The sequence below is a fragment of the Abramis brama genome (genome assembly GCF_963993115.1).
Source record: "Abramis brama genome assembly, chromosome: 25".
In the NCBI taxonomy this organism is placed as follows: Eukaryota; Metazoa; Chordata; class Actinopteri; order Cypriniformes; family Leuciscidae; genus Abramis; species Abramis brama.
The window spans coordinates 1,155,939-1,277,834 of record NC_139987.1 but is presented as its reverse complement, the minus strand read 5'-3'; the positions used below and the strand labels follow the sequence as shown (position 1 = coordinate 1,277,834).

General features: G+C 39.0%; 2 protein-coding genes and 1 long non-coding RNA gene across 3 annotated transcripts in view; all 3 read right to left on the bottom strand.

The window, feature by feature from the left end:
- Positions 1–394: 394 nt before the first annotated feature.
- On the bottom strand, positions 395–2,806 carry LOC311076963. Its single transcript, XR_014604720.1, has 3 exons — positions 2,661–2,806; positions 741–810; positions 395–602 (listed from the first exon to the last, which is right to left on the bottom strand). It is a non-coding gene; the product is annotated as an uncharacterized lncRNA (long non-coding RNA).
- A 448-nt stretch (positions 2,807–3,254) lies between these two features.
- Positions 3,255–80,971, bottom strand: chsy3 (chondroitin sulfate synthase 3). The gene is made up of 3 exons (XM_084105475.1): positions 79,824–80,971; positions 78,062–78,345; positions 3,255–5,491 (listed from the first exon to the last, which is right to left on the bottom strand). The coding sequence occupies exons 1-3, from the start codon at positions 80,422–80,424 to the stop codon at positions 3,929–3,931; spliced, it is 2,448 nt and encodes an 815-aa protein (XP_083961601.1). The 5' UTR covers positions 80,425–80,971; the 3' UTR covers positions 3,255–3,928.
- Positions 80,972–110,634: 29,663 nt separating this feature from the next.
- Positions 110,635–121,896, bottom strand: part of minar2 (membrane integral NOTCH2 associated receptor 2) — a gene marked incomplete at both ends in the record, with an annotated part of 12,305 nt that continues 1,043 nt past the window's right edge. The window contains 2 exons of the mRNA XM_084104938.1: positions 110,635–110,826; positions 114,675–114,905. Of these exons, the coding sequence (XP_083961064.1) occupies positions 110,635–110,826; positions 114,675–114,905 (423 nt within the window). The remainder of the gene's footprint in view (positions 110,827–114,674; positions 114,906–121,896) is intronic.

The following is a 121,896-nucleotide window of genomic DNA, read 5'->3' as shown; positions in this document are numbered from 1 at the left end:
AAAGTTTTCCCTTCACACTCACTCTGTCTCTCTCTCTCTCACACACACACTCTCTCACATAAACTTGTTTATTCTGTGCGAGAACCAGAAAACACTGGTTTAGATAGTACAAGGAAGCTAGTCCTCCCTCACACACAACAGTCTCAGACTGCATGCCTTGAAGTGTACTTTAAATATGTTATTTCCACAGGCTGACAACTGCATGACCGATAGTAATGAACAAAGAGTTTAAAACTAATATTATGATTAAAAAAGCTAGTCATATTGACTGTGTCACAGGAAAAGTCACTAACAGCATGAATTACTTCGATTAGTAAGTAACTGTAAATCCCAGTTACTACAGTTACCCATTCATTATTATGGGAATAATGAAGAGAAACTACAACAGATGTGATCTATTATATTGATATATTGATTTATTAATTATTTAGGAGACACCTCATCATTGCACTGATGGCCACAGTAACAATTATACCGTTTCTAGTGTGATCTGATGGCTTTACATGTCCAGCAGTGAAGATGTGGAGGTGTGTGTGATATTCCCCTTCAGGATCTCGCTGATCCTGGCCCATCGCAGGAAACATGAACACACAGCAGACAGCCTGTTGAAGCCACACACACACACACACACACACACACACACACACACACACACACACACACACACACACACACACACAGCTGTTAAACCAGCAGATAAACAGTGCTGGCCACAGACTCACAGGCTCACAGGGACTTACTGTAATGAACACACACTCTGTGCGGTGACATCTCAGTTCTGGGGCCGGACGCTTCAGACACAGACGCTTCCTGTAAAACACACACTCAGGGCTTTGATAGGGTCAGTCTTAATGTTGAAATATTATGTGTACTAGTGTGCTGTTATGTAGTGAAGGCAGTACTTCTGAATGTTGGTTACTCTTCACCTTATTATGGCCAGTTCTGTGGATGTGATGTGTGTGTGGACTGGGAAGGGAAGGACTTTAAGACAGGGGTTTCCAAAGTCTATATAGTTTATCTGTATTTAAATATATCTGTGCAGCGCTGCTTAAACACGAGAGCAGCAAAGAAACATGGATGAGTGAGAAGAAAGAACTGAATTCATTAGTAACAGACGGCTTTGTGGCGCACATTGCGCTTGATGGTCAAATAAACACATTTATGTGTCAAAATGCCCGTGTTGGTGAGTATTCATGTAAACACAGTCAGTTATGTCTAAAGTGAAAGCAAACAGTTGGGCGAAATTATCATTATATTGGATCCATGCATAAGGTCTTAAAGTGACAGCAGCCTCATATAGGCCTGCCGTTAATGTTAATCATTCACTGCCCATGAATATCTTTCATAGCTTTAAGTATATGTGTATATGTTATTCATAGAGTTCAGTTCATACTATTCAGTTTAGGGGTGGATCATGTATGCTGTGTTAGAAGGAAGGCCCACTGTCTTTGACTGTGAAAACCCCTACTTTAAGAGAACATTAGATTATAAATATGAAAATATACACTTACAGATCCAGTGTGAAAACTTGTGAAGTAAAAATCTGAAGTTGAATTTTAAGATTTGCACCGTGTCCTGAATTTGAAGCTCCAGACAAAGTTAGAAATGAAAAATTGCACTTATACATAAATACTACAAAAGCTACAAAACTAATACACAGTCAGTCAAAACCTCTCAGATTTGCAATTTGAAATCTGTTGCCAAACTTAAGCCAGTTCTCACCGCAAGCTTCTCACACGAGCAACTGCTTGCGACACAATGTGGGTTTGTTCAACTGTACAACAAAGCTGAGAAAAGTTAACAATTTTGCAAATGAACATTTAATTTTTAGATTGTAATGACCAAGTCACGTCCTGTCAGATACTGTAGTGGAGTGACGAGAGAGAGAAGTTAATCCAACGGCAGGTCGAATGGGAATTTTCAGTGAGGCACGGCACGAGTGACAATGTTTGGGCGTTCTGGCGCAATATGGCTGCCGTCGCATCATCCAGGTGGAGTACCCAGAAAAGCGCTATATAAATGTAACGAATTATTATTATTATATAAATAAAGGTGACTTGACTTGACTATTGATGCCTACTAGCAACTTCACTGTATACTAACAAAACAAGTCAACTTGAGAGTTGGGTTGATATATAATACTATAAAAGTCACTACTACTGCACTGAAAAGCACTTCTATTCAGCGTAAGGCCGCAGAACACTGGAGTGTTTACCAGCTAGCTCTTGTGTTTCATTAAGTATTCATGCCTCATGAATCCAGACATTAACCTTTAAAGCAGGATGGCCAGGACGATCCTTCACGCCTGTCAGGGTGATAAGTGCTTTCGTCCACTACTCGCATGCTCACTACAAAGGTCAAGAGGCTCATTAACTTTTCTTTTTTTTCTGACAACACCTGCAACAAAATAACCTTCAAGATTATATGTCTATGTTTAAAGCTACTAACCATAAATTACCCGAGTGTACAAACTTCTGTATGAGAAACAAAACAATAAGCCTGTGAAAACCCTTTAGGAGCAGTACTTTTCATATCACAAAATCATCATTAATCCTACTTTTAGTCCAGACTCTAATTAAATCATCCAGATTTCATGTAAACAGAACACACACAAACTCTTGATTCCACTTAAATAAGAAAAATGTTCATTATTTACTCACCTGTGTCTCTCTGGGATGATCGAGTAAATGAGTCAAGTAAATGAGGGGTGAAAAAGTTCCCAATCCTTCGGTCCCAGACAAATGATTGATTTACAATATTACAGTAATGCTAATGTAACGTATATATTTAAGGCGCTCATGTTCAGTCCCTCTTCTCCTTCTGCATGATGAGCTTATAATGTGGACGGTAATGTGAAGAAGCAGCACAGGGGAACCATGGGAGATCAGCTGGCTGAGAGACATCAACACGATGTACGATCTGGGTTTTAGACGGACGGTACAGACTGACCTCCTAGCCACAGAATTAGCTCAGTTGTAACAGTCTGACACACATACAATATCTGAAAAGTTCTGACAGCAAATATGCTAATATGTTTTTGCTGCTATTTTATGTCCATCCATAATCTTTGATGATAGAAACTTACACTTGAATTCATTTCAGATTGTTGGTTTTCACAAAAAGGATTTTCTGAAAATTGCATCATTCCTTGTAAAAGATGGATGTCTAAAACCTACACACAACATCCGACTTAAAAGCAAGAGTAATGATGGTTTTTTGAACAATTTAAGCCATAGACAGATACACTTCAAATATGCATGTCAATGTTTTTATTATAAATAATTTCAATGCCACTGAATTTTTCCTGCCAGCAAATGGAAAAATCATAAAAGCCACAAAGCAAAAACACAATGTAAGTTGTTCATTGCAGCACTCAAGAAAAAATAACAAAGACATAGATGTCACATGGTAACCAGTACCGTAATATCACAGAGCAGAATCATCAAACAGTTCACATCCATTAAAAAATACTGAAATAAGGTATAGTATTTCTCCTTGTATAAATCAGAGAACTCTTTCCCCCAGCAAGGAAATTTAAAGCACATTTGTGGCACTTTCTGTACATTACTATTATTGTTTTGTTTACTATTATTGTAACCACTGCAATGGGAACTAGCTTGTTTCTATTTGATTACAAACAGAAAACACCTTTTCCTTGGTCCTCAAGACCTCAGTAAAGACCTCATGCTCCTCAAGATATGAACGCAAGATGGAAAACAAATGACTTTCTTTTCAGACTTATGCAATAAATATCCCTTGGAAGATGCTGCAATGTATTAGATGGCGAGGACAAACATTTGGAAAGTTGTATTGGACATACATTCACCCAGAACCACTAAAAATATTCACACATACAGTGAATGCACTGCCGTTTGCACATTTGCAGATCTGAGGTAACTCCAGTGATTGCTGGGGCCTGGTTGGGACATCAGGAGGAAGTCCTGTTATAACCGACGCCTAAATGTTTGGACAACCACAGTTGTGCCAACTGCATTGTGGATGCGTAAGTGCTTGCTTTGGACCCGACGCACATTTTGTATTGCTTGGGCTCTAAACGCGTGTCACAGAAGACAGAGTGAAATATATGCACAATACCTGCTTCTTGAGAGCGAAACACTTTCAAGCCAGAATCGATGACTTTAGTGAACAAATCAACATCCTCTAAACCCCAGCCCTGTATTGAGGTGTCAAACCCCCCCGCTCTAAGCAAGTCACTTTTGAATATGCAGGTGATCCCAAATCCATAATCTCGCCAGAATCCACTCTTCTTGGTAAAGACAAAGCTGCTGTCTTCAGGAGGGTCGCCAGCATAGACAATTTTGGGATCATACTGACTGAAGACGACGGGGAAATACACCTGACTTCCCTCAACGGTGTTGTCTCGACATCTCTGGAGGGCGTCGGCGTTGAAGACCAGGTCCACGTCGCAGAAAAACAGCAGCGAGTTGTTCCTCAACTGAGAAGAGCCCATCTCAAGGGCCAGGCCACGAGAGAAGTCTCCCGTCATGGGTATGATAGACAGGTCTGCTTTAGGATATCGGTTGTGATACTCTTTCAGCAGCTCTAGGTGTCTCTCCTTATCCTGGTTTGTATCATTGTCAACCAGGATTATGGTCAGCTTCACGTTCTGGTTGGGGATCAGGCAGATTCTCTCAAAGTTTTCCATATAACGCACAAAGATTTCATAGCGACCGGTGAGCGGGACGAGGAAGTGCACTTTGGTCTGACTCTGGACTTGTGTGGACTCTGAGGTCTGGAAGGAGGAGAAGATCTTGAGCGAGCTGGAGAGGAAAGAGAGCGAGCGAGAGTCACCGTTGATGGTGTCTTCCAGTCGGGACACGTCCAGTTCCTCCGCCTCGCTGAAGAACGGCCGGCTGAAGGACTGCTGGAGGTAAGCGTGTCTCCGCACCGGCACGGTCACCTTCCTACCCTTGTGCTTCTTGTAGAGCAGCAGAAGGTCCAAGATGTACTCAGCACCGTGAAGCGGATCCACGCGTCTGTAGCCGTACTGGATCTCCTTGAAGTCTATGACGCGACCTCGAGTTTTTGAGTTCTCGTTGATCATTTCCATCACTTGAAGCACGGTGTCTTCCAGTGCGGAGCGCACCAGGTTTCCGAGGCCCTGCCGGGGCATCTGCTTCTTACTGGCCGAGTACAGGTGTCTAGCGGTGACGAACTCCCACTCGAGGACGTCCTCTCGCCCCGCGGGCCGGTAGCGTGTGTATGAGGGTGACGCCCCGAGCTGCTGGTCCTCCCGCCGGACCGCGGCGCTGCCGAGCCGGCTCACGGCGAGGGCCTCCCGGTGCAGCTGGACCGTGCGGTGCCGCAGCTGGGAGAGCCGGCGGGTCAGCAGGTACATGTGCAGGCGGTACTGGTACGCTGGACGCTTGTTGGGGTGCAACGTGATGGCGTTGTGGATCTTGCTACTGTGAAGGTCCTGGATGAAACCTTTCTTGTTGTGTTCATAGTTCTCGTAGAACAACTGCTGCATCTGCAGAGAGAAAGAAGAGAACAACTTGAGTACTTTAGTGACTTGTACAGCACTTTGGTCAGGCCTCAGACTGCTTTTAAATGTGCTTTATAAATAAAAGAACTAGAACTTATAGTGACACCCAAACCTTCACCCGTATGCGCTTGTTTATCATGACAAAAAGCATGAATTTCTTTGCAGACCCTTACAAAAAATTAGTATACTTCCAGTTCATTCTATTCAAATAAGTATAGTTCAAATATATAACAGCACTTTATGTAGTAAGTATACTAATGTCAATATACTAGTGGTATACATAAGTGTACTATTTCCATACTACTTGGGACTAAATTGGCCCACTTTTAGTATAGTAAACTGAGTACACAACTAGTTTACAACTAAGTTTTTTGTTTGTACTGCAACTATTACTACAAGTGAACTTATAGGTATTACTGATTATGATAGTCATATACTTGTGATAGCACATTTTTTGGTTTATGAAAGTACACTTTGAATTATAAAACGGATAGTTCCGGTCCTTGATTCTGATTGGTTGAGCCGCGTTCGAAGCTGTTGTAAATTACTCAACAAACACACACCTGTGACCGCGTTACATTAGTGTTACTGCACAACTGCCGTTTGTGACTCTTTGTTGCTGCATGTGTTGCTTGGCAACCTCTTTGGAACTACATTGCTTGGCGGAGGAATAAATGTGTAATAATGTTATATTTTTTTTGTTGCTGGTGTTTATTTTATAAATAAAATAAATATTAAAATGAATATTTTTATGGAGTAACCGTTTTATAAAAGCAATAAGCCCCTTGAAGCCGTGTTTTACAGTGGATTTAGATCAGCCAAGGGGGTTTAACTCCGCTCCGCGTCGAGCCTAACAACGCCCCTCAGCTGTTCTACATCCACTGTAAAACACGGCTTCAAGAGGCTTATTGCTTAAATATACTCTCAGTAAACGACTAGTTTATTAGTTTTATACTACAAGTATATTTTAGGCTAGGGACTGCAAATTAAGGGAACTTAACATCATACTTATACTTTACTGTTTATATATTATTTTTGCATTTTAACTATACTACTATGTTCCTATTTAGGTATTCATTTTTACACTTTAAATATGCCTTTAACTGTACTTTAAGTGGATTTGAAGTAAATTCCTATGTACATAAGAATAAGGAACATATCTGTTTTCTTTATAAATCATTATTTTCAAACAATGTAAGTTTATGAGACAGTATGTAAAACTATGTGAAAAAGTATTTAATAGGCTTTACAATCAAAAGAGTAAACAACAAGCCAAGTATACTTTAAATAATTCAATATACTTTTAAGTATATCTCGATCAAAAGATTGAGTACAAGCCCCTAGTTTGATTTACCGTTTTATGGATGTCTTTACCAGTCAGCTCGACATATCTACATAATATCTAAAAGCTTCCTGGGAAAAAGATTTAGATATTCAGATAACTGACGAGGACTGGACAGAGTCTATCAAGGTCATAAACACATGTTCTAGTAACGTCAGCCACCAACTAATTCAATATAAAGTAGTACCTACTACCTAGGCTTCATTATTCTAGGGCTAAGCTTAACAAATTCTACCTCTCCATGTCCTCTAACTGTAACAAATGTGAATCTACCGAGGGCTCTCTGGGACATCTCTTCTGGTCATGCCCAAAGCTTTACGAGTTTTGGAGCGAAATGTTCAGATTCTACTCTGAGATATTCTTGTGACCTCTCCCCTGACCCAGCCATTGCTATTTTCAGCTGGTCTAGCTCTCTTCATGGCTTCGGTCATCAAAATCAAAAAGCCATACAATATGTAATGGTGGCAGCTAAAAAGTTCATCCTCTGTCTATGGAAAAAGGCATCAAAACCACTTTTTAAATCTTGGCTTTCTGAACTCTCTACCACTTTGCATTTAGAGAGACTTAGACACAACCTCTCTGGTGCCATTGCTGTCTTCGAGGCCACCCGGGAACCCTTCCTTAATCAGCTATAAAAAATGTCAAGGATAACAGTTTAAATGTTTGATCCTTTTATTGTTTGCATGATCACCATACCCGTGCCCACTGGCCTGGAAAAATATGTATAACATTATAAAAAATATGTATAAAACTGGAGGAAACTGATGTAATTCAACGGTTGTAAAATCTCCCCTCTTTTTTTGTCCTTGTCCTTGTTGTCTCTTTGTACTGTTATATGTTGCCTTATATTCAAAATAAAAACATAATATAAAAAAAAGAATAAAAAAAGATTGAGTACAAGTATAGGCCAAATATACTTAGACCTTTCTGTCAGTATTAGTCAAGTAGCCTATACTTAAGTGCAATTTTAAGTATGTTTCTGAGAAGTATATAAAGTATATTTCTGTGAAGTACATAAAAAGTAGACTGAAAGTATACTTGTTTTTATTTCAAATAAGTATATATTTAGTATACTATTAGCACACTTGTATAAATAAACTTCATTTTGTAAGGGAAGAATAGCTGTAAATCTCATCCGAACAAGCCCATCAAGGTCTTCAGAGTCACAGGATTTGAGCTCCTGGCGTTCAGAGACAACAGTACCAGTGAGGTCAGACACTGATGATGGGTAATATGATCTGGCTCGCTTTTTGTATTCTAGCTGATGATGAAGGGGTTTAGTGGGGTTTGCGCAGGTCAGTCAAGTTCTCCCACACCAAAAACTATTTTATATGGACCTCGCTTTGTGTACAGCGTTAGTGTTTCCCAATCTCGTTGTTCTTGTCCTCCCTTATCCGACCCTATTCATTTCAGGTCTTGGAGTTTCTAACAATCTGACAATGAGTTGATGTGTGCTTGATTAGAAAGACTTTAAAACTCTGTACGGTTAGTTTGACTCCAGGAGCAGGGTTGGGAACCACTGATTTAGCAGACACTTTTATTCAAAACATCACATATTACACATTCATAACAAGCAATTCATCACAGAGTCACCAATATTAATAGTATACTGTGCCAGGTTTATTATAAAGCTAGATTAGGAATTGAGCTAGAGCAGATGTGATAGTTTAAAGGTTGTGAAGAAGAGCTGCTTCTTGAATGTTAAGATGGTCCCAGTTCACTCCACCAGAGAGGAGCCGAGACAGCTGGAAAGCACATTTGTTCGTCCCTGTGAAGGAACAACAAGAAACAAGGAACAAGAAGTTGTTCAAGTCACTGGCGGCAGGGAGCATACACTTGTAAGGGTGTATTGAGGTAAGGGATGGCCGTTCCAGTAAATGTGATTGTGGTGGCTGCTGGGATCAGTGGAGTTATCGTCATGCAGGAACAGAAAACTGCAACTAAGTCTAATGGCCATACAGTGTGTCTCACACATAATGCTCACTACGTCAGCTTTGTGTTTCATTGCATTATAAGACAGTGGTAGATCCTGGCATAGGTGATATAGGAGTCAGCTCTCGGACACGGGATTTACTCTGAGAAGTTCCCTGTGTTTCCTCTTCTCTCACATCTGCTGCTCATGTCTGATCTCGCCTACGGCACGACATGAGTCAAACCACCACTGGGATGAGATGCACTGGAAAGCAGGACAGGACTGTGTTCTAGCCAAGCTCAGTCAATGGAAAATGTGACCAACCCTGTTTAGCCTAATGTGAAATATTAGTGGCTAGACAAAGAGACCATGTTAACTCAGGATATTATCTGAGAGAGAGTGGATAGGCCTGAAAGAGAGGACATCAAAGCTTAGTACAGCTGCTGAAATTGAACATCTGTAAGGCATCAGTGCCAGATTCAATTTTTATCCGCTCTCACCATCACATACGCATCCAAGTGTGCCAGATTTTGTCTTTGAGAGATCTGTTAACACGCATATACATGCAGCATGGTCAGTAAGCAGCTTTTTCCACACCTTTCTGTTACTTTAGTTTTCCCACACAGACCCTTAAACACCTGTAAGAATGCCACTAATGTGTTTACACCACCACATAAGAACCACATATTCTCCAGGTGTGTTAAACACTACTAACATCCTTCAAATGGCGTAAGGATGGCATTAGTGTTCAAGTGATGTTTCAGAACGTTGCTTTTTGCAAAAAAAACAGCAATAAATTATTTTCTTAAATGCATGTAAGAAGAATAAACTAAAATAGTCCTACAAGGCGTATTTTTAAAAGCAGCATGCTTGTCGGCACCGTAGATGAACCTCGTTTTATATACAAGATGTAAATCTTTATTGTAAGCTTACCTACAATGCAGATTTAATGGCTCAATTATTTATTTCTAAGAAAATAAGATAATAAATCCTCTATATTGTACTTAACTCAGCTTAAGTGTACTTTTAGTGCCTCTTTAATCACTTTTTATCGCAATATAATCACCAATAGGCTGATCAAGCAGGGCTGACTAAATTTTCCCAGTTAATGCATAGCAACCTGCCAAATAAATAAATACACGGACATGAGTTGACTTGCATTTGTTTCACTGTATTATTATTATTATTATTATTACTTCATCTACAGTATGAAATCACTGACAACAGCCATTTATACAGTTTATTGTCATTATGCACAAATGTACAGAGAAGCCACTACTGACCAATACTATCAAGTGTTGCAGAGAGATTTAATCTGTAAAACAAACTGAACAAAATTGTGTGACGTTGTTTAAGACCTTTTCTATCTCTCATAGTGAACAAACTCCTGATTGCAACAGAACAGTTGAGTCACCCTTACAGCCGATGAAGTCATAACTCCTCAAGACGCCTTTCATTTCGTGCTTACAAGTTATGGAGAAATGATTCTTCCTCCCCCTAGCGTGCATTATCCCATGCGTCGGACTCGATGACTCCCTCGAACAACAGCACTACTGTCTGCAGGTCTAGAGCTCTGATGTGCTTCCTAACGCTCCGGCTCAAATACTAACACCTTTATTCTGACCTGTCCTGTCCAGTGTCCACACACTCATGCATTTCACTCTGAAAGCGGCGTCCAGCACGTCACTGCTGATGCTGTTGCTGTTTGAGAGACTGTGGTGTGTTTTCACACCAGATCTCCAGACCTGAGCGACCACAGTCTTCCTCATTCCTCTAATGAGGTGAAGCACGTTCCCTGCGGTGTTCAGACCGGAGTAAGAGTGGGAGTGGAGCAGCGGGATTTACAATTCATGCCAACGGCCCATACTGCATTTTTAGCAAGAATTCACACGTTAAACACATTTAGCTAGCGTGATACAAAGAATGTGAAGGTTATGATGGTGGTGGTGGACATAATCCATCAGTTTATAGTTCTCAAGGAATTTGTTTATCCCTTCTAGATTTGCTACTGAATATGATCGGGTGAAAGCACATTTTAAACAGGTACTTATTCACACACGCAATCGCTCTCTCACTAATGCATTCAAACAAATGTAATCTTGCAGTGCTGCTTTATCTGTACATGATTGCGAATGAGCAGAAATCTGTAACAAATGTAGCGACTCGTAGATAAACTAAAATTAAGATTTTTTTTTAATGCTGATTACCATGTAATAAGCTTGGCATGTTGTAGGAAAAATGTTTGCAAATCAGTGTTCCACTAAACCACGTTGAAACTATTCTCCTAGTATTGTGTTTTTATTTGATCATTTAATAGGCCTATATATTATGAACAGAACTTTTGCGGAGGGAAATGGCTGCCACTCCACTCCGCTCATACACTCCGGTTCAGACTCTTCTACATCACACACAGATCATCTCCTTAGCTCTCTAACATCCTACGATGTTTGGATTATCAACACTGATTACACTAAACTGCTTGCAACAACGCTCAGAGAGCGATCGTGTGAAAGGAGGAAAGCTGAACATTATCAAGCTAAAGTTCTATGGCTGATTTCTAGCAGTTTCATAGTGTGATAAATGCTGGCGTCTGCAACTTAACCCACGAGCGCTTCTGGTCATTCGTCTGCTGACAGGAGGTAAGAGTAAAGTTGGCTCTGGGCTCTAGTGGCCGGCTTATAAATGCTGCAGTCATGCGGTCGGCCGCTCCGGGATGTTTTGCATCCAGCATAAAGCATCTAGTGTCTCCAGAGCAAAACTCGAACTCAGACTCAGCTCTGAAAAGAGTAACTTTGTATTTGGTGTGTATTTGAATAAGTGTAGGCAAAACAAGCGAAAGTGAGGCTGGATCAGTGATGAGACACAGTAAGCCCTCTCTGCTGCATTAACCCTGCGATGAAACATGCACAGGTCCAGTCATGTGATGCGTCAAGCACAGACAGGAGGAAATGTGAGTAAGAAGAGAAAGTGTCAAGTCAAGTCCAGTCACGTTTATTTATATAGCGATTTCTATAATACAGATTGTTTCAAAGCAGCTTTACAGTGATAAACAGCATCACTATCGCAACATTTTTCAATTTCAGAAACCAATCATTTCAATTATAATTGCTTGCAACTTTAATTTCAAATGTGAAGCAGCTCTAAAACAGATAAGTCGTCAGTAAGTTCAAGAAACTTACTTTAAATAGACTTCACAGGACTATTTTCAATAAGTTTAACTGGTCCCTGTTCATTTTAGAGTTATGCAAATGTATTCAGGCTTTACACCTCGCCTGGTGTCTGTATTAAAGCACGTTAGACCTGCACTGAAGTTCCTGTGTTTCACAGCTCAATCTCAAGCCCATTTCCACTAAAACTCTAGTGTAAATGAGGAAAGTGATTCTGCAACTCTAGAACGAAGCTCTGTTATTAATGTTCTGCTTCAAGCATTGAGACTAACAACGTCTCCAGCAGCGTCTTTACACACACACACACACACACACACACACACACACACACATCAATAATCTACATTCAAGTCCATGATTCGCATGGGTTATCTGCCATTGTGACGTGTTTAAACCCCTGTGCAGCATTACACTTCTGTGCACTGATGTCTTGATGCGACTTCTGTGAAGAGTAAACTGTATATCACAGTTATTGTTTAACAGTGTCATAAGCTTTGGTCTACTTATTTACAACCAAATGTAAGGTTACGCCAGTGCATGTCAGGGTCAGGGGTGAGATTTCAGATTGACCAGTTAATCTGGCACAACTGACACAAAGCAAAACACGAGACGGCTTCAACGGCCAGTGAGGCGATGCTATGTCTTCACAGATATCACATGTGGGAATTCACTGATATGACTTTTACTCAGAATATAAGTCTCTGAACAAAAGTTTGGAATAATTAAGATATTTTAATGTTTTTGAAAGAAGTCTCTTCTGCTCACCGAGGCTGCAATTATTTGATCAAAATATAGTAAAACAGTAATATTGTAAAAAATTACTACAATTTAAAATATCTGTTTCCTATGTGAATAATACAATTTAATTTATTCCTGTGATCAAAGCTGAATTTTCAGCATCATTACTCCAGTCAGAAATCACTCTAATATGATGATTTGCTGCTCTATTATTGATGCACAATTATTAGTAATGGTTCTTATTATTATCAGTTGCTTCTTCATATTTTCAAGATTTTTAGATAAATAGAAAGTTCAAGTACAGCATTTATCTGAAATAGAAATCTTTGTAACATTATAAATGTATTTACTGGCACTTTTGATTTAATGTGTTCTTGATGAATAAAAGTATTCATTTATTTTCTTTAAAAAAAAAAATCTTACTTGCACCAAACTTTTGAATGGTAGTATATCACGGTTTACAATAAAAAAAAAGATTAAGCAGCAAAAGCTTTTTCAATATTAATAATAATAACTATTGTTAATAATTGTGCATTAATAATAATAATAATTGATAATCAAATCAGCATTTTAGAATGATTTTTGAAGGATCATGTGACAGTAATGATGCTGAAAATTCAGCTTTGATCACAGGAATAAATTACATTCACAGTTATTTTAAATTGTAATAATATTTCCACAATATTCAGTTTTAAACAGTATTTTTCATTAAATAAATGCAGTCTTGAAGAGCATAAGAGACTTCTTTCACAATTTAAAAAAAAAAAATCATAATTATTCCAAACTTTTGACCGGTAGTGTGTATAATATACACACACGCGCTCTTCCTCAGGGTTTCCCTCATGCTTCGACTGCAGTGGGAACAGTGCTTTACTGAAGTAATGAGTGAGGGTCCAGTCGTCATTCGTGTCTGTTTCTGAAGTGTTGTGAAGCTGTTGGTGCAACAAAGCACAGGCTCATTTCCAGCACATTAACTCAATCTGAATAATCTCATTCGCTTCTCCCTTGAGCTACGAGGCAATAACACCATTCTGCAATTTCACTCTCAGTCGGGGTGTTCTGTGTGTAGATGCTGTTATTCGTTTGCATGAGGAGATGAGAATGTGAGTGGAGGATGAAGAGTGATTTTAGTATTCAGAGGAACAACTACTCGTTCGGTTTGACAGTGTTGTGTTTCTTGCAGAGCCGGTTCAGAACAAAACAACAAATTAAAATGCCACAAACGGCATGTGTTTCTCTGTGACTGCGTCCTCCATGTGAGATCACATCAGCCTTTAAAGAAAAGTGATGCTGTTTCAAATTCAGAAAGTGAAACGTTTATTAAAATATGAAATGCAGGGGGTTCACATTAATCTAATCCAAATCTGGCTCATTGTCTGGCTCATTGTAGTTTAGGATTGTTGCAGGACGGAGGTAGGCAGCAGTTTATGAGTGATATCTAAAAGGCATTTAGGGACAAAGCAAATGTGACTGCGTCTGAAAGCTCAGGACTGACTTGTTTCCTCGCTGCCCAATCAATGACGTCACAGGCAGTGTCCGTGCATGAGGGTTCATCATAAACCTGCTTTCAGACAGACTTCTGGGGCAGCATAACGGTTTAATGACCTACAGCAAAATAGAGCGAGCTTTGGTGATAACGAAGCGAATATTGAATTGCTACAATAGTAGACATAACATCAAAAGTGGAAAAAGTTGGTTAAAAACGTCAGTTTTAGCTCTGCGCTGTTGTATAAAATCATTAGGCTATCATGTTTACAGTAGCGCTGATATTTGGGAGAACAGCACTCTATATCCTGAGCTATAAACATATAAATATAGGCTATTATAAATGTTAAAAACGAACTCATTCAGGGAGGAGGAGGCCCCTCTTCAGGCATCGAGTGAAATGGTGCAGCAACTGCTCTCAGATCTTTCAGCATATATAAACTTGCCACATCACTATCGATCAGGACATGAGACATGCAAATAATAGATTTGAGAGCTCTAGTGAAGAGAAGCTTCATTAATACTCATCTCTAGTGCTCATTTCACAGACAGTCTCATGCTTCATAAACTGACTCGGACTGGCTTTGATCTGCACATCACTGATGTTCAAATATGCCCAGAGCAAGAATGTGGAATTCAACAGCAAGAAGAAAATCAACTACATAATCAAGGGTAATCAATCAAGGGCTTTGTGAAGATCTTGCCACTACGCAGACACTGATTTGCCTTTGAACTTCAGTGCGAGGATCAGTTGGGAGACTGTAAGCCATGATATTCATCACTCAATACTGGAGAGATGGATGAAGAAGACATCCGCTCCTCAGAGAGCCACTGTTCACAGACATCTCTCTCTCTCTCTCTCTCTCTCTCGTGATGTAGAGAGCTGGCTTCAAGCCCAGAGATTATGAGCCAATGGAACATTTACACACTGTAAAAATGCTGGTTAACTGTGTGAATTCACCATATATGGTAAAAACATATGAAAAACAAAACAAAACATAATTCATCACGTGTGAATCTGTTCACTCTTCTCTGGAGAGAATATTGCTCAACAGATCGCAAGAACCAGTGAGGTTTGTTCTCGCACGTCAAGCATGTGTTTGTGCTTCCATGAAGCGTATTTGATGTGCTCTATGTATGCACGTTTATCAATGTTTATATGTGAATCAAGGACTAATTAACTCTGTATAAAGTGACCTGTCTTTTTAGAAGACTTTGATTAAAGGGGTGGTTGATTATGATTTCACTTTTCTAACTTTAGTTAGTGTGTAATGTTGCTGTTTGAGCATAAACAACATCTGCAAAGTTGCAACGCTCAAAGTTCAAAGCAAAGGGAGATATTTGCTTTTAAAGAAATCGCTTTTTAAGGACTACAACAAACGGCTGGTAGAGACTACACAACATTCCTCCCGGGTTAGTGACATCACCAACCCTAGAATTTACATAAACCCCGCCCCCGGGAACGAGATTTATAGATTAGAATATGCTAATCAATGACTAGAAGATAACTACACATAAGATACATAAATTCATCAACTAACCATTCAGAAATGTTGTCTACATGTTGTCACTTCTTCTTGAGTCCATCTTTTATCTGACTTTTCAGGACACAAGCTCTTGAAGCTCCGCCCCCTGTGCCGGGAGCAGCAGCTCATTTGGATTTAAAGGGACAGACACAAAAACGGTGCGTTTTTGCTCACCCTCAAAAAGTGACAATTTTCCCATGATGTATAAAAATATCTGTGGGGTATTTTGAGCTAAAACTTCACATAGCTAGGGACATCAGAGACTTATTTTACATCTTTACATTATACCACCCCTTAAAGTGCTTGGTTCATGTGGATTAGTTTTGCAATGCCTTTATGAAGTTTTTGAAGCTTGAAAGTTTTGGGTGAACAGACTTTCAATGAAGGGACAGAAATCTCTCAGGTTTAATTAAAATATGGAACAACGTGATGGTGAATAATTGATGACAAAATCTTTATTTTAGGGGGAACTATCCCTGAAAGTTTTCTTCATTTTGGTGGCTCAGCAAATATTGAGAAATGAGCCCAAGTCTGAGCTAATTTTACAGCACATATAAAGCTGGATATCCGTCCAGCCAGCGTGTGTCTATAGAGCGTATGAGTCGCTGAAGCAGAGACTCGATCCGCAAGGGCAGTGGACATGAAAAGAGCAGAAATCATGTTTATTGATTCTGTCCACACAATGAGAGTGACATGTTTACTAGCACAATAGAAATTAGCATGAGTTTGAGGAAAGCATCAACTATCATCAGAGCAAAGACAGCAGGACACATACAACTAGACTGTGGGAATATGAATATTCGGTGTATTCACACTGCGTATTATATGTGTGTTTGTAAAATAACGTGAAATTTGTGTTTCAGGAAAAGCTCCTTTCATCCTGACATTGGTCTTATGCAGTGGTGGAAAGACTAATAAAAATTGTACTCAAGTAAAAGTATTACTACTTCAGAAATAATTTACTTGAGTACAAGTAGAAGTACTGAAAAATAATATGACTCATGTAAGAGTAAATAAGTAGTTTGCTGAAGTTACTATGTTACAAAGTACTTTAGTATTATTTTTCTATTTTTACCCAAAATGAGGCGATGTTAGCAACATGGAGCGCTAAACACTTTCATGTAATTTCTGTTTCATTCATACTGGGAGCCAGAGGGCGCCCTTGCACGCGCGGAAAGTCCACAAGTGAGATTCATAAAAGTATTAAACTTATGACGTTCCAGGAAATGCCTTATATGGACATCAGCTATCACTACAGCTGAATAACATGCAGATAGAGACGTTTTGACTAATGAAACATCAAGACAATTAACACATGGGTTTAAGCCATCACGGGTATTTTCATAGAATGATGCAACGCTAATCGACATAACCTGTATCATAGAATGTTATAAAATAATATATTTTATGTCTCACACAACATGGGAAGTTATTTCAAACACAACTGACATGAAGAAGGGCAAAAGCAAAGAAGGGTTAGCGAGTCTGATCAAAGATATGAGGGATTAAAACAGTATGAATAGAAAAGAGCCAGTAGAAAAATAAAATAAAATAAATAAAATGCTCTTTTTTCGTTCTACCGAAAATGTGCCGGGAGCTCACTGTTGCTATAGTAACAAACTACACTTTTATGTGCATCTGATTGATGGATAAATCATGCAATCTTATTTCACTGTTGTTGCTAATGTTTAGGTTATTTCAGCTTAGTACAAAGACACTAACATTGTTCTTGCTCCGTCCATGCAATAACTGCGTCCTTGTATGAGCCGAGTTTTCTATTTGCTTCAGCTGCTCAGTGCTCTGGTAATATCCGTGGTATGACCCATTTCAGGAGCTACCAAAATTAAAATTTAAAATCAGACTATGAGCATAACTCACTTACATTAAAAATTACTTTCTTAATCAGAATATGAGCATAACTCACTTACATTCACTAAATTATTGAAACGTCAGCGATACTGATTCAAAACACGAGCCCCAGTGATTGAATGTCAAAGCCAGTGTTGCCAGATTGAAAATGTCCAAGTATCATCCCCAGAAGCTCAAAATGATCGTATTCGGAAGAAAATTATTGTACACGAGTCAAACGTACAGAATACAACTATTTATGTAGACCAACAGCTTTTTGACACAACCAGCAAATTACTTTATTGCTAAACCACCGAGCTCAGCTTGTAAACAGCTGACCCAAGCGCCGCGGCAGGAACGCTAACTTGAGCTCGAGAGAGAGAGAGTCATTCTCCACCGTGAAATGCCAAGACGACGTAACATAAGTTGAGATAGAAGACATGCTTAACACCACTATCACGTTCTCCTCACAATCTTGAAAGTAGACGAAGGATCCACAGCTAGATCAATGCGTATAGAAGCCCTATGATTACAACGACCATCATTTGAAGTGTCACACAATTCTGAAATTATTGTACATTATGGGATTTTTTTCATTATTGATTGTACATCGTACAGAGGTCAAAATTATCGTACAAATACGATAATTATCGTACGTCTGGTAACACTGGTCAAAGCGCCGTTTGAACGCCCCGCCCCCCAGCTCAACTGGACGATTTGATTGGTTCATCACCCGAGTCAGACCTGTCAGTTATTGGCTGAAGCGCAGGGCTCCACCGCAGTAAGGAAAGTTGAATAGTTTATTTTTATTCAACTCAAGTAAAAGTACCACAATTTAATTATAATTAAAAATAAAAAAAATACTTAAATACTGTAATGAAAGTATTTGTAATTAGTTACTTTCCACCTCTGGTCTTATGCTAGTTTTACTGAGTGATCATCTTATCTCGCTGCAGCTCACGAATCTCATTCACACTGGCATCACTGCCCATCAAATCGTGCATGCACCATATCTGTGCAAAACTGTGAATGAGCTTTGAAATTTATAGGCAAGGGAAAAACTTCAATTTAGCTCTGTTCATCAGTTTGGACAAAAGTATATTTTTATTTTATGGTTTATTTATATTGGCCAATTTTGAAGCTTTACAGGTTTAGTCATTCCTTGTGTGGAAAAGAGCAGCATGAACATTTTAATAAACTTGTGTTTTAATATATATATAAATAAATAAAAAAAATCAAACCTTTCATTGAAGTAAAAGAATTGAAAGTGGGGAGGAAATCACATTATAAAATAAATGCTTTTCTCCAAAATACGCTGGCCATAATTATTGGCTCCCTGTTATTAAATACTTTTTGCAACCTCCTTTTGCCAAGATAACAGCTCTGAGTCTTCTCCTGTAATGCCTGATGAGTTTGGAGAACACCTGACGAGAGATCAGAGACCATTCCTCCACACAGAATCTCTCCAGATCCAGCAGATTCACAAGTTCATGTTGGTGCTTCTCCTCTTCAGTTCAGCCACTCCTCCTCTATAGGGTTCAGTTTAGGGGACTGGGACGGTCATGGCAGAAGCTTCATTTTGTGCTCAGTGACACATTTTTGTGTTGATTTTGATGTTTGTTTTGGACCGTTGTCCTGATGGAAGATCCAACCACGGCCCATTATAAGATTTCTAGCAGAGGCCGTCAGGTTTTGATTTTTTATCTGTTGGTATTTGCTAGAATCCATAATGCCATGTATCTGAACAAGATGTCCAGGACCTCCAGCAATAAAATAGACCCACAACATATGAGATCCAGCAGTGTATTTAATCGTAGGCATGGGGTGCTTTTATCCCTGTTTGCTCCAAACACATCTGGTGGGTTTGCTGCCAAAAAGCCTTTTTCTGTTTCATCTGACCACAGAATCCGGTCCCTCTTGAAGATCCAGTCGTGTCTGACAACTGAATATGCTGGAGTTTATTTCTGGAGGAGCGAGGAGGATTTTTCTTGAAACCCTCCCAAACAACATGTGGGGATGTAGGGGTTGTTTGATAATTTTGTTTAGGCTTTCTGACCCCCAAGACACAACTAATCTCTGCAATTCTCCATCTGTGATCCTTGAAGAGTCTTTGGCCACTCAAACTCTCATCCTCACCGTGCATTAAGACAATATAGACACACGTCCTCTTCCTGGCAGATTTGTAACATCTTTAGTTGATTATAACTTCTTAATTATTGCCCTGATGGTCAAAATGGGGATTTTCAATTCTTTAGCTATTTTCTTACAGCCACTCTCTATTTTGTGACGCTCAACAATCTTTTGCTGCACATCAGAACTATATTCTTTGGTTTTACTCATTGTGATGATTAAGGGAATTTGGCCTTTGAGTTTCCTCATATTTAAACTCCTGTGAAACAAGAAGTCATAGCTGGACAATTTCATGTTCCTAGTCACCCTGGTGTGCTAAATAAAGGTAAATATTAATGGGAATATACTTCAGAGATATTTTACTCGTAAAAAATTCTAGGGGTGCCAATAATTGTGGCCGATGTGTTTTGGAGAAAAACATTTATTTCATAATGTGATTTCCTCCCCACTTTCAATTCTTTGGCGAAAAACATCTAATTTTCTCCTCCAACTTCAAAATCCGACATTGTTGTTTTACCTTTTATTTTATTTTTTTATTTTTTTAAATGCCATTTGACTTTTTGGTTTTTGCACGTTCGCTTAGTAAACACTTGGTCGGTACTTTCGCCTACATCACGCGTGACCTTTCAATGTGATTACGTAATGTGTGGCCCCATTGAAGTCCACTTCATGGAGAAAAATCCTGGAATGTTTTCCTCAAAAACTTTACATTTATTTTCGACTGAAGAAAGAAAGACATAAACATCTTGGATGACGTGGGGGAGAGTAAATTACCAGGAAATTTAATTCTGAAGTGAACTACTCCTTTAATTAAAGTCAGCCAATCAGCTTTTTTGTTTCCTGAAAGCTCTTAACATTTTGGCAACATGCATCAGACTGTCTGTGAGTCTACTGGTCTTCGGACTGACGCCTGCAGTCTGAGCTCAGGATCAGCAGATCAATCAAGGGATCAGAAGCGAGTTTCATCAGTGTTTCTGCAGTGCATCAGCTCACTTGACTGCACTTAGCTGTTTATTTGAGAGATTATATGAGTGGAATGTGAGCCGTTTAGGTGGGAAAAAAGGATTTTCAGGTTGGTCACAATATAAACTCATCGAGCAGAGGCCTATAGAACCAGATCCAGGGTAAGGCTAAGGAGATGTGCTTCCTCTTTTTAAAATAAAACATTTAAATAGAATGCCATAAAATAGTTTCAAGTTACATGTCACCTAGTAGCAACATATGCATCCTAGCATAAACACTCATGATAAATTATTTGTTATTAAAGCGGCAACATTCACAAACCACTATAATTTTAACAGAAAAGCAAGCATACTTTATGCATGATTTGGCATGTCAGCCAATTAGAATGATAAATAACCATTGCCTTAACTAATGCAGCAAAACAAAAGTTTTATTAAATTCTAAATGGATTATATATCGCCTAGAAAGCTTGAGTCGCTTATTAAGCCTACAGAATGTCTAGACTTTGTTTGTTATAACTCTTATATGTGAGCAGAGTGTGCAGAGTGTGTAGAGTGTGCAGTGTGTGTAGAGTGTGCAGTGTGAGCAGAGTGTGCAGTGTGAGCAGAGTATGCAGTGTGAGCAGTGTGTGCAGAGTGTGCAGTGTGCAGCAGAGTGTGTGTAGAGTATGTAGAGTGTGCAGAGTGTGTAGAGTGTGCAGAGTGTGCAGTGTGAACACTGCTCACACTCTACACACTCTGCTGCACACTGCACACTCTGCACACTCTACACACTCTGCTCACACTGCACACTCTACATACTCTACACACACTCTACACTCTACACACTCTGCACACTCTGCACACTCTGCTCACACTGCACCCTCTGCACACTCTACACACTCTGCACACTCTGCTCACACTGCACCCTCTGCACACTCTGCACACTCTGCTCACACTGCACACTCTGCTCACACTGCACCCTCTGCACACTCTGCACACTCTGCACACTCTACACACTCTACACACTCTGCACACTCTGCACACTCTGCACACTCTGCTCACACTGCACCCTCTGCACCCTCTGCACACTCTGCTAACACTGCACCCTCTGCACACTCTACACACTCTGCACACTCTGCTCACACTGCACCCTCTGCACCCTCTACATACTCTACACACACACTCTGCACACTCTGCACACTCTGCACACTCTACATACTCTACACACACACTCTGCACACTCTGCACACTCTGCACACTCTGCACACTCTGCACACTCTGCACACTCTGCACTCTACACTCTACACACTCTGCACTCTACACACTCTGCACACTCTGCACACTCTGCTCACACTGCACCCTCTGCACACTCTACACACTCTACACACTCTGCACACTCTGCACACTCTGCACACTCTGCTCACTCTGCTCACTCTGCACCCTCTGCACCCTCTGCAAACTCTACACACTCTGCACACTCTGCTCACACTGCACCCTCTGCACCCTCTGCACACTCTGCACACTCTGCACACTCTGCACACTCTACACACTCTGCACACTCTGCACACTCTGCACACTCTGCACACTCTACACACTCTGCTCACACTGCACCCTCTGCACACTCTGCACTCTACACACTCTGCACACTCTGCACACTCTGCTCACACTGCACACTCTACACACTCTACACACTCTGCACACTCTACACACTCTGCACACTCTGCACACTCTGCACACTCTGCTCACTCTGCTCACTCTGCTCACTCTGCTCACTCTGCTCACTCTGCACCCTCTGCACCCTCTGCACACTCTGCAAACTCTACACACTCTGCACACTCTGCTCACACTGCACCCTCTGCACCCTCTGCACACTCTGCACACTCTGCTCACTCTGCTCACTCTGCTCACTCTGCACCCTCTGCGCACACTGCGCACACTGCTCACACTGCACCCTCTGCACCCTCTACACACACTGCACACTCTGCACCCTCTGCACCCTCTGCACACTCTGCACCCTCTGCACACTCTGCACACTCTGCACACTCTGCACACTCTGCACACTCTGCTCACACTGCACACTCTACACACACTGCACACTCTGCACACTCTACACACACACTCTGCACACTCTGCTCACACTGCACACTCTACACACACTGCACACTCTGCACACACTGCACACTCTGCACACTCTGCACACTCTGCACACTCTGCACACTCTGCACACTCTGCTCACACTGCACCCTCTGCACACTCTACACACACACTCTGCACACTCTGCACACTCTGCACACTCTGCACACTCTGCACACTCTGCACACTCTACACACTCTACACACTCTACACACTCTACACACTCTGCACACTCTGCACACTCTGCACACTCTGCACACTCTACACACACACTCTGCTGCACACTGCACACTCTGCTGCACACTGCACACTCTGCTGCACACTGCACACTCTGCTGCACACTGCACACTCTGCACACTCTGCACACACTGTACACTCTGCACACTATGCCATCAAGTCATCCAGTTACGAGCTCAACATCAGCAAACATTAGCTGCAACCCAATTTCATTTACTTTCCTTAATAGTATGTGAGAATTACTGTGCCCCACGCTGTAGCCTACGGTGCTCAGATGATATATGATATATTTTCTGGTGAATTTTTGAAATGTGCATCTTTGCATGCTTTAAGGCTAATTTCACAATATTACTCACAATCAATTACACTATGGAAAAGCAGGAATTTGTGACAGTTGTAGAAAAATAAATGATGAGCAATGTGAGCCTGAAGCTTCCACAACAAGTTAACTTGAATGAATTCATTATATTAAAGGGGTCATGATATATAACATTTTCCTTGATCTTTTGACATATAAGAGGCCTTTGTACCGTTAAAACATCCTGCAAGTTTCATAGCTTAAAAAAAGCATTTATGCAATCAAGCTCATTTTGATATTGTGACGTCACACGAACAAACACATTTGCATATGACTGCCTCTAGAGAAAGGTATCGACGAATGGTTTTACAACATCGCACCATAGGCCCCACCCACTTGCGATCAGCCACTTTACGGCTGATACCTGTCTACACAAGTATACAGCTTGTTCAATTTATGACTGAATCCACACGATTGAGAGACTCCTGACAACAAGACAAATGGAAGAGTGAAAGAACGTGTCCAGTTTAAACAGCTCATATGTACGGACTTCAGAAGAATCCCAGCATCGGTAACAAGTGGAGGGTTTATTTTAATGGCATCAATTAAGTGAAACTACTGAACTTAAATATGCGAGCTTGATAAAAATGATCATTCTAGAATAAAATTTCAGATGGCACTTAGAGGCTTTTGCATCCTAACTCTTCACACACATACACACATATATATATATATACATATATTCATTATTCATTCATATATATATATATATATATATATATATATATATATATATATATATATATGTATATACATTCATTATATATATATATATATATATATATATATATATATATATATGTATATACATTCATTATATATATATATATATATATATATATATATATATATATATATATATATATATATATATATGTATGTATGTATGTATGTATATATATATATATATATATATATATATATATATGTATATATATATATATGTATATATATATATATATATATGTATATATATATATATATATATATATATATATATATATATATATATATATATATATATATATATATGTATGTATGTATGTATGTATGTATGTATGTATGTATGTATGTATGTATGTATGTATGTATGTATGTATGTATGTATATATATATATATATATATATATATATATATATATATATATATATATATATATATATACACACACACACACACATACACTCACCTAAAGGATTATTAGGAACACCATACTAATACTGTGTTTGACTCCCTTTCGCCTTCAGAACTGCCTTAATTCTACGTGGCATTGATTCAACAAGGTGCTGAAAGCATTCTTTAGAAATGTTGGCCCATATTGATAGGATAGCATCTTGCAGTTGATGGAGATTTGTGGGATGCACATCCAGGGCACGAAGCTCCCGTTCCACCACATCCCAAAGATGCTCTATTGGGTTGAGATCTGGGGCCTCATTTATAAACGTTGCGTACGCACAAAAGAAGGCGTACGCCGCTCTCTACGCAATAATTGGTATTTATAAAAAGCAAACTTGACGGGAAAATGTGCGGTCCTTCACGCAAACTCTGACCCAGGCGTACGCACAAAAACGGTTGAAATGAGAAATGGCGACACCGTCGGCAGATGGAAGAAACACGTGAAAGTGTGTGAAACTGTAGACCGTTGTGTAAAAGAAATGGCAATACTGCCTCTCATAAATAACATGAAGACTTCACAAAGCAAGTCTTACAATTAACAGCCTACACGAATACCCGTTTGATCAATCTGCAGTGTAAAACAAACAAAATCAAATGAAGATTACAACAGAAATGCAAATTAACACATATTTGCAAAAAGAAAAGTGAAATATGTTCTGCAATAATATTGGCATGTTATGCAATTCATCCTCATAACACATCTGCAGCTTGTCAGATGCAATCAAATGGATGGTAATAAAATGCCATGATGCCATCACAATGCATAATGACGCACAATGGCTGATCTTGCGCGTGAGTGAAGTTACGTTTCTTGGTTTTCCTCTCTGTGTTTGCCATGATTTCGCAATCGATGAATATTAACTTGTGGGCGTTTCACAGACTATTTATGGGCAACTATGGGCGTGACATGAAGCCGCAAAAGCTGCGCTACATTTAGAATTGATTGTGATTTATTAAGGGAAAACTGCATAGGATGTGCGTGCGCACGGTTTTATAAATCCGAATATTTCTGTGCGTACGCACGTCCTATGTTTCAATCGTACGTCACTTCTGACGCAAATCCTACGCAAAGTTTTATAAATGAGGCCCCTGGTGACTGTGGGGGCCATTTTAGTACAGTGAACTCATTGTCATGTTCAAGAAACCAATTTGAAATGATTCGAGCTTTGTGACATGGTGCATTATCCCCACACCATTACACCACCACCACCAGCCTGCACAGTGGTAACAAGGCATGATGGATCCATGTTCTCATTCTGTTTACGCCAAATTCTGACTCTACCATCTGAATGTCTCAACAGAAATCGAGACTCATCAGACCAGGCAAGATTTTTCCAGTCTTCAACTGTCCAATTTTGGTGAGCTCGTGCAAATTGTAGCCTCTTTTTCCTATTTGTAGTGGAGATGAGTGGTACCCGGTGGGGTCTTCTGCTGTTGTAGCCCATCCGCCTCAAGGTTGTGCGTGTTGTGGCTTCACAAATGCTTTGCTGCATACCTCGGTTGTAACGAGTGGTTATTTCAGTCAAAGTTGCTCTTCTATCAGCTTGAATCAGTCGGCCCATTCTCCTCTGACCTCTAGCATCAACAAGGCATTTTCGGTCACACAGAACTGCCGCATACTGGATGTTTTTCCCTTTTCACTTTTCATTCTTTGTAAACCCTAGAAATGGTTGTGCGTGAAAATCCCAGTAACTGAGCAGATTGTGAAATACTCAGTCCGGCCCGTCTGGCACCAACAACCATGCCACGCTCAAAATTGCTTAAATCACCTTTCTTTCCCATTCTGACATTCAGTTTGGAGTTAAGGAGATTGTCTTGACCAGGACCACACCCCTAAATGCATTGAAGCAACTGCCATGTGATTGGTTGATTAGATAATTGCATTAATGAGAAATTGAACAGGCGCTCCTAATAATCCTTTAGGTGAGTGTATATATATATATATATATATATATATATATATATATATATATATATATATATATATATATATATATATATATATATATATATATATATATACATACATATACATACATATATATATATATACACACATATATATATATATATATATATATATATATATATATATATATATATATATATATATATATATATACACACACATATATATATATATATATATATATATATATATATATATATATATACACATATATATGTGTGTGTGTGTGTTGATAAATGTTTAAATGAGAATAAAAGCCTAAATTAAATGAGCATTCATTTGAGTCTTTATGATAGTCTATTCAGATGAGACATGTCTAGTAATATTGAGTGAATTTATCACTGTTATATGAACATGTATATTAAGAGCATCAAATGTGGTCCATAGGTCCACAATAAACGACAGTGTTTGACAACAGATAATAGCAGAGACAGAAAACATCTCTGCGACTGCGAGATGAAGAGGGTGGCAGTCACCTCTCCATCTGTGAGTGGGTGTCGCTCCGAGGAGAGCTCCAGCAGAGACGCTGCCATGTGTGCTGTCAAATTCATTTATACACTATAACACCATCTCTTCGAGTTACAAAGCTCAGTCTCAAACCCAAAGAGATATTCTTTGTAAAGGTTCAGGCTCAGCCACGCCTTCCTAAAACGCTTCGTTCAAACACACCCCCAAAAATCGACGTCAGTCTGTGGGGGCAGTTTCATAACACCGCCCAAATGTACACGCAAAGAAAGAAGGCGTAACTTTTATTTTCGCTGTGTTATTGTTGCCGCTGGCGTCATGGAGATGCTGTATTTTTCGTTGCTACTTTGTTTGGCCTTCCAAAAGAGGACGCAATTAGAAAACAGTGGTTCATCTTTATTTACAACACTGTTCCAGAACAGTACAACCAAAATATTCGACTGTGTGCTGCGCATTTTTCGGAGGACTGTTTCCAGAACCTGGGAGATTACAAGGCCGGCTGTGGACAAAGCCTGATACTAAAAAGTGGGGCAATTACATGTTTGCAAGTACAGTCTGGCGCTTCTGACACACAGACACTCAAGTATGTTTTCATATTTTAAGAATTTGCTACTGACTATTCAAAAGCGAATTTTGAGCAGTATAGAGTAGCGCATATTTGTCGTTTCTGCGATCACAAATGCAGACATGGTTTTATGTTTACATGGTCATCTGCATCATCCGGATCAGATTCGGGCTCGAATTGATAAGGTAGTACCGACATTATCACCTGTCATTATTGCTTTGGGAGCTGATGTTCCACATATGGTAAGGAGCGTGACATTTCCATCACACGTTCAAGGTATTCAGGCCAATCACAATGCACTGGATCGCTGGCCAATCAGAGCACACCCTGCTTTTCAGATCAGTGAGCTTTGTAAAAAGCAACGCATTTCAAAAAGGCGGGGCCTAGAGGAGCAACAATAATGTACGCTATGTGTAAAATAATGACTTTTTTTTTTTAACCTAAAACCACGTAAACACATTGCATTAAACCAAATACACAAAATATTGTTCTTTTTAGAGCCGTCACATGACCCCTTTAGGGCTGAAGATATGCTGATGCCTTTACGATTCAACCACAAAATCATTCTGTCACTTCATTTGTACCTTCACAAACACAGCCGGCACAGACGGATCTACCTGTCCAAACAACACTGGCCTGAAACGTACAGCTCATTTGTCAAAAGTAGACGGGTTGTACATTTACTTCATCAAAGTGAATCCCCTGAAACTAAAACGCAGTATGCATTTATCAGAAGTTTTTTCATTTCAGATGTGGCACTCTAAACACATTAGCTGACAGAAAATGACTGGTGGAAAGACAAAGATTACAAGATGATAATTCAACACGGCACAGTGGCAGATGGAGGAGTGTTCAGGAAGCTTGTTTGAAAGTCCTTATTTTTGCAGTTTCCTCTGGAGATGCTAGTGGAGCTGCAATGACACACTTCAGCTTCCATGTTTTGATCAACAAACTCTTTTATTTTCATTCTAGTAATGTTCCTCTCTCTTCTAACCTTCATAGAAGCTGCTGTTCATTTCACACCCTCGTCACATATAAAGCTGTCATTCACCAGCCGTCTGTTGGAATATGAGCACGAGGACATGGAGAACAGGGACCTGTACGACATATTTGAACAATATCAAGGATTCTGTAGGTTACGCAATTCTGCAGTTTACATGACTGTGGATCACTGTAGACACAAAGGAACTTCTGAGTAAAGTTCTCGCACCCTGGTAGATTCGCTATTTACATGGCTGAATTTGCAAGCGGAAAAAATGAACTTAAACTGAACTTAAAGTGTAAGCAGACAATCTACGGGACAAAGTGTACGTGCGTTGTGGACCCCGCCTATAGGCGCACATTACTAACCCGCAAACCCCTGCGCCATTGACTTTAGACCAGGTTTCAGGCGGTCAATGTCTCAGTCTATTTCAGTTCCTCAAAATAACAACGCTCCAACAATGCGCCAGAACACACACCGGGTTCGCACATATGGGCGCAAATGCATTTGCTAAATTAAACAACATGGCGCAGGACGTGAAAATGATAACTGCGTCGGGCTGAAACTAGCAAAAAACACTTGCACTGAATTGTGCCGAGTGTAAGATAGGGCCCAATATATCTGAACCAGATGCAATGTGATAAGTTTCCAGCGACAAGCAATCTGTCTGTCTTGTGGTGTAAGTTCAAACCCTGTAGGTTTGTGAATCTTTAGTTCTTCTCAGGACTGTAGGACTCGCTTCACTCAGAACAGCGTTCAGCGGGAATATAAATGAGCACTTCCTCCAGCAGCTCAAGGCGACAGCAATAACATCTGCTGCTGCTCGATATCCAGATTATGATGAAATATTCAGGGTGACGTTTCCTAATGAGGCTAGTGAATTAGTCCTGACACTGACCTTTGACCTTCTGTCCAAAAAGACAGACAGTGTAACATGGTGCAGGTGTGCACACTGCTTTCTGTTGTCTCTGTCCACAGGGAAGTTTTCAGAGAGGCCGAGGCCATGATGCATTTGGGCAGGCTGTTTGTCATGCTGGTGTGGTGGGCAGTGGAAGTGAGTTGCATAACGGTGTTCATAATGTGGTTTGTGACGTGCAGTGTTTGTTGATCTTGATTTCATCATCTAACACTAGTCCTCCATGTGTGGGGTGTCAAATCTCGTTCACTTTACATTCACACTGTGCAGCTTCTTCTTCTCGTCCTGATACATGTATTGGTTAGAATGACATGTAGGTGAATAAATTATGGCAGAATGTTAATTTTTAGATGAACTGTCCTGAAATATCACACTGACATTAGCATTCAGACCCTTTGCTGACACTTGGCTATAGTTTAGCTCAGGTACACCCCATTTCTCTGGATCATCTCACAAATATTTGCAAAGTTTGATTGGAGTCCACCTAAAGCAAATTCAATGGTCCAAAAACAATTTGGAAAGGTGCACACCCAGTGTATTTAATTCAAAAGTCCTAATTTAATTTGCTACTTCCATTTCACCTCCTGTTAAAAGAAGCATTTATTTTGACAAGTGGTGGTGCGGCACATTGTTAATGTATTAACGTTGAATATTAGGATAATATTAACGTTAGTTGCAAAACACAGAGGATTAAGAATAAAGTTGGTCACACAGACGCAGAGCTGTTTAAAATCCTGCCGTGTCACAGAGCGCCACTCACATCGTTTCCCATTACATTACATAATTTGTCTCAAATCATTGTTAATGTATCTACATAATGACTTTACCCCAGGCTAGAAGAGTCTTTCTGTGTATTTAATAAAGTCTGTGCTTATGGAGAGATATAATATAGCAAAACACATCAACAGCACTTTCTTCACTCTTGAAGTGAACTTTTTGACTGTATGCTGATTAGATTCAGTGTTTTGCATTGCCGCCTTGAACTTGAGAACGTATCTGATGTGAGGCATATGGCGCTTCATCCATAGATGATTCATGCACACAGAGAGCGCACAAATCCTCTTCTTGCACTTGAACAGACAAATAAACATAAAAGTATGGCAAAATGTTGTCGAGTATCATAAACACAGTCTTAACCGAATGTAAACACTTCAGAAATAAATCAGATGTGTCTTAAAGTGACAACAGCCTAATATAGTCTACCTGCTACCGACTATGTCATTAAAGTTAATCAAAGAACAAAAGAAAAAAATCCTTGACTGAAAAATTTTAGTAGCTTTAACAAGGATTAATCTATATTAAATTTATACAGTAAAGATTATGCAATGTTATTTTACGTTTAATTTTTCAATTTCTGTACCTGAATGACTGTTAGACATGAAAACTTCAAGCACTTCATTCTTAGCACTGTTCTTGCTTTATTATTGACTGTTCACTTGTCTTCAATAATGTTTTAAATGTACATTAGTTAGGCTTGTAGTTTTTGCTGTGGTATATAAGTTGGAATTGAGAATTGTGAAATTACACTGGTATCTACAATTTTGGTAGCTTATTTATTAGAATACAATGTTACATGGGTCAAAACAATGAAAACAAGTAAGTATTACACATCATATTCCTTCACGCTTTATGGACATCCTAAAGTAGCCTCGGCCAGCCCATAAAAGTCTTGTTCAGCAACTGCACACCCCTTGTCTAGAATCTGAAAATGCATTTCAGAGCAAAAACCATGGCTATCCCAGTTGAAAAATCAATCATCGCTGGTCACCAGCATCAGTTGTGTTTTGTATGCTGGGTCCTGCATGGGATAGTCGCACTCAATTGCCATTCCAGTGTTTGGTCTAAAATGCAATTGCCCATGTTTTGCCACAGGACAGAAATTGTGAGAACATTTTCTTTCATCCTTGCAGTAATGTGATATGATGATTTTACAAAGTAACATTTATCTTCAGCAACACTGTGAAAGTGAATAGCACATGTTCACAGCTCAGCTGGCCTTTATAATTCCTAAATGGGAAAAGTTCAGGACATCCAGACTTAAGACGACTGTCACATCTGTAAAGCTTGTCGCATCATATCCGAAAAGACTTCTGGCTGTAATCACTTATATATATATATAAAAGTGATTACAGCCAGAAGTCTTTTCGGATATGATGCGACAAGCTTTACAGATGTGAATTTGACCATATATATATATATATACAGTGAGGAAAATAAGTATTTGAACACCCTGCTATTTTGCAAGTTCTCCCACTTGGAAATCATGGAGGGGTCTGAAATTGTCATCGTAGGTGCATGTCCACTGTGAGAGACATAATCTAAAAAAAAAAAATCCAGAAATCACATTATATGATTTTTTAACTATTTCTTTGTATGATACAGCTGCAAATAAGTATTTGAACACCTGTCTATCAGGTAGAATTCTGACCCTCAAAGACCTGTTAGTCTGCCTTTAAAATGTCCACCTCCACTCCATTTATTATCCTAAATTAGATGCACCTGTTTGAGGTCGTTAGCTGCATAAAGACACCTGTCCACCCCATACAATCAGTAAGAATCCAACTACTAACATGGCCAAGACCAAAGAGCTGTCCAAAGACACTAGAGACAAAATTGTACACCTCCACAAGGCTGGAAAGGGCTACGGGGAAATTGCCAAGCAGCTTGGTGAAAAAAGGTCCACTGTTGGAGCAATCATTAGAAAATGGAAGAAGCTAAACATGACTGTCAATCTCCCTCGGACTGGGGCTCCATGCAAGATCTCACCTCGTGGGGTCTCAATGATCCTAAGAAAGGTGAGAAATCAGCCCAGAACTACACGGGAGGAGCTGGTCAATGACCTGAAAAGAGCTGGGACCACCGTTTCCAAGGTTACTGTTGGTAATACACTAAGACGTCATGGTTTGAAATCATGCATGGCACGGAAGGTTCCCCTGCTTAAACCAGCACATGTCAAGGCCCGTCTTAAGTTTGCCAATGACCATTTGGATGATCCAGAGGAGTCATGGGAGAAAGTCATGTGGTCAGATGAGACCAAAATAGAACTTTTTGGTCATAATTCCATTAAACGTGTTTGGAGGAAGAAGAATGATGAGTACCATCCCAAGAACACCATCCCTACTGTGAAGCATGGGGGTGGTAGCATCATGCTTTGGGGGTGTTTTTCTGCACATGGGACAGGGCGACTGCACTGTATTAAGGAGAGGATGACCGGGGCCATGTATTGTGAGATTTTGGGGAACAACCTCCTTCCCTCAGTTAGAGCATTGAAGATGGGTCGAGGCTGGGTCTTCCAACATGACAATGACCCGAAGCACACAGCCAGGATAACCAAGGAGTGGCTCTGTAAGAAGCATATCAAGGTTCTGGCGTGGCCTAGCCAGTCTCCAGACCTAAACCCAATAGAGAATATTTGGAGGGAGCTCAAACTCCGTGTTTCTCAGCGACAGCCCAGAAACCTGACTGATCTAGAGAAGATCTGTGTGGAGGAGTGGGCCAAAATCCCTCCTGCAGTGTGTGCAAACCTGGTGAAAAACTACAGGAAACGTTTGACCTCTGTAATTGCAAACAAAGGCTACTGTACCAAATATTAACATTGATTTTCTCAGGTGTTCAAATACTTATTTGCAGCTGTATCATACAAATAAATAGTTTAAAAAAATCATACATTGTGATTTCTGGATTTTTTTTTTTAGATTATGTCTCTCACAGTGGACATGCACCTACGATGAAAATTTCAGACCCCTCCATGATTTCTAAGTGGGAGAACTTGCAAAATAGCAGGGTGTTCAAATACTTATTTTCCTCACTGTATATATATATATATATATATATATATATATATATATTAAAAAAAAAATATATATATAAAAAGAATTGTGGATAAGGATTAATAAAGACTGCTGTTTGCACCTGTCTGTCTATGCATATCACTGCATTACATAGATCAACCCAGAACAAAATGTATGACCAATTCATACATGAATACAGGTAAATCCATATTCATGCAATATTAATATGGTACTCCAAGGTATTACCACAGCACATATCAAAAAGAAACCCTTAGGCAGTTTTGGATAATAAAAGTGTAAAAGGACTGATATTGACTTGCAAAGAACCAGAATTTAGTGCAATAATACTAATGACTGCAGCGCCGCAACATCCATTATTCTGTTTCACAAGCACTAATAATATCTCCCACAGCTCATAATATTAGGCTGTCTATAGAAATAATCACCATATGATTCATAATGTGCTGTTAGGCAATCATTCACATGAGAGGAACGCATTAGTCAAATACAGACGGCATAAGAGTGCTGAATGCTCTCAGTGTTCACAGGGAAAGGCCCTTCACTACGGGACCCAAGGTTACAGCAAACGGTCAAAGTGCGGCTATATTCCCAACTAATGGCAGGTAAGAGCGTGGAAATGTCTCAAGTACAGTGATTGAAATGCTCATATCCTGCTGTAGGGTCTGATGAAATGAAGGAGGAGGAGGATGAAAGACGGATATGAAAGATAAAATAACAATCACACAGGCTTAAACTGAACAGTGCTCAAACACAAACGCAGTCACAGCTTCATCTGGCAGTCCAAAAGGAAAACTCATAATTTAGAATATATGAATAAAATGTATTTATGAGATTTATTTAAGAATATATTGAATAAATCCCAAAGATTCTCATAAAACGCATGTTTGATGATGGCCTGATATATTTTTCTCTCAGTGCTTTCTTGCCTGTAAACCATTTAAAGCCGAATAATTCTTATCTTTTCAGGTTAGAATACTAATTAAAATCATCCCAAAATAATGAGAGCCACTGAATATCTGCACTGACATTAAACGACTAATAACAGCTCAATACATGTCAAAATAAAGTACACATCCTTTACATTGGGGCTGTAAAAAATAAAAGTAATAAGAATAACAGTATAAAAGTAATAAAAATAAGGCTTCATCAGCCTTCATCACAGACAGCATCATGAAAGTGCTTTTCTACAAACATCTTTTTGTTAGTGTTTAGTCAAAGCCTTTGAATTGTGAATGGTGACGCTCATCGTTGATAGTGTACCTTTAGTCTTACTCAGCATTGCTGAGCTAATGCACACACTGAGCATGCTCAGCTTTACTGCTCTGTGATGGTGTTTGGGGTAATGGCTGCATTTTCGAGAGTTATGTGGGAGTTTCGTGCTGAAGTGCTCCAGGAATATCAAATATTACATCTGCATAGCTGACCTGAGCAGTAAACAGCCTGAAGTGGTGACGCATTAATGCTTCACACTGATCCTGCTCTGCGCTTAAAGAGGAACACAAAGCTTTTCTCTGGACTGAGAATAGAGAGCACACTACCACTACTAACACTGCCTCTATTCAGAAAGAGATTGATTATTATGAGCAACTAAAGGGTAAAACAAAGTGTGAAGGAAAGAGAACAAAACAATCAGTTTAAAATCAATATATAATATTGTATAATATATATAATATAATGATTTTAACCTTCCAAAATCAGCCTATCCTCAACCACATTTTCATATGCATGAGGAGAGGTACATCAGTCCAACAAAATATAGCTGTGGGCTCCCTGGAACCAAGCCACTGATATTAAACCAATATGCGATAGACAGTCGCAGTCACGGCTGGTTAGACAAATGCTTCATGTGTCTCATGTCTACAGTGTTGGATGCAGCCCATTAACAGTGCCAGCGTCGCATAACTGAGCTGTCTTCATTTGACAGGAAATGTAATATATAATAGAGTGATGCGGGGATGACATCAGACCCTGAAGACTAATGCGCCACTGCTTTCCTCAAGATTTTCCTATGGGGTTTTTCAATGAATACGAGTAAAATAAGGTCTGTGGGAAACTAGGGGTGTAAAGGTTCAAATTTTAAGTGTTTTAGTATGACCACTAGGAGACCACTGATGTGTAAACTGAATTTGGTGACACTACTACAGTGTGTAACATTGAAGTTAATGACTATTTTTGTAGTAACGCTTTTCGGGTTTTGCACTTTGCAGACGGTCCCTTCAGACTTGTCTCTCAGCCGCTTGCTCACTGAGATCAATTTATATTATAAAGCTCGTTTTGAGGAAAATTGGGTTGTATATTTGAATTTATTGAAAGGATAGTCCCATGAGATGTAACATCTCATTTTCAAGGGGGTCCTAAACATACAAACAGAATAATATAACACAAAACACAACAACCTTACAAAACAAACACACACTACAAATACACAAAAGAAATGCTCAACCTGTCCCCCACACCCACAAACCACAGTTGAAATACAAAAACTCAACATCATACATCAGTAACATCAACATAAATCCTCCAATTCTCAAAAAAAGAAGAAAAAAGAGGAGAAAAGCTCGTTGTCTACATTGTAACATATATTGAATGTGTTTCCATTGACAGAAGCATACATTAGCGGAACTGTCTCTCTGTTTTATGCGTTGTTATTGCAAATAAACCATATTATAGATGCGTCGTCAGATTTAAGATGAACCGTGGTGCGAGTGCGTGCCGAACCGTTACGCCCCTATGGGACACATAACTTGATAATACTTTAACATTTTGTTCTACAGTGTAAACTGCACACACTCACACTCCAAACGCTCTTCTCTAGTTACCTGTTAAAAAATAAACATAACTGCTTCAAAATGCACATTTTCAATATAGGTGTGTGGACAAAACGTCAAAGTATTGTCAACTTTTGTTTTGTTTACTTGTTTATTAAACTCTGGAGGGAACCAGTGGTGAATTAGTCGTCTGGGTTTTGACGTCATCCCTGCACCGCTATAGGACACAACCAGTTCATGTTGCACAACCAATTCAACCAATGCACTTTCACAAACCCACACCTAGATGGGAGGCAAGCTTGCATGAAACAACAAACCTATGACCGTTAGATAAACAGCAGATAAACAGGAGCGATGGCTAAGAGGAATTCATGCTTACCGTGTAAATCGTTTGTATATATTGCTTTTATGATGTTTAGAATTTGCTAGTTTTATTGTATGATACTTTAAATCTTTTATTTTTTAATAAAATGTGACACACCGATGTAATTCTTTCTCTCAAAAATGCAATTTTGACCTGCGTGCGGCTCAAATAAGTGGTGTGGCTAATTCTCCATGAAAATACAATAAGCACTAGATATTCTTTACTCCCCCAAAGCTGCAAAGCTCATTGCGTGTACATTACAGCATTGACAAATCGTTGTAAGGAAATCTCTGTACCCTCACCCTGGCTCTCACAGAGATGGTGAAGAGTGAAGAGATCCATACAACTGAGTTAACTTCATCAACATTATAATTACCACATTCCTGTGAGCCTCGCAATGCTTCTTTTAACCTGTCAAAAGCATTCATTACTGGTTTGGGGATTTAAAGCAAGGTTTTACACCACAGAAAACAACATTTGGCAGCAACTGTACAAAAATGTCCAACAAATAATCAAAATGAATATTTCAGTCCACATTATGCAGTCAGTGCCCTTCCCTGTGGTCGACCATCTGATGTGTCAGCGGGTCCGCTGGGCTCAAACGCTGACAGATGGCATGGGAGTGTGCGCTAAAGAGACGCTAAAGACCGCAGCCTCTAGCATCAGTCGCTAACGTGTCTCTTGAGGACGGGGGGGTGAGGTGTACCCACACAGCTATACATGTCACTCAACTCACTTACTGTCACGACGTGTTTCGCAAAATGGAAGTAGTCAGTTTGCATAGCAGTTATACACAGAGTTTCAAAGCAATTCATTATATTAATGCTTGAGATACCTTAATACCTAATTGTCCACATTGTAGTTGAAATTTGTTATATAGTATATGAGTGTACTATATGTGTGAGGATATATTTTTGGTAGTTGCAAGATGGAGTTATTACACTTCCACCCGTTTCTTTATTGAAATCATCGATTTGTCATTATAGTCCATTATAGATTCAGGTAGAATCTGATAGCAGATATGAGCTCTGAAAACAGATCGCAGCTTGTCACACTTCAGTGTTATTGCTGTAGATATTGTCTATCAAAAGAATTTATCAATTTATGAATTTACTTTGATGAGACTCAGCCAACAGGGGAGAATTTGGTAACGCTTTAGATTACAGTCTGCAAAGTACTGCACAGGTAAAACAAATTTACAGCCTAATTTTAGTGTACCCATCTGTGTGTAGGTAAAAGGGAACAATGTGTAAAGTTTAGGGAATAAAGGGGTATCAAACAGGAAAATTAAACTATTTAGGGCCCTATCTCACACCCGGCGCAATGCAGCGCCAAGCGCGATGCAAGTGTGTTTTGCTAGTTTCAGCCCGACGCAGTTTTCATTTTCATGTCCTGCGCCACTTTGTTTAAATAGCAAATGCATTTGCGCCCATTTGTGTGCATAAAGATATGGTGGAATGAATCCGGCTTGTCCTGTAGATGGTCTGCTTGTGGGCTTTTATCTCGCGCACGAGCAGATCCGTTTGCACTCTGGAGACGCGTTCGCTCTTTACACTATCAAATTCAGTCATGTAAATAGCGAATCCGCCATGGCGCGAGCGCAACTGGGTTTTTAAAGGGAATGGGAGATGAGACTCCTTTTAGACCATGCACCGGGCGCTCTGACCATTTTTCCCGTCGTTAAACTAGCAAAAGTGGATTCGGACCGACCTAAGTGAACTTGCGCCCTGCACTTTAGACCATGCGCTTAGATCGTTAAAATAGGGCCCTTAAACTAAGTGTTTTATAACTAAGGGGTACTTATTCTACTATTATAATAATAGGCAACAATCTTACGTTTGGTAAATTTCAAATAAAGGTTTCAGAGTCAGTGATATCAGATTATTTTACTGTACTTACCCTGTAACATGGAACAAGATATATTTCCCCAGTATTAAAAAACAACAACTTAGTTTTACTTGCCTTGAAACAAAGAAACCCAAACCTAATCAGTGCACTTTTACTATAAAAAAAAAAAATTACTGTATAAATGCACTGATATGTAATCCATAATTTAAAATGTTGGTACACTATTATTACAAAAGTGTATGTTCTCGCTAAATTGCTCCCAAATGTAAAATTATTGCCTTTCATTATAGCAGAACAAGTACTCTTTAGCTCTAAAATACTCACAGTATAAATAATTTGTTAATTTTCCTGGTTGTTACCCCTTTATTCCCCAAACTTTACATATTGTTCCCTTATACCTACATGTATGTACTTTATATGTACGCTATAATTACTGAAAGGCACGCTGTAAATTCGTTTACTTGCGCAGTACTTTGCGCGCTCTAATCTAAAGCGTTAGTGAGAATTCAAATGCTTCTGACTGGATCTCGCTCTATTTAATAGCAGTGTCATGTGATGGAGATCGGTCCGTGAGTTCCCCTGCTCTGAGCTCTTGCCGTGTTCATGGTGGTAGGAAAAAATTGGGATGGGAGAATTTTTTTTTTTCAAATCTTTTGCGTTCTCTCGCAAAACTTGTTGTGAGTTTGGGCAAACACTTCCTGTTAAATGTCCTGCTGGTGGTGTTTCAGAGCTCTGTAACAATGGAGCAGTTCATATATAGAGTTTGAACTTGGACTCAAATATAAAGAAATGCGGTCAGTGCTTAGTTCAAGGAGTTAAGTAAAGTTGGCAATATATTCACAGATTCAAACTTCCCTTATCAATAAATCGTGAACTGAATGTTGTTAAAACACAAATGACACCTATTTACAACCATAGTAATGTAAACAACGAGCTACAACCCAATTTTCCTCAAAATGAGCTTTTCTGAATGAGGGGCTTCAAAGAGACAGGAACTAACAGAGGTGCGTTTCCCATACTACACATAACTCGCTGCTTAACTTCCATAGTACGATGTCATCGTTGAAGAAATTTTCCAAAACCGCAAATTTGTCTTTCAACCACGTTGTTTAATGATGTCACGCAGCTGGTGGAGCAATAACTTAACACGCCTCCAGGTCAGGGGTGGCGAACCTCTTCAGCAACCCCTCATCACTGCAAACAGCCACATAACAGATGTGTCTCACAATAACATTACTTATTACAATTACATAACACACAATAGTTTTCATGGATTTGAATGTTTGTATCAGCCTACCTAAAAGGTTACTTGACTCAGTGAGACACCTGGCACTCTTTGGTTTCCACAATCTTTGTTAAGTCTGGCGTATATTCAGTTGTGGCTACTCGTAGTAACTCTTTCACATGTGTGCCAGTCAGGACAGAGCGATGCTTTGATTTCACTTGTTTCAGTGTTGAAAAAGTGATTCACACATGTAAGTTGAGCCAAACATTGACAGTAGTTTGACTGCAGCCTGATAGACTTTGGGATATCTCTCAATCGGCACAATCTTCCAAAACTCCACGGTTCCTTCACTCAGAACACTTTTAAGTCTGTCATCCTCAGAAAGTTCAACTGTTTCAAGCTGAGATGCTGCTTCATCTTCACTGATTCAGCAGTGAATGGGTTGATGAGAAATGTAATCGGTGGTCTTTTTTGGCGTAGGCTGGAGAATCTGTCCTCAAAACTCTGTTCGAGATTTTCAAGCAGTGTTGCATACCGTGCAGTCCTCCAGTTTACAGCCTCTGCTGCCTGTCCAGTTGCCTTCAACAAGGATGGAAAATGTGTAAACTGTCTCTTTTGTGGATGAGTCTTGAACAGCTTGAGGCACCAGGTCAGACACCATCTTTAACTTCCCTTGCAGATCCACATTGAGGCCATTCAGATAATGCAGGATGTCGACCAAAAAAGCCAAGTCCGAAATCCACTGGGGATCACGTAGCTCAGGATAGTCCTTATGTTTCTCTGAGGAACAGCTTCACTGGATTTAAAAGCTCATTACCTCCTGACAGCCATCTTACAGCGCAGTGAAGAAGCAGATCAGATGGAAGATCTTCATCAAGCTCAGCAATGAGATTTTTGAACTGCCTGTGATTGAGAGCATGTGTGTGTATAAAATTGTCAATTTCCAGCACAGGTTTCATGATGTGATCCAAGTTCAGCTTTTTAGACACCAAGTGCTCTTGGTGGATAATACAGTGAAATGTCCAAAATTCAGGAAAACGGTCATCAGCTTTACACATCCCTACAAGGCCTTTCCCAGATCCCAACATGGCTGGAGCTCCGTCAGTGGCTATTGCCATTAGTTTTGATAACTGCAGATCTGCTTTCTCAACAGCCATCAGTGTCTCTTTCAGGTCGATGCCACGGGTTCTGTCTTCAGTGGCACAATGTCAAGCAGCTCTTCCTTAAATGCGCAGTCTTCTGACACAAATCGTACAAATATTGCCAACTGTGGCTTATCTTGAACATCGCAAGACTCATCCAAAGCAATGCTGAAATACCAGCACTTCTGAAGATCTGAATATAAATGTGTTTCAACTGAGTTGTTAATGTCCGATAGTCTCTCTTCAACGGTGTGCGGTGACAGCTGAAGGTCCTTTACTGAACGCCACCCCTGCTCTAGGTGCTCCGCTCCCAAACATACAAAACAGAGAGTCATCCTCCGTAATATGGGCATCCCACACTCTCTATATCCCGCTTGATCTGTCCAGACATGCGCTCAACAAGCATACAGCCATATGTCCATACCTTCAGCCAACCAGATTGGTACGTTTAGACCAAGCCCTGAAAAGTGAAGCCAAAGCGTCTCGATCGCCCCCCGGTGGCTGGTCCCAGTAAAGGTCATAAACCCCGCCTCCCCATGAAGTCTAATGGGACACGATGGAAACTAAATCAAATTACACTTCAAATAATTTTTTTCCAAAGATGTTTTCTGTTATTTTAGGTCGTTTTTAATCACGCTTATTTAAGTTTAAGTGTTCGTTTTTTTAAATAAGTTTGGTCTTAGTTAATTATTTGATGCTATAAAAACGGGAATGTGACGACATGATTGACAGCTTCTCTAAACGAAGTAGTCACTGAGGCACTTAGTGACTTTTTTGGGATTTTCGCGTTCACTACTGCGCAGACTCGGGCCCCTCGTTCACTACTGCGCAGACTCGGGCCCCTCGTTCACTACTGCGCAGACTCGGGCCCCTCGTTCACTACTGCGCAGACTCGGGCCCCTCGTTCACTACTGCGCAGACTCGGGCCCCTGTTCACTACTGCGCAGACTCGGGCCCCTCGTTCACTACTGCGCAGACTCTGGCCCCTCGTTCACTACTGCGCAGACTCTGGCCCCTCGTTCACTACTGCGCAGACTCGGGCCCCTCGTTCACTACTGCGCAGACTCTGGCCCCTCGTTCACTACTGCGCAGACTCTGGCCCCTCGTTCACTACTGCGCAGACTAGGGCCCCTCGTTCACTACTGCGCAGACTCTGGCCCCTCGTTCACTACTGCGCAGACTCTGGCCCCTCGTTCACTACTACTTTTTTTACAGTCTATGGTTTAGACATATAAATACAGACACTAGCTCACCCAGAAGCGTTCCCATGGCATCAACGTCATGACCTCTTCTAGTAGAGCCCAAAAACAAAATCAAGACTTTGTTAAAAGGTATAATGTGGCCTCTTTAATGGCTTTGCAATGTATATAACTTTAAAATATGGAGCTTGTTTCCGCCACAGATTAAAAAATAAAAATGGTAATTGCGACCTTTTATCTCACAATTATGACTTTTTATCTCAGAATTGTGTGATATAAAGTCGTAATTTTGTGTTATAATGTCAGAATTGCGAGATGTAAACTCGCAATTGTAAGATAAAAAGTCGTAATTATCAATTAAAATGTTTTATTCTGTGGCGGAAACAAGCTTCCATATTAAACCCTTTATTTGCCAGTCTCAAGATTGGGTTCATGTCCGCAAACAGCCACATCTGCTTCAGGTCAATATAAACTGACACAGACATACACAATATCATGTTTGCACTTAAACTCAGAGCAAACGTTTCAATGAAGAAAGAAATTAAAGCAAAATATTTGTTCATGCTACAAAAGTGTTGTGCTCTAGATATGTCGTGTTATCAGACTAAAGACTGAATTACACTTTGAAGTTTGATTCTTTCAGTGTTGATCCTCCCCGCAGGCATAATATCAAACTTACCGTAAATAATGTGATTATGCTTGACTGACTACAAAACTGTACAACTGAAATACATCATTAATAGCTCGGATTAATTTCATCAAGAGGTCAATCTACTCACTTTCATCAACGGCTTGCTTTCAAACATGTTTCCTTCACACAGCCTTATTAAAATGATGTTCAAATCTCACAGCAATAAACATCAGTGATTGAAGCTAATTAGCATCCAAAAAGCCTTCACATACTTACAATAATAGATTACAAACATTAGACAATATTTTAAACTAATTATGACAGTTACAAAGATTCGACAGTAAATGTGCATGGATGATATTGATAACATGTCTTATGGATAATTTTATTATGCACAATAAAGAGGTAGTTCATGTTCTGTCATCATTTACTCACTATCGTCGTTCCAAAACGGTATGAGTTTAGTCTTTTTGGATGCAAGAATCAAGGATGTAAAGTTGATTTCTCTGGTGCACCTTTATACACTGGAGCTAAAAGCAATATAATAAAAAGACAAACAATTACATCTTCTATGATTAGCCAACTGACATTTTCACAATGACCTTTTGAGTAATATCTGCACACAAAACCAAGCAAAAGAAGTCGACTGTCTAGCGTCCAGACAGCGTTCAAACTATTTGCATGTAGGACTGTTTTTGCAAGTATTTTTAATAAATCACTTGCATTATGCACAAGATTGCTCAAACAAAATGGGAGCTTAGTAGATGTTAGTGTGTGTACAGTATATCACATTAGACAGTATCTGGAGCATCAGCAGCTCTTCCATTAGAAAGAAAGCCCTCCGCCCCCATCCCCATAAAAGGGCCAATTTCATCACTCATTATCTGCACCCAAAAAATTCACAAAGATACCTTTATTTACTGCAAGGCCTTGCTAAAACTTGGTTGATGACAATAACAAACTCCTAGGGCTATAATCTGCTTTTCTGTAGTATGCATGATTAGTATGGTGTTTACTGAGTTTGATAATATCGTTTATTTCTTTTAATATCAGTCTAATGCATTAAGACATGTTAGCGTTTCAGTGCACGCGGGTTTCGTGACATCATCGCGTACAATAGAAGTACCATTTCATTGGCTAGGCGCCAACCAATAAAACGGTTCCTTTGAACACCCCCGCTCCCGCCCCCCTTTCTCTCTCGCCGCCACTGAGTTGCAAGTGCACAAGTTAGTTTGGCACCTGATATATCGCGAAAAGAGTAGCAAAAGTCAAGGCGCGAAATTTGAAATTGCAGTGACAGATTTGAGAGGTTGCAAGTGCCTAATTGAGGTTGTACTGCAAATGTGAATGTAAGATTAAATGCAAAATATATGTTACAAGTTTGTGTCTGTCATTGTATTTCTGTGAATGGCATCTTACACATTTGTGACTACTTGTCGGCAGCTTCAAATTCAGAATACAGGTTTGTGACTATTGTCTGCGAGTGCAAATTTCAACATTCAACTTCAGATTTTTATTTTACAGGTTTTCACATTGGAGCTGTGAGTGTAAATGTTCACGTACAAGTATGAATATTTATTGCACAAGTTCTCAAATTCACATCTACGTGCTCTCGACTTTTGCTACTCTTTTACCTTCATACCACCACATCAAACCGATATCGGATTGTATCGAATCGTGGGTGAAAAATCATGATACGAACCGAATCGTGGGTTTGGTGTATCTTTACAGCCCTACAAACTCCACATATTTATACCTTGAAACTCCTGTTTCCATGGCGATACATCAAGCTTGTCACTTGACACTTCGCTCTGAATGACTTATGTATCATTTTTATTTCTTTGGGGGGTTTCAATTAGATTTTGTGATTCAAATACATTTATAATGACCATTAACAGCGGCCTTTGTGCGCCGACATATTTAAGTAAACGAAACGAGCTTGTTGGATAAATTCGTCCACTTCTCCCTAAAGACATGAACGTGAGTGGAAGAAGAATAGAGTAAACTTATAGTTACTTACACACTGTGTACTGTGGCAGTGTTTTAAATTTGATAAATATTGTTTAAGCCCGAATTACGGTGGCTAAGTAGGTTGTTTTAAGAATATAACATAACACCCGGCGTAGTGTGGTTTTGTCCGACGTACTGTGACTGTTACATTTCTTAACTTTTTTGCGTAGTGAAATTTGTGGCCCGACAGATTGTGGCCGTGGTTAAGTTTAGAAGCCCAAGATAGTGTGCTTGTTTTGTTCATTTGCATCTGAAGTACTGGAGCTGTGAATGATTAGATTAAAGGAAATCTTAACGCAACTAGATAATGTGTAGTCATTTAAATAAGACATTTTGAATAACTATTAAATCATGACATACTCTAAAGTCCAATAAGACTTTGAAAATAGAAGAAATGATTGTTAAATACATAGCTAAACATGGTTATCAGGGAATGTTTAATGGAATAGAGAATATTGTTGATAAACCGTATGAGTGGGCGATCTCGAGGTTAAAAAATGATCCCAAAATGCCTAAGAACAAAAATGGAAAAATTGCTAATGCGCCTCAAGCAGTTTTTGCTTCATACAAAGTAACTAGGAGGAGAATAGATGAGTTAGAGGCTGAAAATGAGCAACTCAGTGTTGGGGTTATTTCTACAAAAAATGACCTGGCTAGTGAAACGATATGGAAAGAAGAAAAGGTCAAGATGCAGAATGAGATCACACTTCTTAGAACTAACAATAGTATGCTTAAATCATCTGTGGAAACATTGACCAACAATTTGAAGGAGGCGAAGGCGGCTTGTCAGTTTATGATAAAGAATGGCACAACTGAGAAAAACCCTGGCAAGACATTGCTAGGTGTCACATTGTGTAACCCAGTTGCAGAAATGACAGATTTGCAGGAAGACAGCACTGAGGGTTGGGAAAAAGATTCTCAGTCATTCAGTAGCCAATACTCTGACTGTAGAGTCAGATTTCCCATGGCACCAGTGAAGGAAGGGAAGAACCAATGAGCTCTACCATAGTCCAAGGATTTAATCCAACTGAACTAGAAGCTGTGATCAAGAATATTGGGAAATTTGATCCTGCCAAACAAGATCCATTATATTTTCTGAAAAACTTGGAGGAATATGCAGAAGTTTACAATTTAACAGATGGTGATGCATACGTTTTGGTAAGAATGTGCTTGCCTGAAACTTTGTCTGGAGCCTTAACTCAGAAAGTAAAGGACAGAAATGCTAATAAGTCAGAGAGGAAAAAAGGCACTGCTTGAAGTCTTAGCTGTGATGTCAGTTAATTGGGATAAAATATCTGAGATGCACATGAGGAAAGGGGAGCATCCAGCAGCGTTTTCAGAACGATTGTTTAAAACTTCCAGTGGCAATCCTGATATTACTAAGAATGATGTCAGTTTCAAGTCTGCCTTGATTAACAAATGTGACCCACTAACCCGGTCAATGCTTGTAACACCTCTCTCTGAATATAAGGACATTATTGGTAAAATGACACAGTTTTACAACAATAATGCTAATGGAAATAGTCAAATGAAAGCTGCCAAATCTAGACATCCAGTTGCTGCCTTTAGTGGGAGAGAATGTTCTACATTATCTAATGGTTTCCATCATAGACCAAGGAGATTTGCAAGAATAATTTCAGAAGGTGTTATTCTTTGCTATGCATGTGGAAAAGCTGGTCACATTGCTAGACATTGTCAAGACAATGAGAGACCTCTTCAAAGCTTTGTCTGTCATGCATGTGGAAAGGATGGAAGATCAGGAAGTTGTTTGTTTTGCTTGTGGAAAGATGGGGCACACAAGCAAGACAGTGCCACTTTTCACACAAAAGAAAGATGGGCTATCGTGGTTTGCTTAAGAAAATAGGCAATTTAGAAATTAGAATTAATTTTATGATAGTAACACATTTTAGAAAAAGGTTTACTATCAAAAGGGGGGTGATTCTTTATGATTTATGAAACATGTTTTATTAGAAGCTCTGGATAAATAAAGAGTTCCGCTTCTTACTGAAGGCATGCAACACTGCCTTTAGATCTGGTGATGCACAGGCCTACAGTATGGGCAGAGCTAATCTGAGACGGGGCATTAAGAAGGCCAAGCACTGCCACAAGCTGAAGATTGAGGAACACTTCAACTCAAACTCCCAACGTATGTGGCAGGGCATTCAGGCCATTAGTGAATAAAAACCTACTTACCCCCACAAGCATCTTTTAACATTCAAACAAAGTCACATAAGTTTAATCTCAAAACATCAAACATCGGTAATGTTTTAAAAAAAAAAATTATTAACATAATGCCATTAAAACATTTATTATAAATTACAACTACATATCAATGCTAATTAGACAGATTAGATGGATTGTCATTGCACATGTTACAGTACAAGGCACAGATATGAATAATGGAGTTACTAGAGGGTAGAGTTCATCATGGAAACAGCTGTGGGGAAAAAGCTGTTCCTAAACCTACTAGTCCTGGTCTGGAGGCTCCTATAGCGCCTCCCTGAAAGTAGGAGATCAAAAAGTCCATGAGCCGGGTGAGAAAATTCTTTTATGATGTTGTGTGCTTTCCTGTGACAACGTGTCCTGTAAATACCTTCCAAGTTTGGGAGTGTAGTTCCTACAATGCACTGGGCAGTTTTCACCACCCTTTGCAGTGCTTTCCGGTCTGACACAGAGCATCTTCCGTACCAAACTGTAACACAGTTGGTCAGGATACTCTCGACGGCATATCGGTAGAAGTTCATCAGGATTTCTAAAGAAAGATGGTTCTTTTTCAGAATCCACAGGAAAAACAGGCGCTGGTGAGCCTTCTTGACCAGTGTGGAGCTGTTGATTGTCCATGTAAGGTCACTGGATATGTGAATCCCTAGGAATTTAAAACTAGTGACACAGTCCACAACCTCTCCATTAATGTGGATGGGTGTGTGTGCTTTTCTCCTTCCTAAAGTCTACTAAGAGTTCTTTGATTTTCTTAGTGTTGAGCAACAAGCTTTTATCAGTGCACCATGCAACAATGCGGTCCACCTCCTCACTGTAGGCTGACTCGTTGTTCTTGATGAGTCTGATCACTGTGGTTTTGTCTGCAAAATTGACGATGTTAGAACCATGTACAGGATCGCAGTCGTAGGTGAAAAGGGAATAGAGGAAATGACTCAGCACACAGCCCTGTGGTACACCAGTGCTAAGAGTGAGGGTAGAAGAGCAGTGATGGTCTAACCGAACATACTGGGGTCTGTTGGTCAGAAAGTACAATAGCCAGTTCCAGAGTAAAGTACTGATACCAAAGTCTCTAAGTTTGGGATGACAGTGTTGAACGCTGAACTAAAATCAAGGAACAGCATTTTAGCGTAAGTGTCTTTATTGTCTAAATGAGAGAGAACTGAGTGCAGCGTTATGGAAATTGCATTGTCCGTCCTCTTATTTTGCAGTAGGTGAATTGATAAGTATCCAGTGTTGGTGGGAGACCAGTTTTGAGGTGTGCCAAGACCAACTGCTCAAAGCACTTGGTGATGATGGGGGGAAAAGGGAACCTGTTCTTTTGATTATTGTTTCAGATATAAGCATCGAGATGTTTGTCTGAAATGTGTAACCTCCTGGAGAAAGATGATTTGGTGGTTTAAATGACGAGATGGCCAGTAGAACCAATGGAGCCAAGGGATTTTCTCAAGAAAAAGAACAGAATACTGAGATTTCCAGACCTGCAAGATCCAGAACTCCAGACCTAAATGATCTTAAAACCCTGAGACCTACCATGGGATGAATGGAACTGATGAAGAGGCACAGACTCGAACAACACAAGTGACTGTTTATTCTAGAAGGACTTACAGTCCAAATGGAAAAGAATAGACAATGAAAAGAGAAACAAGAGGAGATCAAACAATTTCAGAGACTATGGACAGGAGTCTTTCCACCTAGATTGAAAACAAGTGGGCAGAGGACATACCCACACTAAGAAATGCACAAAGACACAGACTTACTGCACACGAAGAGACAAATATATGCATACTCATTTGCATTAGATATATTTTTGTCTATTGGAAGCACACATTTGGATAAAGGATGTCCACACTGAGAAAATGGACACAATATACATGACAAAATGAAAAAGCATGTACACACAGACACACATACATTTAAACACATTATATTGTCTATTGATTGTTGATTTTTTTTTTTTAGTTATCAAAACTAAACTACGCTAATATTACGGATGCACATTGTGACAGCCCAACAAGGCCTTGAAGAAAAAGACAAGATTTTGCCAAAACAAATGCATGATGGAGATATTGCCTATTCTGGTTTAATTTGGGATGTAACCTTTAAAGGAGACATATCATGCTTTTAAATTGTTCCTTTTTACATATAAATCATACATTTGTAGTCTATATAAAGCGGAACTGCAATGCTTGGGTCTGAATTCCTCATTATTATAGCTCCACAGACCCCTTTTCTACCCCTTTTCTGATGTGCGTCTGAGAGCAACTCGTTTTGGTGCGGTCTCTTTAAATACAATTGAGACACTTCATACCCCGCCCACACTCGGTTCAACTCCACCCCGTTCGGCCATTTTTGTAGTTTGATAGCAGAGATATGATTATCTAGCGGCACAGAAACTTTTTATTCACACGTTATTAACAAAATGTCAACAACGGAAGACTTGTCCAGCCAGCCTTACATGTTCGAGCCAGAGTCGGAGCAGGAGCGAGATGAAAATGAAGACGACGAACCTGTAGAACAACGTCTTCATATGGATGTATCGCAATGGTGTTTACACATGAAACTTTGGTCTTCCGACCTTTTACCACCGTGTCGATTTATTTTGATTAATATGTGCGAGGAAGAGAGAGCAAGACAGCGTCTAGTTTGGAGACGGTGAAGTCTTGTTTACACTTTCGCCTGGCTCTGAAGAGAGAGAGAGTGAGCGCGCGCGCGACCAGGTCTCTCTCTGCTCGTTCTTTCAGTTAAACATGCGTCCTGTAACAAGCGCGGCAGTTCATCTACATTAAACGGTGTAATGAAGCGTGTGGGTTACTACATCCAACAACCGAACATTTTAACTTACCCTCTCGTAACTTCTGCATCCTTTAGCTTGGACTACAAAATTGCAGCGAGAAATAAAAATGGCGGATTGCTCGAAGTGTTGGGCCGGAAGTCGTCATAGATAACAGAAAAATCGGAACAGGTTGAAAAATATGACCAAAACAGAATATAAAGATATCAACGAAGCACCTGAAGAGAATAATTTCATATTTTCTGTACTTCTAAACACTCCAAATATACAACAAAATGCATTTAAGGGCTAAAAAAGTGCATTTGGCATGATATGTCCCCTTTAAAACGGCTGTATGTGTATGTATCTTCCTTGTTATTTGCCAATGCATTATGTTATGTGTTCTATGTTTAAACATTGAATTGCAGATACTTCAATGATCGCTTTAGGACGCTCCCGCTGGCTGTGATGGTCCTTGAATGTCTTCTCACTAAAACCCAAGAAAATGTTTGTATCATATTACCAAATTTTAGAAGAGTCTCTTTGATAATTCTGCCAAATTGGATGGGAGCTGTAACCAGTGTGCATGAGGTGTCGACCCAATGACGGGTCAGATTGTCCGGTGGCCAGAGGAGGACAACATAAGCAAGGGCTTCACCGCCACTGGGCATCTGCCCGATAGAGAAGGGAGGTGTAATCTTTGAGAAGGGAGTGGATGTGATGCTTCTTTTGGGCCAAGAGCATCAGAGAGGAGACTGTAAGAAATTGTAGTTTGCCTCGACCTAGATTCCACTCCAAAATATATTTTAGAATGAGCTCATCCCCAAAATGGCTTAATTATCATAGAAATGAAGTCAAGTTATATTGTTTCTTCACTATTTGGGTTTATCACATCCTGAGCAAATGGTCATCAACTGAAGAATGGGAATGGATGTGGGACACAGAGAACCATCTCAGAAAATGGAGTGTCTCAACTTCATTTATTCATTTTCATTTAGCAGACGCTTTTATCCAAAGCAACTTACAAATGAGAACAATAGAAGCAGTTAAACTAACAATAGGACAACAATATGCAAGTGCTTTGATCTTTCCCAGTTTAATCTAACGCAATACGTGTACTTTTTTATTTTTTATTTTAAATAAAGATAATAGATATAGAATAGAAGAGAAAGTGTTAGTATTAATGGATCAAGTGTTGCTGAGAAAGATGCGTCTTCAGTCGTTTCTTGATAATGGACACGGACTCAGCCGCTCTGGCTGAGTTAGATCATTCCTCCAGCAGGGAACAGTCCAGGTAAAGGTCCGAGAAAGAGATTTTGTGCCTCTTTGAGATGGCACTACAAGACTGCGTTCACCTGCATGTTTCTGGATGGCACATAAGTCTGAAGTAATGAGTTTAGGTAAAAGGGAGAAGAGTCAATGGTTGTTCTGTAGGCAAAAGTCAGTGACTTGAATTTAATGCGAGCGCAACTGACAACCAGTGCAAATTTTGTGAGGAGAGGAGTGACGTGCTCCCTTTGGCTCGTTGAAGACCACTCTAGCTGCAGCATTCTGGATCAGTTGCAGAGGTTTAATAGTGCAAGCTGGAAGAGCATTACAATAGTCCAGTCTGGACAGAACAAGTGCTTGGACAAGGAGTTGTGTAGCTCTGATAGGAAGGGCCTGATCCTCCTAATGTTGCATAATCTGCCGGACCGGGCAGTTCTAGCAATGTGTTCTGTAAAGTTCAATTGATCATCACTCACAACTCCAAGGTTCCTGGCTGACCTTGATGGAGTTATGGATGACGAGTCTAGCTGAATGGTGAAGTTGTGACGAGGTGTTGGGTTGGCCGTGACCACAAGCAACTCTGTCTTCGCAAGGTTTAGTTGAAAGTGGTGGTCCTTCATTGAGCCAGAAATGTCTGTCAGGCAGGCTGAGATACTCATTAACATACAGACCACAGCTGGAACAACAAGAGAAACTTAATTTACATTAAGAGTGATAAACTGTAACAGCTTCCAGACAACAGTTGAAAGAGAAGCAGACAGCACAGAAAATGAAGATGCTTTAAAGACATCTAGGTGTTTTCCTCAAATTATGCTAATTACATGTATACAAAACCAACAGTACGTACAGATATGATGATTATATATCACATATGGCAAATGCATGACTTTCATCAGGCCTTTTGTTGTTTTTATGGAGGGAAAACTGCACAGTATTACTGTTGCAAGTATTTTTAGCAGCTGACGGGATGAGGAGGAACACTTCAAAGGAGCGGCCCACGGAAATGCATGAATGTTAATTGCAGCCGTGGGGTATCTTGAGTAACATCCACAGAAATCAAAATGTAAGTTTTTTAGCTTTTAGTACATATGTTAGCCTTAAGGTTATGAATAAGCTGGTGTGCTCCAAAAAAATGACAAAATTTGCATTTAGGAGATATAAGCATTCAAAACGTAGTCTCTTACTTCCGCTAAAATGGATCAGGGATTTTTATGTCATCACCGCGGACTTCAGCTTCTAATCTGTCCAATCAAATGCTCTCTAGAATCTAAAGCTCCGCTCCCTATGCTATAAATACCGCCTGGCCAAAGCGGCCGTTGACAGACATGGAGCAAAATGGGCTGGAGAAGTGTGTTCGGTTGCTCAAACGCTCGAGTTTTATCCCATTTTCCAACTTGGTTAAGAATGAAACGGCTAGAATTTATTCACACCTCTACTATTGAATCCAGCGTATCATCAGCGCTCGGATTCGCTTCCATGGTGCTGTAACGTACAACTTGCAGTCTGTGAGGTAAACTAAACGCTATTGGCTATTTGGAAAGGGGGAGGAGCCATTCCAGCTTAGCTTGATTGTATAATGAAAAGCACACTAAACTGCCATTAATGTATACTGCAAAAACAATGGGTAAGCAAGTTCCAAACAACAGCACATCTTAAAAATTCCCTCATGGATCACCACTCATAATGTGCAGTTTTTGCCGTTTTTGGGGTCTTACCAAAAAACATTGGTATCCTAGTTTTACTGCCAAAACACACGCTATTTGTGATCACATTATCAAAAGATATGGCTAGTTATGCAGGCCTCCAATAATGTTCTCTCAGCAACAGAAACTCCTATAAACTAGAGACCAACAGTCAGTGATGAAACTGCTGTCAGTGTGAATGGGGCTGATAAATGAACAACATACTGACAATCAATAGCTGTTTATGGGGTTCTGGCCCAGTATCACTGTTACAAATCATTCATACGATTTGATTTAAACATTGAGGAACAGCCTGAAATGAATCTTCTGTCAACTGTCAACATGTCAAACAGATGTTCTTCAGACAAACTGTTGACTGTTTACTGTTGATACAGAGAACTCAGCTGATGATCGACAGAAACCAACACTCTGAAGACTGTTACAGAAAATTGTTTCAGCTGCAGTTTATTTTGAACTTGTTTGACAAATTGAATAATAGTTTGTAGTCTGACCATCTTCAGAGATGGTTATAATTCAAATTTCCTGCTTTAGATACGAGGATATTTCTGTTATTAAAGAGGAATTGATATAGGAATTTAAATTATTTCCTTGACTGCTTTTAATTAATGTATAAATTTGGGGGCATTTGATTTAAATTTGATTTAAATTTGATTGACAAGTAAGCAAACTGCAAGGAAGAATAAAAAGTATGAGTTTTGCCCTGGAAATGTCATTGACAAACGTCCTCAAATAAAACTGAAGAACATCTAGGTTACTATTGTAACCCCCGTTCACTGAAGGAGGGAACGGAGACGGTACGACAGAACTGAACTGATGAATTGGGATCTCAATTCATGCTGGCATGCTGTTTTAATGTTTTAACTACAGCGAGGATTGCTTGGCACATGATAATTCAGCTTTTCTCACGCGAATAATAATCAATGATGAGCACTTGACTCTGTCTAAGCAGATGGCTTAGCAACATAATGGCATAATGACAGCCAGCGAGTGAAGGACTTTCTCGGTCATCGAATGGTCCATTGGCTGGTTTGAATAAGTCCAATGACACAGTACTGTACAACCTCTCTCTCTCTCTCTCACACACACACACACACACACACACACACATACATTACTGTACAACCTGTGCTGTACGCAGGTGCTGTTGGTGTCGTGTGCAGACTAATGATGAACACTTTCATGCTCTTCCGAATATTTACACAGGAAAAATAAGGCCTATCTGTTTCCATTAAAATATATAAACATCCTAAAATATATATGTTTACCTTGTAGGCAAAATTGCATAAATTTGTTTTGCTTAAAGCAATTAAAAATACTATTCGGCCAATGGAAAAGATTGAGAATGACTCTTCTCTGAAAACTTTCTCTGAAATGTATTTTATACTATTGTGAATTATTTATTCTAAAACAAGGCAAGGATGCTGAATGAATTTTTAGCAATGTAATGTGACGACACATAGTCCGTATCTCATATTTTCCTAATGTCTTGGACCGTTAAACTTGGTATCACGTAGATGGGAATATGCATACGGAAATGATTAGCAGATGACGTTATGCATGGTAAAACTAGGCATTGTGAGCTCCATATATGGTCATTTCTGCTGACTAGGTTGTATAAAGTGAATTTTGCACAGGTCCTGGCGTATGCATGGTTTTATAAGTTATCTGAAATCTTTTGTGAGTACGCACACTTTTAGGATCAAATCTATTGAAAGTTTTATACATGAGACCCCTGGACTTGACGAGCCATAAACATGTGTTAGTTACTGACACATATCCACAAAGTGTGCTGATGAATGTCCTCTCACTTATACATGAGCCTTCACTTTAAAGAAAAAAAAAGACATCAAACAGGTGCCACGTGTGCAGAAAATATTGTTATAACTTTAAAAAAAAAAATATTGCTACTCTGCAGAAAAATCTAGCATGAATTAATTCCATGCTGGTCCAGGCTGGTTTACGCTGGTGCTGTTCTAGCTGGAAAATCAGCTTAGTCATGCTGTTCTCCAGCAGAGCTGAATCGCTGTAGCAGGTCCACCAGCACTCCTGCTCCCCGTGCCGGTCCCAGCATACAAAACACACCTCATGCTTGTATACACCAAACGCTCCAAAAGCGCTACTGTTCAACACTGTGCACAGAGCATTTATCAGCTCGAGCCATAGACAGGGCAGCGTGAGCTCAGACGTGTGCGTTCACACACGGACCAATCTTAATCATGCCACATTCCCAATAGCACTGATGCCGAAAACAGAAAAAACATTGACCCATGAAAGATGCAGTTAGAAGGCAGCTATATTTATACTAAATGTGTTTGTTAATGTTTTTCATAAAAATACTATTGAGGCAAGCAGGACGAGGCCGAGAGCCGTGAGAGCAGGACGAGGAGCCGTGTCTCACAGAGGAGCGACGGCAGTAAGTGAGAGAGAGGACCAGGCCTGGACATTATGTCATGTTTTGTTTATGTGTGTGAGGCAGTCATCCGTGAGGGGCTGCCACTTTTACTTTTGTTTTGTTTATTTTGATATATTAAAGTTGTTGAAACATTCGCCGGTTCCTGCCTCTTTCTTCCCTGAATTACTAACCTCGTTACAACCATAAAAATAGATTCTTGTCAAGTCTTGTCAAGTTGCTAGGCTGTTGTTGAAAATAAGTACTTGTTCTTAAGTGACTTGCCTGGTTAAATAAAGGTTAAAAACCATAGCTTTATATAAAACAGCAGCAGGTTTATTTAGCTGCTGCCCCTTTAAGACAGAATGCACAGTTTAAATATACTGATATACACATATTTTATTTCTACTGAAGATCTATCCAACTGTTTACATGGATACTCGCCAAGACGGGTGTTTTTAACATAATTTTGTTTGAATTTGTCAGTTCAAGCGCAATACGTGAAAGAGAATTCAATACAGTATTTGTCCTATAATAATGTAGGGAACTACTTGTTATACATAAATCATGTAACAGTTTTTACGTCCACATTCAATTTAGTTTTAATCCGAATGACGCATGTGTGCTGAGTGAGCAATCAAAAGCATGCAACAGAAGTGCGTTCTCTCACTCTATTTACGTCAGTTAATGTTAGTAATATGTGCCTCGTTGTAACTTTTGCTATTGCCATATCTGACCGAACTACAAACGTTCCAGCAAGTCTGTGAAAAAGGGATGTGGCTCAACAAGCTCGTGCATCTGTGCCGCTGCTCGCTCAATCCAGCTCGCGCACACCCGCTATATAGGCATAAATATTTCATTTGTTTAACAATGTAACGACTGAGACAAATCAGACACAATTATTTGTTATATTTAACCATCCCACAACTAGGGCAAGAAGGGCCTCAGTTACCATGACTACCAACTGATAAGACGGTTGATTGCTCTAAAAAATGTGGTCATGTGGAAAAGCAGAGGCCATAGGAAAGACCAACAGCCCTTAAAACAGACTTTCCTGTATTAATTTATAATCAAACTGATCTATAAATGAACATGCACCCCAGAACATTGTGTGAATGATTTACTGTTTTGTGTAGTGTCTTTTGATACTATTATTTTTTTGATACTATGTATTTTATGATAGAACCTACGGTCAATGTAACCTCACCTATACCATGTTTGGTCTCCATAAACTGGCACTTTGAAGATCGAAATGATCGGGTATATATGTTGATAGCTGCGCAACATATTAGTATTACAAGAACCTTTAATAATTTCTTCCTCAGCAACCAATCCAGCTGCACATGCAAATGAGCACGCTTGAAACAAAGAGCCATAAATCTCCAACAGAGGAATTTTCCCGCTTGGAAATTCCACCTTTCTCATTGGCCAAGCCAACCCGGAGAGGTGGGACCTTTCTCAGGCTTTATATATCCTCTGCACAAGCCCTTCCCTGTACATTCGGGTTGCTGTCCTGCATGGTCTCACTAGGCCACAGGGCAGCAGGCCTTGACCCACAACCAGCCATGTGCTCATTCAGGAGAGAGAGGACCCTCTCAACCTCAGCAGAGTCAAGGACAACATCGGGAGTTTGGCACAATTTCTTCATTCAATGCAGAAGTCAATCGCAACTCCAACCATCGACTCACAGAACCCACGAGATCTTCTTCAAGACGTCACACACTGCTTCCACTGCAAGGGAGATGCAAATATTGCACAACAGAGGTTTAATAATAAGTGGTAGACGCCTCTTAATGAGGCGCTTTGAAAGAAAGCTGTTGGTTCTTTTCATAGTTAAATTAATATTTTCCATAGTTTAATTTCCTGCTTCCGGTTTCATTCTGTCACTTACCATTTTACCAATGTATGTGTGATTGTGTGTAGGTGTGTTTAGATTAGTTGTGTTTGTGATTTAGTTAATACAACTTGTGCACAATACGTATTTGATTCTGATTGTCTGCTCTGCAACAAAGTCAATTTAAAGATTCCAGATTCAGACTACATGCTCTGCGTGGTACTGTACAGTAAGAGTTATTTCCCAACCCCGGAAATCAACATTTCTATTAATTAATTATCAATACTGAGTGTCCACAGGACGAACTGATTAATTGATTGTAATGTTAATATAGCTACATCAAGTTAATCGGATTAACTGATCCAAATATTCATAAAAAGATATGAATAATTATTAATATTTCCCTTTTGAACAATCTATTAATTTGATACATTTACTTCAAAAACATCCTTCTCTGATATATCCATTCTGCTCTGTTGTCTGTGTTTCTTTGTCACTAGCCCTGTGCTGAACACACTGCGTGGTGTCGGTTGTTAGTATCGGAGCACTTTAATGAGTACGAGAACACGAGCGCAGTTTCAGGCCCGATACAGGCACTGGCATTGATGCATCCCTAGTTACCATGATGTACAAGTGTATGATACTGTGGAAGAACAATAGTGGATTGTAATAAAACCAAATCCAAAGTACAATCAAAGTCACATCAATTGCTTCACATTTTTAAGTATTTTACACTGATGTTGTTAATATCTGTAAGTTCACATCTGCATACCAACTCAAACTCAATGCCTTACTGTCAAATTTCCATGAGACAAATTCTGTAATATTATTAGTAAATGCACTTTGTGGAAAACAATCAATCAATCCACTCTCCCTAAATGTGCAGGCAGAATTTCCTGGTCTGGGTGACATAAGAGATAAACTCAATGACACTTGATGATGGATGACTGTTCCTGCCACGACACAGAAGTGACCCGCATCCATCACACTTCTGGATGAGCAGATCATTACTGACACTGACAGGACAACAGCATGAAAAATCAGTTTAAATTATGGAGATGAAACTGGTGATACAATGGAGAACTGAATATCTGTCTATAGGCTTTCCTCACATAACTGTTAAAGGAATCATTCTTGGTGCAAGTTCAGCCACTGCAAACAATGGACAAGGAAATAAATGAGCTCATTAACCAAAGCAATTAATGCTTGATAGGTTTGAAGAGATGAATCTGATTCAGAGCACAATGTTACTGGACTACTAGATGGACAGAAGAAGTAGAAGACTATTATAGTATGGGTCAATAGATGAATGATGTTCCCTGTTGTGTCAATCAGCAATTAAAGCAAACCTGGAGCATTCATTGAAAAAACTGTCTGTCAGTGCATTATCATATTAAATTCATCTATAAGGACAGTGGAAAACAAATGCTTGCCAAGCATCAAATGTCACTACAAACTGGCTTTGACTAGTGCGGATAATAACTTTTTTAGGAAATGCAACAACAACAAAAAAGCACTTTCTAAATTGCACTATTTTTTATTTTCCATGATGTGACAAACTTGATCTAATTATACAGAATACAGAATACAGATATACAGATACAGAAGTTCTGCTAAAGAAAACTGTTGTTTCTAAATTAATAGATAATAACTCATTTCTAAATTAATTTCTATAATCAAAATCATTAAAGAATCATGTGACCGTTCCTTTAAAGTCCCTCTGTGGTGAAAATCCAGCTTTTAATGTTGTTTATATGTCTATGTGGTGTTTTTAATATGCTTTAAGACAAACCATGTGTAAATTCAGAAGTCGACAAATTGTTTTTGAAACTATTTGTTTGTACAGAGATTGTATTTTTTACATTTTCAATCCCTCCCCAACCAACCCAGAACAACCTGCCTTAGATGATGTTAATTAAACAGTAATAGTACAAAAGATGATGAAAATAATAATAATAATAATAATAATAATAATAATGATACAATATTAAAATAAAATAATACAAATATGCAACAGTTAAAACGATGGCAATGTAAAAAAAAATTAAAAAAAGGAGAGAAAAACAGTTGGACACCACAATCAAAGGTGTAAACAATGATACAATAATAAACACAAGCCCTACATATTCACACATGTAAATACCTGGAAAAACACCTGGAGCACATGCACCTGAGCATCAAAGACCACGAGATTGTCAGAGAGGTGTGTGTAAAAGTAAAAATGTTACAATACCAATGTAAATCCCACTACTCCCCAGGAAATACATTTATGGCAGAGAAATAAGATAATAAGGGTTGCCAGACATAATAGAATTTATGGGAACCTCTAATTGAATATTTAATCTTTTCCAAGTGTAGGTATAACATCAAATCCTGAAGCCAATGCGATGCTTTAGGTGTGTTTGTAGATTTGCAATGTAATAACAGCCGTCTGCGAGCCAATATGGATGCAAAAGCAATAATGTTTAGTTGTCTTTGAGTCAGATTCGATTCACCACCTGGAGCACCAAATATAGCAAATTCAGCACATGGCTTCAGTTGTACTTTACATACTTTAGAGAGTGTATCAAATATGGTTGACCAGTAAACAGTGTGGTGCACGTCCAAAATGCAGAGTCTGGTTTGGCAGGGAGGAATGCATGATTAGTATTGGGCTCTGAAGCAGAAGTGCCTGTCTTAACTGCAAATGCTGGCGTAGCTGAGTCCATATTTTAAGAGTAGAATGAACAACCGGATTTGATGTATATTGTGCTATTTTAATAGGTAGGCTAGATGTTACTAGGGCTTGTAAAGAGGTTTCTGTGCAGGATTTAGAGTCTGTTTCACACCAATCAGTGGCGCCTGATGAGTGCATCCAGTAGACTATCTTTTGAACTTGAGCAGGCCAATAATAATATAAGAAATTAGGGAGATCACTCCCCCCATCACTCCTATTTTTCTGGAAAAACTCTTTCCGAATCCTAGGGGTTTTCCCCATCCCATATAAAACTGGAAATAAGCTAGTCTAATCTGTTGAAAAAAGCTTTGGATAAGAAGATGGGAAGGCATTGAAATAAATATAAGAATCTCGGAAGAACTGTCATTTTAACACAGTTCAGGGTTAGATGAAGAATCCTCCATTTTTGAAGATCAGATTTGAGTTTAATCAAAAGAGGAGTAAAATTATTTTCATATAATCCTTTAGAGTTATGTGCAATATTGGGGGGGTGTAAAGAACATTCAAAAGGCGACGAACATTAGAGAAAATGTGCCGACCTTTTATAAATCCAGTCTGATTAGCTGAAATGATACTGACCAAGGGAGACTCTAATCGGATAGCCAGTAACTTGGCTAAAATTTTGATGTCTGCATTTAGCAGAAATTGGTCGATATGAGCTACACTGTGTTGGGTCTTTCTCGGGCTTCAATAGAAGTGTAATCAGTGCTTCGGTAAGGGACTTTGGTAAAGTTCCTTGAGACAAAGAATATCCAAACATACTGAGCAAGAGTGGAGATCATTTGGTAGAAAACTTCTTATAGAATTCGATCGGAAAGCCATCGGGCCCCGGCAGGGCTGGACTGGGATAAAAAAAAAAATCGGCCCTGGCATTTTGGCCCAGAATGGCCCACTACATATGATCATAAACACCACCCATCTTTGCACGCCCATGAATATACCAACTCCTATTCCTTAAAATCACTAATGGCATGTAATGAGTGAGTAGGAACAAGTGAGAGTTAACAGATGAAAGTACAGAATTGTCATTTATTAATACAATTGGACAAGACTTCACAGTGATGAATCCTAAAACAAGCTATAAGCTGCATTGGCATAGCAATACCAGTGTTTCTCACATGGATTTTTGGTGGTGTGTGGACCTTGGGCCTTCTAGGGGGTTCGAGGGCATAATGCTGGGTTCCTACACTCATGACATAGCCGAAGTGTTTTGAAAGTAGTTCTGCTTACCGCAGCCTCTACACTTTCTCATCTCTCTCCTGATCCTCCTCACTATCCTCATCAGCCACTGAAGCTGGTGAAGGTCCTGCTGCTGCTGAAAACATATCTGTTATTTTGACACATTTTACAGCCTCTGCTTGAAGGGGCCTGTATCTATTATTTCTATATTTAAATAGTATTATCACACTATTTCTCTGCACATTCCTTGCGTTTCTTCTCCATCTCTCAGACTATTTTGACAGATACACACTGCACGCTCGGTCAGAGCCCAAAGGGGGAGGTGTTTAAAGATGTGATTGGGCCAGCCCAGTGTCAATCAAGAAAAGAACCAATGGGCCGCTGATCTACGCGTTTCATGGGCCGGTCTGTGAGAAAATAATAATAATGCTGACTTTTTTGAGCAATATGCATTGCACTGGCACTAACCCAGCGCCATCAATTAAGCAAAACAAAACAAAATGAATGGGCCGCCAATGTACGAGTTTTATGGGCCGTTAAGACAAAAAAAAAAAAAGAAATGTATCAGCCTAAAAAGCACGTCGGCCCACCGGGAATCTCCCGGTAGTCCCGATGGCCAGTACATGCCGCTTCGCAACGCTGATATGGCCACAAATATTTCTTGCAGCTGAAGGGGATGATCTAAGTCTTTTTTATGTTCCAATGGAATAGTGGGGACATTTACAATGTCAAAAAACTCTACCAATTTAGACTGATCATTAGGGGTTTCTGATTTATAAAGGATAGAATAAAAGTTCATGAAAATGCTATTAATTGTAAGGGGATCAATAGTTAAATCCCCAGCATCATCTGTAATTTGAGAGATATGTTGTGTTGATGACCTGGATTTAAGTTGATTGGCTAAAAGACGACCAGCCTTATCACCGTGTTTATAGAAAAAACCTGGCGACCGGAAAATAAGCTGCTCTGCGTGACTTGATGAAATTAGATTATATTGGGTTTGAAGATCAATCCTTTCTTTATAAAGATCTGGTGTAGGAGAAGAAGAGTATTGCCTGTCAATTTTGGATTATCATCTCAATTAGCTGTTGTCTTTTCCTTTCCCTCTCTTTGTTAATAAAAGCAGTATATGATATCATGTCCCCCCTGAGCACTACTTTCAGCGTCTCCCAGAGGAGAGAGGGGGAGACTTGCTCTGTTGAGTTAAATTTAAAAAAATTGTCAATTGAAGAAGATACATGTTGGCAAAATGAGTCATCTGACAAAAGCGATGAATTTAATCACCATATGTAGTTTGTAAAATTAGATGGAAAGGAGAGATCTAGTAGTAAGGGAGCTCGCTGGTGTTACTGATGTCACAAACTACCTTGTAACCAATCAGATCAACGTGTGATCGTCAACGAGTGGATCTCTGAGCTGAGTGAGTGAGTGGAGGCGGGGCTCATATGCATATTCATAGAACCGCGTATACTAAATGAGGCAAGGGTGTTGAGTTACATTCAAGCTATTTTAAGGCATGAAGAATTTTTTTCAAGGAAAAAATTTTAAATATGTAATTTTGGTGATCAAAGATGAGTTTTAAAAGATCAAATTATTGACTACAGGGGGATGTTCAGCATATTATCTCTAATGAAATGGGACAACAGTCAAATGTTTAATACACAAGACACTCCCTATGGACCTCATCCATAGCACACTGTCAATCATCACAGACAATAATTTAAACTCATCCCTCAGTGTGTTTAAATGGATAAACTAGGAAAGATCTAGTGAAGAGCAAACATTTCAATCTCATAATATGATCCTGCTCTTATGGCTGGTAATACACAGCAGTAATAAATCTTCAGTGAAGACTTCTAAGCCAACCAGATCCGAAATGAATCACCACATTACAGCATTTGATTTTAAGCAAAAGCGTGTTTGAAAATGGCAAACAAACAAAGGTACAAGGATACTTAAGAGTGGAGATGTTAAAATCACATTGATGTATTAATTATAATGCTTATGCAAATTTTTTAATTAAAAATGGGGGTGGTTCCCCGACCTGCCAACAGCAGCTATGCCTGAGCACAGCAGGAATCATGGACACTATCACAAAACTCCTGATAATTCCAGAAGAAGAAAAATCTTCCAAGGGCATCCGTAAGCTTTACTTGTCCACTGCATTAGTTCGACCTTGCCTGCAGATGTAACTTCATTAGCTTTCACATCACAGGTTGCTCTGGCCAGCAGGACATATAATAAGGAAGGCTTTGATGTTCCCATCATTTAGTCCAGAATGCCTCTGGGAGGACATTCATTTCCTGTGGCAGAAGCTCAGGGAGTTTCCCCAGTTCTCCTGGGAATGGTAGAGGACACTGGGATGGATATGACAGAAGTAGTGAGTGCTTCCGGTCTGTGCCACTCAGATTCATGAGCAGATCGTCTGAGAATACTTCACAGGTGACACACTTCAAAGAGAGCATGTTCATCAAAGATAAAACACATAATGAGCTTCTCACAGATCCTCATGTCTCACTGATGGGGCTTGATTCTTCCCTGACATGCACTTCTGAGATCCGCAAATTTACAAGTACATTATTTTTTCCCTCATTAAAGGGATAGTTCACCCAAAAATGAAAATTCTGTCATCATTTACTCACCCTCAAGTTGTTCCAAACCTGTATGAGTTTCTTTGTTCTGCTGAACACAAAGGAAGATATTTGGAAGAATGTTTGTAATCAAACAGATCTCGGTCCCCATTGACTACCATAGTAGGAAAAAATATATACTATGGTAGTCATATCTTTCCTGTAGCTCAAACAGTAGAGCGCTGGCGCTTGCAATGCCAAGGTCATGGGTTCAATTCCCAGGGAAAGCAAAAATTGATAAGAATGTAAATATGTACCTTGAAATACAATGTAAGTCGCTTTGGATAAAAGCATCTGCCAAATGCATAAATGTAAATGTAAATGTCAATGGGGACCGAGATCTGTTTGGTTACAAACATTCTTCCAAATATCTTCCTTTGTGTTCAGCAGAACAAAGAAACTCATACGGGTTTGGAACAACTTGAGGGTGAGTAAATGATGACAGAATTTTCATTTTTGGGTGAACTATCCCTTTAAGGCCTTTTCACAACTAACAGGAATATTTACTGTGAATGTTCACCGCAAATACCAATGAATCGGTTCACTATCTCCAGATAGAACTGAGCACTATGATTAGAGTTTTGGCTCATGTGTCCTGAGCTATTTCCAGCACAATGGTGGTGTAAACACAGCAAAAGAAATCAGAAACCAGCATTGAGAACGACGTGCAGCCAGAAGAAATGGTCTATCTTAACCCTCTCGTGCTCTTCGCGCGCGTGTCAGTCAAAACTGACCTAAATTTAAAAAATTAAAAAAATAATAATAATTTATTTCAATTAAATGAATCTACTATATTTCAGATCGATAATGTTTTTATTTAATATTTTTATGGTATTTTATGGTACTAAATTATATTTACGCTGTATTTGTAATCCATTTATTCACTTTTTGAGCACTGACCTGAAAATTAAATTTCAAACTTAAACTCGTAAATCTTGAATGCATTAGAGCACAGACTTAAGTTTGATCTCTTTTCAAAGACAACACTTGGAAGATTATTGCTGAAGTGAAAAAAGTTTTAAAAAGTGAAATTAAAGAAAGTTACAGAATTTTACGTTTATTGTTATGAAAAATGTGCAAAAATACTATTTTCAATTTTTATATGAAATGTATATTTTCAAAAACATGTTTTACTCTAAAACTATGAGAACATCCATATATCTAAACAAGTTGAGTTCAACATTTCAGCCAGATATCTCAAAAAATGAGCTTTCAGTGAGATTTAGTTTGGCCGCAGTACCAAAGGTTTCCACTAGATGAAATTCGTCTCCCATTCATTTCCAATGCATAATTTTTGACCGCGAGGAGCACAAGTGTGACTATTTTCTTCAGGACCATTTAACCTGTTCGAATCATGTCCATGACTTTTTTTGTGTTCACCAAACAAGTGCCAAAACCTTTACCAAGTTTCGTACCATTCCGATGAAGAGAAAAAAAATCAATAAAAAAACAAATGTAACATTTATATTATATATATATATATATATATATATATATATATATATATATATATATATATATATATACACTCACCTAAAGGATTATTAGGAACACCATACTAATACTGTGTTTGACCCCCATGGATCCATGTTCTCATTCTGTTTACGCCAAATTCTGACTCTACCATCTAAATGTCTCAACAGAAATCGAGACTCATCAGACCAGGCAACATTTTTCCAGTCTTCAACTGTCCAATTTTGGTGAGCTCGTGCAAATTGTAGCCTCTTTTTCCTATTTGTAGTGGAGATGAGTGGTACCCGGTGGGGTCTTCTGCTGTTGTAGCCCATCCGCCTCAAGGTTGTGCGTGTTGTGGCTTCACAAATGCTTTGCTGCATACCTCGGTTGTAACGAGTGGTTATTTCAGTCAAAGTTGCTCTTCTATCAGCTTGAATCAGTCGGCCCATTCTCCTCTGACCTCTAGCATCAACAAGGCATTTTCGCCCACAGGACTGCCGCATACTGGATGTTTTTCTCTTTTCACACCATTCTTTGTAAACCCTAGAAATGGTTGTGCGTGAAAATCCCAGTAACTGAGCAGATTGTGAAATACTCAGACCGGCCCGTCTGGCACCAACAACCATGCCACGCTCAAAATTGCTTAAATCACCTTTCTTTCCCATTCTGACATTCAGTTTGGAGTTCAGGAGATTGTCTTGACCAGGACCACACCCCTAAATGCATTGAAGCAACTGCCATGTGATTGGTTGACTAGATAATTGCATTAATGAGAAACTGAACAGGTGTTCCTAATAATTCTTTAGGTGAGTGTATATGATTTATTTATTGAAATTTTCACAGCAACGGAGACAAACACTCAATAATAATAATAAAAAACAATAAAAAATTATTTTTTTAAAAAAACAATCAGACATCAAAATGTAAAAAACAAACAAAAACAAAAAAACAGGTTTAGTACAGTATATAATATATTATAACAGAACTGTATGTAATAATACAGACATAGGCCAAAGTCAGCCTTAACTAGGTCCAGTAAGTAAAGTTGAGTAACCCAAAAACGTAGTAAATAATGTGTGCTGCTAACGACAATACCAGTGCACAACCGGGATAACCAACACTGATAGCGCAGGGTGGGAGGACAGTCAACCAATTGGGACTGCGTCCAGCTGCAGAGATTTAACATGCTCTAAAAAGGGTAACCAAATTCTTGAAAATGTAACCATGGAACCACGAAGGCCGTGTTTAATTTTTTCCAATTTATCAAAAAAAATGTATCAATTTTTTTTAAAATTTTATTAAATTTTTATACACCGAGTATGAGAAGGAGCGTGAGGACCCTTCCAGTTCATCAAAATACAGCGTCTCGCTAGTAGTGTAAGAAAAGCTACCAACTCAGCGAAATGAGACGGGCGGCAACGAGTAATCAGGAGGTAGGACTCCAAACAAGCCGATTAGCGGAGAGGGATGGATATTAACAGATGTGATAGCTGAAAGCGAATCAAAAACAGACTCCCAGAAAAGAGATAAAGCAGGACAAGTCCAGAACATGCGAGTTAAATTAGCTGGTTCTAGATGACACTTGTCACAGCTTGGATCAATGTCAGGGAACATGCGGGCTAACTTACTTTTAGACCAGTGTACTCTGTGGACAACTTTACACTGTAAAACCCCGTGGCGAGCACAAACAGATGACAAGTGAACACGTTTCAAAATCGACTGCCATGTCTCTGTCTCCATCTCTATATTAAGATCCCTAGCCCAAGTAATCCTATCAGAAGCCAAGGGGTAACATGTGTTAACGGTGTTGTATAGCGTGGAGATGGCCCCTCTTTGATAAGGATTGATATTTGATATGGTATAAATGTAACATTTTTCAGTCAAATATGAGCGAAGAGCACCAGAGGGAGTGTTCCCACTTTTGTAGAGGGACCAAACTCAGACCTGAACTAAATGGAAAACTGAGTGAAAAGAACACAGATGTCTCTGTATTCACATGTCTCCATTTCAAGGTTTATAACATTACGGGACAATGCTGTGAAGCAGTAATTTTCCATTACCATAAGACTCCTGCTTCCCACTCTTCTCTCTCTGCCTCTCAAAAGAATTGAATTTCTGTTGACCATTTTGATATCAAAGCACATGTGATGGAGAAAGGCTCAGCATGCCTAAATCTAGGTGGTGATTGAGTCTAACATTACACATTGAGTGAAGCAGAAAAGAGAAAGTAATTAAATTTGATTGAGCCATTTCACTGGAGGCCGGAAGACAAACGTTCTAGGCTGATACATTTACCAGAAGAGTCTTCATCTTCACACAGCATCCTCGAGCTGCTTTCAGACCACTACGAGTACAGTATTACCCCTTGCAGTGGCACAACATGACGACATTGTAGAGATAGAAGCGTAAATAAGTGGCTTGTCGACTTCTGTTTGTTTGGTCACTTTCATGGCGTGTTATGCTATATATACACACTGAAAATATATAATATGTTTTACTGACATAACCTGAATTTGCAGTCATTTACAGATGAATAAATAACAGTGGCCCAAAGTTGTTGCCTTTTGGTGAATTTCATCATTTTGAAGCCAAAATATGTAATTTAGCCTATGTGATGAGTGCAGAACCAGATCTATAAATGAGGGTGTTTGGGGGAATCCATCCAAAATGTTACAAAATATTAATTTGTCAACATTATTTAAGCATATAATGAGATGTGTATTGTATATACATTTCAGCCTTTTGTGAAAATGACACAAGGGAAGCAGAAATAAGGTGCAATAAAGGTCTCTAGTGCTGATAATTTAAATTCATTTGTATCTATAAACTACAGAATATGTAGAAGAGTGAACCGATGCAGAACTTACGGGCCTAATATTCCTTTGCATTAGCATCATAAGTAGACTAGAAACCCTTGCTATCAGAGGTCTCGACAATCAACTTAGGCTCACTTTTGGGAAAAGCAGCCCAGAACAGTTACTAAATGAACATCAGAGTCACTGCATTACTAAACTGCAAATGATCATTCCTCGCTGTCCCGCTGCCACATTTCATACCTGCGCCTGTAGTGAGACCGTCACACTTAGTGAATTACCTCAGGAATTATTAATATGTGAACTACCCATGCAACCTAGTAAAACATAAATATACTAAAATATATTTGAAATACATAAATTTTATGCTCAGTACACTACACATACATTTACATATTATTTACTTTATATAAATACCCTGCAATTGTACTTTTGGTATACTTAAAGTCTGCTAAATTGGAACAACTAATTTTGTACTTAATGCACTTTAGTTATCCAGAAATAGTGCTGAGGTGCAACTAAAGATATAGTGAATTACTGTGTATTTGATTGTGCTAAAGTGGAACTATTGCAAGTATATTTTAGGTACACTTTAAATATCTTGCATTTAAAGACGGAAGTTATACAGAGATCATACTATCCTTACTAATAGTGATGTTAAAACACGTTTTAGGCTTAATACAGTACACTGACCAGCTTCATTCGTCCCAATGGAAAGCATATTTACACTAGGGCTGGGTTGAAAATATCAATGAATCAAATTTAATTTCTCTTTAATTGCATTTTGATTAACCAATATTGATTCTTAATTTCCAAGACTCCACTATTTCCACACATAAATACAAGTGCAATGTAGAATGAACATGATCAGTCACACATACATGCGGTCACATTATCCAGTCACCACAGAACTACATTTCCCAGCATCCCTCCTGGTCCCCACCTGCACTCAGTCAGCCATCACGCCATGCTGCTGATCATCACCTCATTTAGACACACACACACACACACACACACACACACACACACCTTCCCTGCCCTCAGTGTCTGGTCTCGTTTTGCACTACCCTGTTTGAACTTACCTGTGGATTTATCCTGTTTTCAAGTCATCTTTTGTTTTCATTGTTCCCTGTTATTCCTGCCTGCACTTGCATCCGAAAAGGACTTTTGTTATTCAGGTTGTCTACAATTCTCCGAATTCTATTACTCGCCTACAGCCATCGCTTGTGCACCTCTTTCCCTACCAATAAACCAATTTTGGAAATTACCTTTGTATATCCTCTTCTGTTGCTGACGCATGCGTGCGCACACACACACACACACACACACACACACACACAGGTGTGTGTTCACTCTTCACTCCTGTTCATATCTGCTTATTGCTGTTTGTACTTTTTATTGACTTTTATTAAATTAATTTCGTATTTTAAAGTTAATTATTTTTATATGTTTGGATTATTTGATATGTGATTACAATAAGGCCTTGTCTTTTAATGTCTTTTAGTGGCAACTTATGTGGCATTATTGCAATAAGACACTTCAAAAGACTAGACTAAACTAAACTTTGACAAAAAATACTGATTTGATGTGTTTTATGTTTAAATGTATACAAAAGCTGTAATAAGAGCAGTTGACCACATCCAGAAAAAATGAATGGATTTATATGGGCCTCTACTGGATGTTTATGGTAATTACACTTTTTTTTTTTTTAAACTGTATTTCCTACAGATTTCTCTCTAACCAGCAGACGGCAGAATTCTGCCTCAACATATCCAGAAACAATTCATCTTTAATTGATCATCATTAAAGTGTTTTTCTTTTCAGAAAAAAATAATATTTCATATGCATGCTAATGGTGTGGTTGAGAAATTTTTAGTAAATAGAAAAAAAAGAAAGAAAAAAAAAGTACTTCATATCTCCGAAAACACAGCATACACGTATAGATGATAAGTTAATGGAATTTTTTTTATTAAAATATCTTTTTTATACAATTTCTCTATAAATGCCATATTGACACCCAAACATCATGAGTGTAAACAGGGTGGGTGGGTGTGTGTGTGTGTGTGTGTGTGTGTGATTAATGTAAATATTTGCTTGCTTTTGCTTTGCTCAGTGGAAACATTTTGAAGATACAGCTCAACCCACACAACATCAAGCATTTAAGTCTGCAGGGAGGAAATCTGCACTGATGCATTATGGGATAGAAACACAGCTCAGTCTCTCAGAGTCTATAATCGATCATACTCCACCACATGAAATAAGTCAGAATCAAGTCAAAACTCACAATCAAATGTGTCATGTTCAGTAATCTCTTTAAGCAGTAACACTGATCAATATTCCTGTCCTTCAATGTAAAATTAAAGACTTTTCTTCTTGCTAGCTATCACCAAATAAAGCCAATCACACAGCCAGGTGACCTTAGCATCACTTTCATTTTTATTCTTCAGATGATACAAAAATCTGTACTTAGCGTAAAGCATGCTTGCAGAAATAACATGCCACATAAATATGGTCATCATTTGGTACCACGGTATTACCATCCTGGTACAGCACAGTACTCTCTGTAAGCATGTCATTGAGGGATTAAAGTAATGATGCGAGTTTGTCAGTAAACGCTGTGTCAGCGTTTGTGTCTCTAAGGTGCTGAATACATTTCACTGCAACTGAATGAATCAGTGACATAATGCTGCTGTGTCAGGTCCTGTCTGGAGCTGCGTGATAAACCATCTCTCAGACGGACCCGGTGGACTCTAGCGACCCCTGACGCTCCGATGCCATTGTGATCATCAAGCCTTATATCGGTACCGGCCCACAGAAAGAGGCAGCAGCGGCTCCGGGCATGTGGCCAAAAGTGAGAGTCTTATTGGTTGGCCAGTCTCACAGTGTGATGGAAAAGACGTTAGAACCCCTCTCCATATCTATAGGCAGACAAAGCACAAACCCCATCCTCTCTGGGTCTACGGGACCATGTATAGTGGGCACTGCTGGCTGGTGCGGGAGCTAGAGGTGGACAAGGTCCGTTTCCAGCAGTACTTTTAGATTGGAGAGATATCCATTTGATTACAAGGGAGAAAACCAAGTCGAGTCAAATTTATTTGTATAGTGGATTTCAAAGCAGTTTTATAGAAAATAAGGATGTTAATGTTTAAAATATCTTAATATCTTCATGCCCTAAAGTCACATTTAGCAGATTAGAGCTGGGCGATAATATAGTTTTTCATTTTGCAACAATATAAACAATTAAACTAGGGATGTCCCGATCCGATCACGTGATCGGAAATCGGGCCCGATCGCGTGTTTTCAGACTCGATCGGAATCGGACGTTACCTCCCGATCAGGACTCGGATATATATGTATTTATATTCTCATTATTTTTTAACACCTCTATTATGCGGTGACACAGAGTTACGCCGGTTTCACACTGCACGCGTTATTAGAGCATAAGCAGCGCAGGAGCAGTGCGTATGGTGAGCAGGAGCAGGACACGCGCGTTTTGCTTTCATACTGGCAGCGTTTGTCACGCGCGGCTGAACCGTGGGTTGTGTACAGACAGAGTCTATAATGGATAAGTTGGCATTGCTTTTTTTCGTTTTCAAATACATTTAAGAGAAAAGACTTGTCAAGAAGCTTATTTTATTAATAATTTCATTTATATAACTTTTGGTTCATCTTTGTTTTTATTGTTATGGCAACAAGTTTGTTTTTGGACATTTGTTTTCTTTTTAAATTGCTGTTGGTCATTTGATTGACTGTTTAAAACACAATAGATATCATCAATGCACTTTTTGGATAAAACTGCGGTGTATTTTGGCCATGATCAATGTATTGTCACTTTAATTCAGCAAAAGCGGCGCAGCAAAAATAGACTCGGCGCCGAAACGATCGCGGCACTTCTGCTCTGCTCTGCTACGCACTGCAGCGCCACCTCTGCGTGCGGTGTGAATGCTCTAAAGCCTGGTTTAATCTGTTAACATGGGCGGCGAAAAAAATACGCGCTGCACGCTCTGCTAACAGTGCAGTGTGAAACCGGCGTAAGAGTTAGGAGTGCAGTTCCTAAAAGCACATTACTGGCTTTGCAAACACTGTGGCACTTTTATTTTTTATTTGTTTACATGCCTACCGGATATTTTAAGTTGAGGTGCTATTTGTTTATATATTAGACTTTTTTTTAATATTTACTGTTGCACTAAAGTCCAAAAGTGAAGAATTTATTTATTACTTGATTGTTCAAGCTACCTCACAGAAGTGCTCTGTTTGTTAACAGAGTTGTTGAATGTTAAAATAAGGTGAATTAAATAAAAAATAAGGAACATCCTGGATCTGTTTTTTTCGCTCTTCTTTATTCTTTTTTTTTTTTTTTTTTGCATTATAGAAGTATCGGATCGGGACTCGGTATCGGCAGATACTTAAAATCAAATGACTCGGACTCGGACTCGAGGGCAAAAAAACCTGATCGGGACATCCCTAAATTAAACACTTGATATTTTCTATATAGTACATATTTTGCTTTATATGAGTATACTACGGGTTAGTGTTGTTGTCACAATGCACTGCAATTTCCAACTTCGATACGATACCTTGAAAAATATCAATATTCAATACTATTTTCGATACCACAGGAAAACTGCCATATATACTGCCATTCAGATCAGGGAATCACATTATGAAATACATGTTTTTCTCCAAAACACGTTGGAATCCTAAAAAGCCTAAAAATAAATATATATCAAATAACCCCTACATCCCCACATGTTGTTTGGGAGGGTTTCAAGAAAAATCCTCCTCGCTCCTCCAGAAATAAACTCCAGCATATTCAGTTGTCAGACACGACTGGATCTTCAAGAGGGACCGGATTCTGTGGTCAGATGAAACAGAAAAAGGCTTTTTGGCAGCAAACCCACCAGATGTGTTTGGAGCAAACAGGGATAAAAGCACCCCATGCCTACGATTAAATACACTGCTGGATCTCATATGTTGTGGGTCTATTTTATTGCTGGAGGTCCTGGACATCTTGTTCAGATACATGGCATTATGGATTCTAGCAAATACCAACAGATAAAAAATCAAAACCTGACGGCCTCTGCTAGAAATCTTATAATGGGCCGTGGTTGGATCTTCCATCAGGACAATGATCCAAAACAAACATCAAAATCAACACAAAAATGTGTCACTGAGCACAAAATGAAGCTTCTGCCATGACCGTCCCAGTCCCTAAACTGAACCCTATAGAGGAGGAGTGGCTGAACTGAAGAGGAGAAGCACCAACATGAACTTGTGAATCTGCTGGATCTGGAGAGATTCTGTATGGAGGAATGGTCTCTGATCTCTCGTCAGGTGTTCTCCAAACTCATCAGGCATTATAGGAGAAGACTCAGAGCTGTTATCTTGGCAAAAGGAGGTTGCAAAAAGTATTTAATAACAGGGAGCCAATAATTATGGCCAGCGTGTTTTGGAGAAAAGCATTTATTTCATAATGTGATTTCCTCCCCACTTTCAATTCTTTTACTTCAATGAAAGGTTTGATTTTTGCCAATTTTTTGAATGAAAGATCAAAAGGATAAACAATGCAGATTTATTTTTTACAGCCATTTTTGATCATATTTACCAGGGGTGCATTAATTCTGACCACAACTGTACATTTACAAAAAAAGCAAACATTCAGTAATAAAAACAAATAAAACTACAAACGATAGCAAAATAAAAACAATAGAATAAAGGGACAAGTAAAATAAACATGGATTTAAGTTTTTCAGGTGGGTTTAACAGTATTCAGGTAAGAAATACTACAGAAATGAAAGTAATCAAATGTAAAATAACACTGGATAGTTTTCATTGTAAAAATTAAATACAGATTAATGCTTACAATTAAAGTTACAAAACAAGAACAGCGAGTGATTTTCTCTTTCTCTTTTGTTCTAACATGACAGACAGCAGCAGGTTTATTAGGCTACTGTCACTTTAAGAGCTTATGCACAGATCCAATATACTGATACACAACATGCGATTTCTCTCAACTGTTTACAATCCAAAACTGACCAAATATACCTGAATACTCAGCAAGATGGGCATTTTGACATATTTTGTTATGTATTTGACCAATTAAGTGCAATAATTCACGGAAAAGGATGCTGTCAAATTGGTATTTGAGATCTGTTTGAGAGGCTTTATGTGAGCGCCACTTATAAAGTGATGCGTGCGCTTTTGGTGTGTGGGATTGACTAAAATAATGCGCAATACAAGCACTATTCAACCGGAGTGACTGAGACGAGTGAGTGAGAAGAGCCGTGTGTTTTTCAAACGAGAGATCGCACAGCTGGTATCGGTGTATCGATAACTGCAGAAAAGGAGTATTGGAACCGTTTCAGATATTTCAGTGTCAATACATATCGAAATATCTATATTTTTGAAAACACTACTAGGGGTGTAACAACACACTCTGCATTTACTCAACAGCACGTTGTCAGTTATTCCTTACACATCTGATGCCAACTTAAACCTGTATGAATTTCACTCTCCATGATACATACTGTTGCATTTTTTAATAATTCAAATGGCCCGAAGTCAATTACTCCACTTATACGGTCACCACGCCTCAAAAGATTGTTCAGATGGTTTATTTCAAGACATTTGTCAGGTTTTTGTCCTTAAAATGCTCTTGTGTAGGACTAATTTCCTATGCATCTCATCCCATGCCTCTGTTGCTAATTCCCAAACGTCATTTTAGAGCTAGTAACAGAGGCTTGAGCTAATAGCAGACTAATAGACTAATGCAGTTATTAGAGAGAGAGACTGATTGATCCTTCCTGGTCCCTCACCTCCACTTATTCAACAATCATCACCAGCTGTCTTCAATCAACTCATCACCGGATATAAGGCCACTCCACACGCCCATAGTCCTGTTTCTTTTCATCTATAATTCTCTCTTGTTGCGATGTTTGCCTTTATGCCAACTGGTTTTGTTTATACAAATTTCTGAGTCTGTTGATTTCTTTTGCTTTGTTTTTCATCATCTGTTGTTGTTGTTTTTTAATGACAATTCTTACTTTTCAATAATAATCGTATAATTCGTATACCTCATGTGGTCGTTTATTTGGATTGTATACAAACTTTATTTCAGATAAATACATACATTTGCTGCTGTGGGCATACTTCCTTAAGCTTGGTTTATTATTATTTAAGGTGCATATATTGAGTGTGGTTGGTGGGCCCCTCCCTTAAAATGATCATTAGCTGTGCCTTTTTAAACAGAGGAGGATGGTTATAGATTGGTGCCCAAACAGGGACCATTAAACCTGTATATTTGTAACCTAAACCAGTATTAATGTCCCACAGAAGGGTCAGTCACACTGCTCTGGATGGGGATAAGGCCGTGCCTGGTGTAGACTTTTCACCACGCGGAGGGAACCCCTAAAAGATCTAATCAACACCTTCAGTGACCTATATATTGATTCGGATGAGGTAAGTGAGAGAATTAGGGATAATGCTCCAGACATTCCTGACAACATCCATTTTCCACCTCCACCACCACCGGAGATGGATCATGAACCAAACAACGACCCATCCACTTCAGTCACATCCATGATAGAACGTTTGACAGAACGGTTCACTTCGATTGAAGACCATCTAACAGATTTCGGCCAGCGGGTGAGTGAAAAATGTTCCTTTTGATGAATTTGAAAGCCGATGTTGAATCATAGAGGAGAGAATGTCTTACCGGGTACAACGCGAGTGTGATAAAGTAAAAAACAACAACTAGAACTGCTTGTCCAAGAGCTGGGCCAATCTGTAGTAGACTGCTTGAAGAGACGAGATCGTCAAGTGGACCATACATTTCAATCTCTGGTGCCGAGTTCATCCCCTCCAATTGCCCCAGACCCTAATTCCAGAGTTCACTTTCCGCTTTCTAAATGTAGAAATGTAACAAACAGTGTGCAATCCAGTCACCTACCAACTCAGAGCAACCAATCAACAGTACAGTATAACCCCCCAGTGAAACTCGATTTCCCCAGCTTTAGTAATACCCAAGAGGATGACCCTGTCATATTTATTGAACACTGCCAGAGTATTTCGCTGTTCGTCCCCTTACTGATGGTGAAGTCCTTGCTTCACTATCTGCTGTACTCAAAGGTACTGCAAAGGACTGGTGGTTGGCAGAGCGGAGGAATGTGTACAACTGGAGACCGTTTAAAGAAACTTTTCTTCACTCATTTTTAAGTGAGGATTGTGATGATGTTGCAGCGAGAGAGGAAGCAAGGTGCCAAAGAAAGCATCAGAGATTTAGCATTTCACTATCGAGCATCGTGTCTGAGGTGGAGAAAAGAAATGTCTGAAAAGGAAGTAGTTCAAGCTATCCTTAGAAACTGTAATCCACAACTTTCTAGTTTGCTACACACAACCATCAAGGACGTTGGAGAATCAATCAGGATAGGAACTCCGATCGAAAGAGATATCGATGAATCCAAAAGGTATTGGAGCCAAGCTAATGTGGAGGAACAGAAGAAAGCCTCCACAGTTCAAGAACCTCAGCGAAAACCACCGCATGCAAGCAACTGAGTAGTGCAATCCTTTCAAACTTCTGTTCAACATGATTATAAGGACCATCATTTTACAGGATAGGTATGCCATCACCATGGTCGACACAGGTAGCACTTTCTCGCTGATCCAGGAGTCTTGTTAGAATCAGATGTGTCACCAAGAGCAATACCAACCCAGTGAAGGTCAATCTTTTCTATTGGCCAATGGACAAAGGCAGACTGCTATTGGTAAGGTGAAGTGGAAGTGTGAAGTCCAGGGACAATCAGTAGACCTGATACTCTTCATTATGCAGGATGCTGACCTGACCAATGGATTTTCTGTTAAAGACAGGAATGGTGCTAGACTTTCACAAAGCTCAGTACAGCCTACCCACAACAGAAGGGGTTATGAAAGTAAATACTTTTCCCTTCCCTTCCACAACCATGACATACACCCTTACTATGCATTTTTACCTCGCCATTTCCTCATATACCTGCAGTGATGAAACTCGACAGAACACTGGCAGCAGACACAGATCAAAAGACAAGAACAGATTAGAACATCAGTAGAGTCTGATGTTAAACTGGCCAACTGTTTGTACCCAAGGAATTGGTCGGACAAACCTTGTTACACACTGCATCATTACCACTAATGAAGTACCGGTAAGGCGACATGCATACAAGATCTCCATTGAAAAACAACAATTCATTGAAGCACAAATACAGGATTTATTGGACAAAGGGATTGCTCAAATGTCTACTTCTCCTTGGGCTTCTCCAGTGGTGGTAGCTCAAAAGAAGGCCGGGGGATCCAGACTTTGTATCAATTACCGTGGATCTGATCTGATTGGTTGAATTCTGCAGGATGTCCGGGAGACGTGTGTGTGTGTCGAGTTCTTTATCGGTCCGCCTGGAAACAAATGCCGTGACACCAAAACCCCTCGTTGAAGAAGAAAGCCATTGTGTTTGAGCCAATGAGCACTTACCAGAATCAACAAAACGATGGATTTTCAAAAGTATGTGAAGTTCGCAGCTCCACTGTTGCAGTAAACTTGCACAACGTCCTTGAATGAATAATTTATTAGATGCACGCCAGTCTTTTATTGTAGGGACATCGATATTATATTTTCACGCCCCTAAACATGACGCGGAACAAAACAAACTGTGATTGGTTACATGTTAGTCAAACGTCCTCTTGGGGCGGTCCTTGGCCAAGAAAATCTGCGAAAGAGTCCAGACCTTCTGCCGTCAGTCTGAAGCTCTGGCTCCGCGAGACTACCGTAACCCTGACCAGCACATACTTATGTCTTAAGGCAAGACACCGCAGGTGAATAGGGTAAAACAAGAACTAATAGATATCACCATACTTCACCTGTTGATTGATTACATTAATAATTGCAACAAAAAAAAATTATTACACGTTTTCTGAAATGTTATGTTTAAATATGCAAATGAGGCATTATCTAATTAAATATGCACTAATTTGCATACATTTCTAGAACATTGGATGAAGTCAGGTTCAAAATTCTTGTTTCATTTTTTTGAAATATTAGGTTTTTACAGAGGGGATTATGGATATCTTTATTTATCAGTCCACAAATCAGAAAATACTGTCAATAACAGCCAAAAATAGATACATTTCACCAATTTTTTTTAAGGAATAAAATGTTGTATAAAATCAGGAAAATTATATATGAACAACCCCTCTGTAAAACCTACAGAATATAGATAATAAAACTGTAAAGTTTGGTGTATGTAAAGTGTTACTGAAGTGGAGATTTCTGGCTCAATGTAGGAGGAAAAACTCATTTTGAGAAAATGGCCTGTAAAGATATATACTGTAATTGAAATCTACAGATGCAAATAGATAAAGTGCTCTAAAAGATACAGTTAAAAGTGTATTTTGGATGTTTTCTTTCCACTAGTCTGAAAAAACACTTTATGAAAATCCAAAAAGCCCAAAATTGACAGATGCGAACAAACACTGTTTTTGCCTGTAGTGTCTCGCCTTAAATTGAATAGTGCAAAAAATAATTGAAGCAGAAAAGCAGAATAGAAACATGGAGTAATAAGAGGGTAAGATAAACTCGAACTCTAGTAACTCTAAGATTGAGCAGCACAATTCACCCTATTCAAACCACATTCCACATGAGGATGTTAACCGGCGTTACCTCGTATGACCAGACGCACTGGGTCCCTCCAAAACGCCTGACACAGCGCCCTATCTCCACATCTTCATGAGTGGTGTACATCTCCCTGAGACAGGCCCCGATGTGAGGCGCCATTCTGCGGAGAAGCTCCCGGCTGAAGATCATCCCCGGACCCCCCATGCAGAAGTTCTCTCCGGGCTCCAGGGCCAGCTTCCCCAGCTCCTCTGTGGTGCCCAGACCCGTCTGGCCCAGATACAGTGGCTTACTGCTGTTCAGAGAGCGCAGGAACAGCTCCAACTTCTCACCTGCAGGAGGAGAACACCACGAGGTTCAGAAACATCCGACAAAGCCGTTTATACAAACTCTGTGTGGTGAATTATCAGTGACTAATATTCTTAAACATACTAATTAGGGCATTAAGAAAAATGCGATAACTCATTAAATAATGCAATATGTGATACAATAATGCTTAAAGTGTGTAAAATAAACTTTAATTCTCTTTAAAATGTATTTAAAATTATATAACCTACATGAGAAGAAAGCATGCCTACAACTTCTGAAAGTGTTTTACTGTAGCATTAGAAGGAAGTGTCATTTTAACATCCGTGTAAACCAGGGGGTTTAGGGGTTCAGGTTATCCTACATTAGGGTTATTATTTAACAACAGAAACTGAATAATCAAATGTAAAAATAAAACACTGCTTAGTTTTCACTGTATGAATTAAATCTATTGATTCTTATTAAAGCTACAAAAGTTATTCAGCCAAGAGCAGTGAGTGATTTTCTCTGTCTTTTGTTCATGACCCCATTTGCGATAACATATCACGATATATACATTTGCGATATTTCGATATATTGCGCAGCCCTAATACTAATATTAACCTTAATTAATGTACTCAACATTTCGAATGAAGTGTAGAACACATTTTAGACAGTATTAAGTCACATTAGATGACCTGCGAAATAAAAAGATGATGTAAAATAGCTGTTATTCGGATTTGACGTGATCTTTAGTACTATTCATATATTTATGAGTAAAACCTTTTTATTGAGGAAAAAACGACTGTCTTAACCAAATATTTTTTGATTGACCAATGGATATAGCCACCTAAATTGATTATGCATTTGATAATCATCTGGGTTAATTTCACAAAAACCCACCAAGAGCATATCTGGGTCATATTTCACCCCAGAAATCAAAATCATTATCTTTTGCATAAAGAAAATGAAGCCTGATTTTAGGGTTATTATTATTAAAAACATTGTGACATTATTTTCATGTCATTTCATTTTAATTTTACCCTTAAATTTCTGATTAGTAGTCAGCATTTGAAGAGGATCAAAAAAGTTCCTCAAAGTTGTCCTAAGAGAAGAACGGGTATTGTTCAAAAATCATGTATAACTTTGATGAAAGGTTTTGATCCACTTCAAATGTTGACTACTGTATAAAAATAAAGTTATATATTTTAAATTGTTATATATTTAGAGACAATTATTTTACTGTAAAAATTTAATCAAATGAGAATCACCATTAAAAAAAATAAACTCGAAGTAAAATGTCTGGATGCATAACAGATTTAGGGGAAGTTCAACTGTCATTAAAATAATGTCACAATGCAAAACATCTCAATGGTCCTACAATAAGCTTCCAAAACTATGTACTTTCTATAATTTTCAAGAAAAAGGCACTTTTCAAATTTAAATATTTCCAAAGAGCTATATATGCATAAACAAACTTCAACACAGCAATGCCTCTTTCCACTCTGGCTCTTCAGCTATTCACCTCTGATGTAGACATCGTCATCAGCCCTCATAAACCACTCATATTTATCCAAGTAATGGTCGTGCATGTACTTCAGCATCATGAAAGACTTCTTCTGTGGAGGGTAGGAGTCGTCCACCCCTGCCAGCGAGACGAGGGGCACAGGGATGGGCAGGGGGATCTTCTCAGACCCCTCACTGGAGAAGAACTCCACCCGGCCCGGGATGCTGGGGCTCCAGGTCCTGAAGGCAGCCACGGCCCTGGAGGACAGGTACTTCTGAGCCGTCATGACCCCCACATACAAGAAGCTGTTCACCTGAGGCACAGGTGCAGCTCTATCACTGCTGTTCCCCGTCCCATGAAGCTCCTCTTCCCCTTCATCACTGCCCTCCTGGCTGGAGAAGACTGGCTGCAGATGCTTGTGTCTGCCACTGGTTGAGGAGGAGGTGTCTGAAACTTCAGCCTGAGCCCTGGCGTTACTGTAGAATGAACACACTGAGGATCTTCTGTTCTTCGCACTGATCTCTACAACTCTGGGCACAACCAGCCACGACGCGGCGGTGAAGCCCAGAAAAACCCCCACGATGAGGCTCACCAGCGGTCTCCTCGACCTGAGGGCCATCGCACAGTCAACACAGCAGATCCCTCATAAACAACAGTCTCCTCAAACTGATATACAGTGCAGTTTGGAGTCAAACGACTGACGCCTGTGATTATCTAACATCTGCAAAGTGCGTTCGCGTGAACGTCGCGCGACCGAAGCTGAGTGTTGTCCCGTTACACGTGACCTAAACATCTTTCACATGTATCGATCACGGTGAAAATCCATCCAAGTGTTGATATCGCAGCTCTCTGGTCAATTATCTCTCGCTCGGTGAGAAGAGTTTCTTATAATTCTTTCGGTCGCTGCCAGTCCACATTACTGAAGTGAAAACGCGTCACACTGTAACGTTTATAAAGTTGACGCTTCCTTTCCCAAGCGGTGAACGCTCGCGTTGTGCCTTTCTGTTTCCTCACCTCACTGTAAAGATACACTGCATTCGCGTAACCCTTCTCTCCTCGTTCAGCCGCTTCAGTCTCCACACACTCGACATTTTTCCTCACACGGACGCGGAACTTTTCCTCCTCGCGTCTCCCGCATGTCTCCGGGATTGAGCCTGTGGGCGCACTGATGTAACGGGACAAACACGCTCCGTCGCGGGGCGGAGCGAACCTTTCTCTTCCCTGGCTGACTTAAGCTGGGAAATACAAAGGCGGCAGGAATTTCACTGCTCTGGGCTTATTGACTCTGAATATTTGACTTAACTGAGACTACTTAGCCTACACGATGTTTAGCCTAAAAGTCACAACAAGACTAAGTGCAGCCAAGAAATCAAAAATAAATTAAAGTTGTAGGCCTACATGATGTTTTAATACTATGAATAACATTTAGCTACCTGACAGAAATCAACAACACGTGTAATGACAAATTAGACCTGACTGAGTGGCCTGACAATAAATAAATAAATAAATAAATCAGGATTGGAAACGGCTTGAGCCAGTGGTGTGAGTTTGGGGCGGGACTACCTTAAACATTGAAAACATTTGGGAAACTTGTTGAAAAACAGTCATTAGCTGCATCCGAATGGCCTTATTTTCACTATAGTACATTGATAAGGAACTTCTTGGCTGTTAATGAAGTGTTTTGTAGCATGTATGCTGTAAATACATTGTGGGCATAAAACATCCAAAATGAAAATCCTTTATTGGGTATTGTTAAACAATTTAAGCACAAGGAACAATTTTTTTTTTGTACGTATGTAAGAAAAGAGCTCATACATAGTTTTACAGTATTTTTTTTATTTTTCAGCTTTATGATTCCTCAGCTTCCATTATATTATGGGATAGCAAAGTGTTTGCAATCCACTGTTCGCACACTTTACAATCCCATCATATGCGGTACGAGTACGTCATCTGGGTATTGTTAATCTAAAATCTGTTCAGATTTGAAAAGTTGTGTAGTGTACTCCAGCCTTTACCAACACTCAATATTTCAGTGATCACATGATACATATTTTCTGTCTGCTATTTAGAATCTGAAATAGCAATGGCCATTTGATGAATAACTCACTAATTTGAGTTGATTCTACTCAAGGAATTGGTCAAACTAACAAAATGATCTAAATCACTTCACGATAATTTGGACAAGTATATTCATGTAGAGAAAACTTTAGAAGAAAGCAAAATACACATGTGTCACATGTGTTACTTCCTGTGTTTTTACAACTGAGTGTTTGGATGAAAACTGAAACGTATTGTTTACTTGCTTTTATGTAGTCCAGTGACGTTTAATAAAGAGTTTGTTTGAACATTTGGATGGTTTAGACATCATGAATCTACATAGACAAGCTCTTATTGAGAATTAACAGAGGTTTAGATGTTGATGTTTCATTGAATGTTTTATTTGAAGTCACCAGAATCGTGATTAATGGCTCCTTTATTTGAGCTCTTGACCCTTTACTCTTCTTTTAGTTTTTCTCTGGCTGCTTTAATTGTATTTTAATAAAATACATTTGTTATGGTGAGAGAAAATATGATCAGATGTTTCTTGATGATGTCATAATCAGCAAGTGCTGATCTGATCAAGTTTTTGAGTAAATGGATGGTGTGCATTTAATTTATTTATGTGCTGTTAGTTATAACAATCTGGTGACACTACATCAAGCTATCCAGCAGTGCAGAATAAATAAAAAAAATGTTTTCTGAAAATTAATCTGCAGCAGAAACTAGTCAAACACAGACCTCAAGAATCAGCGTATGAATCTCAACAATGGTGACAAACGAAAAGCTTCATGCTGCAATGCATGCTGGGAGTCATGGATGAGATTTGTACTATGGTGGCACCCAGCATGCATTGTGACATGAAGCTTTTTGTTTGTCACCATTGTTGAGATTCATGTGTTGATTCTTGATGTCTGTTTGATACCATAGTCTATATGGTTCTGTACGAACTGAACTATATCTTTCATATGTTACATTTATTTTTCAATTATTAAACTCTTGCTTAACAATCTTACATGTCCATGATGATAATATTATCATTTGAGCATATTTTTCTCATGATTATTTCTGCTGTTTCAAATGTGTTAAAATAAATACACATTTACAGCAATCAGAGAAAACTAATGTTAAAGGGTCAAGGGTCAAGAGCCCAAATAAAGCTGACACTAATCACGATTCTGGTGACTTTAAATGAAACATTCAATGAATCGTCAACACCAAAACCTGTTAATTCTCAATAAGAGCTTCTGTAGAGTCTGACAGAAATAAAGTTAATCTGGTTATTAATAACAAGTGAAAGCAGCTTTTGAAAAAGACATCGAAAAAGAGGCATGATGTGATTGGCTGCAAAAAAACACCTGTTAATCTTTAAGTTTTCATGAATTAAGATTTAATTTATTTATTTGAATGTATTGCTTTATTTATTTTAGAGTATTTTATGGGATACCATATAAAATACACCTATATTTTTTTTCATAAACACAAACTGCCCTCCACCCAGTGCTATTCTATCCAGAGTTACATTTTAACACACATTGTGTGCTAAAATCTACACAAAATGCTATCTACACAGTCACATGTGTTGTTTTTTGACACATCTCTTTCTGCAGTGTACAGGGGCAGTCAGATAAGATTACCTGGGCTACCTTGTTTATTAGAAAACCAAATCGCACACACAAATTAGTTGAACACTTTAATACAAACTAAAATATAAAGTATATTTAAATAAAATAGTTAAAGGTTTAGAACATAAAAAAGACATTTAAGAAAACAATGTAATACAAACTAAAATATAAAGTATATTTAAAAAAATAAAATAGTTAAAGGTTTAGAACATAAAAAAGACATTTAAGCAAACACTTTAATACAAACTAAAATGTAGAGTATATTTAAAAAAAATAAAATAGTTAAAGGTTTAGAACATAAAAAAAGACATTTAAGAAAACAATGTAATATTTAAACGACACACTGGTCAATCGGGGGAGGCTTTACTTTTTGCCACTGCGCTTTTCTATTGCTTGCTTAACCTTCAAATTTACACTCTTCTGCTGGGCCATTTTCTTAACTTTTTTTACTTTTAGATAGAAGATTTCAGCCGGGTAATCAAAACAATTGGGTTTTTGCCTCGGCTGGTAGATGTCTCGCCTTCGGACTTCTCTGCTTCACCCTGCCAAAGAAAATACATGGTGAAGGATTGATCAACATTGTGCAAATAAATACAGCATTACAGACTCTAGGGCTGTAATCAACCAAAGAAAATCTTGGTCGACTAAAGTCCTGAAATTTTCGACTAAAAATCGACAAAAAATGACATTAGGGAAAAAAACGTTAAATTAATTAGCTGCGCAATGTGCGCAGTACTTGGTAGCCTTGTTGTCCGCCTAAATGAATTATAAATAAACATAAAAAACTAGTAGGCTATTTGCAGTATATTAAATCGTTTTTGACCTAATTATTTTGCACTGAAATGAGTCTGACACACGAGTCTGTCGGCTCTGCAGCGCTGCATCACGTGCATCTGCGCGCAATATCATTCATAGCCTATGATTTCAAGAATCACAAGAACTTTTGAGGAATATGCAACATAATTTAGACAATTGTTTTTGTCATATGTATTATAATAACTGACAGACACTATCATTTCATTGCAGCTCGCACAGAGCAAGGCTGAACATAGGAGCTCAGCTTCGTGGATGAGACACGAATAGACTATTAACTTAAAGCTTTTACTCTTAAACACAAAAGGCACGTCCACTATAATAAAAAAATAATGTTTATTAAACAAACTAGATCAAGTAATAATATTCAGCAAACCTTCTAGTAGCCTACTTTCTTCAATCTGTCTGTCTCTCTTCTCCAGTGGGTTGGGCTAATCCAAAAGAAGTGAAAACAAGGGGGGTGTTCTGAAGACAGACTGTTACCTGTGAAACAGGGGTGCTCTGAAAACACCCCCATTAGTAATTAATGCTTTCCACCTGATGAAATGAACGCGGCAAAAATAGGTAAAAACTGATGAAATGAACGCGGCAAAACTAATGAAATGAACGCGGCAAAAAATAGGTAAAAACTGATGAAATGAACGCGGCAAAACTAATGAAATGAACGCGGCAAAAAATAGGTAAAAACTGATGAAATGAACGCGGCAAAACTAATGAAATGAACGCGGCAAAAAATAGGTAAAAACTGATGAAATAAACGCGGCAAAACTAATGAAATGAACGCGGCAAAAAAATCGACCAATCAGAATTTTGGTCGAGCAAGAACGTATCGACCAAATAATCGACTAATCGACTGGGAGATTACAGCCCTAATAGACTCAGTACGTTTACAGGATATCTATTTACCTGGCTGGTCAGAGAGAAGAGAGGAGACTTCTTGACACCTTCTTCAACCTGCCCGCACCCTTGCATGACGACCTCCTCTGCAACAGCCGGTACCGCCGGGTAAGAACTCGCAGGGTCCCGATCAGAGGCGTCGTCAGCCGATTTAAATCAGAAATCTGGAGCTTCATTTTCTCCACTCTCACCCTACAGCCAACGTTGCTGCACTCTTCCTCTTCCTCTTCCAGTGGCACATCAGCATCCCGTAAGTCCAATTCAGCCTCCTCCTCCAAATCAAGGGTACTAACCAGTGGCACCTCTGGGTCAGATGCCCTAAGTGCAGACAGTTGAGAGAGCGCCTTCTTCCGCTTGCAGAACCTCAGTGCCATCCTCCTTTTCATGCTTTGAGAGCTCGGTGTGGGACTTCAGGTGCCGGTCAATCCTGCTGGTTTCTTTCCCACAGCCAGTAACAGGGCAACGGCAATCGCGGATATTCACCCGCCCGGATTCGATTACAGCAGAAGTTTCCTTTCCTCCTTGTTTTCTACTTTGTGGAATACAACGAGATGCTGGCTCAGTCGTGCATACATCCTTAAACACAGTGGGCAAGAAAACACAGGCATTTTTCTGATGAAATCAGGACATGGAAGAGAAAATCACAGTGATGTGCTTCACCGAACTAATTTTCAAGGCGACCGTTATTTAGAATTTCAAACCAGACTTCCCATAGGGCTTGGCAACCGACGTCACTGCGCAGTGCATTCTGGGACGTAAACAATAGGGCGCCGCCATTTTGTGAGGCCACATCGGGCGAGACGTTTATATACTGTCTATGCTTTAAACAACCACTTACTACACGAAAACAATGTTGAAAAGTCGATTAAAAGAACGAAATGTACTATACAGAGACAAACTTCTAACTTACCTCCCAGCTAGCAGGGAACGTTCTTAGAACTTTGGCTAACATTCCCTACAAGTTTGCTTAATGTTCTGAAGAAAACATTTGAATGTAATGTTTAACGAATATTTTAAGGATGTTTTCTCATTTTAAAAAATGTTCCTATAACGTTAAATGTAAACTAAGATATAACATTTGAACTGCAACATTCAAAGGATGTTTTGGGAATGTTTCTGAGGTAACAAGTTGTACAATGATCTCAATAAAACATTGTCCCAATGTTTCATGATAACAAAAGAAGAACATTCTCTCTGTCACATTAGGATAATGTTTTGAGGATATCATTGAGAGATGAGATGTTGAATGTTCTTTATAAAACGTTCTTCTAATGTGACGAGTTAACACAATTAGAACATTTTACTTGCAACATTTTGAGCATATTTTGGGAATGTTGTTAAAGCTAAAGTTTGTACAATGATCTCAATATAACATTGTCCCAATGTTTCATAAAAACAAAAGAAGAACATTCTCTCTGTCACATTAGGAAAATGTTTTGAGGATTTCATTGAGAGATATAAAACGCTCTTCTAATGTGATGTGTTAACAAAACTAGAACATTTCAAATGTAACATTTTGAGGATGTTGTTGAGATAACAGATTATATAATGTTCTCAGTAAAACATTGGCACAATGTTCCATAATAACAGAGGAGGAACATTATCAAATCAGCGTTCGTAAAATGTTTTAAGGATATCACTGAGACCTGAGATGATGAGTGTTTTTTATAAAACGTTCTTGTAATGTGACATGTTAACAAAACTAGAACATTTTAAATGTAACATTTAGCAATCAAACTACACAATTATTGTTAAATTGAGCTTGCTGGTCAGACAGCAGGCCAACAGGGTTCACGATGGAACATATGGTGCGTTTAAATCCTCCTGGGAAGTTTGTATTCATGAGGTTTTACAATTTTTTTTTATGTTTTAAATTAATGAAGCCACTGTAAACTTTATCATCACATATTATATTGTTATATTATAATGCTATCATATTTTGTGCAGGCATTAGCTTACTTCAATGTCACTGCTGAATACCTAAGTATAGTGGTATCCCACAATGTTTCCCACTGACACACCCCTAACTCTTCAAGATCGGGGTTAAAGAAAATCCTGAGCTTCCTACTCATATTCTCATCATTGTGTTGGCGTACAACTTGTAATTACGATCTTTATGACATGACTTGAATGCACCAATAGCTCTATCTTAATTAGGGATAATCCATACAAACACTCTTTGCTAAAATACATTACAGACTGTCACAGTGAGAAGTTATTCGTCCTGTATCAACGCTAAAGGCCTAACCACTGCAGTCAACACCTTGGAGTATCCATGCTGTTAAATAAAAGTCTGTAGACAAGGGTTAGGGTTAGAGTTAGGGTTAACCTTAACCCTTAATTCTTAACCCAGACCCGGTTTCACAGAGTTTAGATTAAGCCAGGATTAGGCCTTAGTGCATTTAATTAGCTTTAAAAAATGTGCCTTAGAAATAAGAAAAAAGAAACATTACTGGTGTGCATCTTGAGACAAAACAATGGCACTGACATATTTTAAGATATGTCAGTGCAAGTTGCTTTCAGGTAAAACAGCTCAAACGTGCATTTTAGTCTGGGACTACAGGCTTAAACCTTGCCTGTGAAACCCGGGGTATATGTTGCAACTTGTATAGAATTATGCCAATGTTAGCAAAGTGTTGCGTTGGACAGAGGATTAACCCTAAACCAACAGGTTGTGTAACTGTGCCACACAGGGTGAAAAGCAAGTTGACATTATTAGGCATAAGAGTGTTTCTAAAGGAAAGGTCAATATTTTGTTTAAGTGCAAAAGGATCATTATGGGTCTCATGAATGTAACTCTAATGTCACCATGACACCAATCCATTAGTTTTTCATGTAGGTAGGTATACAGAATTGTATATGAATAGCCTACATATGCAATGTTTGCTCTGTTTAATATATAATATGTTTGCTCTTTTAAATTGTTGTTTGGCAGAGCAGTGGTAAATATATGTTGTTATCTATGGTATATATTATTTATGTTATTTATTATTATTATTTATATGTTATTGTAAGTTTATTTATTTTTTATCATGCACTGCAATGAAGACACCATTTAACCAATTGATTAAATATAACAGCCAGCTTACAATACAACTAAATAAATAGCACGTGCACATTTTTTCCATATTCTTTCTTTTAAAACATGTCATCTTTTCCTGTAATTGCAATGTTACCACATTATTGGCTGTCTCTTCGAGTTGTTTTGAGCATGATTGGTTACTCAGACTGTCATCCAGGAATCTGGCCAATGACAACTATGCGCGCCTTTTACTGGTCAAGTTTGAATATTCGTCTGTTGGAGTGTGTGTGTGTGTGTGTGTGTGTGTGTGTGTGTGTGTGTGTGTGTGTGTGTGCGTGCGCGCTGCTGCTGCTCGGGATCTTCAGTACTAGCCTCCTTCGGTTCTGTGGCTTTTACATTGTTTAAAACATGGATTATTTTGCATCGTACTGTTACATTTTTATTTTGAGCGAGTTGCGGGATGTAAATGGACAACGAATTTTAACAACGTACGTGTAACGGACATATTGCAATCTGCGGAAGGTAAATAACTTTATTTTATATAAAAATACATTCTGCTACATCAAAATATAGTGTGTTAAATTGAGAATCTAATGTTAAATGCGATTAGAGCAGTATCGATATTATGTCAATGTTTCAGGCTAAGCATGTGTAAATATTGTCAGCTAACTTAGTTTTTGATAAAAAATAAAATGAACCTCAGCATAGGAGCTTTACAATGAGTGAACTGAGAACATTGTGTCTTGAGAGGAACTCGAACCACACTATGCAAACTAGGCTTTTGAATATTGTTGATCGCGGGATATCGGCCTACCGATCCGTCAAAATGATGAGTCATCATAATATGTTTTTGAGCTGGTGAGTAAAATTTTGCAAGCTTTTGCAAATGTCTCTTTTAGTAAGTTGTTATGTTCTTCACTTACATTAACAACAATAAATTATGACTTGAATCACGAGATACAGTGAACAACTTCTTTACTGTTCAAGTGCAAATCCAATCATATCAATGCGCCAAAACTGCACTCAACCGGTAACTCTTAGTATAATGACAGTTAACTCAAATACAGAAAGTAGTGCCATTTTACTCATATAAGTTTAGCTGTACTTCAGACATTTTGTATTATGTTTCCAAATACATAACAATTCCTCCCTTCCAGCTTTGAAGTACTGTACGTCAACAGCGAACAAAATATTCCTGCATGTCAAACATAAATAGGCACTTTTACCATTATCCAATGTAAACAAAACCAAGTTACTAAATAATAAAATATTTTTCTTATTTCCAAACAAGTAACAGTTCCATCATCTGTTTTGGAGTCAACAATCAACATTCTCCTTTTAAGCAACTATAAGTCAAGTCTCTCAGGAGGTCTATGGCTCCTTTGAGGGTAACGCCGTTCTGGCGCTGCAGAGACATTTACATTCTGACTTGTACAGTCCATAGTCTCTGTGTTCTGAGTGTCACTGATACCAGCAGCATAACCTGGTGCTATGGCAATGTCCTCTGAGTCAGGGAGAGCATCTGACTCTTTTGGTTCTGTGATAACTTCTCCATCTGATATGTCCAAAAGTTGGTCAACGTGTCTACGCCAGACCATGGTAGGACCTACACCCACAGTGTATGATAGTGGTCCTGTCTTTGAGAGTATCTCACCAGCCTGCCATTTCTGGGTGCTACTGCGATAGTCTCTGGCAAGTACTTTCTGTCCAACATCAAAGGTTCTTAGTTTCCTTTGTAGCTGGCTGGGAGAACACTGTTTCTCTTGAACATGTTTGCGTATGTCTGGTTTTAATAAATCCAAGCGTGACCTCAAACTCCTTCCTATGAACAACATTGCAGGTGTCTGTCCTGTTGTAACATGTATGGTGTTTCTGTATGCCAGAAGGAAGTTGGCTAGTTTGTGTTGCAAAGGTACATCCTCCCTCCTGCTTGCTTTCATGGACTGTTTAAATGTCTGCACAAAGCGTTCTGCTAGTCCATTTGTAGCTGGGTGGTGAGGAGCTGAGGTGATGTGCTTTATGCCATTCCTCTTGAGAAACTGTTGAAACTCCTCCCCCATGAATTGACTGCCATTGTCACTCACCAACTGCAGGGGTAAGCCCGTGCGAGCGAAGAGCATCCGCAGGAGGTTCACAGTCTTCGCGGCAGTGGCTGTCTTGACTGGAAAGATCTCAGGCCACTTTGAGTGTGCATTGACCACAACAAGGAACATGTGATCTAAGAATGGGCCTGCATAGTCAACATGTATGCGTTGTGGAAGGCCACTCCCATGTGTGAACAGGTGCAGGCTGCGGTTGGCGCTGGTTTTGTTGACAACCCTCGCAGGATTTAGCAAGGTTTTCAATTTGACTGTCCAAGCCAGGCCACCATACATAACTTCTGGCGAGGCTTTTCATTTTAACCACACCAAGATGGCCTTCATGCAGTGCAGTTAGTACTCTGGAGCGAAGCCTCGGCGGCACAACAACGCGTGACCCCCACATGATACAACCCTGGCACACAGAGAGCTGGTCTCGCCGGTTGGCATAGTCATGGAGTGGGATGTCTGTGTTTGCTGGCCATCCATTCACTGTGAAGTCATACACTTTAGCTAGGAGAGGGTCATTTCTTGTCTCAGTTTGAACCTGTGCACTGGTAACAGGAAGCGGTTCCATCTGTGACAGGTGCATTACCAACGCAGGATCAATAACCTCAGGAGTAGGCTGTGGAAGGCGTGAGAGCCCATCAGCGTTTCCATGACACTTAGTTCCTTTATATTGGATGGTGTAAGTGTGTGCTCCCAAGAACAAAGCCCATCCTTGCAAACGTGCAGCTGCCATGGCTGGAACACCTTTTTGGGGGCTAAAGATGGAAAGAAGGGGTTGGTGATCGGTAATCAGGGTGAAATGTCTGCTATAAAGATATTGATTGAACTTTTTTACCCCCCACACTAAGCTCAAAGCTTCCCTGTCAATTTGCGCATAGTTTCGTTCAGCAGGTGTTAAGGATCGGGATGCGAAAGCAACAGGTCTCTCTGATCCATCAGTCATTCTATGTGATAAAACAGCTCCAATTCCATATGGAGATGCATCACATGCTAGACACAAAGGGAGGTTTGAGTCATAGTGTGTTAACACTTTATCTGAGATTATCAGCTGCTTGGCTGCTATGAAGGCCTGTTCACAGTCCTTAGACCACCTCCATTTGGTGTCTTGTTGCAGCAGTGCATTCAGTGGGTGTAACATAGTTGACAGGTGTGGCAGAAATTTGTGGTAATAATTGACAAGGCCCAAGAATGAGCGCAGCTGACTCACATTTTCTGGCGATGGAGCCCTCAGGACGGCATCAATCTTTTCCTGGGTCTTGTGCAATCCATGTTTATCAATCTTGTGTCCACAGTACTCAATGGAGTCTTTGAAGAACTCACATTTGCTCCTCTTAGCTCTCAGTCCATACTCCTCTAATCTTGTCAGAACTGCATCCAAGTTTGCCAAATGTGTGTCATCATCTGGCCCGGTAACAATAATGTCATCCAAGTAGCATTGTGTACCTGGTAGCCCTTGTAGCACCTGGTCCATGGCCCGTTGCCAGATCGCTGGGGCACTGGTGATGCCAAACACAAGCCGACTATACTGGTATAGGCCCTTATGAGTGTTTATGGTCAGATATTTCCGTGATGATTCCTCCATTTCCATCTGCAGGTACGCCTGAGCAAGATCAATCTTTGAGAAGCGCTCACCATGTGATAACGATGCGAAGATGTCATCTATACGCGGAAGTGGATATTGGTCTGGATGTATGACAGGGTTAACTGTCACCTTGAAGTCACCACAGATGCGTATTCTTTCAGTGTCCTTTTTGCCTACAGGAACTATAGGCGTCGCCCATTCCGACCAATCCACCTTTGACAATATTCCTTGGTCCACCAGGTGCTGGAGCTCTGCATCCACTTTGGGGCGTAAGGAATAGGGAACAGGGCGTGCCTTGTGGAATCGTGGCTTTGCATTGTCCTCGAGTTCAATCCGTGCTTTTATGTGTCTCAGGGTGCCGATGCCCTCATTGAACACTTGTGCATGTTTTTCCAGAATTTGAGTCAGACGTTCATCTGCACACTGTCCGTTCTGTTTCTTAGCAATTTGCATTGCTTTAATCTCATGCCAGTTGAGATGGATGTGCCTCAGCCACTGTCGTCCAAATAGTGGTACGCCACCATCCCTCAGTACATATAGCTCCAAGTTGCATCTCTGATTTTCATATTTCACATTTACTTTCAGTTTTCCCAATGGAGTGACCCTCTCGCCTGTGTACGTTCTCAGTTTCACATTTGTGTGCTTCAGTTTCAGTTTTGGGAAATTTTCATTGTAGTCTTTGAAGGATATGATAGACAGTGCTGAACCAGTGTCTAGTTCCATTTTTAATGGTACTCCATTTACTTTAGGTTTCAGCCATATCACACTGCTGCTGTCATCATCCTCTGTTGAGTACAACTCTAAGCATGACAGATTTTCTTCATTTGAGTCATCAGAGTCCGTTTCTGCAACTCCATATACTCTTCTGTCCTTCTTTCCGGTGTACTGTCCCTTTTTGTCACTGTATTTTGATTTACACATTTTCTGTATGTGTCCTCTTTTGTTACACTGTCTGCAGTCTTTATCTTTAAACCAGCAATCTGCAGGGTCATGTGACTTTTTACCACATCTGTAGCATGGCTGTGTTTTATCCTTTTTCTTTGTGTGTAACTTGTGCACAGAGCACATTTCAGTGTTTTTACCTTGTAACTCGCCTGCATCCTTTGCTGCAGTTTCCACTGATATGGCGATCTCCAGTGCACGAGTTAATGTTAGATTTTCCTCTGTGAGAAGCCGCCTCTGAGTGCCCTCGTTGTGCAGCCCACACACGAGCCTGTCTCTGAGTGCGTCCGACAGCCCCTCCCCAAACTGACAATGCTCTGCCAGTCTCCGGAGTTCTGCCATATACTCCGACACGGATTCAGTCTTCAGCTGATTTCTTTTATGAAAGCGGAAACGCTCCGCAATAACCAGCGGCTTTGGATTTAAATGCTTCTGTAAAAGTTCCGTTATCTCCGTGAACGTTTTATCAGCCGGTTTTGCCGGTATGATGAGGCTGCGCAACAAGTTGTACGTTTTAGCACCCATAACACTGAGGAGGACGGCCACTTTCCTCTCATCCTCTATTTCGTTTGCCACACAATACTGTTCAACTCGTTCCACATAAGTTGTCCAGTCTTCTACGGTGGTATCAAAACTGTCCATATGTCCCACACTCGCGAACATTTTGACTTTGTGCCAGGTGATTTACTCTCGTCACATCCTCTTTTTACCTTGGCGTTGTGTGTATACGTCCCCACCTCCGGGTAGCTAGTCCAGCAGACACGCGGGCAGGCCGACGATATTCCACAAAAAACAGGACAATAGAGTTGACTTTCTCCACATGTAGTCCGTCCGGAACACGTAATGGGTCGATATAACCTCGTCGCCAATTCTGTTATGTTCTTCACTTACATTAACAACAATAAATTATGACTTGAATCACGAGATAAAGTGAACAACTTCTTTACTGTTCAAGTGCAAATCCAATCATATCAGTGCACCAAAACTGCACTCAACCGGTAACTCTTAAGCCCAATTTATACTTCTGCGTCGAACTTACGCCGTAGCTACGTCGTAGGCTGTGTGTAGCGCGCATACCCTTCGGCGTACCCTGACGTGCACCTCTCCAAAAATGTAACAACGCGCCAACTCTACGCGGACGCAAGCGCTGTGATTGGTCTGCTAGGACCGCTCCCTCGGGTTTCACATGCTCCCTCAGCGCGCGTGAACGCGGACAACAACGCAGAAGTATAAATGAAAACCAACGTGTTGCATACAGCGTAGAGGCTCCGGCGTAGGTCCGACGCAGAAGTATAAATTGGCCTTTAGTATAATGACAGTTAACTCAAATACAGAAAGTAGTGCCATTTTACTTATATAAGTTTATAAGTAAACCCCTCCGTGTTCGGCGATCAGGTTTCATTCTCGCGCAGCTTTCACGAGCAGGTCTTTTCCGCGCCGCGCTCTCCATTCCGTGTGTGTGTGTCGGCGCACTGACACACACACAACATTGAGCTCTTTGCTCAATGTTCTGCTCCGTGTTTGCGCTGCGCGTTCTGCTCTGTCGTTAACGGCCCAAACGCTCCAATCATTTACCGATCATGCACTGGAAAAGCAAAGTCAAATAACGTGAAATTTCTCAGTAGTAGACTTCTGTGAAATAGCCCTACTGAGCTGGTATAGTCATGCTGGCAACAAAAAAATGACCTGCTCTGATCACATGCTCTTGTAATAATAGCTTTGTAGGACTATGTTTTATTTTGATAATTAGTAAAAAAAAAAAAAAAAATTGTTAAATTGATTATGTTTGATTGATTATTGAAAAATAATAATATATTGATATATTGATGTTTAATATTATTTTAATACAGGGCTATTTTCTGTTCCTTTTTTCCTGTGTTGTTTAATTAGGTTATTCTAAGTTTAAATATTGATGATTACAAGCTTGGGGGAAATGCAATTAATTGCATTTAATTACAGCAAATTGTGCAAATAATAAGTTACTTTTTTTTAATCGATTCCCAGCCCTAAAATATGGATATGTTTCTTACACGAACGCATCACTTCGCTTCACCTTTCGCCTTTATTAACCTGCCAGAGCCGTGTGGAGTACTTTTATCATGGATGGATGCATTTTTATGGACTTATCAAAAAAATCCCACAGGGAGCTACAGAATAAGAAATCTTTGAAGTCCATTTTTTTTTCTTTCTTTTTTTCTCAGAATTGTGAGTCAGGAACACACAATTGCAAGAAAATATCAGAATTGTGAGCTGGCTTTTTTACTCCCCTCAGAATTCACCCTTCGAGGGAGTTTGATTGACAGGTATTTATTTTTTACATTTCTATTTTACAAAAATGTATTTTTTTACACAAATTAAACGTTGAGACTTTGTTTCATATCAAAAGTAACCTGCTCTGTCTTGTCTCGGCGTTTAGACGTTTTGGCGTTTTTTCTTTGATCCGCAATGTATTTTTCATTGCGTGAGAGCGCCATGGCTTGTTGGACATAGCAACAGTAACTAAAGGGGGCGGGGTCTTTGCAAATTGCATTAACCATGGCTGCCTGTTAATTATCACTGGACTACTTCGCTCTCGCATCTCCCAAAAGTTTTTTTTTGTTTGTTTTCTTGATTCCATTTTAATGGTTTAATTAAATTGCTATAACCAATTATTTAAAATGTAATGATTTAAGCAAAACTTTCTTCAAAGGTTAAACCAAACTTTTATTTGACGGATTGCCGTGTTTTATGATATGATGATATTTTTTCTCAAATGAAGCTAAAATGCTGCTGAAGTGACTCTCAGAGCGGCTGTATTGATGAAGTGCATTAATGTCCTCATATAGAAAAGACAGCAAAAAAAAAAAAAGCCAGAATTGCTTTTTTTTTTCTCAGGTTTTACTAATTTATCCTGTGATTCTGACTTTCAAACAGCCAATTGCGAGTTTATATCTCGCACTATTGAGAAAAAAAAGTTTGAATTGTGAGTCGCAATTACCTTTTTAAAATGTTTTATTCCATGGCGGAAACAAGCTTTCATATGCACAGACAGTAGCTCACATTTAACATGCAGATTGTGCGCACACAGAAACCTACTGGAGCACAGAAAGTTAGTGTCAACACTGTCCTGTGATTTCTCAATAAGAAACTGCGTAGAAACAGAAGTTATAGCATATATTTCTTTCTGCTTTTGAAGTAACTAAAACTTACAGCTTAGCTAATAGCAAAGGGACGATACACAGGTATGATTAAATCACACTAGAAATTGTTCTATCGCCAATGCATTCAAATGCAGTGCTACTTTATCTGTATCTGATTTAAAACAAGCAGAAATCTGTAAGAAATGTAACAATCCATAGACAATATAACTGATGAAAATGAGCTGTTACGTCTAAGCAAAAGCATCGTGGGCAGTGCTGTGACATGCTGCAGCTGTGCTCAAGGTGACCTGAGTTCAAGGTTCACACTTCTCAAGCCAAGTTTGTAGTTTGTTAAAATAATTTAGCCTCTAGTTGTGTTATTAACATGTATATAATGGATTAAGTATATGTTTTAAATTACAGAAACAAAATAGATACTCATAAGGTATCATATTTATACTTTTAAATAAATTAATCTTTACATAATTTCTGATTAATAATTAGGCTGGCTAATTTTGAAAGTTTTCAAAGTCAATATTGCTTGTGATCTTAATATGTAATATGTATTTGTATTCTTTTTGTTTACACTGTTGCATGATCTTCTTTTATAGGCTATGAGGAAAAACTCTACCATGCACACAGAGAATGGAGCTCAATTCTGCTAACTGGGATAGCAGCTGAAAAACAAGAAGAGAAGAACAGTAGAACATCTATTAATGCAGATGACTCTATTATTTTTCTGCAAGAATCAAGACAAGCAAAGACTGATGATGAGCGCTCTGAGCAAACAGCAGTCAAGACGTGTGATTGCACATTGGACTTTACTGAGTTCTTCATGTAATGTTGGGCATCTACTGTACGCAGAACTTCTAATCATTTATGTGGATGCCATTAATAAACCTGTTCGATTTTTGTTTTATTTTTGAGATTAATGAAATTGTATGTTTTAACAATGTTATAGCTAAGCATTTTTTATGTTTAAGAGAACATTTTGGGAACAAAAATAAAACTTCCCACTAAAAACTTTATAAGAATGTTTAGTATTTTTAAGAGTATTTTTAGAGAATGTTATCCTAACTTTTAGAAGAACATTCTAAGAATAAAAATTCCTGCTAAAAACTTTATAAGAATGTAAAGGGATAATGTTCTAAAAATTTTATGATTAAACCTTTATAGAAGGTCATCACAAAACATTTTTAGAGTGTTCTTAGAGAATGTTATCCTACCTTTTAGGAGAACATTCTGGGAACTTAAATAAAACTACCCGCTAAAATGCTCTTCATTCGTCTCATTCCTCAATAGAATAGTACAAATAATCACCTTCATTGCACATAATTTACTTTTGTTTGTTATTTTTGGTATTACATTTGTTTTTGTTTTTGTGTGTGTGTGTGTGTGTTTTATCGCACTGCTCCCCGGGGAATAGGCTTGTCGCCCACCGTCGTCTAGGCCTACAATATGAAATACAGGTTATATTGTTATCATCTCTATTTTTAACTTGTTATTCTTGTTAACTTGCCTTATAAAAATGTTCTATTCTGTTTACCATAGTTGTAGTATTTCATCCTTACTGTAAATTGACATTAACTCCACTTTAGGCAATTGAAAAAAATGCAGCAATTGCTGCTGTTTTGCACAATATCCCGTTGCGCCACCTGGCGGTCATTTCGCGAATTACTTTGAAATGCGACTGGTTTATTTTTACCGCGGTAGCTAGTTTTGCCGCGGTGGCTGGCGCGGTGGTAATAGGCATTCTGGTTGAGTACCATCTGGGTACATTACATAGTGACTTACTTTAAAATTTACCTTCACGCCCTTATTCCATTTTGAAGTAATTGTACATGCATTACATAGTGACTTACTTTAAATTCTCTTTCACGCCTCTATTAAATTTTGAAGTAAGTCACTATGTTTGAAGTATTTTATATCTCATTATGGTCTTCTCTTCTCATTTAAAAAAAATATATATTTCCAACATAACCAGTACATTTCTCATCACTGTCCATTACATCTGTGAAATGACCTCATGTTTGAGTCATAGGCTGTAATACATATGTAATAAAAATGTCACACATACATTTAGGAAACTGAATAAAGAAGAGACACAAAAACAACACAGGGGCCACAATACAACACACTGATGTACATTACATCCATTAATTAATTAGCCTAAGAATTGAACTGTCCACGGACAGCTTACATAAGGGACTTTTGTTCAGAGCCCACCTGTAACTTATTCGACAGAGCCCATGTAGGCTTTCCGTGGACAGTACATTAATGGGTCATATTTCATAATTACACTGGTTTTATGAGGCAAAACCTACTGTACACCACACAGGGGACACAACACAACACACTGATGTACATTACAGCCATTAATTATGCCTAATTAGCATAATATTGAACTGTCCAGGGACTGCTTACAGGGGCCCTGTCGGATAAGTTACAGATGGGATGTTGTTGGTGAAGTCCCACCTGTAACTTATTCTACAGGGTCCCAGTAGGCTGTCTGTGGGCAATACATTAATGTGTCATATTTCTTAATTAAAGTGGGGGTTTTTTAGGTAAAGGAAACGCTTTATAATAACTGCAAGCTACTTATCATTAATTAAGCATTAGTAAACAGTTAAATCATCATTTATAAAGCATTATTATACATTAATAAGCAGTTTATAAATACAGCTATAAATGCTTTATTCATTTAAAAGCATATCTATAATGTGTTTAATAATTGTACTTTCATTTCATTTATTAATGATCAATTTATCATTTTTAAATGAAGTGTAGCATTATTTACACACCAGTTATTTAGAAGTTGTCAGTGGTTCATAAGATCACTTAGAAAGTGAAAGTAAATGATTAATAAACTATTTAAATGTACATTCATACATCTTATTATTCAGACATATAGTATAATATAGTATACAGCAAAAATAGTCCTCACTTTAGATGAGCTCACAAAAATAGTGAACTGACCACAACTAAATGCTTTATAACTACCGGAATTTACTACATTTACTTTCACTTTCTAAGTGATCTTATGAATCACTGACAACTGCTAAATAACCGGTTTGTAAATAATGCTATACTTCATTTAGAAATGATAATTGATCATTAATAAATTAAATGAAAATACAACTATTACACACATTATATATATGCTTATAAATCAAGAATAAATTATTTATAGCTGTATTTATAAACTGCTTATTAATGTATATTAATGCTGTATAAATGATGATTTAACTGTTTACTAATGCTTAACTAATGATTAATAGTGTGCAGTTAATATAAAGTGTTACCAGGTAAGACTTACAGTACATCAGTGATGAAGATCTTCATTAACCGGCATGTGCAGCGAACGTAAAAGCATTTTCCAAACAAAATACCTCTACCATTTTATGCAAAAAAGTTTTATTTGAACCACCATGTAAATAACCAAGATAAATATTTAACATAAAAAAAAAATTCAGAAAATTAATTGAAAGAATATTCAAGAAGGGCTGTCATGTTAATGTCTTTTTGAGATGTTTTGTCTTGACAGTATGCATCTTATATCTTTTTAAGCACTCACTTTCTCTGTTCAGTACTCGTTTTTGTTGATTTCAAGCTTTGTCATTCTTGTCAGCAGATTTAATCAGCACAATGCATGGCAAACAAGTTTCTTAGATGAAGGCCTTGTGACAACTTGACAATTTTCTCTATTTATAAAATTCCTGACAAATTCAAAATGATTAAAATAAAAATAAAAACATTTGGAATGTTAGTTTTGCATCAGAATGTGTTTTCTAGATATTATCATCGGCACACACTCAGTTTTGACCCCTGCACTCGTCAGCCTGGGACGGCACCCCTGGTGTTGTCAAATATACTTAGGCTATATGATGTCATTCTATTTTGCAAACTGTGTAGCCAAGACTGCTGCCACGTGTGGCCCAGAAATGACACCGCTGCGGTTAGAGACGCACAATAAAAATCATCCGTTTTTGTCCGACTTTTATGGCATGTAGTTTTGGAATTATGTGGTTCTTGTACTTGTAAAAAGCATTCATGTCTTCGTAGCATTCTGCCGTGTATTGACTGTGGACTCTGGTTCCCACAGCTTTTTTTATTAGATTTAGATTGCTCTTGTTATTATCTGGTGCTAACTTCAGACATGTATATTTTTAGATATTTTAGACTTTTTTAAAATTGTTTATTACTTTTTATAATTTGCAGCTCTGTTTCAGACCATGTGTATCATGCAAACGCAATATATAAATACATCATTAAATATAAAATAACCCTATTTTTAAGTTTTAAAAAAAAAATGTAAGAGTGCATTCAAACTATACATTTGATCAGTATGCACATTCCTGAAATAAAATCCATAACCTTGGCATTGACTGCACCACTTAAATAGCAAAAACATTTAAAGAATTGTCTTTATCAAAACTATATATCAAGGAAGTTAGTATATTTAATCAGTACAATATTATTGGACAAATGAATAAAAACGTTTGTCAACAGCCGATAACATTTAATCAGCTATAATATTTCATCAGCTATTTCTTTCCGATCTTTCATTTGACAATATTCGTGAATGTGTGCATGCCCCACCTATAGATCTAACTAAATTAACTAAGGAAGATACACAGTTTGTTTCACCATGTTTCATAATGGACAAATCCGTGAAACCCTGGAGTGCTCATGGCATCAGCAGAACAGTTTTAAAATGAGATCATGCTTTTTTTTAAGCTGTGAAATGACATCCACAAAGGCAACTAGAGGTCAAGCTGTAGTTATTATAGCTGTCAGAAATAGAGCAGTGGTTTTCTGAAGAGAATCACTCACAGTCCTCTACAGTTAAGCTGACAGCTCAGCCATTCACTGCTGTTGCTTTACAGGGTGGAGTCAAGACTAGAGGTTTGACAAGAAACAGCTCACAGAGCTCACACACAGACGCACGTTACACACACCCAGAGGAATTCTGCAGGCCATTCAGTGTACATTAAAAATAAGATTGTAGGGAAACATAAACAGTTAGGTGAATGTTTGAAAGTTTTCTTTATATTGCAGTTGGATTGTAATGAAAAAAAAAAAAAAAGGTTTGACATGAAACTGTCTTTTGTATTATGACACCTCCTAGTGGTGATTTTTAGCCATTTCTGATCCCCTAAAAAAAACTAAGTATCCAATCTAAAGCATCTCGCAAATAGATTAAACCTAGAATATTTATGAGAAAAAATACGGACACAATGACAAATAAAAAGTTGTAGATTAGGCAATATCTATAACATGAACAATATTTTAACAGTATTTATTAAATCATGTTAATGTTAATTTCTACATGAACTAATACATTATCATATTTCAAGTTGTATAAATTAACATTAATATTATGAACAACAGTTAACATTATAAATGAACATTATTACCAATGAAAACAGAAACTAACTTTGACATAACTGTGCCATTGCCTCCTCATTTTGATTGTTTTTAAATAATCTTCATCAATTGTACATTCATAAATCCTTTTACAAGGACATGTTCTTCTTTGTTATTAGTTTTGAGAGCAACTGAAAATTGTATGAAATTTAAAAGGTACCGTCTTTACAGTCTTTCGGTGTCTGAAAGATGAGTCTCATGCCACAAAAACTGTTGTTTTTCTCTTTTCATCTTAGCAATAAGTTTACTTCTTTTGATTGGATTTAACCCATTCATATTAACACATCAGGGTTATTATCCTATAGTCCTGTCCAGGGCCGTGCACAGGGGGGTGGCCCGGTGGCTAGAGCCACTGCCCTTCTGCCCTCATCAGCTGAGGTGCCCCTCTCGCCCCCCTCCCTAACCCTCCAGAAGATAGTCGATCCACAAAATTAGTATTTTGGTAATATGTTTTTGTATTTCTGTCGCAAAATGTTTTGCTCCTGGTCTTCAAATAGTGCTAACAAGTTACAACTCGTGCAACATCCATGTTCTTGGAAGAAAAGCAAATGTGTTTTGTGCCGTTAGCCACCTTGTAACCCACTATACTAAAGTACTATTCATTTAGATTAGAACACATTTAGATAATATATAGTATATTACCTTTTTATTATGTATAATGTTAATATGGTCTCATTAAAATATTATAAATATGATGTATGTTATAGATAGATACTATATCAACTAAGGCAACTGATTATAATGGGAAATATATTTACAGGAGTTAAAGTGTGAAAAACTGTCTGCTAAATATTCTATGATTTACCCTCTGGCTTTCTAGAACTTTGATTCAATTTTTGCAATGTTGAATAGGCTTTGTCTTTGCTCTTTCTCACTCTGTTCTTCTAATTTTGTGAAGGCATTGTTTTTTTGTCTACAAAATCTGCAAACAACAGAAAATGTTATTTATTTATTCGTGATTTATTTATTAGTGTTATTTATATTAGATTAGATCAGGTTAAATAATTTGATTGAACAAGAATTCTAATTTTCACTACTCCCAGTGTATGACTGCAGAACAATATATGTTTGAAAATTTATGGAGCAACAGATTTTGTGTGAAAATAAATCAGAAAGGTGGTTTGTTTAAAAATCTTATTAATGTATGAGGTGGCAAGGAGGTACACACGGGGTAAAACCAGCATGGTAAGACACACAGTATTGATAAAAATACTTAAGCTAAATTAATATGCTTTTAATAATGTCTAAGTTGATACTTGTTCAAACCAATCACTTTAGTAAATTTTATAACAATTTTGGAGTTATTTTGATAAATTAAATAATAAATGTTTGTTCAATAAATATAGGCTATCTGTCATAATTTTCATTTTAAAAATACAGAAACAAGATTCTTGAGATCTTTGTATTTAAATTGCTACATAAGTCTAAAACATTAAAAAATATATATAAAATAGTAGATTAAATTAGCACAGAATCAACTTTGATCAAGTCAATGATCAGCCAAATTTCCAAGTCCATCATCAAAAGTGTTTATGAAAAAAAGTGCTGAGCAGAATTTGTGCCATTGAGTGGTATAAAAGAGAATTAAGTCAAATGCGCATTTTACCCTGGTGTGACTTTATAACTGTTGTAACCTGTATATCATTTCAGTTTATACTTTAAGTGTATAATATTAAATTAGATGTCTATACTACTTCCATAGGATGAGGCAGCTCAGAGAGTGAGAGCCCACTGAGCATCAGACAGTTAAACTGGCATTGACATTGAATTATTTAATTGGAAGAGTAATTATAACAACATAACTTGATTTTGCACTAAATCCTAATTGTAATCTTATTGCCCATATAAAAGAGTTGTTTTTAATTTTCTGTATTAAGATGATACTGCCTCATTCAAACTCCTTATAGTGCCCCCTTTTTTGGTTTAAGCCACTGCCCCTCAAAATGTCTGTGCATGGCCCTGGTCCTGTCAACATAAATAAGCCATAAACAAATTGAGGTGAACAAAACATTATTCCTTGAAGCAAAAACAAACATTTTGTCCGGGTATACACAGACGTGGAGGAGAGAGGCACAATGGGGAGTTTACTGAACCAGTGCCAGAATAAACACAGGCAGGTGTGTATTGATTTGGATAACTGGTGGTATAATGAACAGATAACTGTACGATAACTTGAGTCTTATCTTTTGGCAGGCGGAGAGTGTTAAGTCTGAAGTCACTGTTTCCAGGTCCAAAAGTTCTCAGATGCCAGAAGCAAACAACAAACGGTGCTGATATAAACTCACAGTGTGCTGTAATACTCCTGAATTTATGATCCTAACCTTTATCTCTAATGCAATCTCAGATGGTCAAAGTTTTTCAGCTTTTCAATCGTTAAAATACTGAAGACTGGAGACTGCAGTGCACCATGGGTTTTGAAAAGCTTATATGCTCATAAACGCTGTTGTTGAGTATTCTCACTAGAAACGAGTCGAGGCTTCAACCCGGAAAATGTATTCCTAATGTCACAACAAGCAGATAACAGTTTCACTTATAACAGAGTTATAAGACACTTCAATAGGATTCCACACGTGGTCAAAAATGCCACTGTGGGACCAAGTTGCTCACTGGACTTTGCCAGATTTGACCAACAGAAAGCTGTGTGAAAGTGACTCCTGTGTGAGCTGTGCTTCATACTACACTGCTGACAATGGCCAATGGACCTTTTTGCCTGTGTAATTTCAAAGAAATTAATATGTGACCACACCTTTGCATTGCATAAAATGCAATCAATAATAAAATCTTAACAAGGGACATTTGAGGTAATTAAGTCAGAAAAGTGAAAATGTGAAGCAGCTTTGTTTTCTGTTTCCGTTTCGTACGAAGGTTATACTGCATTAGAACAGCAGCAGAGTATATGAGCTAATCCCTTTGAACTATCCCTTTAAAGTCCCCCAAATTGAAGTTGTTGGGCTTTTAGTGTGAATATATTAGTCTTACTGTTATCTATCACTGTATTGTGCTCCAAACCAATGACAGAATTCACATTTTAAAGATATAGGCTAAGCATTCAAAACATACAGTCTCTCAATTCCACCAATATGGATCAATTATGGATTTTGATGACATCACTCTGCACTTCATCTTCTTATCAGATTTTCTGTCCAATCAAATGCTATTTAGAATCTGAAGCTCCGCCCCCTACATTATAAATAGACGCTGAAGCGGCTGAAATCGGTCACTTGTTCACACAATTGCTATTTTCTACGCAGTGAATGGCACATAGTGCACTATATAGGGGATAGGGAACGATTCAGACAGTGTGAATGTGCTTTCCACTGGGGCGAATGAAGTGCAGACCAGAAAACTTCTCAGACCCATTTGAATTCTGAACAGAAAGCTGTATTTTAAAGTGATATGGAGCAGATCAGCTGATAAACGGGAAGAGATTAGGAGGAAACTGAAGCTTTACTGAGCTCAACGGCTCTGAGCTGTGATATAAACTAAATGCTATTGTCTATTTTTTAAAAGGGGAGGAGCCCCGCTATGCTCCGCCCTGTCTTCCTGTTTCAGTGGAAATTACGTCAACATATTGAATAATGCTGCACGTTTCAGGGCTCTTCAGTGGGTCTTTAACACAAGCAATTAACATCCGGATGCAGATTTGTCAATTCTGAAAAGCCTGAACCTAAATCAAGTCTGACACAGTATTTGTAAACACTGTTTGATTTAGATATCATTGTAAATAGGAAACTACAACCTATAGAGTTCACCAATATAACGGCATTTGAACTAGTTCATCAGTAATACACAGGGGGCGTTTCTAGCCTTTCATCATTATTGAGGCACAAGCCATCCATCAAAAAAAGTGTCCACATATATTTTTTATAACCTGCTATTATAGATATATGAATATGAATTGGTTCTTTTTTGTTTTCCGTCTTTATTATTTTGATGTGAAAAACTACTGCAAACAATTATTTGCATGAGTGATTCTACGCAGCTAATAGAAAACACACAACACATGATTGATGAAATATTATCATTTTCAGGTCAGTATACAGTAATCTCCATTACTGGTATTTTAGTGGGACACAGTGATGTATTACTGCGGCTCGTTTCACAGTAAAAAGGCAACACTCCTGATATACACCATCAAGCTTATTATTATGTGGATCTATTTTACTTGGATACTCAACAAAGAGTTATGCAATATTTGTCCTTAAAGTACAGTGAGAGTGATTCAAGAGCAGCCGTCTGGCTCAGTCAATGTAGTTTGAGCGCTATTTAACAATAATCCCCAACAGCAGATATGACATAGGTAGGCCTACTGTATGTTTCACATTTTTTCGGACACTTTCAATCATGCTAACGATAACCAATTTATATTTGTGTTCCAAACGATGCACTATACACTATCTATGCACTTACTCACTATGTAGGCCTACTCGGCCGTGTAGTGTATGAACTTTGTAAGGTTATTTTGTCATTCAGCATTGGAGTCTGGTAGACCTAATAAAGCGGTGACAGTCGAGTACAACACTCCACACCTCGCTTTTTCTGTTAATTATGTGCATCATCCGGTATTTAAAGTGCACTTTTCCATGTGGAATTTTCAGGATGAACACAGACTGACATTATTTATATTACAAAATGGCATAGAATAGAATAGATTTTTTTTTACATATTTTGGTGTTTTTGTTTTTTCACAGAACAAATTGAATGACAATAACAACAACAACAACAATGAAAAAAACTATGATGAGAAAACAAAACATTTGGGGGACAAATGTATACAAAGATAGATTATCATTTGACAGGTAATGCTTAAGCAGCGTCTTGCTCGTCCTGCTCGCCACAATTATCATATAATCTTAATGTCATATTGTGTCAGATTAAAGATACAATATGTAAGAATTTTGTATCAAAATATCCAAAAACCTCCTGCACAATGTTATATATTTCTGTCAATTGTGTACTTACATTATACTAAACGTTTCCAAGAATTTGTAAATTCAGAGAAATTCACAATTTTAAATAGTGCTCGTCCCATGTTACTTGTCGCCTGTCAATGACGTAATATCTGCTTTATCCCTGGTTTCCGCTTATATTGCCATAGTAACCATGGCGACAGACGTGGACAACTGCGTTACGTCTAGCGGCACGCTCACGCTGTTGTTGTTTCGTTCAAACATTATGGACCATGGCAAGCAGACTTTGGGACAAAATGAGAACTAAAACGAGGATCAATATCAGCGTGGCGTTTTCGAGATGCTGAGAGCTAGCGTCCGTGACTAACTTCGACTTGACAGTGACGCCACTCTTGCATGTACTTTATTAGACAGGTGAGCAAATATACATGAAACAAATCAATGTTATATAGCTCAACATGATGAAATGATAGAATATGATCAGTATGTTATTCTAATGCTGATCTAGCAGTTGCTAGTCTCATACAGCCAACAAACTAACACACAGAATAACATTATAATTTTCAACACACTCAAATGCGGTTTACTGTGATAGTGTAGACCAAGTGAAACAGCGCTGCGTTACCTCACAACTTTAATTTGTTACATAAACTGACCAGTTTGAGTAGTAATTCAGCACTTGTGTGTAAATTAGTTCTGTAGAATGAAATGTCCTCATTGCTTTATATCCGCGGACTCGTGTGTGGCACTGATGTCTGTCTCTCATTAGCACTCGCGCCCTGCGTCATATCACAGTCATGTTAAAAACATCAATGTATTCACCATAAACATTATTTCCCATAAACATTATTAGATCCATCGGCATGACGACAAGTTCCATGATTCGGCTTATCATTGCGTCATCTATCTATGCCTTTGTTATTGTAAGATTAGCGACCCCTAGCGGCGAAAAAATTTACATATTGTCAAGTCAAGTCAAGTCACCTTCATTTATATAGCGCTTTTAACGATATGGATTGTTTCAAAGCAGCTTTACAGAGGGAAATTACTGCATCAGATTGTTTAGTTTGCATTGTTTAGATTGCATTAGTTTTGATTGATTGATTCACTTCCGTTGCGAAGATCATTAGTTATTAACTCAGGGGCCGCTAACACGACACCGCTCTAGCAGAAAAACCCTCCACACGCTCCGGTCGCTCATCCGCACAAAACAGTGCCTGGTGTCTCGAGAACACACTCCCTGAAATAGGTTTGAAGGTGCAAATGATTATCTGTTATCTCTGCGCAAACCTCAAAAACGCAAACCCGCGAAAGCGCAGACATTGCGCACATGCGCATCACGTGTTCAGTCCAAAGGTATGCGCGTTTGAATATATATGTGTGCAGGCGTGTAGTCCTTCTTTACAAATCAACCCTCAATAAACTACTTGTCTGGCCTTAAAAATGTATAATACAGATTTTTTTTGTCGCGTCCTTATAGCCACTCAAACCAGAATTATCCCGACAACATTTTATCTGTACAGAGGTGAAGGGAAGGAGGCCTTCACAGGGGAGAGACTGGTTGATACTTCAGGACTGCGCTGTCATCGTGTCCAGGCGCAGGTCCTTCATCAGATCTGGATCTCTGTTTTTTCAGAATTAAGTAGTAGGAAATTTTAGTTACTCCTACTACTACATGTTACGTCCCCTACAAAGAAAGAGCCTGCCATCAGAGCCGCTCCCTCTGGAAACACTTTTAAAAGTACTTTAAATATGAAAATACAAGTAAATCTACAAGCAACCTTTAATTTTATTAAAGGGGTATGGTTGTGTTTAGGGTTGGGGTTAAGTTTTGTAGCTGAAAATACTATACAATAGGCCAGAATTTCATTATAATTAATTATGTTTCATTAATAGCTGTTATTACATACCTGATTATAGTACAATATAATTCTGCCTAACAAAATGTATATATAGATATATCATGTACATGAAAAGATTGCTTCAATGGCTGTATCAGTGAAATCCACTTAAGAAATTCATTTTTCCGTTGTGGGAGGCGTAATCTGTAGTGTGCATTTCAGACTCACAAAACATCTGTTCACATGAAGATTACACTTCCTTATATCTCATTTCATTTCATAATGGGATAATGGATTATTTCCAAAAGGTAGTAACATTTCAAATTTAAGCCTAAACTACAACAGTCAACTACAGTTTTTAACCCAGCTGGCTATGTTGTGATAAGCCTTGTGGTGAAATAAAAGACAAAATGCAATTTAGATAAATAAAAAAAAGTATGACCCAGCCCTCTAGGCTATACCAAATGACATATACATGATGTGAAGTGTTTGCTGTTGTTCAGCTGAACTGTCATATAGTTGTAGGAATGGATGCAGTGCAACTACCTCAACTTAATTTTGATGAACCAAAAAAAAAAAAAAAACAGCAAAACAAATCAATACAAAACTCAATGCTTAGAACAAACCAACAACCAAAATCAAATTCAAACCCAAAACAATTAAGTATTGCTAAATAAAATTATAGTTTGTTTTATTGAATTGAATACCCAAGGTAATGAAACTATAACCACCAAAACACTACAGCAGCAATAAACAAAAACATAAATGAATGTAGTATGAAAGGTGTATCAAACGTCTTAGAATGCAACAGCAGTAATGGATATAGTTCATAATACAGAAGGTCTTATCTGAATGTTGTAGATGTGTGAACAGTCTTGGAAAATGTCCCAGTGATCAATGAAACTATGTAGTCCCAAATCCTGGAAACATAACCAAATCCCACTGGCGTAATTCCAACCAGGTGATATAGCAGTAGGGCTCTGCAAAACTCTTTCTCTTTTAGAGCCCCATAACAGAGTCTCTGCAAGCTTCTAAACCATATAGATAAACATTTGTCAAGGATACATCAAATGTGCATTTGAATTTCAGTTAAAGGGGTCCTTGATTATGATTTCACTTTTTTAACTTTAGTTAGTGTGTAATGTTGCTGTTTGAGCATAAAAGACATCTGCAAAGTTAAAACGCTCAAAGTTCAGAGCAAAAGGAGATATTTTCTTTTACAGAAATCGTTTTTAAGGGCTACAACAAACGACTGGTAGGGACAACAACAACGAGCTTCCTCCCGGGATGGTGAAATCACCAACCCTAAAATGAACATAAACCCCGCCACTGGGAACACGTAACAAAGGGGGTGAGGCCATGTTGGGCTGCTTAAGAGAAGAGGAAGAGTTGTTGTCGCTGTTTTTTACACCCTGGAAAAAGTTTGTCCTAAGGCTGAGGAACTTAGTGGTTAAGATTTATTTTTAACAATGTTCCTGAACATTATAGCCTCAACGTTTGTCTGTGCATTGCACATTTTACGGAGAACAGCCGACAGAAGAGAGTACATTGCAGGCTATACGCACAAAAAGCTTCTCCTGAAAGACAGAGCCATTCCCATTTTGTCGGGACAATCTGTTGTTTATGGATCACAACGTGTAAGGAACTTATGTCTTATTATTTGCCTCTGCTAACCATGCTAACTAAAATTACAGTATTGATGTGTAGTGTTTACTTTAGCTTTTGAAAGCTCTCACTTTTGTAAGACTGTTCACCGCCCCTTAGGAAAATCATCCAATCCATGATTACTGTTTGTATTACCATAGTTTTCCGACAAATATGATTAAATGGAGGATAATATCGTATCTATAAGGAAATTACAGAAAAAAAACACACCACTCTGAAACGTCCTGTGAAATTTGTGCTTGCAAAGTCTGTACATTCATTCAGCACAATCCTCTTGTTCGTTAACATTGTCAGGGTCTGAATCGGGCTTGAAATAGTTTGAAATTGATGCCATAGTTAATATTTACCTCTGAGTAGAGCTTGCTGAGAGAGTTATGAAGGGGAGTGACATTTCCCGAACACACGCTAAGTGCTGCCAATCACAACACACTGGGCCAGCTGGCCAATCACAGCACATTTTGTATTTCAGAAGGAGTTGCTTCACTGAAAACAATGCGTTTAACCAGACTGGGGAGAGAGGAGCTGTGATAATATAAAATATGTGAAAAATAATTTTTTAAACAATAAAGCATGACACCATATTGTAGTACACCCCAAATACAAAATCAAAACTTTGTAAAAGGGCATAATACGACCCATTTAAGCTTTTGAAATAAATTTCACTTGAAAAAAGGTGATGTCTGGCCTTTTTCACCCCACCAAACAAACTCCATTACCATGCCCTCATTTCTTCTCTTTTACAGGAAACCTTCCTCCCCCATTTCCTCTCTCCATCGCCCTCAAATGGCCGGGATGATAACTTTCACCCCTGTAACAGGGTAACTGTTACAGCAGACTGGAGTAAGCGGCTGGCATGGCTCCATCAGACTCTTGATTGTGTTACCAATATTGGCACAGTAATAATGATCACTACTGCACAAACTAATAGAATGATGAATGCAAATGTTTTACAAATTTTGTTCCTCTTCATTTCAGCTGCTTTCTTCTTGAGCAGAGAGTCATAGCCGGGGGTGTAGAGATCTTCCAGCCAGAAGCTCAGTTCTCTTGGGTCTTCCTGAAAGACACATTCAGAACATTATTCTTTCTGAGTTTAATGAAGTTCCTAAACGCAAGTTAGGGAGGAGTGAGCCCATCTAATCTTTCAATCAACAGCCTGAGTATATAAGCAGCTGCTTACCTCTCTCCAGCATCAGCTGTTCCAGTATCCCTCCACCTCCCCAAACTCCACCTTCATCTCAGGTACCTTGCCCTTCAATTATCATATCCTATACATTTAGCCACTGGGGGGGTATATCAGAGCTCGAGTTGAAGCTGCTTCATCGAGCCCCTCTTCAGTGGACAGCAAGCCAAATAAGTTGAACCTAATATCTTAAAGATTTTATGGGCAAACAAACTCGTTAACTGCGTTTTAAAAGTAAACACTGTGAACATTTCACATTGTGATAGCAAATGCTAGATCTTTTATATTTAGCTTTGCATGATAACTAATGTATTTAATAAATGGTAACAAATGAGGTGTTACCAAATAATTAATGGGATGTTGACATAAATATTAAATTTGGTGATTAAATTGCAATATAGGATAAGTAGAATATGTTAATTAGAATGTCACCTCAATGTTGCTTATTATTGTTTGCATAAAGCAAGATTATTAATGATTGTTCATTGTTTACAGCTTGTCAATGTTATATTCCACAGGCTTAAGTTTCATAGGATCATAATCACATAACAGAGCCAGTAGCACTTAAAGGTGCAGTGAGCGGTTTCTGAGAAACACTGTTGATGTTTGAAATCTACCCATACAAACACACCCCTCCCTTCATTGCTCCGCCCCCAAAATGCACAAATGTCTCAGATTACGACTGTAACCATGGTTCCCTGAGAAGGGGGATTCAAATATTATTGGCCTACGGCAGTCAATGGGCCCTATCATACACCCGGCGCAATGCAGCGCAATGCACGCCAAGCGCGACGCAATTGTTTTTTGCTAGTTTCAGTCCGACGCAGTTTTCATTTTCACGTCCTGCGCCACGTTGTTTAAATAGCAAATGCATTTGCGCCCATTTGTGCGACCATGGGCTGCTGGTCTGAAAACGCAGTGTGTTCAGGTGCATTGTTGGTGCGTTGATATTTTGAGGAACTGAAATAGACTGCACCATATTTTTTTTGTAATTTTAAGAGCGCATTAATAATGTGCGCCTATAGGCGGGTCAACAACGCACGTCCACTCTGCTTGGACGCGCAGCAGCACACAAACATGCCAAATATTAAAAATAAAAGGATTACAATGTAAAAGATTAATATTGTGTACATAAAGATATGATGGAATCCGGCTTGTCCCGTAGATGGCGTGCTTGCGCGCTTTAACCTCGCACACGAGCAGATCAGGTTGTGCTCTGGAGACGTGTTCAGTTTTTCCGCTTCAAAATTCCACCATGTAAATAGTAAATCCGCCATGGCGCAAGCGCAACTGGCTTTTAAAGGGAATGGGAGATGAGACTCTGATTGGTTTATTTCACGTTACGCCCAAAACACACCCATTACTCATTAAGAGAATAGTGACAACCCTTTTAGACCATGCGCCGGGAACGGCAACCATTTTTCCCATTGTTAAAGTGAATTCGGACACGCCCTAAGTGAACTTGCGACTTGTGCTTTAGACCAGTGGTTCTCAATTCCAGTCCTCGTGACCCACTGCTCTGCACATTTTGTATGTCTCTCTTATCTGACACACTCAGTTCAGTTCATGGAGTCTCTCCTAATGAGCTGATGATCTGATTCAGGTGTGTTAAATAAGGGAGACATACAAAATGTGCAGAGCAGTGGGTCACGAGGACTGGAATTGAGAACCACTGCTTTAGACCATGCGCTTAGATTGTTAAAATAGGGCCCCATGACTTCATTAGCGGAACACCTGTGAGTATAAGAATGCGCCTGTTATCCATATCATCAACTTTTTTGTCTGAAGGAGATGTGCAGGCAAGCCCAAAGCCAAAGGGGAGCCGCAACTCTACTTAACTACCATAAAATAATTGGGGGAGAGCACTCCTGTCTGCTTAAAAAGGGAACGGACACTACTTTAAGACCCAAGACAGTCAGGGAGGGAACACGTTACTGAGGTCCTAAAGGGCAGCTTACCCAAGGGATTTTCTGTAACCTTAGTATTGCCGCTCCACCAAAGTGGAGCCTCAGAGACAGGAGAGACTCAGCTCTACTTAAGGAGACAGGGGAGACTTAGCTTAGGGAGACTCACTTCCTGAAACGCTTGGATTCTCTGTTAGATCACCTTCACACACGTAACAAACAGCTCCTGAAGCCAAAAACTGATGACATCTACACTCACAGGTGCATAATATTTGGAGTTTTTTCACACATGCTTCAGACACCGGTCACACTGAGGGCATTCCTCATATCGTTAATCCAAGATGGAATGTTGAGTTGCACTTCGAAACAGAACACAAAATGAAAGAGTGGATATCTCTTTATCACAGCTGAGGTGAAAAATAAAGCGAATGAGCGTTTCAAGGAAGAACCAAAAATGAACATAAAGTACACTGGAGTATATACAAGCAAGAGTTTGCTGTTAGTCGCCAGCAGCTCCAGACAAACAATGACACTCAAATTGTCCTGTTACTAGAGCTAACATTACAACAACAGCACATTTTGGTTCTGTAAAACAAAGCAAAACCACTGTTACTCACGTATGCAGTAGAAAGAACACTAGCGTCCGTTATCAGGCCTTCCCACTGAGCTCTCTCCAGCGCTGGACAGCTTTTCTAGTATTAACGCGGATCCTAAAGCTCTTGCCTGATCATAACAGTTTATTTCCAGTGATATTCCTCTGAGCTTTTCTCTTTTGTAATGTCTCTCAGCCATCTCTCTTTCTATGGTCTTTCTTCAAATCTCCCCCTTGCTCACTTTTGTTTGTGTCTGTGCAGCAGTCGTCCGTGTGGTGCTGCTGCTTTACTTTCGTTTTGTGTTTGTTTTATTATTAAAGTGTGGAAAAGTTCAAGCCTCCTTTTATGCTTCCGAAGCTCCTCTGTGAGAAACTCGAGACGCGCGCAGGCGAGTCTCATTATCAATCCCGCCCTCGGCCTCGTCCTGCTCCTCACAAAATGTATTGGAGTTTCATTTTTAAAATGCAAAATATGAGTAACTATATTCAGTTATAGTAACAATTGATATGATTGGTAATTTACATTTAAAAGTACTTACATTACTAAAGGGATTGAATTTTATTGTCATTTGTTTAACATTTAGTGAATTTAGCCATAAAAAAGTATAGGTTGTGCATTCTGAGGAGCGACTGAGCAGCAAAGAAACGCTCTCTTATAATATGTATATAATTACATTCTAGTGAGTAGAGTAAAAGGTGGATAAGATGTCATTGAGTAAATTCCACTGCAATTACAAAGAGGCATTATAGCATGTTTCTATTAATATAGCTTGCCAGAAAACAGTTTGAAATGCTGAGATAGATTGATAGATTAAACATGAATCCGTTCACTTTGTCTATGTTGCAGTCTCAGGTTTTTTTTTTTAACAAAGAATGTTTAAATGAGAAATGCATTAAACTTAAGCAATGTATAAAAGGCTACAAATAATGTATTTTTTTGCCTTGTTCTACAAAAATAATCCACATGTGTTCAGAAAAAGTTGTTTTATACACTCAAGTTTGTTTGCTTTTTGTTTGTTGTACTTAAAAGATCAGATAAAAAAATCTACCAGTGTTGGAAAAGTAATCCAAAGAATTAGATTAGTTACCTTGTACTCTGTAACATGTAGTGGAATACATTTTAAAAGTAACTGTCCGAACCCTGATCATATCACGTTCTCATAATACAATGTTATTCAAATTGTAATATGTGCATTTGTCTGTGCCTGTATGGGCAGATACAGTACCTTCATATAGTCTGCTAGCTGACCGTGTGCAGTGTGTCTGTCATAGTCCTGGATGGTCCAGGATGGTTTGGACTTGTTCTCCTCCGTGTGGATGATGTTGATGTGAGAATAGAGAGGGTTCTGCTTGATCTTTGGTTTTAGAGTTTGAGGAGTGATGTGTTTCTCCAGCTCCCTGTCTTCAAACACATGACCGTCTGCTGGTGCCTTTTCTTCCTTTCCTCTCTCCATTCCCTGCAAAACACAGTGAGATTTATAAAGGGGGCATTTAAATAAAATGTTCCTTGTTGGAAAAAAAATTTTTTTTTTTTTTTTTGACTAGAGTGAATTCCCATGTTGGCCCATGCCAGTCCACAGGTGCATCAACATAGTCTTGCAGCGCAGCACTGCTCTGTGTGAATGCTGTAATTAGAGACCAAAATAGGCCCTAAAAATCCTGAAAGAAAAGTACACTGATTCTTGTGACTGGTGACATTTTTGCAAAGTGATATTGCTTCTTGCACTTATAGAGGGTGTGCATGTGACGTCAGCTGCTTTGAAATAAAGCACTATATAATGAAACCTGACTTGACTTGGCTTTTGCAAAAGGAAATTATTTAGTAAAAGTGAGAGAAAGAGAGTTTTTGTGTGTGAGAGAGAATGTTTTTCTTTTAATAATGTACAGTAAATAAAATTTACTCTTTATTTTGTGATTTAAAAGTGTTGTTAATATGGTTATATTGTAGTGTACTTGTTCATTGTTAATACATGTTTATATTAAAATGTATTTGTTAACCTTATAATAAAAACCCTTAATCTTTTAAAATGTTTGAATTTGTGTTTTACTGCCAGCCACTCTCAGCCAGATCGGCCTCAGCTGGGCCAGACCTGGGCCACATATAACAATGTAAGTCACTTTTCAGTGTCCTAGCCAGATCTGGGCCACATCAATAAATAAGAGTCATTGTTACAGAGGTGTGGGCCACATCTGCGCCGGAGGAAATTGTTTGTGTCGGTTTTCAGTGTGTGGGGCCACAATTTAGTGGACAGATAAATCAACAATCTTTTGCTCAAGCAGTCTGATTCAGCTTAGCATCCTAGAATTTATGGTTAACACATAGGTTGGTTAACACATTCAGGTTGATTGGGACACTTTTTTCCAGTCATCTCAATGGCAAAAAGTGTCCCAATCAACCTGAATTCACTCTACTGTATGTTTAACACATGCAATCAGTATGTTAGCAACTTGTTATTAATGCAGCACCTCTGCTTTTCTCACATAGAATCGGGTTATTGGAATGGATTGTTAGACCTTGTTTAATTTTTGTTATCCTCGTTTTAGACAAAAAAAAAATACAAAAAAAAATCTAAATTAAATATAATTTATGTATAAATTAAAGTTAAACCTCCAATCTCCTCCCGATATACCGAAAAAAAGCCAGTAGATGCCTCAGTGACTACATCACTCAGAGAGCTGTCAATCACAGCTGTCAATCATCATGCCACGCCCCGTTTTTTTTTTTGCCATCAAATAACTAAAACCAAACGTAGCCTATCTAAAACTGAACACTTACATCAGTGTGATAAAAACTGCCTAAAATGACAGAAACCATCTTTGGGGAAAAAAAGTATTTGAAGTGTTATTTGGTTGTTTAATTTGAGATTAAGAGAGGGCGGGGTTTATGTCCACCTGGGGGCGATCGAGACGCCTTTCCTTCACTTTCAGGATGAGTGCGCGGCAAAGCAAAGCATTATGGGCTGCCATGCCAAATCACCCATACTACAGTATGCTTGCTTTTCTACTAAAAATAAACAATGGGTTGTTATTGGGTTAGGGTTAGGGTTAACCTATGTGTATGTTGTTACTAGGCGTCACGAATGTGTTTTATAGGGGGAGTGCATCTACAGTTGGTTCGGCCTCGGTTTATATGTGTGTGATATTTCACTCCGCTGTAAAATTCAACAATAAACAAAGGTGAGTATCTCTAGCGTGACGTCACTGTCAGTAGCGTGCGTGCTAAAACTTCTAACAATGAGCTAGGCGAATCTACTAGTTGAGTAAAAGTGTGTGCAGTGTGAAGTTGTCCATATGCAGGAGGTCACCAGCTTCACCTCATGATGTTATTGGAAAAATATAGTTTTGAATGTAATCCTTTTCAGATACATAGAACATAGGCATACATAGCCTAACAAATGATTTTTAATAATTGTTTTTTTTTTACACTTTTTGGAAGGACTTGAAATATTAAAGCCACAGATGAGAATCTTGCGCTGGCCAGTGTTACATCACTTATACTGACACCTACTGGCGTGCGTCCGTGCAGCATCACTCAAAAATAAAGGTTATCTGTCAGTCACTTCTGGAGGTGTCACAACACACAGCGACATGTTCCGCGACTCAGTGTCAGTCAGGTGTCATGTCAGTGGTGGTGTGTCGTGATAATGTCAGTGACACATGCCACAATCCACTGGCACATGCCAATGAAGACCGGATGTGCCAATACGCATAGTGACGTGCCGTTGGCTTCTGTGCGTCAGATGCCATGTCACTTAATGTTAATACCGCCTCTCGTAAACGCTGCTCCATCTGAAAGCACTGCGACACGCTTCAAACATCTTTTCAAACATGAGAAGCATTCATGAACCTCTTGTCCAACAAAAGACATCATTTAATAACATGCTTTTACTCCAAACTCACTTCATAACGAAACTCATCCTTCTGTGAGATGATGTGCTTCTTACACAGAATAAGGCCGTCGTGTGTTTATTAGTCATGTTTAATCAAAGCATTTCAATCTCCTGTTTATTCAGCGACAGCGATAGGGATTTCCTGGAATGATGTGTGTTATCATCATTGTTATTCTTGCGGCAGGGCATATTTGGCGTGTGTGAGTGAGATGCCCTCTGGTGTTCAGATGATTTGGTGTGTGTGTGTGCGTGAGACTCCCTCTGGTGTTCAGATGATTTGGTGTGTGTGTGTGTGTGAGACGCCCTCTGGTGTTCAGATGATTTGGCGTGTGTGTGTGAGACGCCCTCTGGTGTTCAGATGATTTGGTGTGTGTGTGTGTGTGTGTGAGACGCCCTCTGGTGTTCAGATGATTTGGTGTGTGTGTGTGTGTGTGAGACGCCCTCTGGTGTTCAGATGATTTGGTGTGTGTGTGTGTGTGTGTGAGACGCCCTCTGGTGTTCAGATGATTTGGGGTGTGTGTGTGTGTGTGTGTGAGACGCCCTCTGGGGTTCAGAGGGATATTTGGTGTGTGTGTGTGAGACGCACTCTGGTGTTCAGATGATTTGGTGTGTGTGTGTGAGACGCACTCTGGTGTTCAGATGATTTGGTGTGTGTGTGTGAGACGCCCTCTGGTATTCAGAGGGATATTTGGTGTGTGTGTGTCAGACCAGGGGGGCAGGGTTTCATAAAATATTGAAGCTTCCCCGGGTGCCACCATTGGCTAGCGGACCCCCACCTGCTGTTAGCATCCCATTGACTCCCATTCATTTTGGCGTCACTGTGACAGCGAATAACTTTACATCTGAGGCGTTTAAAGACTCCATTTGTCCATTATTTATTTCTAAAGAAACACGAAAATGTATAAAAGGCTCCATTACCTTGTATCTTACGTTATGGCCCCGTAGAAGCAATTTTTGTAAAAATAGGCTAACGATTGCGTCATAACCTGCGACTCTCTGTCGCACAGTAGAGAGATTACCGTATGGACAGGAGGAGAAGCTCGCGGGCAATCGGGGGACGTGGAGGCAAAATGACAAAGTAATTAATCAGAATACTTAGTAAAAGTTTCTCCTGCTCCTCGTTCATGGACACCTCCTACTCACACTCTCCGTCTCTGCAAGTTTCGGAAGGGAATGATTCAGATTTCTCTACTAGCACAGCTACTAAAAGACAGACGGGTTGCTCACGTCACATCTACGCCGTCAAGCTCAGTTTGAGTCTGCGCAGTCGCTCAGCCATCAGGAAGTGAGAGCTTCTAATTGACTTCACTTGTCTCCGTTGAATCCAATGGGGTCGCTGTGTCCAGTTTATATACTGTCTATGTGTGAGATGCCCTCTGGTGTTCAGATGATTTGGTGTGTGTGTGTGTGTGTGTGTGTGAGACGCCCTCTGGTGTTCAGAGGGATATTTGGTGTGTGTGTGTGAGACACCCTCTGGTGTTCAGATGGAGCTGCATTTACTGCCGATCACAGAGCCGTACCTCACTGACAAGCTGCACATAAAATAATCACAGCCTTTGCCAAATCACTTGCGGTTTCATTTTGATTAATCGTGCAGCCCTAGTAACTGCTTAACAATCAGACAATGATGTGTGTTGTTGTTGTTGTAAGTTCATTTTTAATTGGTCGTTGCTCACATTTTAATCTGGTCAGAGATGTTTCTAATAGTTTGCTCTTCATTGTTCCTCATTTTAGAAACAGCTGCTAAAGGAAGGAAGAGGAGAGCGGTGCGTCCTGGCCATCCAGAGCCGGATCCCGATTAGTCTGAGCCAGTGTGTGTGTCAGACCAGGCCCATCCAGATCTCGAGTCGTCTCCTGTGAAAGAAAGTTCCTCCAAGATCAAGTAAGCAACAGACGGCTCCGATCAGGCCGGTTCAGTGTCGTCGTCTGTGCCAGAAAGCCTGATGAAGAGTCTGCAGATCCAGAAATCGAACTGACTCAAGGTGAGTCGCTATTGCTTTGGTTCACGTAATGTCTGCCTTGTTTAATTGTCTTTTTATTGTGACTTATAAATGCTAGGCTGAAATACTCTGACATTGGCCAGAGGAGAACTGAGCGCCTGAGCCTGGGTTTTCCCAAGGTGTGTTTCTCCATTCTGTCACTGATGGAGTTTGGGTTCTTGCCACTGTCACCTCTGGCTTTTGGCTTGCTTAGTTGGGGACATTAATTTAATATTCAACAATATTATTGATCTGCCTGCATTGAGACCATTATATGAGAACTGAACTGAGCTGGACGGTGACATCACAGTTTACTCCAGAGCGGCTATAAATATATATATGAATAAAAAATAACTTTTTTACAACAAAAATGAACCATAACTGAACTTACTTAGGCTGGACTATGACGCTATTTTCTTCTAGAAACAAACTTTGTTGCATTATTTTCCTGTTATCTTTGTAAAGCTGCTTTGAAACACTGTATTGTAAAAAGCGCTGTATAAATAAAGGTGACTTGACTTGACATCACTGAAAGATACTGCAGATTAGATCAGAACAGACCATCAAAGAAACTTGCAGACTCTTGTTCTGTTTCTGTGTGTGTTTTTCAGGATCTGTCGTGTCTTTGTTTGAAGTGGGTCTGATGACATCAGGAAAATTCAGCAAGCTGTATGAGGGAAACCACGTATTCAGCGTCATAATAAAGGTTGCCATCAAGTGCATCTCCAAACGCAGAACGTCCCGTTCTCTTGATGTTGTAAGTTGGTAAAACGTAACGAATATTCGATGGGTAAAGTGCAGATTATAACTGTAGCAAACATAAAGCTGAAATAGACAGACTAAAGCAATGTTCTTCAAATCTTCTAGTTTAAGAGTTACTCATAGCAAACTAACCGCTGTTGTTTTTCTGTCAAGCCTGATCTTTCCAAACCTGTGCTTGAAGAAGTGGCACTGATGCTGCGTTTGGGACAAGCTCCCTCATGCCCCAACATCATCAAATTACACCACTGGATTGAGGAGGAGAGCGGCTTCGTGCTCATCATGGAGAAACCTGAACAAGAGCTTGGAGGATTTCATCTTGATGGCAGATGACATGACTGAAAGATAAGCATGCTGGTTAATGCTTCAGGCAGTCCAAGCGGTCAAACACTGCCATGAACGAGGAGTTTTCCATGGTGATATCCACACGGGGAACTTGCTGGTGTCTCACCACAGTCTGGAGCTCAAGCTAATCGACTTCCGCTGTGCTCATCTGATCAATACTCAAGGCTTTAACAGCAGCGCATATCAAGGTGAGCTGGCATGTTTCGTTACCATAGCCACGTTTGGAATCTTACAGATCACATAATATTGTCTTGTTGATTACAAAATGGCTCAACAGTAAAACTGTCTGTCTCTTTAACAGGACGAAGCTCGTACACCCCACCTGAGGTCATAGGGCACAACATATTCCACGCCGGCCCAGCAAATGATTCTTAACCATATGTGCGGTGCCGTCAGTACTGGCTTTCTTCGCGCCTTGATGTCACGAACATGCTGACATTACAGGCCAGATTGGATTGGAACATTCAGAATATTTAGCCAGTTAACTTAAGGAATGTCAAGAAAACAATGTTCGTGTTTCAATATTTCAGATCTGATCTGAAATGTTTAAGTTGAAGCACTAAAATGATTAACTGGAAATAGAAAAAAAAAACTACAACTGAAATAGCAATATTTAAAAAAATAAATTACAAAAGAACAAAAAAAATACAAAAAGAACTATTAACAAAAAAATATATAAAATTATCATGAAATGTATATAAATATATAGTTTTATAATCATAATTTCTGGAATGTCACTAATTAATTTAATTTAGTTTGTATATGTGAATATATGTATGTATATTTATATATATAAATATAAATAGACAAATACATATACAAATATAAGTTCACCTTCCTCCCTCCACTCCCCAGTAGACTGTTTTGTTCTGGTATAAGTACTCCCTGGGTAAAGCTACAGTTATGTCTACAGTTAGTCAGCTTAAGATCCTTTCCAACTAAACTGGTTATATCTCGTAAGCCTAGTAGTATATGTTTTATGAGCAGTAGGATAATCATATTCATCCGCACAGTCATGCAGAGCCAAAGCACAACCAAAACAATGTTCTTCCCCCAAATGCATGCAGTTTTGTTTTTAACCACTAGAGGGCCAAAAGTTACATTCATTCATTTACCGTTTCAGTTGTATCTGACTCTTTTGTGTTGCAAAATAAGGTGGATAAGCACCGATATGGCTGGTATTTAAAAATATATTTTTCAAAAAGGCAAGGTAATTTTCCAGCATCCAGCATGAAACCAGCGAAAATGGCAGGTTAGTATAGAGCCGGTACTATTCAGGTCAGGATATTAAAAAAATATATAGTTTTTTTTTAATGATTTACCCTTTCACTGCAAACAAGCAGAGACAGTCTTCAAAATGCGAGCAGCACTTCATTCACGATTGAGGTCATCCTGTTGTATGAGGTTTAGCAACAGTTTGAGGATCCGCTGGAGTTACGAGGTTCAGTCACAAGCTCTTTGTATAAAGTTCAATA

Coding starts and splice junctions, on each gene's coding strand:
- chsy3 (XM_084105475.1), bottom strand. CDS start 80,424: ATGGCCCTCAGGTCGAGGAGACCGCTGGTGAGCCTCATCGTGGGGGTT. Junction 78,346..79,823: donor TGACGATGTCTACATCAGAG/GTGAATAGCTGA, acceptor CTCCTCCTGCAG/GTGAGAAGTTGGAGCTGTTC. Junction 5,492..78,061: donor AGTGCGTCTGGTCATACGAG/GTAACGCCGGTT, acceptor TTCTCTCTGCAG/ATGCAGCAGTTGTTCTACGA.